Source organism: Bactrocera neohumeralis, chromosome 5, assembly GCF_024586455.1.
Source record: "Bactrocera neohumeralis isolate Rockhampton chromosome 5, APGP_CSIRO_Bneo_wtdbg2-racon-allhic-juicebox.fasta_v2, whole genome shotgun sequence".
Taxonomy (NCBI): domain Eukaryota; kingdom Metazoa; phylum Arthropoda; class Insecta; order Diptera; family Tephritidae; genus Bactrocera; species Bactrocera neohumeralis.
The window spans coordinates 68932966-69072577 of NC_065922.1; the positions used below are offsets into that span (position 1 = coordinate 68932966).

Consider the following 139612-nt stretch of genomic DNA (forward strand, 5'->3'; position numbering starts at 1 on the left):
AAAACCATTTGTTCTTTTTTTTAAGTCATGTTTACTTTGTGCACTTACGCACCTTGTAAAGTCTACGGACAATTCCGCTACGATTCAGGCTTTGGAGCAAAACATCACGGGTGTCTTTTGCTAGTTACCAGTCAAAATGTTCGAACGGATCTTCGAACATTGAACTCAACGGATTGACCACCTGAGACGTAAGCGCAGCCAACATTTGAAAGACATAATCTTCAAAACATAAATGTCAACGAATTCTTTCGAATCAATCGAAGTTTCTGTGTCTTTTCCTTTAAAAAAGTTGGGAAGCTCAAAATGGATCACCCTTTATTTTATCTTGACTACAGTAAGCGATAAGTCGCTTAATCTCTAAATCCTTCGCTGAATGCATTTAGTTGTAGTAGAAGTTTCATCAGAAACCATTTAAAGATTCTTTTAGCTACTAAGCCTTGATAACTGGAGTATAAGCTATTTATTATCTTAAGCATTATATATTAAACTAGTCAGTGTTCTTTTGCAACTCGTTATCAAATTCATACAACCCATATATAGTAACAAAATTTGACAAAGTATAAAAAAATCTTTCAAAATTTATTAAAAGAATCGGCAACACTACCAAACACAACACAACCACGCTACGCTGCCGGCATTTCTACGCTGTCAGCGTCGTTTTGTGTAAACAGAGCGTTCTATTCGCAAAATGCGTACTAATACTCACGCTCTTTGCAGCCTAAAGCTCACGCACACAACGAAACAAAAAAAATACGAAATATTTTGGCGTAGAATATATAAAAGTAGTAAGCTCCAACAGCCGTGAATGGAGCCAGTAATACGAGTATGAGTATTTGCCACCTAGCGAGTGGGAGCTCAAACGCTCTTCACACAAATACGTGTACTCTCCACTGCGCTCAAAGAGCAGAGTGTGATTTTTGCTGATGGCTTCTTTATTTTTCTTTTTTTTTTTTTGGTTGGTAATTTTCGCTGCTTTGTTTTTGCTCTGTGCTGTTGTAGTCAGTTATGTTTGTATGCGTGTATGTGGCAGAGTAGGAAGCATTTGTGGCATTATGATGTAATACATGCTGCGTTGCAATTAAATAGCGGCAAATCCACTTTTTTCTGCTTCATTTCCCCCATTGCTTGTTCGGATATGTATTACAATGAACTCTGTGCGGTTCGGGCGAGTTCAATTGTTAGATTGGCGAAAGCATGGAAAATTCGAAAACAAAATGTGCAATGGGTAATTTCAACACTGGGGTGGTGTTAATGGCAAATTTCAGAAATTATGTTGCTTGAAAGTGAGAAATGTTGTAGGAAAATGTTTAAAGAAAATATGAAATGAAATAAAATTAAATAAAAATGTAGTCAAAGCGACTTTAGAGACGTCTATTGAGCTAAACCTGCATTAAAATATTGGGAGGAGTAATATTCGAGCATAAAATACAAAAATCGCATGATTAGAAGGGGTTTAGCAAGATTTCTACCACAGCGCCATCTATTGGATGTAATTTATGCTAAAAATATGAGCAAATATTGTTTTTTCAAATTAGATTTTACTTGCAAACTTCTGAGCGCACTATATCTGACACAAAAATCCATAAACTCTGGAAGATATGCTACACAAGCTCACATTCATCTATCATTAGTGAGTAAATCCTGGTAACTATTCAACAAGTGAAATTATTGAGGAAGATTGGAAATAACAGAACTTCGAAGAGTGGATAGACTCGAAAGTTTTGTTGTGTATAAAGTGTACAGTATTCAAAGCATAATAACTGGTTTATTCGATGGTATAAAAGCGAACTGCAACAGTGATCAGGTCGGAAGAAAAGGGGGAGGAGATTCACTCGAAGAAGGAAATCGTCAGTTGATGGATCCGTCTTAAATTCCAAGTGCTTTATCGAGAAGTCTAGGGTCGGAGAACAGTTTGGAGAATAAAGATCCTTCAAATTAATCTCCAGCTCACCAATAGGACCTTCGCCGATATCTTACTTCGTCGAGCCAGGGACGAAGCCGACGTTGTCCATATCTAAGAGCCATGACACTTCGATTTTGGCAGACAATCAGTCAGAAAGTGGAAAGTTCTGACATTTGGTCAATTTACCCGAAAGTCCAGAATGTTTAAAGTGATTCCGTATGGATCGAAATCAGCTGATTCGTTCTTCAGTTGTGAAGTTTAACGAAATGCATCCGTCAAAAAGGTCTGATTGCATTACCACAGAAGAAAAGTTATAAAGAGAAGCTTAAAATGTTGAAAGATTGTTCCATTATGCTCAGTGCACGAATCAACGCTGAAAAGCTCGTGTGTTCTAAATTATGTACTTCTTCAATTATAGCGTGTACTTCGACCTTTATCTAATCAATATCAGTCTTGACAACTCTTTCACATAATTAAATCTTAACTTTATCGCTTTTAACTCTTTCACTCAGCCCTCTCTAGCGCACATGCGTACTTTCCACAATGCGAATGAGCACAAGTTTATTGAAAGGGAGAAAATTTTCGCGCCGATCGCAATGTGATCTTAAAACTGCTTTTGATTTTTTCATTGCTTTCTTCTGCACACTTAATAGTTGCCCGTTGTTATTATTGTTACTTTTATATTCTTGTTATCTACCAGTTTCGCCAGAGCACCGCTGTTTGCTTTGTTGTTGCAGTTCATTGCAATTGTAGACTCTAGCGCGGCAGACATTGCAAGATCGGTTAAGCGCGTTGCAGCGCAGTGAATGACTTTTATACATATGTATGTATATCGTTTACGTTTTTTTCGTTTTGCGCACCGATTGTCTATACTAGCCAAATCCGCTAGTCTCACGCCAAGTTCAACTGATCATGATCTTTATTATTGATATAGCTGTTGTTGTTGCTATTAGCTGATTTTCCTGCCTAAAGCAGATGTGGTTTTTCCAGTCTTTTTACTTTCGTTTTCTTTTAGTTGCTACTCAGAATGCTCAGCATAAATTGTAGTGGCTAGCTAGCTGTTAGAGGTTTGGCTGGCCAATCTCTCTCCAAGTGAAATCAAGTATCATAAAATAGTCGACGCATAGTAAAGTACGACAAACTTTGCGATAAGATTATAAAAGCAGCGATAGATAGGTGTATATGTACATTTGTATGGAATTCTAAACAAATTTATTTGTTTTTATTTGCACTTTGAAGTGATCGGTTCTTGAGCATTGTCTGTTTGTATGTAAGCATATTTACGGTTGATAGTTTAACGACAGTTGAATGTCTGATAAGGGGCTCCACCGCATAGAGATACATACAACTCGCATGACTCTTAATTTTCAGTAAAGCACTGCTATAAGCAGCAGGTGAGGTGATCACTTAGACTCTTGTGAGTCTTCAGGTAACTGTATTATGCATTTTTATACTCTATACAATTTGATTTTCATAAGATTAAGTTAAAGAAAGCTCTAGTGTGTTTAGAAGAAATGAAAAACTGTGTAAATGATCTTTTTTGATTGATGAAAATCTAAAAAGCTTCTAAATAAATCGCCTCCCCTCGAGAATAATAACTTAGAAAATATGTCAAAATATTAAATGTAGTTAGATAGCTGAGGCCTCAATGATCTTTAGTCAATTATCTTCCCGATTTCAACATAATTCTGGCACTTCCCTAAAATAGATCGCCTTTCCTCGAGTGTAACTGCTTGGAAAACACAACAAAATATTATATGTATAGAAAAATCTGAAGTCTTAAAGATTTTGGGTCAGTTACCTTGCCTAAATTCTTGATACTGCCAATATTTACTTAAAATGAATCGTCTTTTCTCGTATGTATTAACTTAGAAATCATATGAAGCTATTATATGAACTGATCTAATGCTTTATAGATTTTGTAACAGTTGACTTCCCGATTCCAACATGATTATTGTATTTCCGTAAAATAAATTGTCTTCCCTCGAGTGAAATTGCTTAGAAATTGTCACAAACTGCTATATTTATTAAGAGATCCAAGGCCTCCAAAGTCTTGGAACAGTTAGCTTCCCGATTCCAACATTGTTCTAGTATTTCCGTAAAATAAAGTCTTCCCTCGAGCCAAATTGCTTAGAAATGACATCAACCTTTTAAATGTAGTGCAAAGGATTTAAGTTTGAGTTTTAAAAGGTTTTAGAATATTAGTATAAAGTTGCTACCAATATATTCGTGCCATGTAAGCATTTGCAAAAGACCAATACAAAAAAAATTAACTCGCTAGAAAATGTTTTCTCCTCAATGAGATCTAATAACGCTCCGATGTTACTCAACTCTCCCAAAGAGTTGTCGAAATCTACTATAAACCACTGGCAACACACTGTAAATATTTTTATTCTTGCATAGGAAATTTCATTCCGACGAAATCACAGTACGCACGAGGTGACCTGCCTCAACTGAATGAAATATTAAATTATTTTGTCATTGATTTGGAAAAATGAAAACAAAGATGAAACAAAAGCAATGAACAATAAACACGTCCTAGAAAAAAATTGCATTTGCTGCAACAACAACAATAACAATATGAATGAACGACGTGCAAAAGTGTGAACCGCAAAAATTTTGCAGTAAATTTGCAAAACACAAAGACGCCAACTGGCAAACAGATTATGAGATATACTTGCAAACCCACATACATACATATGTATCCACATATTAAAGGCGGTAGCATGAACATAACTACAAACAAATGGATGTGTCAGATGAGTCTACAAATTGTCATATAAATATTTATAATATTTCGCTGTGCAGTGCAAAGCAATCTTTTGTTATTACTACAAGCAATTTAGCTTGTTGTTGTGATGAGTTTGTATGTATGCATGTATGTTTTTGTTTTTATGACGGCACATTTAAATATATGTTTAAACAAAGAAGTGCGAAATTTTGTATGAATCATTTAATGTTAACCCCTCCGATTGTAACTAGTTGGTAACTAGTTATAATTTTTATTTCTTTTTTATTGTCTCGTTGTGAGCAAAATATATTTTATTTTCGGAAAATAAATTAACCTTTGACTGGACCGATTAGAACTAGTTCTAATATATACCCTTTGTCTAAATTCCGTGAGTATAGCAAATTGAATAAGTAAATACAATAAATATTTCTCGATCTACAGTATTTCAAAATCATTAATGTATGCGATTTCTCTTCAAAAACGGGAGTGATTTTGTTCACAAACTTAACTCAGTCATTTTTGGACCCATAAATAACAAGTTTGTAACTAGTTATAAACCAGTTTAAAGAACCGAACTATACATATTTCGGTTGCATAACTCGACAGATTTTTAAAAATTAATTATTTGGTCCATAAGTCCGATATTTTGGTGCTTTCAAATGTGCGTAGGATGTTTCAAAGTTTGTTTTTAGTCCACAAATAACTAGTTTGAAACTAGTTATCTGGTGTTTAAAGATTTATCGTAGGAAATTTGAAAGTGTAAAATAGTTGAAAACATGGAACTAGTTAGAAGTAAGGTCGTTTCTGCTACTGCTTAGACACACACACACATACATACATACATATTTATACTGAATATATACGCATACACACACATACAAGTCTCTGAAAATTAACATTTTACGTTACTTCCTTGTCTGCAACAGCTACACTATGACAACACCAACAGCTAGAGCATAAAATATTGAACAACAGCAACAACAACAATGCAATAACAACAAAAACTAGCAAAGTCAACTGCTACGCTTGCAGAGCAAAGCCGAATAAAGGAAGCTAAAACAAATCAAAAGCGAAAGGTATGCACTCTCATGCGATGCGATTGTATGATTGTATGACAACAACAAAAAAATAACAAATATGAAAATTTACTAGTGAAAATAATAGGAAAGCACAAATTGCCAACTAAAAACTAAATAGTAGCTGAGTAAAGCCGACCACCGGCTGTCTAGAGACCGTTAAAAAAACAAAAATAAACGAATAAAAAAAATATCAACAACAATTCCGCCGATCGGTGACAACACGCGTCGCCGCAACATGGTTAGCGTGCAGCCGTCAAACGCTCGCCGACTTTTGCCCGCAACAGTAAGCAGTCACTAAGGTTCTGACGTTGCAGCCATCTTAATTAAATGTAAAGGCTGCAAAAACAATAACAGAAATGCAACCAGTACAAGTACAACAAAATGCACGACGTCATGTCGCTCTATAGCAGCAAAGCGCTGTGTTTATACCAAACACATGCAAATATACATATGGATATGTATACATAAAAGCACAAATATACATAATTGCACATACTTATATACATATATGTACATATGTATATATGTATATGTTTTTATATTTATGCAACGCCAACGCTCGCGCCCAACTATTCTCATTTATATTATTTGCTTTCGCGCACCCGTTCGCGCACTCATTGACGCCGTGAGGGAGGTCATGAATGTGGCAACTATGCGGCAATTTAATTGAGAAATGCAATTACATACATACATATGTACATACACACACACAGTCAAACAGTGCATTGAGGACGTACTGCAATTGCTTTTGTTTTGTTATTGTATGTAAATATTGCAAATTGTTGAGCAGAGCGGAACTTGTGGGAGAGACTCATCGATTTCCTTCATTATTTTAAATAACTTGAAATTCTCAACAGATTTATGAAACCCCATTTTGGGCCGAAAATCCCTTAATAGTCGAAAGTGTAGGCTTACAAAACAAAAACAATTTTATTTTACAACTCGAGACACCCTCTTCGTTGCACCAAGAGAGTCGAAATCTCTGGAGAGGCTTTTGAAGTTCTCTACTATAAAAGCACAATGTCTAGTTCTAAATCACATAGGAATTGTTAGAAAACAATAAAGGTAGACCTAACGGGTTTTCTGCCAATAGTAACGCAGTCCAAGCTTGCCAATTTATTGAAAATCTCCTAGTAACTGAGTTTAGGAGGACCACTAGTTCGGCTTGTAGAACTTTTTTCACATTCCTAGAAAGTCGTGTTTTAGAAAAAATTCAAACGTACAATGTCTATGAGAAAATCATACAGAAAGGCTACAAAATTTCTTAAGCTTAAAGGTTATCTATAAAGACTTATACCTCTACGATATTTACTAAAAAATAATAGAGACCATGAAATAGTGGAAAGCCTCTAGTGAAGGTACACCATGAGATTTAAAAGCTTCTCAGATGCATCATTAAAATATGGGCATACATAGGTAATGAGACTACTGGTAACAGTTCGGTGTGATCGTCGTATTTACTTATCTGTAAAGGCTTAGTACTTCTTCATTATTTACTAAAGAAGAATTGGAAAAAATTAAGATTCGTAAAAGCTCTGGTGAAGCTACAGCAGATACAGTTCTTCAGACTGTTCTATAAAATATGTAAATAATCAAGCTAAAGGCAATGGTTCGGTATCGAAAATTATCTAAGTAGCTTTAGTCGAACACCCTACCGACGGCAGTTAGGTTTAAGTAGAATTTATGTATATCTGGTCAAGGACTATTAACAGGACATCATCGTTATTCAAAATTATTTTTTCTTCCACCACAACAATTCCATATACAAAGCACTGGATGTTAGATTATATAACAGTAGGAAACAATAGTGAGATAGTTAAGCCTTCAAACTGAATTTCGTGATTTCTTAGGGAGAGAGAACTTAAAAACTCTTATGTTAAGGATTGGCGCTATAAAAAGTGGTGAAAACATGAATTCTAAGTTTCTGTCAGGTAGTTCTGTCTGACTGCTTCATGAAGTTATTTAAATTTAATATTTTGAATTTAGTTGATAAAATTTTATTTTTAATTAGGAAGAAAAATATTAAATTTTTTTGTGATATTTTTAAAGTAAAACTTCTGATACTCTTAAGATAAATATTTTATATGTATATAATTATTGTATATGTACATATGTATATATATACTTTAATATCACAGTTATATATAAGTACATATGTATGTATGATATATCAAATATGCGTTCTTGCCACTTACCTCGTTTGTTCATCCGCAAACAGCATCTTCAGTAGAATTCATCATTTTTCGTTGAATTAAATTTGCTTTGTGTTTAATTAAGATTTTTACGCGAACAACTCATCGAAATTGATGATTAAACGAAGAAACAACACTGCAACACACACACACTTGCACTTAAATGCAATATTTTTATATTTTATATGGATATATATTTACTTTTTGGTTGAAACACTTTTATCACTTCTTGTTGTTGTAAAAATTATAACGAACAAAACGAACTTCTTTGCTGTTAATATCTTAAAATTTTCGTTATATCGTAAAAATATTTGATAAGCAAAGAACTGTGCTTAATTCGCTCTCAAACACAGACACACCATACATACGCACGCTTGCGACTTTGCACGAAACGCTCATGTTCTTTATGAGCTCATTTTATAATTTGTATACACTTGTTATTGCATTTATACACTTCATGTGTTATTTTTTTATTAATTAGTGACAATTTTTTGCATTTAATTGATTTTTCGTTGATTTTATGCAAATTTCTTTAAGTTTAACTTCGTTTTTTATCGTTTTCAAGATGCAGCTTTCGGGTTTTCTCGGTATATTTGTATTGACACTCTCTTCATTAATTCATTTTTATTTTTTCGTCGTTGTAAATTTAATTTTTGTTTTAACTTTAATTTATACACTTTTTAACACTATTTTTTTTATTTTTTATATAATTTAATATTAATTTCTTATGTATATATATATTTTAGAAACACTTTTAATTATAAATACTTTTTGTTTTAGCGCGAGATTTGAACACAATTGGGTATCGTGGCGTTGCAATTTACAATTTTTCTTAAATTATTTTTTATTTAATTTTCTTATTTATATTTTTTGTATATATTTATGTTTATGTATGTTCTTGCATACATATGTACTATATACTTGTATTTACAATTTACACACTAATAAATCACTTTCAATTGACGCGATATTGGGATCTTTTATTATGTTTTCTTTAATTTTTATTCTGTCACCTAAAAAGAGAGAAAATTATATTATTAATTATTGAAATTGATAAAATATATATAAAAATAATAAAAGTAACATTAGGCATCAAGCAAATTGGGACAATCATTGCACCAGAATGATGTTTTTCAAAACGGTATCCACTCTGAAAGGAAGAGTTTTGAAGATATCTAGTTCCAATTTGGAGAGAACATTTTTAAGGTAATTTTTTTTGAAATCTTCATATTTTTTTCTACCAAAAACTGTCGAAAAAAGAGGTCAAGTGATTTTTCTGAGATTCATACGTAGACGATACCTTAAGTGGTCGGTCTTGGCAGGGATATCAAATGGACAACTTAGAAAGACAGTATATTGTAATTTTTAGCGTTACAGCATGAATGCTTATTGGATAATGTCCAGTAAGAGCTCCTACCATTGCGGCAAGACGAACTTTGTTAAGGGTAAGTAGTTTAGTAGATCTCCGCAAAGCACGCGAGGTCCATAGGTTCAGTGCAAGATGACAACAAAGATCCAACTCGTGTCCTCTCCCAAAAAAGTAATAACGACAGTTTATTGCTAGTATTTCATAATACTTAAATTTTTGGAGTATACTCTTGGTACTTACTTATCGGAGAGTAATCCAATCACGGAAAAAATGTCTCACCAGCTGATAAAGTTGTATAAACACTTATTTATGCTCGTTAATTACACTGATAATCCCCACAATCCTATTGTATTTACACTTGCTGGTGTATACAGTGGTTTATTTGGTTAAATAAACTTTATAATTTTATTGCAAACAAAATTTTCTGAAAATTTTCCGTACTTGAAGGGCGACAATTGCACGTTTTACTTTTTAAAACAATCTACGGTATTTCCTTTCTTTACGCGCAAATTGTGGGTTAATTTTTATTTTATTTCTTGAAAATGTGTATATATTTGCTTTATTTTTTATATATTTTTTGCACTTCCACATTATATCTGTCAGAAGTTTTCTTCACTTTTGCTGCACAGTGCACTTTATTGGTCTTAGTTTTCCCCATTTTGACGGAGATTTTGAAAAATTTTCACAAACGGTTTGAAAAATATTTTCTTTCTTCGGCGCATTTAGTTGCAATTTTTTATGCGTTATTTATTTAATTAATTTTCATTATAAAATCACGTTCACTTATTTTCGTGTACCAAAATTTTACGATTGTTGTTTTTAGCAAAAATTATATAAGCGCAAAATTATATGGAGTCAAATTTCTTGTTTTAAGTATTATTTATTTATTTTTGATATTTTTGTTGTAATGTTTGGAGTAATCTAATGTAACTATTTACCTTATTGCAACTATCTATAAATTTTAAGTACACTTTCTCACTTTTTGTATTCACGTAAGTTGCTTCCGATGACAAGTTTTGTAATTTTTTGTCGCTTTTGAAATTTCTTAAAATTATTTCACTGCTTTTCTGATGTGTGTGAGCTCTTATTTCACTTATTTATCAATTTTGCTTACTCTTTTGTATCCACAAACTTTTCTAAACTTACAAAATGTGCATTTATGGTTTCGAAAGTCATTTACAGTTCAATTTTTTATATTTTTCACGCCTGTTTTATTGTGCAATTTAAGTTTTTAAATGTACATAAGTAAGTATTCATGCATGGATTGGACTTTCTCAGTGACATGTAGCAGTGCATTTAGTTCCGTAAATTGCCACTTTACAGCCTTTCTTAGCCTCCAGCTGCAGTTTACATTATTTATTTTCAAATTTCGCTTAATATGATGTGTGTAACTTAATAACTTCAAAAATTTTGCATTTATTTTAATTTTTAATATTGATAAATTCCCGTATTTTGAACAAGTCACCTTTTTATGCTATACAAATTTTTCTGTGGTTCAAATAGCACATTAATACCGTTATGTAAGTTTATTTGCGCAACATTTAATTTTATATTATAACTAAAAACTAGCCGCGCTGCAGAAGTTTGTTAAAAAACCTTTTTCATGACTTAGTTATTTTCAAAATTAAAGTTTTGCATTATTTTTCAACGTTTTGCTTCGGCTTTTATATATTTGCATTTTCTGCTGATTTTTTAGTTAATTTATGTAAGTATATGCACTTTTTTGCTTTTCATACAACTTCTACAACACACATGTCAGGTTCTGCCACCTTTTTAAGCAAATTGAGTTTTTTACCGAATTTATCATTATTTGTATTTAAATTTTGTTTTAGTTGCTTATTTTACTTTGAAACCACAATTTGTTTGTTAAAATGCAAATTGCGACGTGTTATAACATGCACGCATTCTTCCGTTACACCTTAGCTGCACACACTGTTTGTTGCTCCGTTGCCCGTTACTGCACTTGAACTTTACTAACAAATTTGTTTGCGCTTATTTCTTTGAGCTTATTTGTTACAAATTTTCAGACTTTCCAAGCATTTTTATAAACTCACAAGTATTGAAATTTCTGTTTTACAAAATTTTCGTTCTGCATTTTTTCACATTTCGGCAAAATTTCTTGCTTACAATATTTCACATTACGGCTTACAATTTTTCGTTTGATATTTTTCACTTTATAATAAAATTTCTTTTATTTTTTTCGCAAATATTCACATGCACTCACTTTTACATTCCATTTACAATTGTAAGCTCACTTTTTGCTTAATTATTCACTATTTTAACGCATTTAAATTAGCAATGGAAAATTCCACAACTTACACGCGTGCATTTGCAGCAGAAATGACGCTACAAAGTAACCACGAAATGTGTCAGCTGACCGCCGCTGGTACCGTTTTGTCCAAAACGTTCCTAGCTTGTTAATGCACTAAGCAAACATATTTACACACACAGGCATACACTAGCGATGTTGACTTTATGCCGTTAATCCACTTCGGCAATAACGATGCGTACACCTTGTGCACTGAGCTAATCCACCATTGCCGGCGCACTTCGACACCTTCGCGAAAATCATTGCAACAATACGCCACGAAAATTACAACACTTTTGTAAATTTATCAACTATTTTCAATTTCCTTGCACTTTTCTTTACAATTATATTTAATAATATTTAATGATTTTTAGCGTTCACGCCACAACCAGCACTGAAGAAAGAAATATTTCCGCGTTCACGTACAAAATCTGTGCACTGCGCGCACTTAGTGGTGTCGGCGGTAACGTCGTCGTCGCAAATAACAACAGTAATAATAATAATATAATATAACGAAGAGACGACGGCAACGGCAACGGTTTTTGACGACAGCGTGCAAGCAGAAAGCGACAACAACGACCAACACACTCGTACGTTTAGCGGCGGCAAAGGCAATACACAAACTCTCTGTTCGAGCGCTGTTAAGAGCGGGCAGCAGTGTGTCCGTGCAATGTGAGCAACAGCAAACGACAGCAATTGTGATCGCAGTAGCATAAGCTCGTGACGTCGTCAGCAGATTTGTTGCTCGTTCTGGCAATTGGACTTTGTTGCGCGCTCTTTCGGTAGAAGTACAGTGCGTAAGAGCAGTAGTGTGAGCGCGCCAGTAAAATAAGGGAAGAGTAGCATGTGAGTGCGTGTGCTGAGACTAATCGAAGAGAGGGTACTTTTATGTGCCTGTTGTGTGCGCGTTTTGAGTATTACGTATGATAGCGGAAAGCGGACAAAAAACAAAAACAATAAGAGAAAAGTTCATTCACCGTTTGGGGGCAGTGGATGAAGGGCCCACATAGTTGCATGCATACACACAAATTTATATGCATGTTTGTATGTACATACAATATAAGTAAGAGTACATATGTAAGCGCGTGAAACATTGTTGCTGCTGTGGTTTGCTATTGTTGTTGTAGTATATGCAATACTGCCGGTTGCTTTATTTTAGCTGCTTTCATACAATTTGCTGCGTTTATATCAATGTACTACGTATGTATGTATGTATTGTAGTTGTAAAGCAGCTGCTCTTGCTGGCGCAGCGTAATTTGATATTAAAATAATTTATTTAAATGTGTGTGCATGTGTATGTATGTATGTAAGTAAAAATATAAAAATATGCATATGAAATTAAATTAAAATGTATGTATACACGTTCATACATGCAGGTATACATACATACATACATATTTACATTTATATTACTATTTTGCAAATTCACGAAATTTAATGAAGTTAAGGTGCTATATTTTCAAAACCCCGTACATACAAACATATGTATACATATATGTACATATGTATGTATGTATATGTATGTACATACATACATACATATATGTATGTATATACATATTTTTACAAACAAAAGCACCTAAGCACATACACAGGTTGATTATGACATTAAGCTCAGCTCGCAGAGTGTCTTAAAAATAACGCTCAACATTAAGAAATATGGCTTGATGGCGAGCTGGATCTACTTTTTCAAGGTTAACAGTTAGTGGAGGCTCAGAAAAGCCGTTTGAGATGTACATATACATACATATGTACATACATATGTACATATGTGTATGTGTATTGTATATTTTTTATAAATAAAAATGAACATATGGTACTAACAAAGTAGATTCTAAGCGTTCGTAAGCGTGCCCGCAGAGTGAACGTTAAAGCCGAGCGCATGTTCACATTTACGCAACACGCTTATTTATGATCGGCTCGGTCTTGAGCATATACTCTGCGGGCAACCTAAGATTTCATGAATGTATTGGAAAGTCAAAGAAATCAGCTAAGTTCGAGCTTCACGGACGATCAGCTGGCGAAAGCTAGACCAGCTTTTCAACCACATCTATCTCTTCTTCCATCCATATTTATGCCACAGATGAGTTTGTAAGACGCCCGCCTCTTTTCATTTGTGATCCACATCTTTGGTGGATCGGAATTTCCGAAATAGATTTTTTTTGTATTCAAGAGACTTGATCTTTTCAAGTTGGTCTGCTTTTGTAGCGGTCCACAAGAGAGTTAGATGGCTGAAATGGCAGCTCTTGACTGGATAAAGTCCAGATCATTTCTGATACCCATCTTTTGGCGCTATCGTGGGATTTTTTCATCTGTCGTCTCTATTGGTAATATTCCGGATACAAAAGATCTAACGTCATGTGACGAATTTCTTTAAGAACAACTGTCTTCGAGGCAGCACATGCGAGCCATTTGGGCATCACGAACGATAACAAATTAGAAATTGGGTACGAGAGAGATGCTGGAACACTTCTTCCGCTTATGTGCGATCTTATCTACAATTAGGCTTAGATATCTTGGAGCTGCGTAGTTCAAGGAACTGGATGAAGTATCAAAAGGAGATATCAAGTATCTATAAAACTTCGCAAAAAGTGTTAAAGTTCTGTACTACGTAAACTTCTGCTCGTATTAATACGCCTTCAACAGGCGTTTCAAAGCACCAGTTGGTCTATATACGGCGTGACAGCCAGCCTGTGTAACCTAACCATCTTGAAGCTGTAACAACTGAGTAATATAAGTAGCTCTAATCAAATGTGGTTCTGATCGCATTCCACTCAAATGGGAGTAGCGAAGATCCAGCTCCTGAACGTATCGGCAGCATATTTAAATCAGCCAAACAAGTAATGAGTTATTTTAAATCCACTAAGCTTAAGAAGAGCTCAGATATAAACACAGGAATGTTTCTGTGGCGAAAAAAGAATACTCTTGTAAAGGTTTGGCTTCCCCGATTCCTAAGTAAACATCTGAGGAGAAGAAAATTAGAGACGAATTGGACATTCGATTGTGTAATTGATCTCGGTTTGAGGAAAAAATTGTGCAGATTTCAGTTGTGGAACTTATTATGAGAAATTATGTGATTCGATTGATTCCAAGAGTTGAGTGTAGATAGTCGAGACAAACTGGAATTCATGCGCCGTTATAACTTATTTAGGACTTAGCAACTATGTACATGAATACATGTCAAATGAGATGTAATTTGTTTATTTACTACATCGGATGGTCAGGTTATATGACTGATCTCATGAGAGTATCCGTTTGGCTTGTTTATGATCAGTATTTTATGATAGCAGAAAAGTAACGAAAGGAACTCTAGAACAGAGAAAGTCAGGCCCAAGGGCGGATATATAGGAAACGGGCTACTGTTCGAAATGTTCGGAGAAAGAAATCTACAAAAATATGCTGCTGAACACCGAGCCGCTTTGAGAACATCTGGCCAAGGAAGAATATGCATATATGTATGTATGTATACTGCCAGCGCAGCTGGATGTCTAAAGTTGTGAGAACTGAGGTTTTCGCGATTTTTCTAACTCGTCTTCTACCAAGCAGCTTCCGCAACTCGCATTTGGTAAGATTTTTAATCTTTCCGCGTGTACACCAAGAGGATCATGGCCAGCTTGAACATTTGACTATTAGGGAAAGTCTAACCTTGCGTAAGGCGCAAGGCTCGTTGGTCGCATTAAACTGCTTTAAGCTCGAGAGCTGCAGAAACCAGTTCTGACCAAACATGATTACCGAAATCTGAACTTCTAGGTGTCATAGCAGGCACATGTATCAACATACAGAAATAAGTATGTAGAAATTGTAGTCCTCGAAATAAAACTTAATTATCGGTTGTCAATTGAAAGCCGAGCCGAAGTTCTCGCCAAACAAATGTCCATGCATGCAACTGATTAATCATACATTTCATTGTTGCTACGTGCGTATGGTGGAAGCGCAAAACAAAAGAAAATGAAAAAAAAAAAAAAAAACACAAAAAATAATTTATTTAATTTCATATTGCAAATGTGTCATATCATGAGCTCACACTTTATTAGCATATTTTGCTTTGCACGCATATTTCGTTTACTTCACGCTTCATACGCTATAACAGATACTATGTGTATGTAAATATGTATATCAATATATGTACATACATACATATACAATGTATACAAACACACACACCACTGGCCGCTTACAACTTTTTCCCTTTCTCTACTTTTTCTTTTTTTTGTTGCTCCCCACTGTGTTTGCTGTTGTTGTTGGCTTTAATAATTTCTTTCTACGGGGTGAATGACCTTGCTTAGTACGCGTTTTTTCCCCAACACACACACACACACACGCGCAACGCAACTATTCTTATAGTTTTACTCTTTGAACCAAACAATTTCTCTCGCAATGGCACTCTACTACATCTCCAGCGAGCACACGCTACTAGCGCACTACGCGACTCTTTGCTCAGTCGCTCTTTGCTTGCTTTGCTTTTATCGGCCAGTATTGCTGGCTGTCATTGCTGGTCTCCGCTTGCTGTTGCTGCTTCCTCTTCCGCAAAGTTACTGTGTACTGCTCGCAGAGACTCTCCTCGTCACCCAGCCGTCTCTCCGCTGACTTTGCGGCCTAACTAACTGCTTATCAAGTAATAAAATTAATAAAGCGTGTTACAGGCTTACAGACTTGCCTTTTCGTCTCATTAACTTTCTTTATTGTTGTTGTTCGTTGCTTTCTTTTCACTCTCTTATCGCCGTAGTGTCTTCAAGCAATCTTCCGAAACAAAATTTATTACTGATTTAAAACTGCTTGCCACTTTTAAGGCACCTCTCTGCAGTTTCTGGCGTGTGTCTTTAATTAAATTTGTTGTCTTACATATTCACCGTTTTCTTCCATTAATGCTTAGCATTAGCGTTTTGGAAATGTTTGTCCACAACTATCTAATCAAAACTTATTCGTATTGTTTAACTATACCCATATTTACACTATTTCGTGCTTTGAACTTGAACTTGAAATTCGTTTCGTCACTTTTTTCTTTGCTTGTTGGTTTTCCTCTGCACCTTTGTTGTTGCTTTTGTGTGGCGTTGAGCGCATTTTTTTAATGATGAACTTGAATTTCTTTGCCTTTTTGCCTCTTTTTTGGCTTTTTGGCCTTTGGTTTTTGGTTTTTTTCGGTGGTGGTTGGTTGGTTGGCAGTTCATTGCCCTCTCCTCATTTATGCTTTGCTCTACTTTCATATGATTAAATAAAGTAATTTCGGAAAGCATATGCAGAGAAAGAGGCTTGAAGAGCTGGAGTGTATGCGAGGCGCATGAAAATTGTAATTATTTTATGAAATTCAGTTATATAAGCATAGTCCTATAGCTATTTTGGAAAATCAGCGGCCTAAGGAGAGGTGCCCAAATACTCAAAACACGTTGTAATGAAGTGTGTAAGCTTCATTCTGGGAGACTATATGTATATGAAAATGCTGGTTCTTAGAAAAAGGATAGAAAAAGGAGAATAAGAAAGAAATGGTAAGGCAGAGTTCAGGCTACTACCGGGGTCACAGCCCGCGGATAGTGGACAGCCTATGCTAAGTAGGTTGTTTACGAATAGTAAGACTTAGCTCACGACTAAGAGCTGCAGGAGAGAAGGACTTGGCTCAAAACGCCTCATTCGCCCAATGAACCTCCGACGAAGAGGCGAACAGAAGCGGCCTTTAAATAAGCGTTCACAACCCCAACCGGGGTTGCATCGAGGAAGAACCTGAGCACAAAGCGACGAGGGAACAGAGAGCGATCAATACCAAACATACATTGACGTCGACGAAAACTCTGGGCGAGGCCAATAAGATTCCGATTATGGTGTACTGGAAACCCGGAACGGATTAGTTTGACAAAGGTCTGGTGAGGGCAGTATTCTATCACCTCAGTAGGTAAGTGTGACATCTTACCGAAATGGCTGGAAGGCTAATACTGTTTACACCTCCGTCTCATTGAAACCCTAATACGTTCAATGCACGTTGTTTTAATTTTTAATGGATGAGTTTTAATCTCATTGAAACCCTAATACGTTCAATGCACGTTGCCTTAATGTTTTAGCCGTACAGGTTCAGTTGAGACGAGCTCCTGAATCGTGCCCGTATCTGGCTCTGAACATAAGCTCCCATAAGAATCATCCATCAACCTTGCTGTGTCGCTTGCTTAGATAACCACGGGGCTCATAAAAGGCAACTGTTACAACGTGCGGAGATAGCAGCTTGAAGTGGAGATCCACTAGAACAAAAATTAATACACCGCAACAACAACAAAAACCCTAACAGAAAGAACAACAGAAAGAGCAACAAAATAAAAATAGTCAAGACGAGGAATACGGGACCATCTTCCGTAGTAGTGGTAGAATACATAGATCCCGACAAAACTGGAGAAAAGATAGCCGCAAAGGAAACTCCGGTCACACAAGCACCAGCCACAAAACAAAGAGAAGGAAGGAGCACCCCAGTGTCCACCACAGAAGGGCCTCAAAACTCACCGAAACAAATGAACATTACTCAAATGAGATGGGAAGAAAAGAAATACCTAAAAAATCCAAAGATATCGTGCAAATTATGAAAACGGCTATGGCAAAATAGAAGAACGTCAGCACGGTTGTTAAGAAAGAAACAGCACAGCTAGATGAACTCTTCGACGTAATTTACGTTTTGACTATGGAAGCTGATCTTGCCATGGTGGAACTGCATCGACAGTCCATATAGACTTTAAAAGCTACATGATAAAGAATAAGTTTTTTGACTATGGCAGCCGACCTTACGATGTATCTAATTTAAGATTTAAGTTCAAAATTAGAGAACGGGCTTAGTAAACCAATTGTGTTCGAAAGTTCCCATAGACTTTAAAAGCACAAGCTTATTCAACGTTTTCAGTTAGATGGAGGACTTATAAAAGATATGATTCGTAGTAGAAATTTTCATTTAAATAATTTTGAAAATTCTTAAAATATTTCAAAGAGTTGTTTTAAATTTCTTGAATGTGACAAAAAAGTACCCCGAAATTGTAATTTAAATTTTAATAAAAAATATTTTGCGTTTTATTTAGAATTTCCGGGTAAATTTTTGAGAGAATGTATATACATAGATATAACATATACATGGAATTTTTATTTTTAACTTTCATTATCTGTATCATAACGGTTGTTGAATATGACACTTACACACTTCAATAATCATATACATACTATACATATAAGAATATACATATATACAACCATACATATGTATGCACAATCATAGCTGTATGATGAAGTAAATCCAAAGTCCATTCAACTTCGCTGTGGCAAGCAAAAAATTTAACGCTTAACATAGTCAAATTTCATTTATCTAGTTTAAAATTTCGCAACATATTTTTGCAATCGGTTGGTGTGAAAACTGTCACTTTGCTGAAATTCCGCATTCGGCATGATTTTTTTTCTAGCAACTCAGAAACTGTGGGTGAATAAACCTTTCGTTCTGTCTACACAGCAACAGCAAATTGTGGCAATGTGGCTTATTGCCATGAATATAAAAACTGACAATTATGTGTTATGTGTACATACATATTTACATATGTATATATATACTCTTATATGAAGCCCTATATACATATGTATATATGTATGTATACGAGTATATATAGATATCATAATAACATATTTACTTTTCAGAAAATCGAATTGGCATCAAGCTAGCAAGAAATTAAAAAAATAGTGGACAGTTTTCTACCAGTAGTAGTAAGCGATATTTAATTTAAGAAGGGTATACATAGACTTTGGTCCGAACCGCATGTCAGAAATGTCATTGCAAGGTATAGACCGGAGCAAATCCGTCTAAAGTTGCCTCCATTTGTCGCTTCTCAGTGAAAAAGATATTTGGTCCGAACCGCAAAGTATATTGCTTTCTCAATAAAAAAAGATTTTTAATATATTATACCATGATTAAATGGTACTAGCTTGAGTTTAGTCACTTATATTACTCGGAATTTAGCTACAAAAGAGTTAGCTTGAGTTCAGAAGCAGATATCAATCACATCAGCAGTTATCAATCATCGATAAACGTCAGAGCAGTCGCTGGTCGAAAACTCACTTATCTCATTTCTATATACGCCTTCTGACCCAACAAAACTACCGATTGAGTTCAGTATTTTTCTACAAATAGCCAATATGTTACATGTCATTTTCCAGCAGATCATCCATTAAAACCTGCTTATCTCTTTTAAGAATAGCCCGAAGTCCTATCACTGTATTTTGTTTCAAAAGTATAGTACATGACCTTGAAAATTTAACAATCAGACATAACGCGATGTTCTCCATAAAGAAATTTTGAAATTTTTCCAGATTGAATCTAACCTCAAATTTCATATGCCGAACCTACTAATATGATAAAATTTATATAAAACCACTGTGAAGAATATGTATATAGTAAAAAATGAATGTATTTAAGAGATTCCTTAAAAACCGACTGTAGAACCAAACGCTCTAAGTCAAAAAAATAGATCGTAAGACTCTAAAGATTAGTGAGACCATATAGGAAAAAGATGAGAGTGTACACGAAGACCATGGAGAGTTAGACAATATTTTTATATCATCTTCAAAAAGGTAAATCCCAAAGAAATGGATAAATAATATATTATGCTCTCTCAGCTTTACGCTTATTTATAATTTATGATCGTAGAAAGATTAAAAAAATGTTTAATAGCAACTGTTTTTATCAGATGAATGCAGAGATTCTGAATTAAAGCTTTATTTGAGATTTCTAGAGAGTGTGGGATATATAACATTATGTCTACCGATAATATTGAAAAAAAGTTATAATTTGAAGGTTGATAGTCTCTAACCGCCTTTGCGTTCGCTGTACTATTCAAATAACGAAACCAACAATGTAATCGTCAATCAGATATCGTGAGCAATATTAAGTTGGAACAACTCTTGAGGAAGTTTAAGTTATTATTTTACAAAAAGCAAATGGTCTACTCAAGGGTACCACCGAAGAACACTGACTAGAGCTCTTATGTACAATTTTACCCGCAATGTCTTCAAAGTACACACAAAACAAGTACATATGTATGTATGTATTACATGAAAAAGCTCAGTTTTGACGCCTTGAATTATTTCGCCCTTAAGACAGTCAGTGTCCAATTGAATGACAAAGTTTATCACCATTTTTGAGAAGGCCAGCTCCATTCTCTATTTAGATTATTAGAACAGTTTCCTATTTCGGTAAAAATATTTTTTTGCAGTTCCAGTGCCCAGAGGTTATGTACATGGCATCCGGAATCTTGGAAATATCACTTTGGGAGTCAAAGGTGACGCTAATTATGGTCGCATAGACTTATACATATGCAGTTTTCTGGGATACCAAGAGCCAATCTCTCTAAAACAAATCTTTATCTCTGAAACTGAGTCAGTATATTCATTAACTTCTTGGAGGAATTTAATTTAAAGCTTTAAAAAGAGCAAAAATATCATTTGAAGGTATTTCTAAGCATTACACCTTATAGAACCAGCCACATCGGATGCAAATATCGACATTTTCGACCACGACATTACTGTATGCATATAGTAATATACACATATGTATATACATACATACATATACATAGTACATATACATACATACATATATATTTCCATATTAAACTTTAATTTTTATGATATAGTCTTTAAAGTTATATAATTGTCGAGCTGAAATTCAATATTGTCGATCATTTTGAACACAAAAATATTGTCTGCAGTTATAAATGATATCGGTCTAAAATAAAGCGTACCTCGCTTATAAATCTTCTTAAATTGTTACACTAGCATATGTAAGTATGTAAAATAGATACTGCAGAACTGAAGCTTACCTTATGCAGTCATATTGTTTTTAGGATCCAGTGCTTCTTGCGGACAAAAATTTACCAAAACACTTTGAAAGCTGTGCTGAACTCTACATTTGTAGGTTATCTGATAACATTTGGGTTCACAGCTTGCTTTCTCGCCATCCAAAGGCCTTGAGCTGTCAGCTTTCGGTGCACCGGTGCCGCAAACACTGGGTGAAGAAATTCTTTAGTAGTATAAATAATCATTTGAAAAGAGGCAATTTTGTTAAAATTTCAAAGTACAATAACAACACTACTATCAGTAAGTTAAAAATTAATTAAAACCTTTGTGCGGAAATATTTCATGAAAAAATTTCTTAAGCAACCAATTTCGTCCAAATACTTCAATAATTTCTAATTAGCGCCAAAGAACTGTCACAAATACGCTCTCTCAATAGTTTTCTCTTAACACAACGCTCTTGTTACATTACTTTAGTTTTAAATTTTACTTCACTTTAATACTCTTACATGCTGCCATACTCTTCTCTTCTCACACAACCAACCGCTAAACAAATTTACATCGCCACTGACAGTTTTATATACAAACATATATACGCGCATATATATTTACACCCATACACATGTTTTGATTTCTTTGCTTTGTTGGTGTGTGCGCACATTTCAAGTTCATTGACTCTTGTGTTGTTATGAAAAAATTGTAAACATTGCAATTTGAGTGAGATACTGAGATACTGTGAGCGTAAAACACATTGTGAGAGCTACCACTACTACTACTCCACTGATGATGAGCGTAACAGCACCTCAACGGCGAATATCGCGTGTGCGCGTGGGTTGTAGGGTTAAGTTTGAAAAAGGTAGTAAAAAATAGAAAAAATAATAAATTAGTACTTAATTTTTATTGTTATTACATGAAATTATTTTATTTATTCCTTAACTATTTTTTATTTTTAACTTTTTTTTAATTATAAAAATTTATTTTTAGGTTTTATTTACATATTTTTTTTACTTTTATTTTCATTTTTCGAATTTATTTGTTTGATATAATTCAATTTAATTTTAAATTATTTTTTTTTAATTATTATTTTTTTAATTTTTAATTTTTTTTTTTTAATTTTTAATTTTTTCTTTGAAATTTTTTTTTTCATTTTTAAATAGACAAAAAATTACTTATATTACTCATATTTACTTCCAATTATTTTATTTATTGTTTATTTGTTTTTTTTAATTCCTGAATTTTAAATTTTTTGTGGTCTATGATTCAAAAAATCATATTTTATATTATTAATAGATATTTATTATTTATTTATTATTATTTTTTTATGCAGGTAGCGATATATTCTAATTAAATCTAATTAACAGATTTTAATTTAACAAAATTGTATTTGTATTTCAAAATATTATTATTTAAAAAATTGCTTAAAAAATTTGTAATAAGAGAAGAAAAAAAAATTGCTTGAGAGGTTAGTAATAAAAGAAGAAGAAGTAAATATTTTTTAAAGTTTAAAAATTATAAAAATATTTTAAATAAAAACTTATTAAAAAAGTTTAAATAAAAATATTTTTATTATTTTTGAACGTTAAAAAAAATGTATTAAAAAATAAATAAGAATAATATTATTATTTTTAAACCTTTAAAAGAATTATTTACTTTTTCTTCTTTTATTACAAACCTCCGAGGTTTTTTTTTGTTTTGTTTTTTTTCCAAACGATAAATTTACATATATTTAAAAATTTTTATTGTAATAATTTCTTGTTTTCCTTTTATTAAAAACCTCCGAGGCAATTTTTTTTTGTTTCGTTTTTTTTTCAAAAAAATAAATTTTTAATTAAAAATATTTTTATTATTTTTAAATGTTTAAAATGTTTTAAAAAAAAATATTTTTCTTTTTTTTAATATTTACTTTTTCTAATTTTATTATAAACCAAATAAATATTTATTTAAAAAAAAATTTAAATAAAAATATTTTTATTACTTTTAAATCTTTAAAAAAAATATTTTACTGTTTAAAAAAATATTTATGTTTACTTCTTTTATTACAAACTTGTTTAGCAATTTTTTTGTATGAATTTTGAGCATGTGACAGTATTTTATTTTTTTTCATAAAATATTATTATTTTTTGAATTAAATTTTGTTCAAAATTATAAGCTCGTGAAAATCATTTCCGCAAATTTATTCAAATACCACATTTTTAAATTTTTCTAAAATTTTAAATTTAAAAACCGCTGCGTAGTCTTTTTATACAAGTAACGGCATATTTTAAATCAATTGCTGCTACATTTATAACAACCCTGCTCTTGTTACGCTCTATTTTCCAGCTCTTCTCTCTACGCTCACTAACAAAACAATTTTAGCAACTCCACTACAAAAACTTTATTTTGGGTGAAAAGTTTTCCCGCGCAAATTTCGGACACAACCAAATAAAGTCATCTTCCTCTCAGCCACCCCTCAAATCTCCTTTATTCTTACTGCTATACCACCAATTAAAACATTCTACAAAGAAAGCACCAGCATGCTATGAGGGAAGCTGACACCAACTGCTTTTGACATCTACACACACATACACACATACATATACCATATGTATGTATAGACACTTATATAAGCTAGCAGCAACTTCGCCGGGTGCACAACTCCGCTATATTCGCCTGTTATGAATGCTATGCAAATCAATGTATACATGCACACATACATTGACACATACACCCTTATGCAATTTTCGTACCCGCTCCGCTGCTTGCGACATAAACCATCATCGGCGAAAGACTCCATCGTTGGGCTGTTTGCTCTGTTTGCCTGCTACAAATGTGGTATTGAAATCGATTTTAAATCGCATAACGAAATCGATTCCGTCCGTGAAAGCCGTCCGCTTGTGGGTGCATGTTTCGAATACGAAAGACAGGAGAGATAGATAGCATAGTGTTTGTATGAGAGTATGTGTGAGTGTTACTGCTACTTTACAACACCAATTTTCGATTTTTCGAATACCGTCTATCTGTTTACTTTTCGGGTTTCAAAGCAAGGGTTTATTTCCAAGGCAACATATACATACAAACATATTTACATATGTACATACATATATGTATGTATGTATATGTACACACCTACATAGCAATGTGCAATTTTTATTTCAATTCTTTTTTTTTAATTTAATCACAGAAATAGGTTTAAAAATAAAAATATTTCGGGATCCATAAAATGATGTAAGCGTGTATTCATTTGCACACTAGTCCAATTTTCAGAGCTCAGGGCACGTTGTTCACTGTACACGATACGTTCTAATAAGCCAAAAGCTTTTATACGTGAGATAAAAACATTCCGGAAAAACGTCGGGATCCCGAAAGTATTATGACTAAATCCCGAAATAATTTCAATAAGCAAAACTTTGGTTACAAAAAACATGAGAAAAAAATTATCGAAAAACTTCGGGATCCCGAAAGTCTTTAACTAAATCCCGAAATAGCAAATAAATAAATAATAAATAAACAAAACTTTTCTTACAAAATATATTTGACGCGTAAAAGTTACGGAAATTTTCGGTATCCCGAAAGTATTATGACCTAGTCCCGAAATAGTATTAATAAGCAAAGTTCTTGTTACAATGTTTGACAGAAAAAAATATTACGAAAATTCGGGATCCCGAAAGCGTTATAACTAAATCCTGAAGTTGTTTTAATAAGCAACGTTCTTGTTATAAAATATATAAAATAATCAAACAAAAATGCTTATCACAAAATCCATGTGACACAAAAAAACTACGAAAATTTTCGGGATCCCGAAATTTTTACAACCGAATACCGAAATTTTTTATTTAAAAAATGTTTCGATATAGTTCTATCCCGAAAGTATTATGACTAAATCCCGAAATAGTTTCAATAAGCAAAACTTTGGTTACAAAAAACATGAGAAAAAAATTATCGAAAAACTTCGGGATCCCGAAAGTTTTTAACAAGTCCCGAAATAGTTTTAATAAGCAAAACTTTTGTTACAAAATATATTTCATACAAAAAAGTTATAAAAATTTTCGGGATCCCGAAAGTATGATGACTTAGTCCCGAAATAGTTTTAATAAACAAAGTTCTTGTTATAAAATATATAAAATAATCAACCAAAAATTTGTATCACAAAATCCATGTGACACATGTAAAACAACGAAAATTTTCGGGATCCCGAAATTTTTAAACCGAATACCGAAATATTTTATTTTAAAAATGTTTCGATATAGTTCTATCCAAAAAGAATATTTCTATTTTCAAACGTACTTTTGTTTCTAGATTTACTATGCGCCACATGTCGCTTGTATGAAAGTACAGTAATACCCTACTTTAATTTGTATTGTTGGTAATTTAGGCATATAATTAATATATTTTAAATTTTTTTGTATTTTCATTTTTTAATAATCGATTAAATGCAAAAATAAAAAAAATCCCGAAATTTTTCGGGATCCCGAAATGTTTTATGGAAATCCCGAAAATGCAAATGAACACATTGCTAAGAGAATGTATGCCTAAGTAAAATTTATACATCTTTAACTACTTCATGCTTTCAGTTATCATCGATAATTTTCGCCACTTGAGCAGTATACATACATATGTACATACATATATATATATATATTATGTACATATGTATGTATAACTGTATCTGTGCGCTGAAATCACCTTTATTTAAAATGTATGAAACGTTCAAATAAACACTTGTCGTAGATTATCTTCGAAATAGCAGGCGAACAGCTTTAATAGATCTGTCTAAACAAACAAACAAACATACATATGTATGTGCAACTATGAGCTTGATAGTCTACATTTATTTTTCGTATTTGTTAATTAGGCGCGCAGAATCGCTTCATCGTTCATTGTAGTATGCGTTGTTAATACATTATAGCTTGGGCTATAAGCTCACAATAATATAATAAAGACAACTCTTAATAAACAAATATGCTATAAGTATGTATGTATGTATGTACATAGTATGTATTTAGACAATATGAAATCACGAATTTGTTTAGCTAACTTCACGTTCGCGTTTAATGGCGCGTGTGTATGTGTGTGTATAAAGCTTTGTTGTTTTGTATTAGCTTTTATTATCTACGATGTGCTATAAAATAATTCAAACGCACACGTACCTACATATATACTACATACATATCTACATAAATACATATATAAGGTGTATGTATACGAAAGTGCAAACCTACCTTCAATATTGTTGTTGCTTTGCTGGAATCTTTTTCTGGAGAGTTTGTCATTAAAATACATTAACGAAGCTTTCGAATAAACTTTTTAGGAAAGAAACTCGGCTTATGAAGTGTACATATGTATACCAATACTCCAAAGAGCTATCTTAAGTGTATTGACCTACAAAAATATTTAGAGAACAGATACTTAATAGTCAAATCCCTGAAGTTCAACTCTAGTAGCAGATCGCTTACCATCAGAAGCTTTTTCACCCTAGGTTTCTAACACTTTAGTCTACGATGTTGCTATTTATGTATCGGCGTAATACTCCTCACTGTCCACCGGAAGTTTTATCATACGGCCACTAGTTTTCGAAAGCTTAAAGCTCCGAAGCACATACAGACAGAAGTATATCTGGTAATATTGATCAGTTTCCTTGGAAAAATAGAACTTTTCGAAAGCTTAAAGCTCCAAAGCACATACAGACAGAAGTATATCTGGTAATATTGATCAGTTTCCTTGGAAAAATATAACTTTATGGTTTTACAACAAACATATCACCTTGTATATCATATCCTCTGTATGACATAATCCATCCGAAGACTGTATTATGGATGCTATAAGTCACACAAGCTCATATTCCACAATTCCCATGACGATATTATATTCTTTCCAGTTTGCTTGACGAACTTTTATTTTTCGTCCTTAAAATACCCCGATAACTTTGGTTGCAAGATACCTATCAGTTCAGTATTCGTTTCTTAGACAGCTTCAGAGGCTCAAAACCATCTATTATAAGTCAGATTACCGGTCAGTGCCTTACCTCAAACTATTTAAACGTTATGACTGCAATGATTTGCGGGATCTATGAAAACAAACCCATAATGGATTCTTGCTTCTTCGAACCGCGGTCACAATCATTTACGTTCCTCGGAAAGTAAAATATTCTGCAAATCCAACTGGAATCTCTGATGTTGCATGACACTGAGTTTAACGGAATGCTCAACGGATACTTGCAATTTAGCTTATTGAAGTTCTTTGTGATATTTAGACTGCGAAGAAGAGTTCACTGAAAGGTAGACAAAATCCAGAGGACTAAATTCTGCTTTAAATTTATAGATTCTGCTTTAAGGTAGTCTTTATTAGGCCCAGCGGACTGGTCGGCGATCCATTTGGAATCAGCGTCAGTAGTTGCATCTATTAAGAGTGCTCGTCTTTGTCCTCCTGCACAAAAGAGGAACGGCATCCAGGCTGTATACTGAATACCGAGTTCTTAATTGAATATGCGTACCTGTAGAATTCAGAAAAGGATGGTAAGATCAAACATTTACCTGCATTCGTTTTCCTCGTGACCATAGGATGACTTAAACTTATTTATCAGCGATACCGTTGATTCTCGCACTGCCCGTCCCCTCGTTTTTCAGAAAACTCTTAGATCAACGAGATCGGAAGTTGAAACATAGCCAGTTGAACAGCTTTGACACTTTCTACCAATGGCGACTCGTTCATCAAATGTAAGCTACTGTGATCCGAGCATCCCAGTTACCTCCTACAAGTAGTTCAGCTCTGGCTTAAGCCAAGTTCTCATATTTTTGCGGCTCGCTCATTAAAATGTGAGCTACTGAGATATCTGATGGGATAGAGTTGGCAACTTCAGAAGACTGAGCTCTGATCTAAGTCCAGTGTCCATTGCTGTACGGCTTGACAGGCTCATTGAAATTGGGATCATTACATCCGATGGGACAAACTAACCACCTCAGGAGACTCAGCACTGACATAAGTCCATTTTTCATTGTAAAGTTAAAAAAAAAAAAAAAACTAGAAGCGCGCTTTCTAAAAGATACACATAAATTCGAGGAGTTCGATACTCGCAGTCAAAGCTTGAAACTCTGTTGATTTGGAGACGTCGATGACACTGCAGAAAACCTGAGAAGATTCCTAGACCAAAGTGTCGCTCTGTGTTAAATATACAGTCATTCAAGAGTTGAGTATTTATGGGATACAATTTTCCAAATTGGAAAATAACAACACATTTTTTTACTTTTTAAAATATTTAATAAATACTCATGCATGCGCATGTATTTATTTATATAATATATGTATGTATACGTATTTGTAAGTATGTCTTCGCCTTTTGACTTGACTTGACTTGAGTAAGAAAAGCGAGACAACACCGCTACTGTCTAAGCAGAGAGCTTACCATGTGTTATCGATTTAATATCGATTTATGTATGTATGTATGCTTTGATTATAAACAGCGCGCTTGCATTTACATGGGCGTTTATGTGTGCGTGTGCTGGACATAGAAATGTAAGAAGCGTGAAACTTTCTTTTTTTATGTTAAAAAGAAAAAATAGAAAAAAACTACTTTTTATAATTCTAAGCCTACATATGTTTACAGTTACACTGAAATATAGTGTTATGTGAATGGTAAATAACTATTTTATGGTCAAATGTAAACTGTGTAATTAATTTTACAAGAAAAAACCAAAAGTAAAAAAGTAAAATTAATTACAAGAAAAAAATAGAAATTAAAATTTTGTAATAAAAAAATAATTTAAAACAATGTAAGTAAATAATAAAAGAATGCAATGAAAAATTTATAAATATTAAAGAAAAAATATTTAAAAAAAATAAAAAAATTTTAATTTAATTAATTAAAGTAAAAAAAATGAAATAAAAAATAAATAAGTAGAAAATAAATAAATTAAAACATTAAACAATTTTAATTAAAGGAAAAAATTAAATTAATAGAAAATATGTTGAAAATAAATGAAATAAAAACTGAGAATATTAAAAATAAACAAAAATAACAATAAAATATAGTACTTAAATTTAAAGAAGAATGGAAAGTTATCACAAAATTAAAAAAAAAAAAATAAAATAAAAAAAAATTAAAAAAAAAAAATAAAATAATTAAAAAATTAAAAAAAAAATAAAAAATTTTAAAAAAAAAAGTAAGTTTAAAAAATTAAAAAAGTGACAAAAAAAAATTGAAAAATTAAAAAAAATTAATAAAAAGTAAATCATTTTAAAAAAAAAGAATTAAAAAAAAAAATAAATTAAAAACAAAAATAAAAAAATTTTAAACAAAAAAAAGTAAGTGAAAAAAACATTTAGAAAACAAAAAAAGTGACAAGTAAAAATTGAGAAAATTAAAAAAAAAATAATACAAAATTAAATCATTTTATGAGGGCAACTTGAAGTAAGAATTAAAAAAAAAAATAAATTAAAAACAAAAATAAAAAATTTTTGAAAAACTAAAAACAAAAATAAAAAAATTTTAAACAAAAAAAAAAAAAATTGAGAAATTTAAAAAAAATTAAAACAAAATTAAATAATTTTATGATGGCAAACTGGAAGTAAGATTAAAAATAAATAAAATGTAAACAATAAAAAAAAAATAAAAAAAAATCAATTAATAAAGTAAAAAAAATTTAAATGATAAAAATATTTAATACAAAAAAAAAAAAATAACAAGAAAAAACAATACTTAAATTTGGAGAAATTGTTTTGTAGCGGATTTGAAAGTTGAAGTAATAATTTGAAAAAAAAAATTTTAAAAATCGAAAAATAAAAATTATAAAAAAATATCAATAAAATAAAAAAAAATATTAAATTTAATTAAAAAATAATTCAATACCTAATATTGTAAATGTGAAGATGAAATTTTGTTAAGAAACTAAAAACAATGTATAAAAAATATTTAAGTTGAATGAAAAATTTTAAATATATTAACTAAAAATAAATTAACTATAAAATTAAAATAAAAAAGTGAAGAAATTTAAAATTTCAAAAAATAAAAAATAAACGAAAATCATCAAACTGAAATAATTGAGTGAAATTTGGCTTAGAAGTTCGAAAAAGCAAAAGTGGAAGCAGTTTTTAAAAAATATTGAAATACGTGACAATAACATAGTAGTCAAATTATATTTCTGAAATTGTAGAAGAAATAGATTATAGAAAAAAATGGGAGACGGATTTAAAGAAAGTTAAAAAATTCGTATAAAAAGTAAAATTTTTATAAAAAATTTGGAAAAGCTAAAAAAATGTTGTTAAACATAAGAAATCTGAAAAGAAAGGTTAATAATAAAAAAGTAAAAGTAAAAAATATTAATAAAAAATAATGTTAAAAATAAAAAATATGAAATTTTGAGCTGAGAAAATCTGAAAGGTTAATAATAAAAAAGTAAAAGTAAAAAATAGTAATAGTAAAAAATAAAAGAAAAATAATGAAAAAATAAAAAATATGAAAATTTTGTGCTGAAAATTATAAATCTGAAATGAAAGTGTTAACAAAAATTAATCGCCAAACACCAAGCTGAAAAATGAAGTTTCACTAAGAATTTTGAAAAGAAAAATAAAGTTTTAGTAGAAAATCATAAACCACAGAAAAGTGCTAAAGAAATTAAAAAAAAGGAAAATTTTCACTGAGAATAAAATCTTAAAAATCTGCAATGATAAGTTTTTGAAAAAAAAATATTTGAAAAAGAAAAGTAAAGCGTGAGCTAAGAATTAGAAAAGGAAAAAATATTAAAAAACCAAAAAAGAAACACAGAAAGAGAGTTAATAAAGTGAACATTTTAAAATGAAAAATTTAAATCAGAAATTATAAAATTTTGTGACATGAAAATATTTGAAAACCAAAATTTGATTACATACATACATATGTATGTATAATAAACATAAAATTAAATAAAAATAAATAATGGGTTTACAAATTTTTGGTATAAATTTGAAAAAAAAAATACTTTTTTGTTCGACAAATGTTAAAATCTTTAGTTTTATGGCTTTATGACAAAAATATTTTGCAAAGTTTTTTGTTTAAATAATAAAAAAATATTGAATTAAAATTTTTAGTTTTTGAATATAAATAAAACATAAAAAATTGTTAAATTTTTAAAATTTTGGAAACAATTTTTAAAATTTAAGAAAGAAAATTTTACATTTTTAGAAAAATTTTGAAATAATGTTTAAAAAAATTTTAAACAATTTTTAAAATTCTTGAAAAAATCTACACAATTTTAGAAATAATTTTTAAAACTATTTTTAAAAAATTTTGAAACAATTTTAAAAGTTTTTGGACAAATGTTTAAAATGTTGCTTGAAAAAACATTAAATTTTTTAAATTTTTTTAAATTTTTGGAACTTTTGAATAATTTTGAAAAAAAAACTTTAAAAATAATTTTTAAATTTTTCAAAAACTTTTGAATAATTTTGAAAAAAAACGTTAAGCAATTTTGAAATCTTTTTTGAAATAATTTTTAAAACTATTTTCAAAAAATTTTGAAGCAATTTGAAGTTTTTGGAAAAATTTTTAAAATGTTGCTTGAAAAAACATTAAAATTTTTAATTTTTTTAACATTTTTTGAACAGTCTTTAAAAAGAATTTTTTAAATTTTTGGAACAATTTTTGAATAATTTTGAAAAAAAACTTTAAACATTTTTGAAATCTTTTTTAAACAATCTTTAAAAAGAATTTTTTAAATTTTTGGAACAACTTTTGAATAATTTTGAAAAAAAACTTTAAACATTTTTGAAATCTCTTTTGAAATTTTTGAAAAAATCTCAAATTTTTAAAATGTTGCTTGAAAAATAAAATAATAAAATACTTAAAGTTTGTAATTTTTACAACCACCACGCAATTATTTACATACATATTTACCTGTACACGCACATATTACATACAAATACTTTCAGAGTTTTAATGTTTTTCTGTTATAAAATTTGAAAATATTTTTCTGTAAAATCTCTTTTTCTTTGTTTTTATATTGCAATTGAAAACATGAAAATATGTATTTTAAAATTTCTTACATATTTTTTTAACATTTTAGTAATGATAAAATTTAGTAGTGAAGTTTATATTTTTTTGTAAATTTTTTAAATTTGTAATTTAAACTTTTGTTGAAAATTTTCATAACTAAAACCAAATTTTTTTTTTTAATTATTTGAAATATAAATATCTTTCAAATATAAAGCTAATAAAAATTTCGAACTGAAAAAATTTATAAATTTTTGGTAAAATTTTTAAAACAAAAAACTACATTTTTTTGAAATTTTTTTTTAAATAATTAATTTTTTTTATAATTTGGAAAAAAAAATTATTATTGGAAATTTTATTAACATATAAAATTTAACTAAAACATTAAAAAAAGTTTGTTGGAAACTTTTGCAAATTAATAAAATTGTTTTTTAAATTTTGAGTTTAAAAAAGTTTAATTTTAAATGTTATTACGGTTTGACTTTTATTGCAATTTAATATTTTGCGCGCTACTAATCTCACTACCTTTTTTACAGTTATGTCTTCGCACTTACTTTTCAAGCACCACTCACATTACTCTCTTTTACAAAGTTTTGTCAAATTTGTTTTTTGCAATCTTCATCGCACTGCAACAAATATGATTGTTTATACACAATTTTCATTTTTTTTCATATAATTTTTTATTTATTTTTATTTTTCAAAAATTTCATTAAAATATGAATACTTAAAAAGTTGCACTTAAATACTAAAAGATTAAATAAATGTAAACGCTTAATATTTTAAAAATTACATTAAAACAAATGTGTGTTTGTGTGTGTTTTGCTCTCTTTTCTTTGATTATACAAATTTTCAATTCATATATTTATATAAATATTTGAAACAAAGCAGCGAAGTTTAATAGAAAAAAATATATGCAAACGTGTATACGCACAGTGGCGCAAAAGTGAAAAATCAAAATACAAAAATTTTAAATTTATTTTTAAAAGCTTCAATACCGGCGACGCCCGAAAGTATGCTACAGCGAAATTTGGTTTAAAATTTTCAGAATTTTTTTTATGTAAATGAATTGTTGTGGGAAAACAATTTTAAAGCAAAAAAAAAAATACTAGAAAAAATGAAAAGAAATATTAAAAAATATTTTTTGAAAATTATTAAAAAATATTTTTTGAAAATTATTAAAAAAAAATTTTGAAAATTATTAAAAATTTTTTTTGAAAATTATTAAAAAAAAAATTTGAAAATTATTTTAAATTTTTTTTGAAAATTATTAAAAAATATTTTTGGAAAATTATTAAAAAATATTTTTTTAATTTCTTTTCTTTTTTCAATTTTTTAACTTAAAGAATTTTTTAAAAACAAAAATGTTATAAAAAAACCAAAAATGTAATAATAGTGAATCAAACCACAGTCCAAAACGGCAGTTGTTAAATTTTACAAAAGTTTAGTTTCGCAACAAATCGAAAATATAGTTATTTATATACATATGTATGTATATAAAAAAACCTTGTTAGCCATAAAATAACTTAAAACAAGCAACGCGTCTAAAAGCTAAATTTTTGGAAACGTATATCTTTTACACTGAGCGCGCAAAATGAAAGCTTATCGCCTTGTTTCTTTGTTTATTATTTCTTACTCTCGACTTCCAAGTTCATACCGCGCTACCGACTTTACGCTGCGGCGCGCACTACACACTAACGCGTAAATAATTTAATAAATTTAATTTAAGAATTAAAATTAATACATAACTTTAAACGCTAAGCACTGCTGCGGTGTACGCTGCGCCAAACGCCAGCTCACTGCGCCTGCTGTTGTGCGCTTGCGCCTGCTAAACTCGTTTGCTGTTGTTGCTGCTGCTGCTGCTGCTGTTGCTGCGTTTCATAGCGATGCCGCAGCGCGGTGAGCGCGCTCAACAGACGACTGTTGGCCGCATCTAGCGCGGCGATTTGCTGACCCTGCTCCTCGATAACGCGCTGCTTGTGCGACAGCGCCAGCGACATTTTCAGCTGTTCACGTCGCAGCTCCTCCTCCATGGTGATAAGCCTGGAAAGCGTAGTGGAAAACGAACTATTAATGCATTTTTGCACATATACACTCAGTTATGTTGCGCGCGCGTACTCACCTATCGATAATACTGCGCATAGTCGACTCTGATTGCATGCTTAGATTGCTGACACCGCTGCCGCCGCTGCCACCATTGACGCTATTGTGGCGATTGAGCGCGAACAACTCATCGCTGGAGTCGCGCAGCTCGGCTTCGTCGCGATCGAGCGTGTGCCGCAGCGTGTCGAGTGTTTCCTGCAGCAACTGTATTTCGCCATTTTGGTCAAAGCTGCCGCTGTTTGCGCTGCCAGCGCTACCGCCTGTACTGCTGTTGCCGGCCGCCATGTGGTGTTGCTGATGATTGCCGGAGTTTGTGTGTGCGCGCGGCTGACGACGGCGCTTGCCTTCATGTGGCGCGCAGTGGCCTACAAAAATACAAAAACAAGTAAATATATAAAATTACGGCGCATGCTGTATTTACGCACCTTCTGTGTCTGTGGAGCTATCTGACAATGTGCGCGCCGAGTCCAAGCTCAAACGCCGCTGATAACGTCCGCTTATATTCGCGTTGTTGTGTGCTAAGCCGTTGCTCGGTTTGCCAAAAGCGCTATTGCTGAAGAGGCCACTCGCAGCATTCGAAGCCGCCACAGCCGCTGGCATATAGCTGCCGCTGCTGCTGCCATTCAATGGACCGTAATTATCTTCGCGTTTAAATTGCGGATTGGTGCGTGGCATGCGTGCGCCACTTGTGTTGGATTGCATTGAAATGGGTCCCAAACCCATATTAGCGCCCGACGAAGATGAACTGCTGCCACCGCTGAGCGAGCGCTGTGCCTCTAAATGTCCGTGTGAAGGCGATTTCATAAGCTTGTTCATGTTGCTGCCGCCACCAAAGCCATGGTAGTTGTCAGTGGAGAGGCGCTCCTCCGAGGATGAGGGTGTTAGTGCGCCGCCGTTGTTCAATAGCGCTGCGCGTGCTGCCACCAGGCCGCCACCATGTGGTTTCGGACGTTGCGCGGCGTTAGAGCCAAAGAGTTGTTGATGCGCTGATTGTTGCTGGCCATTGCTGCCGGCGTGAAAACCGCTGCTGTAGTTGACGCGCTGATGATGATGATGGTGGTGGTGATGATGCGCTGGCGCAGCGCCGCTCGTCGATTGTTGCTGCTGTAGCTGGTATGTGGGATTCTTGAAGGCGAGCGGTGTATTGCCACCGACGCTTTTTTGTTGTTGTAACTGCTGTTGTTGCTGTTGTTCGATGGGGCTAGACGACTGCGACGGCGGATTCGTGGCGATGCTCTGATAGCCCGACGAGCAGTGGCTGCTTTTAGCCGACAGCTGCTCACGCGCGCTCTTGCCGTGCTGACCTGCGGCTTGTGTCGCCGAAGTCACCACCTCACCGACCACTGCGTGCTCCTCGGCGTACTTGAAGAGATCATCCAGATCTTCCAGATTCATGGGCATATTCGGGTGCGGATTGGAGTCGCGCGTCGCATGCAGGTGTGCGCCTGCTGCGGGCGGCGGTCTTTGGTATGCGGGCAGCTTGTGTGCCAGCGGTGTGGAAGCGCTGCTGTGATCAGGTATGCCCAAGTTCAATTTGCTTGGTGTGCGCTCATTCAATACCAAGCTCACATTCGAGTTGTGCAGCTTCTGGCGCTGTTGCTGCTGCTGCTGTTGCTGCAACAATGCGGCATTGCCCTTCAGCAGCGGCGTGGGAGACTTGCGCACAAAAGCGCTATTTGAATCCAAACCGGATATTTGTATAAACTCACCGTTGGCCAGCTCATCGTAATTATTGTTGTTGCCGCGCGGTAGTGTGGTGGCGCGCAACATGCCAGCGGCGGTGCCGTCGCTGTCATTGCCATTATGACTGCTCAAATTGCTGCTGCTAGCCAGCGACGAGCTCATGTTGCCATTGCTGTTCCCCATGAGGCCGTAGTAGTGCGCGTTACCGCCGGCGCCGACATGCAGACGCTCAATGGTATTGCTGGCGCTTACGGCAGGCGCAGGCGGACAGTGATGCTGTACATTGGTGAGTAGATTGTGACTGCTGCCGCCACCGCCGTTAATAGATGACGAAGCCAGCGAGCTTTGTGACTGCGCATGCTGCAGTTGTGTGCTCATGTAGCCGCCGGCAATGGAGCTTTGTGAATTGGAGTGGCGCTTGTCAAGCGCGCTATTGCTGCCCATTGCGTGTTGTGACTGTAGTTGATGCGCGTGCGCGTGTTGTTGCTGCTGCTGTTGTTGCTGTAACAGCGCATTGACTGTTGGATCGTTGTAGCGGAAGATGTTCTTCTCTAACGAGCTGGGCGTTAAGACGCCGCGCATGATGCCGCGCTCCGCGGACATTGGCTTTGTGACGACCGCATGCTGCGGCTGCGCCAACTGCGCTTGATGCTGTATCGGCTGATGTTGTTGTTGCTGTTGCTGCTGCACCTGCATAGCCATATCCTCAGGATTGCGGTTCTCCTGATTCTCAGTAGGCACATGCGTGCTGGGACACATGTGCGGCATGTGTTGCATGAAATTGTTGCTCTCTTTGGCTTTGGTGATCTCATCTAAGATGTGTTGTAGTGGATCAAGTTCGTGCTGACGCGCTTCCGGCAGCTTGCTAATACTTTCGCTAAGTAGTATATGCAAAATGGAAAGCTGTTTGCCCTGATCGATGTAGCCAGCCCAGTCGAGTATGGACTCGGGTGCGGCATGTTCGGGACGCGTGGAGATCTGTTGTAAGAACTCTTTCATGCGTGGCGCCTCCTGCTCGAGAAAGTCATTGAGAAACTCCATAAAGCTCTCCTTGCCCTGGAAGCGTGTGAAGTTCGCCAGCGTTTGTAGTGTCTTGGCGACAAGCGTTAGATTACGTGTGGCGCGCGCGGAGGGCAGCTCTGTGAAAATAAGAGAATGAGGGTTATTAAATGGAAAACATATGTACTCGTACGCGCAGAAGTTACTCACCATTGGTTATATTGAACAGACTAGGTGAGAGTATAGCCGGGCACAGGAAGCGCAAAAAGATGGATGCCGATATCAGATTGTCCGCCATATCTTGACGGCCCAGCTGTTGCAAGCGCTCTCTGAAAGTCGCGAAGCATGAGCGCAACTGTTGTGGAAAATGTTTGTGTGACTCGTAGATGCACTGCCAGGCGCTGCGCACGGCGGCGCGTAGTGAGGCCTGTTGTCGCTGCAGCGAGCCGCTCGCCTTTGTCGGATCCACTTCGCAGTCGCGATCGGATTGTATGATCTCATTGATTGGTGCTGAGAGCGTGTCCTGCAAATACTGTTCGCCAGTTAATTTCAGAAAAGCTTCCATACTCTTGGTCGCCAACGAATTGCCGCGGAATGTGAGACGCTGATCGCCAACGCGCAGCAAATCCAACGCTACCACATCGGTTAGAAAAGCGCCGGCTAAACCTTGCGCGTGCATTAGCAAGACGAGCGCTTGCCCAATATCCTCTTTGGCTTTCACGCCGATCACCGGCTCGAGCGTTTCACAAACGCGCTTATAATTATTCTTCAAATACTCGAGAAAGTCGGCATACACATTGATCGGCAGTATGTCGGTGCTTTGGAAGCGACACTTGATACGCAATGTCGGCGTCACCTCTTTGCCGTTGCGGTTCAAGCTGTCGTTAGATTTCTCACTTAATATCGGATACCAATCCTCGGAGAATATGCGCGATGTCACTTCGTGTATCGGTATCTTTACCGAACCAACGAACATGTGCTTGTCGCGCTTCTTCTTCTTCTCCACCTCGCGGAATACATTCACTGTGATCACATTGATGTCGGGTACATCGGGAAAATCGAAATATTCACCCCAAAATAACAAGTCTGTTTGCAGCTTCACGCTGGTGCGTCCATACAACGCTTTGTCGAGGTGTAGTTCGCAGAAATATTTCTTCTTTGGTTGCAAATTTTTCGCTTCATAGATCCACATCTTAAGCGAGTTGTCTGTGTGGCGTGTGTGCTCGGCGTTCGGCGATATGGATTTGCGCAGCGAGTATATCCACAGATCGCGCTCTTGACGCGAACCGCAGGCGTAGTAGCGCTCACCACGCGGACCGCCACGCACTTGAAAGCAGTGCCGACGGCCGAGCACCGATTGATGCACAGGCGCGACGCCAACGGCACCGGTGCAGGAGAGATCTGTAGGATAAAGGATGATTTAGTTGATATAATAGCGAAAATGGTCGGAATGTGTCGAAACTTACCGATCGACGACATGACTGCATGACTAGAGAGCAAGCTCTCATGTGAACGCGAGCCGCGCAAGCCGCCTGAGCCTCTTTTGGTGCGTTCCAATTTGGTAACTGACTTTGTACGTTTGAGTGGATTTGATCTGCATGTAGAGAAGGAAGAATAAGATAGGTAAGGTCAGAAAATACAAAAAAATATAAGCAAATCCTAAATTTTACGAAACTAGGTTTATGAAAATTTGCGCAAATTTGTTTGTGCTGTTATAAATTTAAAACTATGAAGTAAAAAAAAAAAATCATGGAACTTGTAATTATTATTGTTATTTTTTAATTTATTTTTATGAGCTTGCGCAAATCAGTTTGTAATAATGGAGTAGAAATAAAATTTTGGAATATTGGTTCATCATTATTTTGTTATGTTTGTTTTTATGAGCTTGCGCAAACCAGTTTGCTAAAGTCAAATTTCTTTTACAAGATCACAAAGCAAACTCTAATCAAGCTGAAAAGTCAAAAGTCATCAATTTTGAATTAGTTTGTGCAAACAAGTTTGCGCAATATATTTTTTTAACAAGTTATTTTTTGCCAAAGTGTGCTTTTATTGTTTATAGGTGAAAAATTCGAAAGTTAGCAATTTTTGTTTCGTTTGTGCAAACAATTTTGCGCAAACTTTTTTTATAAAGCCACAAAACCAATTCTTCTTTTCTAATTTTACATGCTACTAACTCAAATGACACATTTTTTGATTGGTTTGTGCAAACTATTTGCTTCGTCTATGAAACTTAATAAACCAGCCAAATCAAAGGCAAAGTCGAATACATATATGTATGTATGTACATGACGCCAAGGTAATGCTTTTTATGTGGTAGCATCAGAAGAATGTGCAGTATTATATGCTAATAAAACCGAGTGCAGCCAGCAATGGGGAGACCCACTGACAAGAACTCAGCAAATTGCAGCATGTGATTATGGAAAACCACGCGGACCTTGCGACTAGACACGAGGCAATAATTTTCCAACATAAGAATGCTTGGCTTCACCCTGCAAGACCGTTTACAAGCCATTAGGAAGACAGTTTTGATTCACGGAGTTATAGCCCAGACCGTGCCTCCTCTGACTACGTTGACACCGCCCTCATTGAAATACAGTTCACTTCAGAACAGGCTTTCAAAAATTAATCAAGCATTCTTGGCCGACAAGCCGGCTATGTGCTTTTGGCATGGAACAAAGAAATCCAATATCTAGATCTGTCGCTACTTAGGAAGATGCCAAACTTTTAAGTACCTTTATTTCTCATGAAACTATAGTTAATCAAAAGCATTTGGTATAACCTTCCATCAATCCATTAAGCCGCGTATCATGGCCTCCAAATAAAATACCAAAGTCTAATCAATGACTTCGTGCGTCAAGTCGCTCCGCAGCTTGTTGGCAAGCCGCCAAACTACAAATTGAGCACCTAAGCAAAACTGCTACGGAAATGCGGTAATCGGCGTTACTCAACCAGGCAGGCAGTCGAGCAATAAAGCAAAAATTGCTGCAAAGTAATCACCGAACTGTCAATCAAATGTCAAACACAAGTCAACACACCCATATGACATGTGACATGACAACTGACAATTGTAAGCCAGTAGCTAACTGTAAACGTAACAATGAGCGGTGAAAGAGAAAGGCAATAGCGCGACAAACACACGAGAGAGCGCAATAAAACTTAGATAGCACAAAAGCAAAAGTTTGATTGAAAAACTTGGCAATTGCAATAATAGCAGATGTGCAGTTTCGGCGGCAAGGGCGTCAATGCGGCAGAGTTTAGAGTTAAGTTAGTTCAGTGACCACACCGGCAGAGTTGCATGCAAATTGGCAATGTTTTGCAAGGCAATTTTTGTTTCCCTTTTTCTTCTATTGTAATTGCCGCATTGTAAATTCAATGCTGACGCATCGTCATGGCAACGGTGCGCTTTGTTGACGCTGCAAGCGGCATGCAATGGCCGCTACTATTTATGTTTATTGTGTGTCAGTGGTTTGTTTGGACATTTTTATGGCGCCCAAGTGCAAAATTTCGCAAAACGCTTGCACAAGCGCGCGCACATATTGCTATATACTATGTATGTATGTGTTTATTGCATGCGGCAAATTTACAATGTCGCATTGCGCTCATAAAAAACAAGTTGCACATAAAAGTTGCAAGCATTGCAAACTATTTGCGATAAAGAAAAGTAGAGCAATAAAAGTCAACTAGTGTGATATGAGCAATGAAAGTGGCAAAAGTCACCTAAAATGCAAAATAACATAACATCACTTTTCATAAGTTTGCAGACGAGGGAAAAACGATATAATAGAAACGTATTGAAACAAAATTTGAGTTTTGGTTATAAACTGGTTATATATTGGTTATCATTTTGGTTATAAAATGGTTATGTATTAGTTACCATTTTGGTTATAAACTGGTTATATATTGGTTATCATTTTGGTTATAAAATGGTTATATATTAGTTATCATTTTGGTTATAAAATGGTTATATATTGGTTATTAAAAATCTGAAAACGATTTAATTTTTTTTTGATGATACGCTGTTTTGCATTTTGGGTGACGATATATAATATATGTATATTTTATATGCTGTGCACACAGTGCGCACGGAAGTAAGAATGCTTGCTAGTGACATTTTAACAGGCAATTGGCCGCTAGCGTTGCCAATGCGGCACAATGCTACGGATACACTTATTGTTATTATTTTTTTTAATTTTTGTTATGTATTTATGCTATTGTTGTTGTATTGCTAACATGCAATTTAAAGGCGTGTTTGCATTATAAATATAAACGCGCTCAGGCACTTGACGACAGGTGCGGCAATGTGGCATGTCCAATGCATGAGCATTCAATTTTTATTGTTGTTTTGCAACGGAAAAAGTTAAAGTTTTCACATATCAGCTGTCAAAATGTTGACTTGGTGGTTAAATGAAGCGAATTATTTGAGCGATATGCAAATATGAGTGAGCAAAGTGACACTTATATGCATATTAGTGACATTAATAAGCACATAACGGTAAATTTATGCATGCTTGAAACGCAAATATTGGGTATGTACTGCTATGAGCAAAAAATAGAAAAAATAAAAAACTCTTAATTTATTCCTCAAAATCTATGACGTCCACCTCAAAGTAATCCCTCTTGGACCCAATACACTCCGAGCAAAATCAGGCGAATACGATGGTTGCGACACGATATTGGTTGAAAAACGATTTGGATTTTTAAGGTGACGGTGCATTATCGTGGAGCAAGCACCAAAAGTTTTCGGACCATGACACTCAAATAATATTCCTTGTTGACAGTTTGGCCGGGCGATTATAAAACTCATTGCCAGTAAAAATACGTTTCATGACATACTCGTAATCGGAAAGCATTGTTTCACAGAAGTTAACGAGACGCTGTTTTTCGTAAAAATTAGTGATTTTGGAACTTGTAGCGCTTTTACTTTTCTTAGTTACAAATAATGATCTTTCAAAAGGGTTTTCACTGATCCTGCCGATATTCCAACGATGCCAGTAAGATCTCTGACTGTTAATCGGCGATTCTCAAGCACCAATCCCTTTATTTTATTGACGCATTTTATGACTCAGCTATTGGCGATGCTTTAAGTAGCAGCCTCTAATTTTGATCTTACGGAAGCCATTGAAGAGTCGCTACCAGCCATATTTATGACTGAGACATCCAATATATCACATAATACTTGTAGCTCACGTGCCGACCTTGATATTTGAAACTTCGTCTTTCAGACCAAATGTGATCACTGAACCTGCACTAATATTTCGAAAAACTTTCACTAATATGATTTTTGATCGATGACCCAGAAAGCTTATACATTATATTATACTTAAGGAGATATGAACTGCTAGTAAGACAAGTCTGTAACTAACTATAACTCGCATAAAAATCTGTCTGCAGTAAACTCAATCATCAGTTTCCGATATTTCATTACTTTCTTAACAAGTTACTGCTTTCTTTCGTGTACTTACCGTTTTGAAAAGAAATTCGTAAATCTTGAGGTTGTATTATTCTCTTGTTGCTGTTGCTTCTGACCCAATATGGGTGTCGCTGGTGCGGAGCCACGCCTGCAAGCCTTCTCATATGAAGTGTCTGCAAGTAAATTTGGAGAGGAAAATAGATTGGAATTAGTACATTTTAAAAAGAATTAATTAATTAATAAATGCTTAATTCTAAACAAATTCGAGAGTTAAGCTTTTACGTATATTTTTCAGAAGAGTCTTTCTTTTGAGTATTTTTTTGATTTTTCAAAACTAAGTATATGTTTTTTGGCTTTAATTGTATATATCTTGGCTAAGTTTTAATTTAAAGCGCCTAATTGTAGGCAATGTTTTTATATTTTAATTTAGGTATGCGTCTTCGCTAAGTTTAAGTTGGAGCGCCCAATGATAGGCAATGTTTTCTTCGTTTGATTTGAATAGATATTAAATTTTATTATAATTAATTTATATAAATTATTATATCAAAAAACTTGTATATTTTCTGATATTTTTTGGTTGTAACTTTGATATTAAATTTTTTTTTTGATTTTTTAATAAAAAATATCTTTTTTTATTAAATTTTAATAAAAATATTTTAATAAAAAATTTAATAAAAAAAAATTTAAAAAGAAATGCTATTTTAGCCGAGGTTATAATTTTTGGTTGTATAATATATTATTTAATAAAAATTTAATTATTTATTAGGATTTTATTATAATTAATTTAATTAAATTATTATTCCAACAAACTTGTATTTTTTCACAAAAAGTATATTTTTATAATAATGTTTTTTGAAATTATTTTATTTTATTAACAATTTTTAGTTTTATTTTTTTTTGCAGTTTTTTACAAACATTTTTTATTTTAATTTAATATTTTAAAACTTTAAGTATCTTTAGAGTAATTTATTTATTTTTTTATAATTAATTTATTTCAATTATTAATCCTTCAAACTTGCATTGTTTTTTCACTATTTGCAGGTATTTGTCATTATGCATGAATAAACATGTAATAAATTGCATAGCAGTTCATTGTGGAAAATTTATATCACGACATCATTTCGTAAATGAAAACAGAAATTTTGCTTGTTTTTGAAATAAAACAGAAATATATAAATTAAAAATAAAAATATTTAAAATAAATAATACAAATATTACATATAAGTAAATAAATAATTAAATTATTTCAAAAATTTATAAAATAATTAAAATTAAAAAAATATTTTTGTAAGGTATATAAAAAAAATTGAAATTCCCTTTTCAGTAACAGATAAGCATTTTCATACAAAACAATAAAATTTCTTTTATTATTTAATATTAAGGTAAGACTAAGCATGAATGTAGATAACAACGGCATTCGACGATTTTTTAATGATTTCTTCGAAATGTGATACAATATCTTCATACAAACTAACATATGTACATATGTATATACATATATACATTAGTACATACATATATCTACGAGTATATTGATTTTTGCCAAAAAACTTTATGCACCAAATTTCAATGTTTGGAATGCAAAAATGAGTCACCCTACATCGTAGCGAGTCACCTCGTACTAGCAACAAATAAAATTCCAGTTAAAGAGAAAAAAGTCGCATGCAATTTTTCTTGCTTCTCGACTTGGTATTAGCATTTAAGTGCATTTTATAAATTTTAAACAACGTGAAAACAAAACAAATTAAATATGTAAATATAAATATAAATTCCAGTGAAGAGTAAACATATTTTGCATGCAGACACAGCGGCAGATACCGAGGAATTTATTGCAATAGCAATGGACAATGGCTATATCAGCAGCATCCAAAGCTCAACAGGCAGCAGGCACCTCACGCCAAAGCAGACACGAAGGCAAAAAGGCATAAACAGTTTATAAATATTTTAGTATGTATGTACATATATAGTATATGTAAATATATGTAAAGACGAAATGAAGGAATTTGTAGAGATATGTAAATATATATGCAGACATACATATGTATGTGTGTATGCAACTATTGCAACGGCCAAGCCACTTGGAGTGCACGCAACTTATTGCAATGTGCGTTTATAAATGTGTAGGGATATATGTATGTATGTATGTATTTATAATGACGCTATATATATGTATATATAATGACGCATTTAAGGACCACAAAGAATGCTGGCATGCCAAAACGAGCTATTAAAAATCGCAAGCAAATAAGGCATGCAAGCTGCAGGCGATTTAACAACAACAAAATATAACTGCTATAATATAACAAGAACAACAACCATAATGTGCGTAAGCAGAAGGAAAAAACAAAAAAAAAAACAAAAACTTGTGATTCATTAAGAAATGGTGTTTGGAAAAGCCAAACCACTTATTGAACGTGGTAAGGAATCAGCTAAGGAACGTAGGTCAAGCGAGATTTTGAAATAATTTATGTCGAAGTTGAAGGTGAGAAAGGAGAAAGAACAAATGGAAGCATAGCAAACTTAAACTGAATTTTTTTAATATAATTATAATTCTTTATAGATAAAGCATATTTTTAATCTGTAAAAAAAATTTTATCTTAAACAAATTTTAAAATATTTTTTGGAAAATTAGGAAGTAAATAATAAATATTTGAAAGACATCCTTTTGATGTCATTATTCTAAAATTTTAAAAATATTTGGTGTATGAAAAAAAATAAATAAATATTTATATAGTATTAATATATAAGAAAAATAATGATTAAAAAAATAGTTAAAAAAAATTATAATATATAATAAAAATATTTAATAAATATTATTATGTTTTTTCATCTATAAAAAATTAAAATATTTTTTGGAAAATCAAAAAATTTAATAAATATAAATATTTGAAAGACGACTTTTTTTAATTTCATTATTCTAAAATTTTAAAAATATTTGGTGTATGAAAAAAATAAATTAGTTAATAAAAAAATTATGTTAATATATAAAAAAAAATATTTAATAAATATTATTATGTTTTTAATCTATAAAAAATTAAAATATTTTTTGGAAAATCAAAAAATTTAATAAATATACATAAATATTTGAAAAACGACTTTTTTCAATTTCATTATTATAAAATTGTAAAAATATTTGGTGTATAAAAAAAATAAAAAAAATATATATATATATATTATATATAATATTAATATATAAGAAAAATAATGATTAAAAAAATAGTTAATAAAAAAATTATATTAATATATAAAAAAATATTTAATAAATATTATTATGTTTTTTAATCTATAAAAAATTAAAATATTTTTGGAAAATCAAAAAATTTAATAAATATTTGAAAAAGGACTTTTTTAATTTCATTATTATAAAATTTTAAAAAATTTGGCACATGAAAAAAAGTATATAAAAATAATATCTAACAAATATTTTTATTTCTTTTCTGATTTTATTTTTTTAATGTTTTTACGATTTTTTGAATGTCCAAATTTTATAAAAAAAAAACTATATACATATATGTATATATTAAAAAAAAAAAATTATTAAAAAATAAAATTTGTCATTATATTAAAAATTTGGTATTTTGCGATATTTTGTTAAATTTTAGAATATTTTTACCAAAACATTTTTTTTAATGTTTTTACGATTTTTTGAATGTCCAAATTTTATAAATTAAAAATTAAAAAAAAATTATAAAAAAAAATTATAAAAAAAAATTATAAAAATAAAAAATTATAAAAAAAATTATTAAAAAATAAAATTTGTCATTATACGAGTATAAAAAATTTGGTATTTTGCGATATTTTATTAAATTTTAGAATATTTCTACCAAAACAGTTTTTTTTGTGTATGAAAGAATTTGAAATTTTTTCTAATTTACCCCTCAAAAAATCTGATTTTTTTATGTTTTCCCTTATCAGCAGTTTTCGAGCATTGACTTTACGAAAATTATATTCAAGCACAAGAGTTAAGTACCTAAAAGCATAAAAAACATGTAGATGAAACAAAAAATTGCACATCTACAACACCAACAACTCAACAAGCATATCAAAAACAACAATCAACCACTTGGCCTGCTCCAGAAATGTGCTGGCGCATTCGCCGCTTGGCCACTTCACAGCGCAACTGTTGTTGTTGTTGCTGAGCTGGGTTAGTGCAATTTTATTAAAGTGAAAATATGCAAAAACATACATACATACTATATGTATATTTATATGTTAGCTCGTTGTGGCGCACCACCAGTTGACCGCCTTCGAAGAAAATGTATCAAAACAAAAACAAAAACTCAAGCTGCCGAGCTCTTTGCCACTACAGACTTTAAGTATACGCTTGCGAATGCGTTTTGCACTACTTTCTGTTGTATTTATTGCATTTTCTTGCTGCCGTGTTTTCGCAACATATTTCTTAAGTGTGCTCTTCTACCTTTTTCTTCTTCTTACTTCAACTTTTTGAAACTTTTTATATTTTTTAATGGTTTTTACTTTTTAATGTGAGTTTTGTGGTCTTGTTAAGCATGTTGGATGCTCGCTTAGTGAGTCACTTTAGTGAGATCCTTTCTTTGATTGGTGACTTTGTGTAGAAAAGTCTCCAATCGGCTTATTGATTATAAAACTGTGGAGAGTTTATACCAAATGTGCTCCCAACTATTGATTTATAGCGAATTTTCAAAAAAGCCTCAATGGAATGAAATTTTTCAAATAATTTACTGCTCACTGCAGAGATGGTCGAGTGTTCATAGTCTCCGCCAAGTCTACATAGTTATGTTTTAGACAAATAAACCAAGGTAAGTGCCTACAACCAGTTGGCACGAATCATTTAGGCTACTATGAAAGCTATGTATGTACATATGTATGTATATATCAAAGGTTTCAGATTCCGAAGTGTTGCCAGACTAATGAAAAAACTGCTTCTTATATATAAAACAAACAATGGTAAGTATATATCTAGTTAGCATGTATCCTTGGGTTAATATGAAAGGTCTATTAAAATTTGTATGCACAAAAGTGTTGCCAGACTAATGAAAAACTGCTTTGTACAAATAAAAAAAAAACATGCTAAGTGTCACTCCAGTTTGTATGCGTTGTTTATGTCAATATGAAAGGTCTGCCAAAATTTTTAAACTTCCGAGTGTTGCCAGACTAATAAAAAAAAATATATATAAATATATATAAAAAAAGCATAAATGTCTAACCAATTTGCTCGAGTCGTTTGAGTGCATACAAATTTTTAGATTTGCAAGCGTTGCCAGACCAATAAAAAATTTACTTGCATAAAAAATAAGATGGAAAAATTAAAAATAGACGATGTTTGAGTAAATATGAAAGGTATTCGAAAACTTTTGGATTCTCAAGTGTTGCCAGACTTATGAAAAAAAGTACTTGGTATAAATAAAATCATAATAATATCATATTAAATGTCTAACCAGTTTGCATATTTCGATTGGGTCATTTTCGAAAGTTTAAAAAAGCTTAGACTTTCAAGTGTTGCCAGACCAATAAAAAATTTACTTGTATAAAAAATAAGTTGGAAAAATTAAAAAATACGCTGGCTTGCTTTTCGTTGCGCTCTACACAAAATCTGCTGCACGCAAATGTGGCAAGTTGCACCTTACGCCAGCACCTGCTATGCTATTTATCAATAAACTTATGCTGTGTTGTTGCAATAGGCACAATCAGCCACAAAATGTTTTAATTACAAGCTTTTTTCAGCTTCACAACACATTTTGTTGTTGCAATTATTTTCATTGGCACGTCTTTGTAAGCTGTGCATGTTTTTGTATGCGCCTCTCTATTGCATTTCTACGCGCTCATTGCTCTACATTGTTGCAATAGCATAATGAATGCCTTTATATGTGTTTCTATGTATGCGTCTGTGTGTTGCAACATTCACTATTTTCATTCTCTATTATCTTTGCATTATTCATCGCTGATTTGTGATTGTGCAAAGCGCACGCGTGCTGCGTCGTCTGCGTTTTGCGAGCCAATCGATGCTCTGTCTACGCGCGTGCGCCTGGCTTTTGAGCTTTTAATGAGACTGCTGTTTACTTCATAGCGCTTATGTTGCACTATGCAGCGTGGAGTGCAAAAAAATGATTTTTTTTTACTTTACGCCGCTATGCGCTTTTTAATTTAAATTTGATGTTGCGATAAGCGTTTTATACATTTTTTCTGCTTGCACTGATTTATGCCATACTTTATTTAATAAGGGGTCTTGAGCTCACTGCTCACATTCGCTGCGAAAGCAATGCAGTTGATTGATCTGAATCCTGTTTTTTTTATGTCTGAACTAGTTTCGAAGGTAACAGCCAAATAACTAGTTCAAAACTGGTAAGAAATTAAGCGAAGACTAAAGCACCTAAGAATCTTGAGAAATCGATTAAAAAAATTCAAAAAATGTCGACGAAGAAGCTGGAAGATACCGCTTTTCAAGTTACTGACGGCATTACCCCGAAACAAGGAATTTTTTTACGAACTTCTTCACTGTTGTAAACTATAAACTAGTTTCGAAGGTAACAGCCAAATAACTATTTCAGAAAGTAAGAAAAAAAGTTTAGTGAGGGTTTAAGAGAGGAAATTCGACCACCCGAAATTGCCGGTAACATATGCGAAGTCTAAAGCACCCAACAAACTTCGTAGGAATCTTGGGAAATCGAAAAAAATAAGCGGTTCATTCAAAATAACTTCGACGAAGAAACCGTCAAGTTACTGACCGCAAATCGGTTTCTATTGCGAACAACTAGGCAACTAAAGCCAATAAGTAATGGAATTAAAACTATAATGACAAGAAACTGATACTATTTAAACGCTTCCGGAACTATTACCCCCAAACAAGGAATTTTCTTTACGAAAAGCAACCTCGGCATCATTCAGTGCGAACTTTCTCACAGTTATCAACTCTTGAGCACAAAAGTTCCAGAATAAAAAGAAATATTTTAGGAATTCCAATGGTTTGACATATGTAATTAATGACCAATAAGCATCATACAACCAAAACTTCATCTAACATCCCGATTGTTAGATGCTCTTAAGAGCTTAAATGCCAAAAATACTGAAAACCCCATTAGAAAAGAAAAAAACCATGGTAAAAATTACCATTAAAAATCTGAATACGCGATACATGCGAATATCAGTTTGTCTTGGTTTGGGGTTTCCTCAACAATTTTATCGGAACAAACCCCACGAGGGTTGAAGAAAATAAGTCAGCGTAGGAAGTAGCTACGAAATATTCATGGAAATACTGTTAGTCTTACGCCGGAATCGCCTGAGTATCGTTAAAATGCCGAAAAGTCTTGGCAATGTTCGAACCAGTAATCTTATTATAAGGCGAATCTAATAGGCGAGTGTCTGAAGTGTATAAATGAAAAATGACGGATCCCGTAGGCACAACAAAATTCGTAGAAAATTGATGAGGAAAATGGTTCACACACATTAAAACGAAACCTATTTCTACTTCACAACATGATGTTATGAAAAAATCAGGTGAATCTCATCTACCGAAACTGCATAGCTTTGAGCGGCTCAGAGATTTTTTAGTCCTACTTCTCTACGAATTTGGCTAATGAGTTCGTTTCTATAGGTGAGATCTCAGCTTCAGAGTTAGAAAAATATCAGTAGCATCATCGGTACTTTAAAGTATTATATTTCGAGAGTGAGGGAGAGAGAGTACAGTTATGTTTTTATATCGTCTGAGTTTGAGCCAGAGCATATCGTATGAACTCAGTATCAATTCAATATGTCGAACTGTGTTTGTATCTCACAATTTATATAAGGTTAGATTACGACTCTTATGCCTGGAAACATATATAGGAATCTCGAAAGAATGCGGAAATATATGTAGATAAAGCTAGTAGATCAAAAATTTTAAAGGGATTGATCATGCTAATCTTTCTTTACCACGAAAAAAGAGTTTTCAACGGACTCGGTATTACTGCCGTGAGCTTAACTGGTAATTGAATGAACCAATAGGCATTTTAATGGTCGAGGTAGGTTTAGGAGTTGGTTCAAATTATTCGACCAAGGAAATTCGCCGAAATTTATAAATAAATACGATACTTTTTGTGGTCGAGTCAAAACTTATTTTCGAAATGAAAACCTGGTTTGAGCATATAACAGATATTTTCGCTATAAACATAAACAATTCACAAAAATATGCAACAAAACTGGTAGTTTCGACAGCATCGGCAATAAATTTTAAATTGCACTGGCAGCGCTGACTTTTGATCTTTTTCTACACAGCTTAGCCAATCGTGCAATTTCAGTGACCTGACAGCAGCACTTAAAGCAAACCGGCAGGTGGCTTAGTTGTCTAAATGCAGCAGGAAAGGCAATTACAATGTCTAAGCAACAATAACAATTATGCTATTGTACAACAAACATTTTTATGTTACAAGAACAACAAAGAGTAGCGGTGCAAATACGAAAGGCAGCTGACTGCCAGGAGAGAGGAGGCAGGTAGAGACTTAGTTGAGCAGTGAGGGTAAGCAGCAGGAACGGCATAGTAAAGAGGCCATTGGCATACGGATTGAATAATAGGTAATACATTAATTAAAAGGATGTTTAAATTACAAATATCTATTACTATGGCATGTACATACATATATACGTATATAAACAATTACAAATGCTGCGAATTGCTTGAGTGAAATGCCAGTTTATGAAAAATCATTGCGGTCATTGCTGCACTGTCGTGCAACACCGTTAACTGACAATAATAGTAAATTGATTCAACATTTCTTACATACTGCAATACATAAATACAAACATACTACATACATACATATGTACGTATGGTTTTCCTTAGCAACACTGTATGCGCTTTTAACAAACCATTTTAGCTATGTTGAACTGTTATAAAATTACTTGAAACTTATTGTGATTACTACTTAATAGTTGTTGTTGCAATACTAGGCATATTTTTGTGTTATTTATTTTACCGTTATTTAGTATTAATTATATGTATTACGCACTATTCGGTATTATTATTTTCACAACTCAAGCAAAGCCAGAAACCATGTTAATATAGTTTTTTACAACTGGTTACAAACTGGTGTAAATGCAACTAGTAACAATAAGCACTACATCGAAACTAGTCGTTTATCAACTAGTTGCAGTTACTTTCGAAAATATTTTTTGACCAAACATTTCTGCAGTTTTTACAATTAGTTTGGAACTAGCCTAAATATAACTAGTTAATATTTTAATCATACAGACACTAGTTAGCAAGTAGTTGCTATAATTTTCGCGAATATATCTTGAATAGACATATCTTCAGCTTTAACAACTAAATATGTAATTTACTAGCCTTAACATAACTAGTTAAGATTTCAATCATCTAAGCGCTAATTAGGAAGTAGTCGCTCATAAGTTACTTGAAGCTCTTTTTGAAATAAAAAATGAAAAAAAAAATGAAATTTACGCATATCGAATAAATTTCTTAGTTTTGGCAACTGGTTACAAACTAACCTCAAAAAAACTAGTCAAATTTGCATGACTTTAGTACTAGTTCGAAAAAAACATTTCTGAAGCAGGTGCATTTTTATGTATAATAGGCGCTAATATTTATTTTGAGTTGGATAACTATGATATTGACATTTTCTAACTGGTTTCCAATAGTATCGCAGCAGGGCTAAGTTACAAGCGTAAGACCTTATTGCTTTACAATATAACTATATAAATTTCTAATTTTTTTTTAAACTAAGCGCATAATTATAGATATTTTACAACTGGTCACAAAGTTAGCTCAAAACAACTAGTCTGTTTCACCTAACATACCAACTAGTTTAGAACTAGTTACCAAAAATTTTGCTGTTTATAAGAAAAAATAATAATAAATATAAAAAAATCAATTACAAATAAAAGCAGCAGTTGCAGTTAACTACAACAAAAAATAGTTGCTTTAAGTGCCACAACTGCTGCAACTGCCTTAGTTGCCGCTAATTGCCTTTATTTTGACAGATTGCATTCAACGCCGCTCACAAGCGCTCACATCTGCCGCAGCAACCAAACAGTCACTAAAGCCAACTCAAAACAGGCAGCCAACATATCAAATCCACTGATCGTGCGGAGTTGTTCAATGAAACCGGCTTGCTGCATGTGCAATAATTTACTCTTTTTTATTGTTGTAATGCACTTCTTGTTGTTATTGTTCGTGTCGACGATTTTTCAATAGTTTGTGAAAATGGCAATTAAGTAAGTGCACAAATTTTTAACTGTCAGGTGTTTGCCGACTATTTTTTAGTTGCCGCGGCTGCTGCAGCCGCTCTCGAAGTTGATGTTGCACAGTTCGCTCCTAACGTTTGGGTGAATATGCACACAAAAGATTGTCTTTGATATCAGTTGCAGTTGTTAAAGCGAAGTTTGTAGTTTATTGCTGTTTTTGTTGTATAGTAAAACGTTTAGAAACACTTTATGTGTTAAGACTAGTAATAACATGGACCAAATATAGCACTGGTAGTTATTGATTAAATGTTTTATTACAGCTATGGCCTCTTTACTTTACGTGTATTGCGGAAGACAGCAGGAAATGTTAATGGGGAGAAAGGTTTGAAACTATGTGTATGAAAAAATTAATTTCTGTCAATTAAAATGATTCGTGGACTAACATTTAAATCTTTTAATTCAATCGATAAATAAAAAATCGATAAATAAAAATCGATATATATGTATTCATCGATAATTTATTCTATGTAGTAATATTAGTATTAAAAGCGATAGGTTTTCAATCCGATAACTTTTTAGATGACAAACTAATCGATATATTATCGATTAAAGTATTGTTAACATTTGATCTGATGAAATTTATCAATTTAAGTTAAAATATGCAACATTTTCATGCTATAGAACAAAAAATAAATTAAGGCAAATTCGACATATTGTTATCGATAATGAAAAACAATAGAAAATATGCAAAATCTTAGTAACTTAATTCAATATCTAAATATTAAATAACAAAATTCATTGAAACAATATTGAAAAAGATTAATATATAAAGTTCACAGTAAACACCATTTATCGATTAAAATTATCGACCAAAATCATATCGATATATATGTATTCATCAATAATTTATTCCATGAAGTAATATTAGTATTAAAAACGATAGGTTTCCAATCGAAAAATTCTTTACAAAACAAACTAATCGATATGTTCTCGATTAAAGTATTGATCACATATGATCTGATGAAATTTATCTATTTGAGTTAAAATATCAATTATTTTCAAGTAAAAAAAAATTTTAAATCAAATTCGGCATAATGTTATCGATAATGAAAAATAATCGAGATTATGCAAAACTTTAGTAACTTAACTCAATATCTATCTAAAATATCAAAAATATTATGAAAAATATTAAATAACAAAATTCATTGAAACAATATTGAAAAAGATTAATATATAAAGTTCACAGTAAACACCATTTATCGATTAAAATTATCGACCAAAATCATCGATAAATTTTATCGATAAAAATACAAAAACAACAGTAGTTCAAAATTAAAAGTATCGACCAAAATCAACGATAAATTTAATCGATAGAAATTATCGAAACATTAACAGTTCAAAGCAGTAAGAATTTAGAAACTCAAGTGTCCGAAAAACAAAAAAAATGTACTAAAAATTTTCAAACGTCTTTTAACAATTCTAGATTATAAAAAAAATACTTTGACGCAAAAACAATTATTTTATTTGAAAAATATCGGATAATATAGATTTGCTGGTTTGATAAAAAATTAAATTCGTATGAAATTATAAAAAATATTAAATTTTTTAAATTATCGTGATGAAAACAGATTTTTGTGAACATTTAAATAACTTTTAAAGTTGAGGCCACTGAATCCCCCGACTCGTTGTTGGATAGTATATCTTTTCATGACGAAATGGCCTTACTGAAGAGAAATGTCAAAAGAGCGGGAAAAAATATGGCATCGGTCTATTTTTGTTGTGCACTATTGCAAAACCCTATACATCAGCCTTTCTTAACAATTATAACCTCAAACTGTAAATAATCCAGTGATCATTTAATATGTCAACATAAAAACTTTTAAACACTTTTTCTTCTTCATGGCTCACCTGGATTAAAGTCGATGCTATAACTACTCGGCTCGTTATCCCAGAAGTCATAGAAAATACGACGTGTCACCGCATAAATGTGACTCTGCGACAAGTTCAAGCCGAAATTTTGCGAAATATCCAAAATGCGCGTATAAAATTCCATGCCGAAGTAGAGCAAGTGGGTCAATAAAGTTCACAAAAACAACACACAACTACAGCGGAAATAAAACTGAGTGACAAGCGGAAAAAACAGGCGAAATGAAGTGCGCGTTTAAGGCGACAAGTGTTGATTGAAAAACTAAAAAAAAAAACAGCTGCGTTCGGGTTTAATGGCTATTGCAGATGCGGCAAAATTACGTGATTTATTTTTTGATTTTTTTGGCAGCGCATTATAACAGCATTATGCTTTAAATTTTGTTTTTTTTTTCTTTTAATTCTTTATTTTATTTTGCTACATTCACTTTTTCGCATACTACTGGAGTTTTTGCGCGCCGCGTAAATGCGAAATCAAGGTAATGTCGGCAATCAGTTTGACAATCGGGTGTGAAAATTAAGACGAGTCTATTATTTCATTATATTTTTCTTGAATTGTATTTTTTAATTTTTTTTGCTTGGTTGCGATTTCTGCATGGCACGCTGTTGGAAATGTGATACAGTGGCGGGCCTATAGTAAGTGCAAGTACGAGTTATTGTGAGTTGCGGACAAAGCATTCGTTATTTGATGCTTAAGGTGAAGTGCGAGCGGCGTAAATGAATGAAAAATTACATGGCAATATTATAGAAAAAAAAAGTTAAACAAAATGCCGGAAAAGGTAAACGAAATAAATGGCTGACATTGAGGAAAAGTTTTCGCATGAAATAAAATGGTTGCTTTAAATAAAATTTTGATTATTATCAACTTTATACTCCAGCACGATCACTTTGAACACGATCACTTGTTAATTTTTACTACATTTTTAATAAAATATCTTTTTATAAATAAAAATCGAAAAGCAGAAGTTTAGTATAATAAAATGTTTACTCAAAATGATCTTTTTAAACACGATCACTTGTTAATTTTTCATTTAAAGTTTAATAAAATCGCACTTTTTAAATTATTGCAAGCATTTTTGTTTACAAATAAGTATTTTGAAACCACTGTTGTGCTTGCAAAAATGCTAAAGAAACTAAATTTAAATTTTTGAATATCACTAATGGCACGATCATGAAGTTTTCAACTAAATGCGATTATTTATTTGTATGTTTTAACATAAAATAAATCATTTAGTATATATTTAATACTGTATTAATAAAAAAAATGTAAAAATATATGCACATGTCAAGGAAGATAAGCATAACAGGCACATTTCAACCACGATCACTTCAAATTTTATCTTACAACTACTTTTTTAATATAAATATTTGTCACTATTCATTATTCCAACAAAAAATAATAATTTACTTTGTTACTTTAGTACAGTTCATTTGAGATTTTTTCGCCCAAAACATTTACACATCACTTCAGCACACACACGAAAACGATCAGTGCACTAGTACAAGGCACAACGGCGACTGCGGGGACATATGCAATGCGGGAGATCCTTACAGAAATGTTATTTGAGCAGATAATTGCTTCAAAGATTAAAAGCAGACAATTAGGGAATGTTCAAAGGTGAAATGGTAACTACTTGTGATAATTCAGAAAGATCAGGAGAGCGTGAAAGAGTGGAAAGGCATAGCAGAGGAGAGAAAAAGTAATTTTTAGCCGATAAGAAGGAAAGATTTTAAGCAAAAACCTGTAAAAAACTTCAAGAGTCTGTCGGCATTGCCATAATTACATTTTTTATAAAAAATAATTCATTTATTTTGCTTAAAATACCAAAAAAAAAGCGTTGCCACTGTGCACATAATTTATTTTTTAAATTACCAAATATATTTTATGTATGTTATCATGAAAGGCAAAAATATTAAAAATATTTAAAAAAAAATAAATAAAGTATAAATCAGTGTTGCCAGCGTAAGAAAAGTATTTTATCACAATAATAAATTTTTTTGGGAAATCAGATAAACTACTTAAAATAAAAGTGATTCAGTGATTTTTAATTAAAAAAATATAATAAAATTTTAATATGTAATCATGAAAGCTAGTATCATTAAAAAAAAAGTATTTCAAAATCAGTGTTGCCACACAAAAAATATTTTTTTACAAAAAAAAGTCTTTTATTGGGTTATAATAATTCTTAAAATTATTTGTAACCTAAGGCAGTAAGTCAGAATTTTAGCATCGTTGCCATATCAAAAAAATATTTTTTACAAAAATAAGATTTTTTGTTGGGTTATAATAATTTTTTAAAGGCAGTAAGTCAAAATTTTTAGCAGTGTTGCCATATCAAAAAAATATATTTTTTACTAAATTAAGATTTTTTGTTGGGTTGTAATAATTTTTTAAAGGCAATAAGTCAAAAATTTTAGCAGTGTTGCCATATAAAAAAATTCACAAAATTGAAAAACTTTCTATTTTAAAAAATTTTTTTTTGAGTTGTAATAACCACTAACATTTTTGTTAGTTTTAAGAGGTAAGTCAAAATGTGTACCAGTGTTGCCACACAAAAGTAAAATAATTAATTATTAAAAAAATATTTTTATGCAAAATCGAAGTTTTTTTAAAGATCGGATAATAAGCTTTATACAGTTCTGAAACTAACTTTTATTTTTTTAAATGACAACTCTAGCTCCAATTAACTTCCAAGCGATATTTAGGACAATCACTCTCTCATTTTATTTTTCTTCGCATAGAACTAAATATAAAATTCGAAAATTTTCAAAAATTAGTATTTCAACTATTTCTCACATGCAGCTGCATACGACACGCTCATTTATGACAGAACTCTCGTCGAGAGCGCGCCGCTAAGTATCGCTCCGAGAGTACAGGTTTAAAAATAAACTGACACTTTCTACCTAAATAGCGGATAGGGACTATAAACTACAATTTAAGATATTTCTACACACGTGTGGTGTTTGTATGTTTGAGAGAGTGCATAACGAAAATATCACCTGCTCAATGGAGTAGCAAAGGAAATGCCAACAAGCAAGTGTTGAACATGCCGTACAACAATGGCTGGCTCACTGGTACGCTGCTTACAAGCAAGAGATAAACCAGAAGAATGCGCCGCTATGCCTAATGCTACCACAACTATGTTGATAATGTCGTACAAAAGGAAGAAGAACACGAACAACAAAACTAAAAACAACATAGACATGTAAAACAGCATGAATGCTGACATTTTCCGATAGCACAAGGTTTTGAGCGCGCCAAAAAGGAAAACTACTAAAAACAACAAATACAAAAGAACAGACAATAAGACAAGTGAAGCAGCGTGCAGCAAGCAGGCAGGTAGTATATTAGATAAAAGGCATTTGTAGAGCCGTTAAGCGACCAACAGCACGTTCTCCAAGCAAGTATGAGCGATTTGAAGCATAGAAGTGAGCGCTGGGAATTGCTGACGCTGCGTGGCGTTGTTCCAAAATGCACGCTGAAGTGCATAGCACACAAAGAACCGTTTCTAGCGTTCGAAAATATCAACAACAACAGCAATAATAGCAATGAAATGCTATGAATATATTTTTAGCTTTAAAAAAATTTGCTAGAAATTCTGTTATCTGTAGAAATTTTCACACCACAGTGTTAAACACGTACATGAAATACGCGAGACATTAGACGTGCCTTAGAGTTGGCTCTGTCGCCGTGTAATTAGCAGCATTTATATAACCACTAACAAATAGGGAAAGTAATCAGCAAGTCTACTATCATTAAACTAAAGTAAATATTTATCACTTTTCTTTGCAGAGATGATAAAAAAAATTTCTTCAACAAATTTTATTCTGATAAACAAGTACGGTTGTTGGAAACTTGCCAAACCTAACCTCAATTTTCAGGACAAATGTAATTCAAGCTTACTTTAAAGGTGTTATCATGATTTTAAACTAAATGAAATTCTATATCGCAATTCAGGCTTTATTTTTAACGTAATTTTTATGGAATTCAAAAAAAAAAAAAAAAAAAAAAAAAAATTTACCCGAAATTGAGATTGTAACTTTATATTTTGGGTAAATATCAAATAAAATATAATAGTGTGATGTTCTATATACATAAAAATGACTTTATTTATTGAAAACTATCAAAATCATAACCTCACTTTTTTGTAAAAAATGTATTTTAAGCTTAACTTGGAAGTTTTAACGCACGTAGAATCACAAAAAGTGTAATTCTAGAGCAGCAAATATAATAGTGTACCTAGTTACACTGTTATTTATATCAAAAAACAAGCCGAACCTCACTTTTTCAAAATATAGAAATAAATTTAACCTAAAATAAAGTTACATAATGTATTTTTTAATTAAATATTAAATGAGATGCAATTGTGACCCAATAAAAACAAAACTAAACTGTTTCAATTTCTTACTTTGAAAACTAATGAAACCATAACCTCACTTATTTCTAAAAATGTATATTAAGCGTGTCTTAAATGGTTTAACTTGCCTATAATCACACAAATGTTATTCTTAAGCATAATAATACCTATTTCTACTATTATTGATATAAAAAAAATTATAACCTCACTTTTTCAAACAAAAACTAATAATAAATTTAACCAAAATTGACTAAATATATAAATAAATGCCAAATAAATACTCAATAACTGCATAAATAATCCGTTTTAATAAGCCTAGGTTGAAAATTATGAACACATAACCTCAAATTTGTTTGTAAAAATTATTGTTTTAAACTGCTTTTGTTAATAACTAAACAAATATAAACTCACTTTTTTGTTTCAAAACAAATTTAAACCTATTCTGCTTTTCAGCGCAAGATTTATATTTTTCGCAATAAAAAAACATAAATATTTTATTTTAGGCATATTTGTGAAACAAACAAACAAAATTTACTTAAAAAAAAATTTAATGTAAAATTCTTAATTTAAAAAAATCTTAATTTTCTTAATTTTTTTACTAAATGCAATAATTAAAATCGTTGTCCTAATAAGGCATAAAATATTTTTTTTAACTATTTTTGTATAAAACTAACAACTAACTAACTTAACCTCACTTTTTCACAAATTTATAAATTTAGCCCCTATTTGCGGCTATTTACTGAAAACAACAACTTAAACCATTTTTGACTGTCATTAACTTCAGAATATAAATATTTTAATACAGTGTTATTCAAACTATTTTTATTATTTTTTTTAAATTAATTTTAATCAGCCACTATGTTCTATGTACTTATTAAGGGCCAGTATGCCACTTTTGCTGGTGACCAGTTCTGATCAGAGCAGATTTCGAGCAAAAATCAACAGTTTTGAAGCTGTCGTATTAAAAAAAAATTATGAAGATAGTGACACTCAAACTTCCGTTAATACATTTTCTAATAAGATTTGTAAGCCAATAAGAAAAGAGAATAGTAAACCAATAAGAATTATTCTAGTTCGATGATCATAAGCGATTTTTTGAAATAGCCTACTTTAAAAATAATATTGAGGAAAGTTTTTAGAAAATTATTATTATATAAAGAAATAAGAAATGAACCAGAAATATAATTCAATATTAAAAAACCTATTTAGCTTTGTTTAACTTAAGAAAAAAGCAAATAAGTTTTTGAAGATCACTGCGAACGATCTCTTTTACAAACGCAAATATTTTCGATTTTTATTAGCCGCACATCAGCTTTGTTTCCGCACACTTTCTTTAAAAAATCTTGCAAAAATAGACAGCCAAAAACACCGACGTCACAGACAGTTGATCTTTAAACGATCTTTCAGTGATCTCCAGCTAATCTCTGCTCTTCACACTGACTCATCGTGGACTTTTGTCTTGCTCAGCTCATTATCAACCGCAACAGTCTTATCGCTTCTGTCAAAATCGGCGCTATTTGCATTTTTAGTCAACTAATTTCATTTGCTCTAATTACTTTTTGTTTATTTTCGTTCCTCATATTTACTTATACAAATTTGTCTGAAGCAACAAAAAGCCACTGATAGATAATAAGATTAAATATAATTATCTTAAGTAGATAAATGAGGTTATCTTTGTTTAGCTTGCTTTTGCTGTAGCGAAGATAGTAAAAAGACCTTGAACGTGTGGAAGGTTGAAAATATTTTTCTCACAATATTTTTGGGTGTTAAGAGCGCCTAATTGTTCATTTGAATGGATGTGTGCGGAAACAAATTAGTTTTTATTTATATTTATTATTGTTGTTAATTGTTGAGGTTTGGCCTCTCTTTAGCCTTATGAACTACGGTTCAACAGGCGCTTAATGTTTGTGTGTTTTTTAGATAAGTTTTGGTTTTGTTTTTGTAACAAATCGCTTGAGTAGACATTTTTAATTGATATTTTAGTGAATCTCTCATGTCTTTTTAGTAATTTTGGCAAATAATATATAATACCTTTAATATTAAGGCGAAGAGCGAAGCTCAGTGAGATCGGTTGAAGATCAACACGCATCAGTTACTGTTAAATGCTTTTGAATTGAACATAAATCGGTATTCGCAATGTTAAGAGATCAAAAAGGTGTTTTTAAGCTATTATTTCTTTGTAAACGATCTGCAACAATATTTTACTAATGCAAATAATCAACTAACGCAGTAATTTTCTATAGTAAATTACTTTCTTTTACTCACAAATCTTGCTGTTTCTTACATTCCAATCACTTTTTATTTGTTACTCACCTGTAAAGAGAAGAAAAAATGCTTCTTAGTTAAGAGTAAAAAAAATCTTAGCCTATATTAATTAGAATTATATTTAAATAACAAGGAAGAAATTTATTTCATTGAAATTTCAAGAATAAAGAAGAAATCTTAAAACATATGCCACTTGGAGCTACTAATCGGAAACAAGCTCATTTCCAACAGTCTGCAATCAATCCTACTATTTTATAGAACAAAGCGAGATATGTAGATGAAAAATCTCGAAGTATTTAAAAGAACTTTATATATAAGATATTATCAGCAAGGTACTTGATGCGGAAAATGATGGAGAGGACGTTGTTACTCAATTACTCACAACTCACTAACGTTGTATTTTTTTGAGGTCCTATGTTCCACCTAGGAACTACAGGAAAATATATACTAACGTTGTTCTACTCACTATGCGGTATTCTCTCAATAGATCATAATCTCTATGACTTTTTCATGCAGTTCGAGTTTTTCCACGTTGGAGTTATGGAACTTTTAACTGATATATTTTAAAAATGATTTATGAATACACTTAAAATAGAATAGAAGTTAAGCAGATGTAAGAAAATATGTGGATGATGTCGTCAGAAGTCGAATGGATCTTCTTAGTTGAAACCCATTGAGATGGGGTGTATGTATGAGCTCTAGAACAGAACGACTTTAGGGTACTTTAAGCCTAATAACTAATAATATACAAATGTTGGCTGTTGGAACAACTGTTGGAGCTAGCTTACCAAAAGCGTCAAGAGTTTATTGTGAGGTAGTTCGACGGTAGTTCAAATATCTCGTTTTTCGGAGTTTTCAAAAGAACTTGAACTCATAACAAACTTATTATAGTCTGCAGAGTTCAACGATTTACAGCTAAAGTATCTCTCATCGCTCTCCAAAGAGCTGTTCAGGTGAGAGACAGATAAAATTTTCCGTTCCCCCGACAGCCGGGTCTACGTAACCAGAACGGACAGGGATTTGTTTCCTGCCAAGCACTGTCAACTCGGCAGAATACTGCCGCTTAAACAACAACAGTTACAATTTTAAATTTGTAAGTAACTAAATCTGCATGAGAAAAAGGGAGGATACGACAACTGGAAGGTTTTCCTTAACTTGGAAGCTCTGATCGTAGTCTCGGCCGAAGGTTTTCGCAAGCCCTCTGCAATTCTAGAATATATAGCATAACGGTACTCGTATTTCAAAATAGCATAAAGCTAGTGAAATACAGAGAGAGAAGTTATACAGGTATAATACAAATCTTACTGTCTTAAATAAAAATTAAGCAGTGCTTTCAAAATGAGAATTTTGCAATGAAAACTCATTTTCATTAATCTTGCTTCACCAAAATAAACTAACGGCACCAACATCATTTATATTTTGTTGTCAATACTTTCGCTATCCAAATTGGAATCCATAGAAATTTATGAAAAAGGAAAATTCATTTGGAAAAACTAGGCCGCAAGCCATCTGGCGTTGAATAGCCAAACACAAACAATATGGTTGAGTGTAAATAAATGACAGGTAAATGAGACTGCTTAGAATTTGTAAAGTAAGCGATTTTCTATAGATTTACAAAGTGGAAAAATGTTGAAGTAGAGGAGATGCGGAATTGAAGGACGAAAGAATGAACGAAGGTTTAACGACTAAACGAAGGAAGGAAGGTACAGTGGAGCTAGGAGGCAAAGCTAGTGGTACAGGTGGAAGAGAAGAAGTGATGAAGGCGTAAGAAAAATATAGAGGAGACATTACAGACTTACAAAAAATATATGGAAATAACTTTGCAGGGGTGCTCAAATGTAAAAAGTCTAAAAAGAGAATTTTAAATATTTGCGGTTGTTCTCAAATGTATACAGTTTTACCAGAGTATTTGAAATACAGAAAAAATATATTTTTTAATAGAAATCATCAAATTTTTTTTATGATATGGCGCAAAAGCTCAGCTCCTAAAACATCGAGGACACGCTGCAAATGAAGTGGAATGAAAAGAAAAATGTTAGTGCTATGAAAAGCAATAAAAAAAGTAAATGTAAAAGAAGCAATGAAAGGAAAAATAAATAAAGTAGTTAAACATTAGAGAGAGGTGCTCAATTCTAAAAAAAAAATAATGTCAAATAAAAGGAAGAGAGATAAAATGTGAACGAAGCAATAAAATTGAAAGAAATACTAAAAAAAAATTATGTAAGAAGCCACCTTTCAATAAAAAAATAACGTATGTATGTATGTATATTTTCAAGCAAGCCTCACGCTGCACTTTAGCCGCTTTGCTTGGGTCAATAGAAAGAATTCCATAGAAAGTACTTAGCAAGCAGTGCGCATAGTTACACAAATGACTTGTTTACCAGGCGCACAATGACACAAAATATACAAGGCACACAGAAACATATAAAAATATAAGTAAACATACATATGTATGTATATATTATATATACAGAGGTAACATTCACGAAGCTATCTGCCACTTCGATAAAAGTACACTTGATACACACATATACTCTCTTTGTATGCAGGCGTATATATGTATGTGTGTTATGTATTTATGTGTCAATCAAAAGCATTCAGTCGCTTCTGAGGTCCACTGAATAGCCGCAAACTGCCAGATAATGGTCGTGGCAAGCTATTGGACTAGGCAAACAAAATAGCAGATTATCAACGTTTATTGAAAATGCTGTCACAATAATATAGTATTTCAAAGGAATATATATATGTATGTATATACATATGTATGTATGTATATACAAATAATCATAAATATTTATATAAAAACACAGCTTGGCATATTTATGAAGGTAAAAACAAACATACTATGTAATGGAAGAACAGCGCAAACTCGCATTTTATTAACTGTCATACATACATAATACATATGTATATACATACATATGTACATATATATTTAACTATCATCACATACTTTTCTCAAGCATCCCCACCATCATACCCCACCAAGCCTCCGGCCTAACTCGCATGTCCGGTTGTCAGTGAGTTGACAGATCTGTCATTTACTGACAACAAATGTTGGCAGGTATTCATGCAAACTTGTTTTTCACATTTTTTATAGAAATTTATAGCGTTTTTTGTAATTTTTCACATCATTTCGGTTTACACTACATTTTTCTTTGTCCAGTAGATTTTATGTTTTTGTGAGACTTTTTGTGTGGTTACTCGTTTTCTTTTGTATTCTAATGCTGATGACTACTAATGATGAGTTATGAATTTACAGACGTGCCTATGTAGGTACATATGTTTGTGTACACAGCATGTTTCTATGAGTTCGCTTGTTCTAATTTCCAATTATTGTACGAAATGACATTTATGGAAATACATAAAAAATGTTTTTACTAGTAATAGGCACGTGGGTAGAATTTTAGACACGAAGTTGTTAATAAAATGTGCCTAAAATATATTGTGTTATACAATTTATGGGCGTAAGTCAGTTGAAGGGTGTAAAAGAATGAACAAAAGGGGAAATTATTAAACGTTACTAAAGAGAAGAAATATTTTTATGAAGAATATTAATAATTAAATTTTTTTTACAACAATAAGCATGTATAAAAAAAAATAATGAAAAAATTAAAATATAAAAAAGTTAAAAAAAATAAAAGAATCACTAGAACATACATATGTATATGTATGTATATTTGCAAAAAAAAAATAAATAAATAAATAAAAATATAAAAAATAAAACATTAAATAAAATAATCAAAAACAATGAATTAAAAAAATTATCAAAATAAAAAAGGAAATGTAATTACAAAAAAATACTAGCAAAATATGTAACTAAAGAATAATTTTATTACAAAACAGAATAAAATATAATAAAAAAATTTTTGAAAAATATTTTTTTTACTATGTGTTTTGTATATTTATTTATTACATATTTTTTAATAATTTTTTTGTTATATTTTATTTAAAAATTATTATTTTTTTTTATAAAAATACTTTTTTATTTATCATTTTTTTTATAAAAGTATTTCTTTACACAATATTTCTAAACATTTTTTACGTTGAAAATATTTTTATTATTTAATAAACAAAATTAAATATAAAATTTGTGGAAAAAAATATTTTTAAATAAAATATGATAAACCAATTAAATTAAAAAGACAAAATTATGTAATAAAGAAAGAAATAATATATTTAAAAACTAAAAAAAGTAACATACAATAAAAAATGTTTGGAAAAAATATTAAAAATATTTTATAAAAAAATATTAAAAATTATAAAAAAATATTTGTTTGAAAAAAAAATTTAAAAAAATATATCGGAAAAAAATAATAAAAAAGCATTTTCTATTGTTATTGTTTGAAGCAAATAAGAAGATAAACACTTAATTAAAATTGAAAAAAAAAAATATTAAAAATATTTTATAAAAAAATGTTTATAAAAATAAGATTTGTATAAAAAAAAGGTTTAACAAAAATATTTCAAAAAAAAAAAATATTTTTTACGAAAAAAAATAATAAAAAGCATTTTCTATTATTATTGTTTGTAGCAAATAAGAAGATAAACACTTAATTAAAACATGAAAAAATTAAGCTAAATACTATAAAAAAATATATGCATTTTAATAAAAATTATATTAGAAAGAAATATTTTATTAAATATGTACTTAACGATAGTAAAATTTTAATAAAAATTTTTTTGTCTTTTTAAGTACAAATTATTATAATTATTACATACTACATATACAGTGAAAGCTCTATAGAAGGGATATCTCCATTTTACCGTGCACATTGGCTGGTCTGAACATTTTTTGATGTTTATTAAGGACAATCTATAAAGACAATCTCTATTAGTCGTATCAGCATAAAGGCTGATCCTGCCAGTGTCCGCTTATGGGAGATTTTACTGTATTACTCATTTGCTTGTAATTAAAAAAAAAAAAATTGGGTGAAAAATACATGATTAAATATTGAATTATATATAAATTATGAATGAAAAAACTCCTATTAGAATTAAATAAAAAAAAATTTAATTAAAAAAATTAATTGATTAAGAAAATTATTTTTTTTTATATATTTTAACTTTTCCATATTTTTTATTTTTTTTTTTTTTAATATTGTGTATTATGTTTTTTAATTACATAACATACTATTTTGATTTCAAAAATCTTGAAATAAAACAGTAAATACTTTATTCCTTTGGTAGTTCAAAAACCGAAACCTTTTGTGAATAAAATATTTTTTTTTTTTTATCAAAAAAAAACAAAGAACAATTAAATTAAATTAAATAAATAATTAATATAAGTATGTATATTTTAAAATTGTTAAATAATAATAATTTATTTGGACATATTAAAAAAAAAAAAAAAAAATACTAAAAAATAAATAATTTTTTAATATTATAATAAATTATTTAAAATAAAAATAATTTATTTGGACATATTAAAAAAAAAAATAAAAAAATTACTAAAACTAAATGAATAAGAACTTCATTAAATTTTTATATTTTCATAATAAAAAAGGTTTTATACTGAAAAAATTTCCTCGAAATGTTTTCAATTTTATATCCAAGGAATAAAAATAATAAATAAAAAATTTAATCAAAAAAGTGAACAAAAAAACAATATTTAAATTTTTTTCATTTAAAGAGAATTCACAGAAATTCCACCTCCATTAGCTTACTTCCTACTAAAAAGCCCTAAATAAAAATATTTAATACAATAAAGTTGTAGATTATGCTATCTACAAACATGTTTGTACGGCTCAACTGATTTGAAATATGAATTTATCGAAATTTAATAACCGCTCAGGGTCACATAAGCTCATTCAAGTTCATTTTCCATAAAAATCGCTTTAAAATTCATTCAAAATTATATTAAATATACAAAACTAATAGAACACATTTAGTGTAAGATTAAACAATTTATATATGACCATATGAATGTAAACAGACCAACAGTCAAGGTACACCTACAATGCGCGAAACGTAGGCGCAGCAGCCTTCTGAGCGGCTTACAAAGCACAGCGGAAACCCGGCGTTGAAATATTACAATATTTTTTAAGCGCTAACACAACACAATAGAGAACTTAATGTTGAAATTCCATTTACAAAATAATTGGCACTTCAACAGTAGATGGAAGGAAGCGATAGCTTAAAAATATATACGGTAGCGCTAATTTATGAAAAACTTCCAGCGTTAATAAGTTTAACTAATATTTGAATATAAATGACGGCGTAATGATAAGTGGGTGCAACAACAAGCGATAAGTAACAACAAAAATTAAAAAAAAAAAAAATTGTAAAGAAATAAAAAGAAGTAGGCGAGCGCAAATTAATGCTATCAAGCGCACGCGAGATGTGAAGCGCAAAACAAATAAACAGAGCGGAGAAAAAAAATCCAAGCAACATACAGACGGCAACTAAAGCTTAAACAGCAGCTTGGAATATGACGCGTTTCAAAATATAAGCATATGCCTGATTTTAGTATTCTTTTCGCACAGCGCCGCCATTTCTTTCGAAGTCAACTACTGACTGCTGGTGATCGCTGGCACCCACGCGTGCTGTTTTATTGATGTCTCTGTTTATCGGCTTATTTTTTTAATAATAATTATGCTTTATTCACTTGTGTAGTACACGCACAGCCGCTGCGGTTCAATAGACCGCTGACGACAACAAGTCTGAGCCATGTTTTTTGCTGAGCGCTGGCAATAAATTACGAAGAAGACATCTTGAAATTCTTGAACTATACAAACAAGAACGTTAATACCATTATATAATGGCGTTAGCTACAATTTTGGACAGCTTAAGAACGCCCACGTATACTAAGCGATTTCTAAGGCAGATTCTTCACACGCTATTTCGTTGGGCTTTCGCTTCATTACTACTATTCTGCTTTCCAATTATGTACGTCTTCACATGTCTTTTGAGCATTTTTCGTTTGATTATGGCACCAAATAAGTTTAAGGTTTCCTGTTGAATTGCTTTCTTAGATTTCATAACCAGTTTTTGTTGCTTTAATACGTTGTTATATCATCTAAAGTACTAAAGTGTTGTCTTTATGACCATATTAGTCGTATTATCTATGAATGAGTGTTAGTCACTACATTTCTAAAGTGAGATCGAAGTTTAGTGACCTCACAGCAGAAAAATATTGATGTCAAAAAGCTTTCAAACTTCAAAAAGCTGTCTCGTATTAGTGAGTAATGGAGATGGTAGTGAATATATGTATGCTGTGCGGAGTTAAAAATAGTGCTTAAATTTAATCAGATTCTCAAATAATTTGCATTTTTTCCACTTGTTCTTAAAAGTAAGATTGCTTAGTTGGAACTAAGCTTTCTGTACTTATTGAATTGAACTAAAGAATATAAAATCTCGGGAAAAACTAAAATTTCAAATCAAGTATGTGTTTAAGGAAGCCAGAATACCCACTAGCAATGAGGACCGTTTTGTTTCCGATTAAGTCATCATAACAACTATTAATACTGTTCATCCTGGTATCACAGGCTCTCACAACTCAGCAAGTGATACTTTGGACCGATGAGAACTGTATCGAAATCTAAATTTTCTCAAGACAATCAAAAACAAAAAGCTTCACAAACTTATTCAAAAACTCAGAAATTTGGCTAATTTGGTCAATCTGGTAGGCCAATAAGCCACGCATAGGCCAGTTTTGGCCCTTTGAGAAAGCAGAAGGAGTTCAGTTGCTAGGTCCAAAAGGAGTAGTCATCCTTTAAGACGCTTGCGCTTGACGCGAATTTTAGCAGACTCTGCGGCCTCACTATCGATACCTCCTCCAGTGTATCATACCGTGGGGACACCAGATCCTTATAGCTTAGTCTTGCCAATGCGAAACAAGGGGTGCTCCACTGTTTCCCTGATGTCCTGCTCTAGTCTTTTCGATCTGTTGATTAGTATAACTAATAGCTATTTCTTTTAAGAGAACTTAACTTTTGGGCCAAATATATGTGTATGAAAAGCAAACATTTCTCTTGACAATCAAAAAGAATGCTTTATAGGTTCTTTAAATGCACAGATATTTTTACAATTTTGTTAATCTAACTAATAGATGACTCTCCTAAGAGAACTTAAAATCAGAAGCGAACTTTAGAGTGTCTAATGTGAGGCGGAAGGCGTTTTCCCACCATCCAATATCTTCATTAACCACGCCGGTCTGTTTATTGAGTAGGCAGACTTCAGCTTAATCTAAAAATGTTCAATATTTTATGAGTTCCTGAATCTAGATGTATCCAGGTTTTGTTCAACTCGGCTTTGAGCGTCCACTCTGCGGGCACCCTTAGAGTGGCTAAAATGAACCTAAAGCAGTTTTTTTCCAGAACTGAAAGGCTACATCGGTCAGCAACCTCCAGCTATTCTACTCTGCTGGTTCCATATTTTTGAGTTCCGAGGTCTAGAATTTCGACCTAAGTATTCCGGTTTCCGCGCTATAAAACTACAAAAATTCACTTATGTAAAACAAATTAAGAAGATTTGAGCAGCCGTTTTATATACAATAATACTAGAGATTACCAGAAAATACGGAGTCGATCGATGGATACGTATAACATGCATCGTTGATCATCGAACTTAAGAAATATTGAGTCACTTTTAACAGTATTCAACTTGACAGCAGCTTCAGTGGTGATCTCTCAGTATTGATGAATGATGGTTGTTAAGCTTATAAATACTGCAAACTGAAAGCTCCTTCCTATGTCTATCTCACAAACAAAGTCTGGTTACGTGGTACCCATCAAAATGATTCAGCTGTCATTCTGCAAAAACTCATTGAGAAGATCTCTATGTCATTTCGCTGACATTCTACAGAATTTGCGTATTAAGTCATTACAAATTTGCTGCGCAATGTTTATGTGAGTAAGAAGCAAAACTGGAAATATAAATTTGGTCCCACTCAGTATACAAAAACCGTAATCTATACAAAGAGAAAGGGGGTGACATTAAAAAATTGCAATTTACTCAATTGTGTAATTTGTGGACCATGTGGTTTGTAGAGGATTGAAGTGGACGTAAGCAAGTTTGATTGCGCTGAAGGAAGTGAGTGCGGGTGCTTTAGGGGGAAAAGAAAGAGCACAAGTAACCGCACTTGTTGGACACCGCAACATGACAGATATGCAAATTACTGTATGGAAATGTATATAATTTGGTATAAGTGAGCACACATTTCTTTCTCTAAATGCACCCAGTTGGAATTGGGAGTATAAATATATATTAATAATAATTGATTACTTCACTTCTTCGATTACTGAAGCTTATTTTCTTCTTCTACTCTCAGAATTGCCTTGGAAAAGCAATAAAAATGCCTAAATAACTTACAAATAAACTAATATGTACTTTCATCTATTGATTACCGAAACAACTAGCAGTGCCTACATCTCCCTATAGGGTGCTTTTAGAACCGCATATGCCTCGTTGGCTGAAATTTAAATGCGAAATTGTATGTTTTCTTCAGTCATTTGCAAATATGAGCACATAAAGCAACACAATTGAGGGTAAGCTTCAGCAACAACTGTCAGTTAAGTTGAATTTCTCAAAGGTCAGAGCTCAACGAGTATGCCTCGAATGTGTACGCCTGGTGGTCGGATCAAACTAAAAGGGCAGGATGTGTGATACATGTAGTTAAAAAGACATTAAGTCAAATATGTACATATGTATATGTATGTCGAAAGAAGTGTTATAAAGGAAGAGATAAATTTATGCAAATAACCACTAATAGTTTTTACAGGAACATGTACATACAGTGGACCAATAAAGTTTACATACACCTAATTCTATTAAATTACGACACGTTTATTTGCTATAAAATGAATAAATTTTGTGGTTTTTTTCTATCCATTTCAAAAGACGTATATTTAACATTAAATTTAGCATATCAAAAAAAAATTTTTTTTACACAAATAAAAAAAATTAATGCTAAAGGTTAAAATGGGCATAATTTATATCAAAAAAGTTTACGTACACTAATGGTTGTTTATATAAATCAAAAGAAATTAAAATACTTTTAACGGGTCTTAGCCTACATTTTGTTGCTATTATTGTCCCTAGACATCGGTGTATGCTCCCCACTCAATTTCTAGTATTATTGCCGGATATTTAGACCCACTAAGTCCATGAACCAGTTTTTTGGCCTTATTTTGATGAAATTCGATGTTTTCGAATACGATTTTCTAAAAATCTCCAGATATTTTGAATAGGATTAATGTATGGTGATTGCGGGACCTATGAAGTTATTTTTAATTCCATAACAACCATTCACGTACAAGATAACACGTGTGTTTTGGGTCGTTAACCTGTTATAAATAGAAGTGGCCGCTATTAACAGCCGATTTAAGCACACTTAAAATTTAAATTTTTTTCTTAAAATGTTCAGATACACATGCTTATCCATGTTTTCACTAATAAAGTCCAAATGCCCAACTCTAGATGCAACCATATACCCCCAAACCATAATATTACCCCCACAGTTCTTTACCGTTGGCAATACATTTTTCCTTGCGACTCCTCATTGATCATTCTCCACACTTTTCGTGATCTATTCGAACCAAATGTATTAAATTTTGATTCATTGGTGAACACAATATTTTCCATAGCCAATACGGTTCGTTTAAATATTGATTAGCAAACACCGACCTCTTCTTTATATTAACTTTACTTATGTATGGCTTACTACGTGCGATTCGTCTATGATAACCAGCACTCTTCAACACATTCCTTACTGTTTGAGGATTTATTTTTGTTTTGGTACATTTCAAAAATAGATAAGCATATGTATCTGAACATTTTAAGAAAAAATTTAAATTTTAAGTGTGCTTAAATCGGCTGTTAATAGTGGCCATTTCTATTTACAACAGGATGACGACCCAAAACACCCATCTTATCTTGTACGTGAATGGTTGTTATGGAATTAAAAATAACTTCATAGGTCCCGCAATCACCATACATTAATCCTATTCAAAATATCTGGAACTTTTTTGAAAATCGTATTCGAAAACATCGAATTTCATCAAAATAAGGCCAAAAAGCAGGATCATGGACTTAGTGGGTCAAAATATCCGGAAATAATACTAACAATGGAGTGGGGAGCATACATCGATGTCTAGGGACAATAATAGCAACAAAATGTAGGCCAAAAACGGATAAAACTATTGTAATTACTTTTGATTTATAAAAATAATAATTAGTGTACGGAAACTTTTTGGATATAAATTATGCCCGTTTTAACCTTTAGCTTTAATTTTTTTTTATTTGTGTAAAATTTTTTTTTTTTTTTTTTGATATGCTAAATTTAATGTTAAATATACATCTTTTGAAATGAAAAGAAAAAGACCACAAAATTTATTCATTTTATAACAAATAAAAGTGTCGTAATTTAATAGAACTAGGTGTATGTAAACTTTATTGGTACACTGTATGTTCTCCAGTGCTCCCAACCACATTGTGTAATACCATATAGTGTTGAAAGGTGAGATTTAAAGCTTCATTTAACCAAAAATAACATTAAATTCGGGAAAGTTGAAAAAAAGTTACAGCTGTTCAAAAATTAGTGAAAATAATGAAGTAATTCGCTAAATTTTGAAATTTTTGTATAAAAAAGGGAAGAATGCCAAGCAAGCAACCAATTAAATTTCTGAAGTATACGGAGACAATGCTTTAGCAGTTCGAGTAGCACAACATTGGTTCGCTCGCTTGGTCGACCTATCGTTGAAAAAGTCGATGGAATTATGGAAAACATTGACCAGGACCGTCACATAAGCAGCCATGATATCGCTAAGGAACATAACATTCGTCATCAAACGAGTTTGAACCATTTAAAAAAGGCCAGCTACAAAAAGAAACTCGATATTTGGGTACCACATGAATTAGCTGTGAAATATTTTATGGACCGAGTTAACATCTGCGATTCTTTGCTGAAATGAAATGAAATCGAACCATTCTGAAGCGAATGGTAACAAGCGAAAAAGATCATGGTCCAGGCGTGGTGAAGCTCAACAAATGGTCGCAAAGTCAGGATTGACGCCTCGAAAGGTTATGCTGAGTGTTTGGTGGGATTGGAAAGGAGTTCGAAGAAGGGTTCGGATAGTTTCGTAGGATATATCTAAACCTTTTGCTATTAATTTTACTTGTCCTTGCCGCAGTGTTAAAGCAGGATTCCGCGAAAACAGATTCACTATTCTTTTTTCATCTTTTTTGTTCACTTTTCCTATCGAACCACGTTCTGGTAAATCATCGACATTTTTAGCCACTTTATATCGCTGTATCCACTTCTGTAAAAATGCCTTTTTTTGGTTTCAGATAACTAGGAGGGTTGAAATGACGGGTATGGTCACGTGGAAATTTTTAGAGACCCCCCACTTCGTCAGCTCATAATTTTTGAAATTTTCTACCCTATATTGGCTCGCAAAGGAATTAGAGCGAAATCTTTCATTAACTGTCGGTAAAGGCGACCACGGTAGTTCTACAGGAAATCGAGATAAAGCATTCTCAACCCTTAAAAATTTAGTCACGCCTCTTCCTTTCCTTTTCCGGAACTCAGATCGGCCGTAAATCATTTTTCCGTAAATGTTTGGTCTCTTTCCTTTCCTTTGGATAAACTACTTTGATTTTCTTTTTATAATTTTTATAGGCTTCTGTACCAAACTAAAACTATCTACCCAGATCTCTACTTTAAATACTAAAATAAGAGCCACGAAATTTTAGAGACACCAAAAAGTGGCTGCCAGCCAACATTGGAGGCTTTTTTGTGTCACCAGACACCGTCGGAATAAAAAGTGAGTGCTTCTGCCTGCAATGGCAATGACCATAACCATAACAATAAAGACGAAGCTACATTATTGGACACTTTACAAAAATGTGTTGTCTAGGAGTATCTTATGTAACAAAGCATATAGGAAACTGGCATGGCGAAGTAGTAGAAGGAAGAGACGATGAATAAAATGATGCAAAGATTGATTAGTCAGCGGTAGCGATATGCGTCAGCTAGCAAGGTGCTTCCCAAACGTTGAGAGACGAAGCGTATAAAGGCCATACTCACGAAGCGCTGGAATGAAGGCTTGCAGCATAGAACAAAAACGCAATAAAACCGGCATTGTTATTGGATACGTGTTGTTGTTTTGTGAAGAAAAGCAATATAAAGAAAGAAATGAAAAGTAGTTGGGGGAAAAAGTAATAAAAAGACAAAAGCGCAGACGGAGAACAGCGCAACGCATGACATCACAAACGAAGCTGCAGTTAAGCGACAACTGCTGACAACACTGCGGACATGCGGCAGCTGATAAAATGCAACATGCTGGTAAGGGCGCAAATGCAGCTTGCAAAAAAGCGTCTGCCGACATTATATGCCATGAAACAACCTAATTGTAAAGGTTAAGTTCAGACGCGACACAAAAGACTGACGTGCTCTCAACTTCTCAAGTTCATAAGCATGCATTTGGTAGCGTTTGAAGCGACACTAAGCTGACAGCTTCAATGTGTCGAAGTTTCGAGACAGTACGAGGTCAATTTACGTGCAAACCACAAACGTCTTGTATTTTAGATAGACAAGGAAGGCTACCGCGTAGTCGCTGTAAAAGCACGCGCGTGCCTAACCCTTAAGTTGCAGCGTTTACAGTTGGCACTGTCGTTAGACCACTATACGAGCAGCGCTATCGACATGAAACCACATGCTGCATATAAAATTAACTGCTATTACGTTGCAAGCTGCACATAACATCAAAATTATGTATGTATAGCTGCATAACCCCAAATTAAGCACACATGAGTAGCTGTTATATATGAATATACATACATATTCACACACCCACCAACGTCAAAGCTGTTGCTGCAGCGCGCTGATGAGTCATCAGCCAGGAGACATCACTTTTGTCCGTCTACTTTTCAAGCATACTGTGTGCGGCTGCATTCTTCTTATTTTCTTTTTTTGTGGCTGCAGCATTTTTGTCAAAAAAATTTGTATTTGAGAATGAAATGGAATTTATTTAGCATGTTCGAGCGTTGCATCTGCATATACATACATATGTATGTATGTGCGTCTATGTGTTTGTAGTTTAAAAATATCGCTTTTGACTCGCCTAGGCGTTAATTAAGAAAGTGTGAATGAAGAAAGCAGAAAATCAACTTCTAGTGGAAAATGAAGAAAAGTTGATTTGTGGCGCTTGTAAAAGAGTTGGAGTAAAGATGCTTTGTAAAGCAGCGGTACAAAAATATAAAAATATCATACGGTAGCAAAAATATGATTTTTATTAGTTAATCATATTTTTCAAAAAAAAAAAAAAATATTTAGAAAACATAGTACATATGTATATATAAAATATTTATAAAATAAAAATATAATAAAAAGCAAAAATTGTGAAAAATACTACAAGCAAAAACAAAAAACAATTTTAACAACTAATTTAATACACAATTTCAAAATTTATAGAAATATACAATATTATTTTAAGGGGGTATTCTTGTCTAGGATTTTGAAAAAATCGATTTTTCTTCATATCTTGAAAGTTTAGACTTTAAAAAATATGACCTTGGAAAAATTTTTCAAAAACGATTTATTTTCGTAAATACAATATTCAAAAACGTGGCGTCCGTGTTCAAAATTGTCTCCTAAACTTTAAAAATTTTTCTCAAAACTATTTTTCGGAATATAAAACGATTTCTCAAAATATTCTAAAACGTGAAAAAAAATAAATAAATGATTGGAACTAAATAAAAATTTTTATTTTTATTATTTTTAAAAAATTCGAAATAGTCAGAAAAGTGATCCAAAAAACTTTCCCACTTTTCCGTAATTCCGGCCATTGCGACATTATTCTAGATTAATAAGCTTTTTTTTGGTTTCAGATAACTAGGAGGGTTGAAATGACGGGTATGGTCACGTGGAAATTTTTAGCGAACCCCCACTTCGTCAGCTCATAATTTTTGAAATTTTTTACTTTTTTTAGTTTTTAATTTTTTTCTGTACTCTTCTAAAATTAACAAATAACCAATAAAAAAATGGATAGTAAAAATATTAATTGCCTTTTTTACGACACTTTAAAAATTACTTGAAATTCATGCTTCTAGACCAGAATACCCCCTTAATACTTTTTAAAAAGTTAAATTTTAAGTAAAAAACCGAAAAATAGTTTTTGTAAAAAAAAAAAAATTAAAAAATTTTTTAAAAAAAAATAAAAATAAATAAAAATTTAAAATTAAAGAAATTAAATAAAAATTAAAAAATAAAGAAATTAAATAAGAATTAAAAACAAAATAATTGAAAATTTATAAATATTAAAATTTTTGTAGTACTACTGTTGGCAAAAACTGGTAAGACTTTTTAATTTATACATATTTCGCGCGAAAACCCATTCGTCGAAAGATGTTTTTTCTAGAAAGTGAAAGCAAGCGATGCCAAAATCACTCAATTTTTTCGAAAAAAATCGTCGCGTTAACGTCTGTAAAAAGCAATGCTTTCTGACTACCAGATTGTCATGCGACTTATTATTACTGGCGATGAGTCGTCTTGGATCTATGCTTTCGACCCGTAAATAGGTGACCAATCGGCAAAACAACGTGGCAAAGGTGAGCCGAAGCCGAAAAAAACACGTCAAAGCAGATGAAAAATCAAGGTTTTGTTGACAGTTTTCTTCGATTATCGAGTTGCAGTGTACTCCGAACCGTCCAAACTGTCAACAAGGAATACTATTTGAGTGTTACACGTAGTTTGCGCGAAGCTATTCGTAAAAAGAAGCCGGAATTATGTGCCGACAAACCTTGGTTTTTGCACCATCGCATACTGCATTGATTCTTCGTGAGTTTTGCGTCAAATTTTCAAAAAATGTCGTATCGCGAGCACCGTGTTCGCCTGATTTAGCTCCGTGTGACTTCTGGCTATTCAGCAAACTCCAACGACCGCTCAAGCGAAACCGTTTTGAGTCAATTGAAAGCATTAAACGTGAATCACAACGCGCATGGAAGGCTATTCCAGAAATTGACTTTAACAACTGTTTTGAGGATTGGAAAAAACGTTGACACAAGTGAATTGGGACCAAGGGAGATATTTTTGAAGAGGATAACATAGATTTTGAAGAATAAATCAAGAGTTTTAAAATTATGAACAAAGTATTACACATTTTTGCTCATAGTAGTATATACATATATTTTCTCTCTCGCCTCTTTCCACATTTTCATTATACATTTTCACACGAACATACATATTATTCTTTTACTCCATTTCACCCGACCAGGTATGCCTGCTTGTCGCCCAACAAAAAGAAAATTTATTATGCTTTTAGCGCGCTTGAGAATTCATAAGAAGCACTTAACCTAAACGGAAAATGACAAAATGCCATAATATATTTGAAGTGACAGTTGTCAATTAGGCGCAATGAATGTGTCAATTGAGGTGAAACGAGTGACGAATTCCTGAAAGAAATGCAAAGTAGCAGTAGAAAGTAAATATGAAACAGAAAAGTGGTAAAAATAAGTGTCGCAAAGCGACTTCGGTAATGTGAAGTATGCATTGGCGCCAAATAAATATGTTTGGCGGACATTAAAGACATACATATTTTGATAAACAGATTTGACAGAGATCAGCAGAGGTTAGAGCGAGCAAGAGGAAACACTAGGTTGAGGAAAGGTTAGGGTATCTGAGTTGTGATATTTTTAAATAGCTAAATATTTGGAGTAGATATAAAATATGTATAATAAAACATATTTAAATAATTGGTTTACAAGTTTAAAGAATTTTGTAATTTTTTTAGTTAAGAATTCTGTTATAAATAATAATATATACAAATATGTATATAAAATTTTTAATATTTTCTGCTAATTTTATATTTGAAAAACATTTTTATTTTACTTTGTTAGAAAAAAATTTAAATTTGTTTAATTTATAAGATTTTTTTTTTTTTAATTTTTATTTCAATTTATTAGAAAAAAATTGAAATTTTTAGAAAAAAATTTATAAAAAAAAATGAATTTAAATTAAAAAAAAAATTGGAAAAAATTAAATTCCAAAATTTTTAGAAAAAAAATTTAATTTTTTTAATTTATAAAACTTTTTAATTTTACTTTGTTAGAAAAAAAACTTAAATTTGCAGAACATAAAAAAAAATTAAATTTGTAGAAAAAAAATTATAAGAAAAAAATTTCAATGTATAGAAAAAAATTTTGGAAAAAATTTAGATTTTTTAATATCCAACATGTATTTTACTAAAACTTTCTTATTTTTTTTTTATATTGTAATTTTTAATTTTTTATTATTTTTGTTATTATTTTTTCTAGTTTTAAATTTTTTAATATTTTCTTCTAATTTTATATTTTAAAAACATTTTTATTTTACTTTGTTAAAAAAAAAAACCTTATATTTTTAGAAAAAAAATTTTAGTTTGTTTAATTTATAAGATTTTTTTACTTTAATTTTTATTTTACTTTGTTAAAAAAAAAATAAGAAAAAAAATAAGAAAAAAAAATTTGGAAAAAATTTCATTTTTTTAATTTATAAAACTTTAAAATTTTATTTTATTAGAAAAAAAAACTTAAATTTATAGAACAAAAAAAATTAAATTTTTAGAAAAAAATTTAAAAGAAAAAAGTATAAGAAAAAAATTTCAATGTTTAGAAAAAAATTGTGGAAAAAATTTAAATTTTTTTATTTACAAAATGTTTTTTTAATATACTCCAATGTATTTTACTATAACTTTTTTGTTTTTTTATTATAATTTTTTATTATTTTTTCTAGTTTTTTGTGTTATTATTTTTATTTTTGGTTGTGCATATAAATTATTTTACGTCATTGCATGGCTACGCATGAATCATTTTCGCAAAATTCCACATTCAATGCAAGTCCATAATGCTCTTCCAATCATTTGTCTTTATTATGCAAATATCTTTAATATTTCACGCTTTGTAACTCCCACGGCTTGGCTTGGCTTGGCTTACAAATTATTTATATTTAATTGCTTTGCTAAGAAAGCAATTATGCAATTTTTTCCACATAATTGGCAACGCTTTGTTGTGAAAAATTTTATATGCGCCTTTTTCAAATATGGACATGGTGTAAAAGAAAACAAAATAATTACAAAATTTTGTTCGATTTTGTTCAATGGGAATAGAAAAATGATAAAATATGAACATTAAAGGCAGACATATTTGGAATATAATAAAATGGAAGATTCGGAGAAGTCATAAGAGAAAAATTGGCACTGTGAGCGTTTTTTAAACACTTGGGGTAGTTTTCAAACCATTGTAAATAATTATATTAAAAATTACAAAAAAAAGTGTGATGGTTTAATTATAAATTATATAAAAATAATTATTTTTTCATTAATTAATTAATTTTCAAAATAAAATTTTTCAAATTTGAAAATTATTTTTCTTAAATTTAAAAATTAATTGTAAATTAAAACTAAAAAAATTTTAAATTACAATTAAAAAAATTTATAAAAGAAAATTTACGTTTAATTTAAGTTGTTTTTATGAAAAAATTATCTGAATGATTTTCATATTTGAAAAAAAAATTTAACATATTACAAAATGAATATCTACATAAAATAAAAAAATAAATGTTTTTTTATTTATAATAATTTTTTTTTTATTTTGTAAAAAAAATTTGCGAAAAGCCAAGCATATTTCAAAAAAAAAATTTTTTTTTTTAATTTTGTTAATTTAATTTTTTTCCCGTTTATTCAGTTTATGTTAATTCGTTATTATTTCAAAATTTGCTGCTTATCGCTCACAATGCATTGTACACATTTGAATTTTTAAGTTATTTTTGCGCCGCAACATTTTGTTATCAGCAGACACTCCTCCCAAACAAAAGTGCTTGTTGTTGCTATTGAGCTATTGCATGCTCAACTCATATCAAGTCGAGTTACAAGTATTTTCTTTTTTCCAAACGATTTCCATGGCAAAATGCGATGTTCATGCACTTAAGACCGCAGATTCAACCAACACATAGTACATACTTATACATTATATTCACAAATGTACATATGTATATAAATACATATAAATTTGTATATCAAAGCATAGTAAAATGAAGCAACAACAACGCTCGTCTGTGGTTGCAAAAGAAAACACAACAAATTAGGTTAGTAATTTTATCTGCTTAGCTGCCGCAATTTCTTGCTTCCTGATGGCTTCTCGCTTCGGCCGCAGCACCACCACCAAGTCGGTTTGGTTGAAACTAAAGCGAGTAAAGTGCCGTTACGAAGTAATGTTGAAATTGAAAGACGATATGGGTGTGTGTGTGGGGCAAGCAATGGAGGAGTTGGTTACTTTTTCATTCCTTTTTTCGTAAAATTACTTTTCACTAATTTTTTAATAGCTTTCTTATGAAATTTGCATGCAGAAAATTATGTGAAAATGTTGCTTTTACGTAAAATGTGAAAATAATTATAAATTATGGGGTGTAAAAGTCTAAAAATGTTTAAGTTGATTAATTGTCTCAACTTTCAATATACACATCTTTAATTTTTTAAATAATTTAATAGTTTTTATTTCACTCACAGCTTCAAAAGAAAATTAATAAAAATAAATAAAACAAAGAAAAAAAAAAAATTAAAAAAAAAAAATTAAAAATTTTTTAAAAAAATAAATTTTAATTTTTTAAATTTTATTAAAATTAAAATTAAAAAAAAAATAAAATTAAAAAAAAAATTTAAAAAAATAAAACTAAAAAATTTAAATTAAAAAAAATAAATTTTATTTTTTTGTAAATGTTAATTTTTTAATTTAATTTTTTTATGTAATTTTAATTTTTTTATTATATTTTATTTTTTTCTTTCTTTCGAATAAGATCCGTTTTTTAGAGGGCCAATGAACAACTTTGACCCGTTACTTAACGGTAAGGTTCTCTGGATTTTTACTGTTTTTGAGGAAATTTCTTCCTTTTAATTTCTTCGCTTTAATGTTATCAAAAAGTATGTTCAGAACGAACATATGAACGTAGTAGAATGAACGTGTTTTATTTAGCGTAGAATATTAAAAAAAAACGGGATCCCGAAACTTATTTCAAAATCCCGAATTTTCGGGACTCACTACTTTGATTTTTCTTAAAAAATTTATTTTTTATTTAGATATGATTTCTATGAAATTTAATTTGACGTTGAGAATAAATATATTTATTAATTATAACCGTTCGGTCTTCACACTTGAGAAATTACGTTGTTGTTCCGCTTGAAATTCGCCTGCATCTCGTCAAATGACAATCATGCCGCTCTAATAAATTTCATAACATGAAGTATTTATTAGCGAAATTTAAAACAAGAAAAAAAATTAATGAAAATGATGCCACACCTCACAGCAGCGCTGCGCAGAGTTGCTATTAACCGCACGAAAATGCAGCTATGCCTCAACGCCAACCACTGCAGCATAGCGGTTTTGCGCTTTTGACACATTTGTCACATTTACAGCTTCTTAGCTTTCTTATTGCTTTGTTTCCAATGTTGCGTGCGTGTTGTTGTCATGCTTCGTGGCGTTGCAGACATTTAAATTGCATGAAATTGTTGTCAACAAGCCGCAGGGTTGCATTCAAGCGTAAGTGATACGCTGCGTGCGGCACTTTCTAACTGGAATTTTGTTGCTGCTTACCGGAAAAAAACATTTTATGGAAATAAGCGTAGTTTGACATATTTATTAGAGAGAGAAACAAAAAAAAGAGTTTATTTCTTTGTTAATTACTACTTTTTCGAGACTCTCACGCCAGTCGCTTGTTCCGGTGACAATCGTGTGCAACATGCAATGTCAATTTGTAGACTCTTAAAAAAATCGTGATTTTTTTCTTATAATTAGAAAAGCATAAGCAATGAAATTACAATTACAAGGTCAGCACAACAACTGCTAAACTGGTACTGTTAGAAATCGCTGCTATTGGCTGACTAAAAAACTGTTATTTGTCTGCTTACACATTAAGGACCAATTTTCTGGACTCCGATTTGCTTTATTACTACATATCTTTTCCTTAACCTTTAGTTTTGTCCCAAAGCATATTTTAGATTTCATTTCTTCTGTAGATCAATGGAGTTTGCTATGCGTTTCGAGGCTTTCTTCAGTCCGATGAACAAATTTCTTGGCTCAAAGAGATAGAGAAAGGCAGAGCAGTGCACAAAACAACAACTCCACGAAAGTACTCGCCTTACACAGGGTAAAACACCTCAGGTAAAATGACCTTCTTGTTCTTCGATGATTTCCAAAGCTCACTCCGATCCTAAAACGATGACTCAGGAACAATCTTTCGAGGCACGAAAAGTCTGCTTAAGCTCCAAAGAAACGAGGTGGCACTAAATGAATCACGAAATGGACTGATAAGTGTATTGAAAACCCAAGATTTCATGCTCACACCAAAATTTGTAGTATCTTTTCTTCTGTCTGGCAGTTCTGTCTCAACTCCCCGACATAAAAATACTCTTACGTCCCACATTTGGAAATACAAGGATAGTTAAAAGATGTTTTTCTTCACGCATCCAGCAAGAGAAATAGTCTAAAAATCAACCTCGTGTTAGGAGTAGTTTCGAAAGTACACACTTTGAAGTTGGGTCTTCATTTAATTTATCAAATACAACTGAGGGACCTCAACAGGTTTGATCATACAGCTGAACTTACGATGAACGCCTTATTTTCGAACTGTTTGACACAGTTTGGTAAATTTGAACAGATAGATTATAATACCAATCTTTAAACATTTTAATATCAACACATTGCCGAGTTGAAAAGAGATTTATAACACTATCTTAGTCCCTGATATATACTCATATATACATATGTATGTAAATAGTAACGAAAGTGATTGATGTCCACAAATATTGAATCATCCTCCACTCATTCAAATGATGAAACAAGAGTGATCTTTCGTCAGAAAACACCCCTTAAAAGAAGACCATCGAAGAAGCATCAACATAATCGCTATTGAAATTGCTATTGTTGTAAACGTTTACAACAACCAAATGTGTTTGAAATTACGCCCCCACAGCCAGGTCAAATACCACGAAATAAATTACAAAACAATTTACAAAAACAAAAAAGAGTATTTCATATGGGCAAACGTGGCAATGACGACCAGCTGCGTGTGGCTTATGGAGCGTATAAATTTTTGGGAGTGTAATATAAAACCTTAGACAATTGAAAACGGCTGGGATTTAATTACAAGTGTCTGCTTTTGAAGGCGTTACCAGCGACATGAATGGAATAGCAAACATATGGTAATAGCTGAGAGTTGTTATGAAAGGTACCCTGTAGGAAGGAAAAATTCAAGGAGTGAAGAAAATATTTAGGGTTTATTTTGAGGCGGTGATTTAAGATAATAAAATTCTAAGAGAACTAAGAAAAGTGTAGGAACGATTAAAAAGTAAGTAAATAGAGAGATCTAATTCTGAGGTTAGGTGCTTGATCGGTTCAAATTAAGCGCACTAAACAATTGTCTTTTTAGCAAGTAGTTTCTTTATATAAGTACCTTCTTAGGAAATTATTGTCAAAAAAAGGATAACAATTAATGAGACAACAAGAAACTTTACTTTATTTTTTTTCAGCTTTTTCCGATAGCTAGAATGAACTCAAAATCAAGTTTTCAGACTTTATCAGCCTCGCTTCATCGGACTTTTATGAAAAACTGGTGTAAAATACCGTTAAAATGTAATAATAATACTGGTTGGGGCATCCAGGGACTTTTTTCAAACAAAAGATATCTGGTTGAGCTCTAAGGCAAACTTTTCCTACTTAATCAAACAGGCTTCATATGATTTTTAAATAGAGTGGTGAGATACTGATAAGAAATCTAAGTTTACTTTCGAATATGTATTTCAGAAAGCCATTGTTAGGCTCTTTCCAGAAAACTAAGTTGGTGTTTTATTCGTACCCTCCTCGCAACTTTTGCATAGCCTTTCCTGCAAGGCACACATGAAAGTTTATGCTACAGTAGAGGCCCGCTAATCCGTACATGGCCTAATCCGGATTCCACTGTAATCCGAACAGAGTTAAAAAACTCAAAATTTCTATTATGTCTCTATCCTCCCACACAGTGCACCGCACAGCAGCCCTCAGAGTTGCATCAGCCTACCGAACAGTGTCCGGCGAGGCTTTTTTTAAACAAAATGATATCTGGTGTGAGCTAAAGCAAACATCCGATACTTAATCAAACAAAGGAAACTTCATATGATTTTTATGGGAATAGAGTGGACGAGATAAAAGATCTTGACTCATGATAAGAAATCTAAGTTTATTTTTACAATATGTATTTCAGAAAGCCATTGTTAGTACTCCAGAAATGGGAAAAGTTGAAGAGCCGTCATGCCTATATAACGACGCTTCGACTTTGCAACAGCCTTTCCTGCAAGGCACACATGAAAGTTTAGAACGCTACAGTAGAGGACCTGGTACATGGCCTAATAAACGCGGATTCCACTGTTATCCGGACAAGTTAAAAAACTTCAAAAATCGCTGCACTATTGCTATGTAAATCTCTCAATGAGAAAAATGGAACGCCATTCACTAATTCGCGGTTTATGCTTTATTGGTTTAAGTTTTTTTTTTGTTTTTTGGAACATGTGTATTATTTGTTATAATAAAAAAAACAGAAATTTATAAATATTTTTTCATAATACATAGTTCTGATATGTCTTTGGTAATCCGGATTTCCTTATATTCCGGATAGGGGCCGGTTTTAATTGATCCGGATTAGCGGGCCTCTACTGTACGAAGCTACAACTTACCCTAGTATTTTGGTAAGCAATTGTTGGCGTATTCTTGTCACTAGTTGCTCGTCCCCTTATAAATTTTGTTTGAGATTAAAATTGTGGCAATCAATTGCTAAATTTATTGTCTGCTGCATTTAGAAGGGTGTTTGCACGGCGACCTCATAAAACAAGCTGTCTAGTATTGACAATAGACAAGCCGGCAATATTTTGGTTGCATTCGATTTTTCCAATTGCTGTCAAGTAGACAATATGTGGTTTGTAACTGTCTCAAATGGACGATTTCGAAGACTTCATGCTTTAATTGAATTAACAAAGGAGCTGAACAAGTCAAACCCACAATAAAAATGGGTGAATCTTTCAATTTGTTAGTGAGTTGTTTTTGCAAGCATAGCCCACATTCACTCGCTTTCGCTCTCTTACGCGTTTTACCTTTTAATTGTTACAGGTACTCGTATATACCCTTAAAATAGTGGAGGGTTCGCATATGCTGCAGCGTCATTTTTAAGCCATTTCGGTTCCAATAACTAACAGGGTTGTTTTCCTGTGAAATTTTTTCGGCGCTTATTGTTTCTCTTTGGTTTGCGAAAATATTGAATTTCTCAGCCGCACATTAATCACTTTAATTGCCATGCATTTGCGCATGCCGTTAATTTATTGCGTCACAGTTTTGTTGTAAAACATTTAGTTCGTGGGTTTTGCAGCGGCTTGACGCTAATTTAAATGCCATGCGTTTGCTGGACGCGGAGTTGTAATCTGATATAGCGGTTGAATAAAATAAATATTGCATTTTTAATATAACATTTCCGCTATTTAAGAGCAGCACAAAACAGCTGATTTATTATGTTTGCACAGATTTATTACTTTTATGCATTGATTCATAATTTCAATTAAAATTTGCATTTTAAAAGCGCACATGAAACTGTCAAATCCGCGCAGCTGTTCTGTATGTTATTAAATGTCATTTTACTAATATTTTTCGAATTTCATTTACTATGTAATTGTGGCAGACCTCGAAATGATTCAAACTGCCATTCAATCTTTATCGTTCAGAAAGTTTCTTATATAATTGTACTCAAGCGCTCCAAAATGTGCCGAGCCAACGGCGTTTTTGTTGTTATTAATTTGTGATCTTGACTTTGACACACTTTTCACGTTCGCATGCTGTCGATATTGACAAGCACTTATGACGTGTCTAATTGCTGATCGCACGTTAATTGTAACAGCTGTTTTCTATATACATACATATGTACATATCTACTATTTCCTCGCCCTCACACAAAGTATTTGATTTTTTCTTAGTAATATTTTTTACTGTTGGTGTTTTTCATTTACTGCGCTCTGTCGCTTGCAATAAGAGAAAATATTATTGTTATTCTTTCGAAATAAGATTTCTGCTTAATCATCAGCTCTGCCAAGCTCAATTATAGATTGATTATACAACGCTTTCCTCCCACAAATTTCCGTTGTTATTTCTATGATTTATGTAATTCGATCCCTGCTTATGCAATCTTGGGCAGCAAAGCACCGAAAATAAATATAAAGAAAATTCCAAATTTCCTGTGTTCAAAACAGTAAACTTATCGAATTTTAAAATGTTACTTTTAGATGGCAGCATTTAAATGAAGTCCCGAAATTTCGGGATTCGAAATAATACTTATACCAAAATATTTCTATCTGAAGTCTTTACGTATTGTAGATATGTATATTTTTTGAATTTCGATTTATTTAGTGAGTCCCGAAATTTCGGGATTCGAAACAATACTTATACCAAAATATTTTTATCTGAAGTTTTTACATGTTGTAGACATGTATATTTTTTGATTTTCGATTTATTTAGTGAGCATGGAAATTTCGGGATTTAAAATAGTATAAAAAATATCAAAATTTGAGTATTTAAGATATTCATTGCAGTCCTGAAATTTCGGGAAGAAGATATGTACATATATCGTAATTGTTGATATGAATATTTTTTCAAAGAGATAATGCTAAGAACCCCAAAATTTCAAGGTTCAAACTGGTAAATCAATGAAATCAAAATATTTATAGTATGTATGTACATATAAATACGTACATACATATGTATGTAAGTATGTATGTACAAATATATTGTATATATTTTTTCAATACCGACTTTTTAGTCAATCCCGCAATTTCGGGATTCAAAATTAAGGGAATTCAAAATAGTTATTTTACAAGATATTTAGTAATTGCAGTTATGCATACTTTTTTAATCCCGATGTATGTATGTATTTAGTAAGTCCCGAAATTTCGGGATTAAAAATGATTTCATATTTAATATATATTTGGAGATATTTCGCAATTTCAGATTTGAAATTTTTAATTCCGAAGATTTATTTAAAAACCCGACATTTCGGGATTAACAAAGTTTAATTCCATTGCATTTTTGAATTATGTGTATTCGTTGTATATTTCGGCTAATAAAAAAATAAACAAAATTTATCTGAAATTAGTGTTAACGAAACAATTCATTATTGTTAGTATAGTGATTAAGTGAAGTCGTTTATATTCAGAAAAAATGTAATGTCCAAACTTCACAATATGAGAGTTTTGAGTTTTCAATGATCGAAACTCAAAAAAAAATTATTTTTCAAAAAGAGATTCGTGCAATCAAATCACCACTTAAAGAGATCAAATCAAGCCTTAACATAGATCGCCTGCAGTTGAATAGACTCAATTTAATGGAGAACATCGAAAGCTAATGATTTATTTACGACTGAAAGTAGACACCACTTTTGCTTGCAGAAGACATAACTTTATACAAAGCTTAAGTCTGTTAAGAGGCAAAAAAAACATAACTTTATATAAAGTTCCAGTCCGTTGATAGGCAAATCAACATAATGCTGCCTGAATATTTATAAAATCAAGTTGTGGAAACATGCTATTATGTATCGGAAAGTACTCAGCAGTTCGTTGCAAAGCTTTGATTATCGATAAGTTATATACAATTTAGTTTAATGAGCAGTACTTACAAATATGGACGCATTTCAAAGCTTTAGTGACTAATTTTGGCGAACTTACCTGAAATGAGAGGAAAAAGGGAATTAATTAGTTTATGTAAAACAAAACTTAGCATTAAAAAATGTATGTAGATCTAAAACATAAACATTGAAAAAATATAAACTTCAAGTCATTTCGAAATAGAAAATGTCCAACTATAACAAAACTTTTTTTTTTAAAGTTCACACGTCTTGAAAACTTCTTTGAATCACTCGGCAATTTATAGTAATTCATACTCAGACTCAATTTAATTATGCAAATAACAGAAAACGCTTAATCATAAGTCATTCCAGTGAACAGAACTGAGTTAATTGGCTTTCAAAGCAAAAGAAACATAAAGCTAGTAATACAGTGAAGAAGAACGAAGCAAAATCAAGGGGCCTGGCAGTCAAGAGTTAAGGTTTATACTTTCTCGAGCTAGAACCTCAACATTTTTAGTTTGACAGAGCACAAATTTAGCTGATTTAATGTTGGAAACCTTGTGGAAACTGAAAAAGTTTAATAATACTAGATATTGCAAACCTGTATTTAAATTTGGAAATATAAGACTTATCTAAGATTATCGTGAGAATTCCAAAAATACTTCAGCAATCCGGATTGTGTTAATTTTATATTAAGTTTTTTATTTAATTTGTTTCTTACATACTCACTATGTTCACAGCCTTATTTCATCTAATGTATTTTTAAATGAAAAGAACAAGCAAAGAGTTTTTCTTCACATGCAATGACAGGCATACTAATGATCACCAAATGTTTTCGGCGCCTTCATGTTTAAGATAGTCAGAAGAACTTACAAGAAATCTGTGAAGCTATACAACACTGTGGCGCTTGTAGAGTTGCACTCGTGCAGCGATTTTTTATCAAATGTAACGAGTACACGCTACGCTAAATTTATTTTCTCATGCTTTCTTTGCAGCTTTTTGGTTACAAAAAAGCAATTATTTAAAAAATAACACGCCAGTCGCCAAATACGCGCAGCAAGAATACTAGCAGCACGTACAGCAGGCGCTAAGCCGAAAAACAAACGTTAACACGTTGTTGCCGCTGTTGTTGGCTGTTGTAAACCAATTTTAGAGCGTGTACACAACCCAATAATTACAACAAATTTGCTGTAAACAGCGATGAGCTCGCGATTGCAGCACGAGGTGAAAGAAAATAAATTAAATAAAAAGAAAAATGTTAAAAAAGGAAAAAAAAATGTAAAAAGTAGGCACAAAAACACGAAAACACAACATAAAATCAAGACAGCCGAAATTCTCGCTGTTTGGTGCGCGTTTTATTGACACAGTTTGCCCACAAGGCGGCTAAGAAACGTTACTTCTCGACAGCTAGCACAGCAACCAAGCTTTCTTCATGCAAAACACGCGAAGTAGTTGACGAAGCTTTGACATTTGAATAATTTTTTTCGTAGTGTAAATGACCAGCATACCAAAGATGGCGCGACAGAGTGAAGCTGAGTGTGAGTGACCAAATAAGCTGCGCTGCCTTGTCAGCCTTACACGTATACGAAGTTGACCATATATATTTTTAATTACTAACAGTTTATGACAGTTGGCTAAAACGGTTTTATACAAAGAAAGGTAGATAAAACAGCTGACTTAGTTAGCAAACTTTCTATGGACCTACATACATATGTATGTACAAATGTGAGCTGGGGAATTTTCGTGAGTTCGTGGTTCGTGGCTCTACTTCGAGCTTATGTCATGCATAATGACGTTATTTGTATATTATTGTGCCAATTAGGCTTAAAAGGTAATGGGATTGTCACATAATAGAAATATATGTACGTATTTCGAAGTTTAGTAGAACTTTACTGGGTAGGAAGAGTAATGGTGGACGAAAAATTACTTTTAAGGTAGCAGTAAAGTTAGAATATAGAAAAAATCGGTTGATAACCTTAAAAATTTCCGATTGGCAGGTCTGCAAACTTCAATTCCATAATATGAAAGGCTTTTTCGTCCTCTATTATATGTTTTTAGAAGCTAAAGTTTAGAAAAACCGGTCCGAAGGTATGGAAAAAGTACGCGGAATATAAAATGAGGAACTCGGAAAGGTTTCTTCGTTATAGCAATAGCTTTTAGGCAGACAAATCTTACAATTATGTTATAAAAACTTTTTCTTTAAAACCCAACAATAGTTTAGAGTAAATAGTTAACTTTTCGACCTGCGTATTTGTCCACAGATAGAACAAAAGAATTAACAGAATTCGACAAAGGCTTTAAGTTTTGTGACCCTACGAGTAAAACCGTAGCCAAAATTACATCACATTTGTTCGAAACGTGCTCAGCACATGCTTTAACAAATTCACAAAACACCTAACCAAAAATCTCAGAACACTTTGAAAGGTATTCAATGGTTTGAAACCATTTAATAGCAGTAAACTTATCAGTTAAGCATTCCAGAGAGGCTGATCTCAGCAAGAACAATGACTAACCCACAGTTAAAATGAAGTGAAAGACGTTTCGTAGACTTCTCACACCTTAGGATTCTTCACTTAGATTAATGGACAGTTAAAATGTAGTGAAAGACGTTTCGTAGACTTCTTACACCTTAGGATTCTTCACAGCCTACTTAGATCACTAGAAACTTTAACATGTTATAGGATCTGACTTTACACTAATTAATATGGTTCAGTAAACTTTCAATTAAAAGCTTTAATTTTTGCTTATATTTTTGCCACATTCATTTGTACCGGCTATAAATATGTCAACTCAATCTCTGCATGAAATTCGCAAATTAACTAACGCTCGTAAAAAAAGCGAAAATTTTCGCGTAATAAATATGCGCGACGAACCAAAAATCTATTAAAATGCAAATTAGGCAAAACAAACAAAAAATTAATTTAAAGCATGAAATCACCAAACCAGCCAATGGAGAAAACATTCGAATGGGAGTTGATTAATTTAACGCTATGTGAATCCGATAAACGCTTAGAAAGTGACAATGAAATTAAAGAAGAAAGTGGAATTGAAATTGGTGGACGTTACAAGAAACCCTGAGAAAATAAGCAAAGCAAATTTTAGATTTTTTAGTATACAATAAGTATGTATGTAAGTGTGCACATGCATTCACACAAATGAATATATAAATAGATCAAAAACCATACTTCTGTCATATATTCACCACTGTGCCGACCCCAGAAATAATGAAGCCATAAAAAATAATTAAATCAAAATTAAGAAAAAAAATCTAATATTTTAATGCTGATAATAATGTTATTGCCATAAATATTTAGAAGCAATTCAAAATGCTTTGCATCGCCGGAGCTGGATTCACTTAAAATACACAATCAAATGAACAAAGTACGATTATGTACATGTGTATGTGTGAATGTATGTACATTTGTATATTTTTTAGTGCATGCAACACAATTTGTTTCCAGCGGCAGCGCAACGAACTCAAGATTACCGAGCATAATCGTTTTCAAATACACAAGAAACCATAAATTCCAGTAAAAATATATTTGTTTCGAAAGCCACCGACACTTGACACATAAATTTTCCGGCGGCGAACAGTTGTTACTCACGCTTTCAGAATGAAAGAACATAAATATGCGCACAAAAATGCATACAAATGATTATATATATAAATACGTATATATATTTACATGCAGATACATATGTACATATGTAAGTGCAGCGGGAAGAACAAAAAATTTTGGAGAATGAAACAAAGAAAAAATCAGAAAATAAAAAAATTGAGGACTAAAGCGGTGTTGGGCGAGTCTTTGGGATCAGAGTATGTGTGTGTTGACATATGCCGATATGTGTAGGTCTGTATGTTTGTAAACATTTCTCTTTAAGTGAGAGAATTATTTGGAGTCATCAAAAAAAAGTAATACATAAATCAGAGCAAAGACTTTAATGAACAAGCAAAGCTCCCAAAATTACACTGAACAATGCAGTAAAAAATAAAAAAAATTAAAAAAAATTAAGTAAAAAAATTTAAAAAAAAATTAGAAAAAAAAATTAAGTAACAAAATTTAAAAAAAAAATTAGAAAAAAATGAAGTAACAAAATTAAAAAAAAAATTAGAAAAAAAAATTAAGTGAAAAATTAAAAAAAAAAAAAACAATTAATAAAAAATTATTATTAATTAAAAAAATCCAACAAAAAAAAATTCATTAAAAATTAAAAGAATATAAAAAAAGAATAAAAACAATGAATAAAATATAATTGAAATTAAAGAAAATTTTAAAACAAACAAATGAAAAGAAATACCTAACAATAAATCAAATAAACATACATACATAGTATACATACATATGTATGTTTGTATGTATTAAGAAAAAAATAAAAACTAATAAAAAGATAAATTAGATATCGTATGTAATTAAAAAAAAATGGAAAATGAAAAAAATGGGAATTAAAAAAAAACTCAAAACTAAAAACTAAAGAAAGCATTTTTCACAAATTTTCCAAATGAAAAATTAAAAAAATTAATAACAAAAAAAATTTGAAAAATTTGAAAATTAAAAAAAAAAAAAAAAAAAAAAAAAAAAAAAAAATAAAAAAAAAAAAAAAAAAAAAAAAAAAAAAAAAAAAAAAAAAAAAAAAACAAATTAAAAAAAAAATTAAAAAAAATTAAAAAAATTTTTGAAAAATTTTAAAATGAAAAAAAATCAAAACTAAAGAAAGCATTTTTTACAAATTTAAAAAAATGAAAAATTAAAAAAAAAAAATTTAAAAAATATGAAAATTTAAAAAAAAAAAAAAAAAATAATAATAAAAGAACATTACATATTAAAAACAGTCCAGAAATTTTACAAATGACCCTCAAAGAATTAAAATAAAATAATTAGAATAAAAAAATGTTGATTTAAAAAAGTAAATACAAATTTAATAATTACGATTAAAAATAATTAAATAACATAGATTTATTAAAAAAAAAAGTTATAATACACTAAAAATTAAAAAAGTTTTAATTAAACCATTTAATTAAAATGTTAAATTAAAAAAAATTTAAAAAAATATTATAAACAAAAAAGTTAACAAAATTAAAAATTAAAAAAATATACAAAGTTTTAACTAAAATAAATGTATTAAAAAATTTAAAAAACTAAATAAAAACTAAAAAATTACGATTAAAATTTACTAAAAAACATATGTACATACATATGTATGTATTTAAAAAAAAAAAACAAAATAGAAATTAATAGCAAATTAAAAGATTAAATTAATGGAAAAAAAATTAATTAAAAAATAAAAAATAAAATTAAAAAATAAAACAAAGTTTTAACTAAAATAAATGTATTAAAAAATTTAAAAAACTAAATAAAAACTAAAAAATTACGATTAAAATTTATTTAAAAAAAACATACATACGTATGTATATACATAAAAAAAAAAAAACAAAAATAGAAATTAATAGCAAATTAAAAACGATTAAATTAACAAATTCTTTAGTTAAAAAAATGTAATTAAAATGTTAAACTAAAAATATACATTAAAAAATACAAAAAAATATACATTAAAAACTACAAAAAAAATTAAAAGAAAATATAAAAAAAAATATAAATAAAAAAGGTTTTCAAAAACATAGATTTTTTTATAAATTTAGCTGATAAAAAAATGTATGTATAATGAAGGCCGAAAAATAGAAATACTTAAATAAGCCACACCCCACAGACAGTTATGTTGATAACGTCAGGAAATGCTTTTTATGCAATAAAATATGTTCGAACATTAAATTTTATTTACGCTGCTTACTGTCGAACCTAATGCGATAATCATTGATAAAGTAGTCATATAATAATTTTTTTATGATTTAACAAGAAATGAAGTGATTAAGAAAGCCGCAGAAAAGTACAAAATTAATAATCAATGCAAGTTATCAGTACCAGGCTGGTCTCGTGGGCTTGACTTTCGAGCGTTTGAGGAAGTATTAAAAGTGGGATAAAATAAATAAAAAACAAGAAAAAAATATTTGTTTTTAGTAAATATAAATAAAAATTATTTTTGGAAGAGCAAACAAGACAGCAAAAAAAAAAAAGAAAACAAAAAAAACATAATAATAATAAAAAAATTTTAATTAAAACAACTGTAACAACATGTAAAATTTCGACAAATGAAAAAGCTTTTTATAAGAGGACTTGATTCCGATCGTTCAGTTTGTATGGCAGCTATGTATGTACTATATGCTATAGTGGTCCAATATTGGCGGTTCCGTCGAATGAGCAGCTTCTTATGGAGAAAAAGACGTGGACACAATTTCAGATCGAAATTTCAAAAACTGAGAAACTGGTTTTCTTATATACATGCCCACGGACATGCCTAAATCGACTTAGCTCATCACGCTGATCTTTTATATAACAACATATAGCGTCTCCGATGTTTCCTGCTGAGTGTTTCAAACTTCGTGGCGAACTTAAGAGTAAACAAATTAACGGAACAAAATTTGTATTTGAAACCCGATCGATATTTCAATAAATACTTGTAATGGAGAAAACAGCTCTTGGTTGGAGGAATTCCGGTATCGCATATTCGACTGTTGTGGAAATTGTGATTTTGACTCATCTACAGAAAAAGAACAGAATTTTTGTTCGAAGCCACATCGAACAGCTCTTGATCGGATAAAATTCGGGTCTATCCCGGTATCGCAGATTAGACTGTGTTGAGAATTGTGACTCTATCTCATCTACAAATTAACGGAACACAATTTTTTTCGAAGCATAATCGATATTTCCGGTTCGATTCCGATATCGTAGAAACGACTGTTGTTGGAATTGTGATCCTATCTCGTCTACCACGAGAGTTTATTGCAAAAGAGCTACAAAAGTCATTTTATATCACAACTGCTTATATGTAATGAGTCAACTTTGTGGGATCTACACCTTATATTAGGTAAACTACATTCCTAAACTATTCAAAGTGCATTTTTCTGGGAGCTCATCTCTTTTCTCACTTCGCTCATGAGTAAGCACTGTAGTAGTTAATAACTTAAGTTTCCTTAAAGGTGCAGTCTAGTTGGTTTCCTTAGTCCCATCCGCTTAGCATGTATTCTAAGAACAGACTCTCAATATGTCATCGTCGGTTTGGTAGCGCAGACGTCAGATTTCCGCCTACCTACGCTGTTAATGCGTTGCTTAAACTCATTTATTATTCCACTTACGGCTTAGAATAGCAATAACAATTGCTGCGCGCAATAACATAATTTCCACGCACTACTTGTCCTCAGGTAGCAGTGTATTTCCTTTCAATCGCGCAACATTAGTAATTACCATGCATTACTGCTTTCTACAATTGGAAAAGGAAAACCAATTTCCCGCTTAAGCCGAATGCAAATAAGCCGAAGGCATTTAGCTACTTGAGGATTAGGCGGGACTGTCTAACAAACCAATAAGAGGGAGCAGCAACAACAACAGACGTAAGAAGATTTCCCAAAAAGCCATAAAAATCCCGCACAAATTGCCCAAAACGAGCCGCGAACGAGACTCATGAGCCAGCAGTATTGGCAATTGGTACTGAAAAATGACGCGTGTAGCTGCATGTGACGTGTGTGGTCCTACTACCGCATGCACAGACGGACAGTTCAACGAATAGTCAAATAAAAACAACATGGCCGGTACGGTCTTGCGGTCCGAATGAAAATTAGAGACTACACTTGGAATGGCGTACTAATGAAACAATCAAGCAGCTAGCACCGCAGGCCATGGCATGCAATACATGCAAGAATTCATAAAAGAAGTAATAGAAAGCATGATAGATAGTCAGATGAGCCGAAAGACTATTAGAAAAGAAAATTATTGAATGGAATTGAATAAATGAGTTCGTTGGTGTGCTGCGACATGCGAGACGAAGTAAAAGAGATAAATAAGGTATTTCGAGAAAAACAATAACAATAAAAAATAGCAAACAATTTGTTGTTGGCAATCAAATAATGTGGCGAACCGGCAAACATGCTTCGGTTCGGGGTTAGCCGCCAGTCTGCGGAATTGGATAGCAGATAAGCGGAATTGTTGAATCAATTGTGGAAATTAGACAGTTTTCGTTGTAAAGTTGTTGTTCTTGCGTTGGGAAATATTGAAAAATTTAAAAAAGATAGGTTAAAAAACATAAATCGAAAGTTCTGTAGCCGATTCTTATTAAAATTAGGAACTTACAACAGCAAGTCGGCGTTAAAAACTCCAAATGCAGAAGTTTTAAAGATAAGCACATATAGCTTCAAGCTTGATTTAGTGAAAAACTTAACCTGAACTGAATAAGGAATCGAAAAAATGGTACTTCCTAGAAAAAAATTACAATTCAACTTCGTAAGTAAAGAAATCTGCAGTGAAGATGCGTCCGTTTTCAACATTTTTAATGAAATCAACATCTATATCGAGCGTGGCTCATCATGAATGATCGCCAAGAACGAAGTTACCTCTAATAAAACGAGAATTTGTTTCTAAGTATACATCCGTCAGAGTCTTTACTTCTTACGGAGGTCCCCAGGAGAGATTCCTTTTGAATTCTAACAAGTCCAGTTTTGTACTTTCTGGATTAACTGAAGAACTTCTTAATACTTAAAGTTGTTTCGACCAAAATAGGAGATTTACAAGTCAAAACACTTCTGAATACACATCGAAATATCCTTCTTGATTGCTCCGGATCTTAGTCGAACTACAGCTGTCATCATCCATTTCCACGACAGTTGGGTCGAAGTAACCGGAACGGATCCGGATTTTTATCCGCTCAAGGACTGTCAACTCAGCATCATTCCCCAAACCTATTTCAGGAATTATTTCTGCCGCTACTTAAAATAAAACAGCTGCCATCATTTGTGAACCTAAACTGTTTACGGTTGCTTTGGCGCTTTCAAGCTCGCTTGAGGAAGGTAAACCACCGGGAGATCTAGTAGATTCTAAGTGAATTTACAGAGGAACTCTGTTCCATTTTTATAATTTCCACTAAGAATATTTTTAAAATACTTGGACCGGCTCAAAAGCTGCTACCTCATCTAATCGGATAACTCACATCAATCAGTAAAACTAACAGTGGTTGACACCATACATCCATTTTTACCATAACACGATTATTATTAAGACTTAATATATTCGTGTCGCACATAACCTCTATTTCTACAATGTCTCAACAACTTATGCACACACACTTCACGCCCTTCCGCAAATTATATGCGCATTAAACCCATTTCTACAGGAAACGAACAATAATGGTAAGCGATGACTTTGCAAAATTTCCCCCTCATAAAACCTATTGCTGCCGACTGCGTGCAGCCACTTAAGAATTTGCCAAAAATTGTCATAAATTCGTTGTCGCAAATGTCGGAAATTGCTGAAAAATTATTTGCATGTCGCAAAATTACACATACCCTTGAAAAGTAGTTTTTGATAATTTTTTTTTGTCACTGACACACACTCATACATATGTATGGTACGCTTGGCGTAAGTGTTGCAGCCTTTGTGTTTCGAGCATTAAGTTATTAGTGCATTCGTCTTAAGCAGAGGTGGTGTGCATGTGCCCCAGGTTCGCGCAGTTCGAGTGTGCGTGCTGAAGAGTTGGTTCTTTCTTCTTGCACTGCATGTACATAGATATGTATGTATGTGTGCATATATTTGCACAATTGTTTGTTTGTCACTGTTTGCTTTGACACCAGATGGTTGCTCGCCGGTTGGTTATTACACTCGAAACTGTTTTTGAATACGGCTTTTGTCATGTATTGTTATCATGTGACCACTTAAATGCCTTTGTGTGTGTATATACTTTTTTGTATTTTTTGTCGATTTTAAGAACCACTCTTTAAGCTGATAATTTAAAGTGGTCTTGTAGGGAAACGTATAATTTTAATTTTTTTTTATTAAAAGGCAGGGTGGGTTTTTTATGATTTAATTTTAATTAAGGACAGAGCAACTGTTTGTTTAATTTAAATACTAAAAAAAAGCTCGTTTATTTGCACAAGTGCCGTCTCAAATAGTGCAGAAAAGCAATTTTAATTTTTGTGCTTGTTTTGCAGTCCACAAAATTATAAGAATATGCTTACCATAGAGAAGGAAGCGCTCGAAGCCACCAAGCACACAAACAACAACAAATTTACGTTCAATTATAATTATTTTGCGCAAAAATAATTGCTTCCAACATGTGTGTGCGAGTAGTAATAAACACTTTTTCCCGTATATAAAAGACTATAATTGAGATTCACTGTTTTTATTAAAACGTATGTATGTATTTGTTGCTGGCGAAATATTAGTTACTCTGTTTAATAAGCACAACACACGAAAATATCTGAATTAAAGCACAAATTCATATTTAATATATAGTAAGCACGAATTGTTTACGTTTTGCTTAAGTGAGTTGCAGTTATCGAAATTCGATAACCGTCAACTGTGTTAATCAGCGGTTGTTTATGTAAACAATTGCCGGCTGATAAGGATGTGTGCACACGTTGCTTTACGTGGAGAGAAAATGTTAGTTAACTTAATTTTATTATAATTGTAGATAATTTTTAGTGGGAAACATTAGAAGTGATGCAAAAAAAAGGAAAAAATGGTAAAAGACGCAAAAAGCATTAAAATACGCTTGCTAATTAGCAATTTAATATTGTATGAAGAGAAAAATTAAATATGTTTTATTTTTTGTTTTGAAAATAATGTTTTTAAAAACTAAAGAGTAGAGAATTGTAGATTTAAAAGCAATTCTACATAAATTAAGTACATTTGAGGCATCAAATATCGCTAGAAGAGCGTTATTTTCAAATTTCACATTTCAACTTTGTGTTCGAAAAAAATATTTACAAATTTATTTAACAATGTTTGTTTAAAAAAAATCCTTCTCAATTACTATAAATTAATTTTTCGTTTTCGAAATATGCGCGCAACGAATTCTTTCACTATAGCTAATTTCTCATTTAATACAACTGATTATAGCAATTTAACATGAACGGAGCAACAAGCAATAAACATGCATTTCCGCATTAACCGCAAGCAGAATGTTGCTGTCGTGCTGCAAGAGTACAAAACTTTAATGATGCGTGCAACGTTTGGAAATAAACAGACAGTTGTGATGGCAGGCAGAGGCGCATGGAAAGTATACACAAATGTATGTCATACTTAGATTAAACTTAAATTGACGAAACATACATACATATATACATACATACATACATATATGTACATACATATATTACATGTACAGAAAATGTTCGGTGAAATTTCGAAATGCAGCAAACGGATGATGGCGCGCGTAAATGTAATGCAATAAGCGTTGAAAAATAGAAAAACAAAATACCAGTTAAAAGTAACGGCCAAAAGCAGCAGAAAATTAATTTTGCTTGACGTACTAAATGCTGATGAGAGATGTTTGTAGCGACGGTTAAAATTGAATATAGAAAATAGCAACAATTTTTAATTACATATAAAACTGCAAGCAATCAAAGCCACGTTAAGCAATGAGATAAAAATTTAGCTGTGAAGGAAAGCATAACTCATTTATCACTAATTTCCCCCAAAAGGAATTTCAATGCAATATTTAATTATAATAATTTATTGCTGCTTTCAATTTAGCTACGCCTCATTGTTTTGTGCAAGCAAAAATTCATCCTTGCGCTGACTCATTAACAAAAAATGCAAAGGCAAATGAGACAAATGCCCAAGTCACAGCAGCCAATGACCCGTCGGAACAGCAGGTAAGGCAAATGAAATAAAGTGTTGGGCAATGTTGTATAGTCTAAGCAACAGGTAACTAAAGCTTATTGTTTTCGATAGAAATATTGTTAAGAAGCTGACTGATTGAATAATTTTTCTTCTTAGTTACTTTTTTGTTTTTTTCTTCATTTTCAGCGCGCACATGCACATATCAACAGCTGACTCAAAAGGATATGTCACACGCTTGAATGGGCAGTAATCAGCAATTGTTGGAACATGTGCGGCAACAAGTTGCAGTTTATTGTGCGCAACAGCTGTGTGGCACGCTGACTAATGCGCGGATCGCGCCAGAAATAAATGTAATAAAAAGAAAAAACTATAGAAATACATAGCAGCACATAAAAACGATATTTATTTGGCGGCGCAAAGCAACAAAGTGATGCGAGCGCTGATAAAGTAGGCTGTAGCAAACAAAGAGTTGAGGCATTTTGTTTTCGGCGGTATTATTAATGTAAAAACTGCATGTATGCTTACAAAATGCATTCTTTGCATGCAGCCAACACTGTTCTATGAAGGCTGCTGCGCTTGTGGTGGCCATTACAAATTATTCAAGCATAATCAGTTGGCTATGTGTAGGCGGAGAAGTGGAAAATTAAAAATAAATAAAACATAAAAACACTTTCCACATGCCGCAGGCAACTAACAATCAGCACTACTTCCTTTACTCCGCATGCTCAAAGGCCGTAAGCGATGATTTATCTCAGGTGTACGATTTAACTCTCATCCGAGGCTGGTTGTACGATTTAACTACAGCTCAAAGAATTCTAACGCTGTTCCGGCTGTATGAATGCGGCTTTTGTTTGCTTCAAAATGCCATATCCGATTATGGATTTTTGGTTGCTTGTGGATTAAAGCGTTTTTGTGGTGAAAGAAGGTATGGCAATGGTAAAAGCGGATGCCTGAAACGCAAAGCGGCAGCGAGAATGCTAAAAAAATTATGCCGAAACCGGATGCAGCGCTGTGGGAAATACCATGAATTGTTGAGCAAACAAAATAATTGTTGGTGGCAAATAAAAACCAAATTAAGAAATGCAAAAAATTAATAAATAAAAAAATTATAAATAACACAAAAAATACAATAATTAAGAAATTTTGACAGCAGTGAACGTTTTCCATTCTTACACAAATTATATGCAAGATTAAAAATACAAAAAATTTAATTAGAAAAATTAAGAAGGAACTCTAATTTGCAAACAAAAATTTAAAACCAATTAAAAATCAATTTTGAATTGCAGTTTTAATTGATTTATTTGCGTGCTGTCTGCGTATGCGCACAATTCCATGAAATGAGCCATGATTTCCACTTAAAAATATTCGGACTGACCCATACATACATAGTATGCATGTTTGGTAAAGGTATACCTGCTACCTTATAGTTGGGGTCACACACAATAGTAACTGTGGGGCAAATGTATGCCTTTCGCGTCGTCTGTGTATGTCAAATGGCGCAGCAAAAGTAGAAGACAAAAGAAGTTAGTGAATAACCGTTTTAGCTCTTAGTATCCAAAAAAAGTAAATAAACCAAACGCAACTTTAAGCTGAGTCATAGCAAAAGTATGGCGCTGGAAGTGTATAAGCCGCGGCTTAAGCGCGCATGTACCGACAACTGAGGCCGAAAACAAGATTTTAAGTGGCGCACTGTTAAGGTTCATGCGCCGATAGGTGTTCGAAAGCAAGGTAAATAATAATAATTGTAATTAAAGATATTCGATTTGGGAGAAGTTTTGTGTTCAAAAAATTGTTAAACTTAATTTCATAATTTATATTTAATTTTTATATAACAAAGGGGCGATGTTTTTAATAAACTTGTAGAAATATACAGCTATTTTTTTATATAATATATTATGTTTATACATATATTATATTATATTTTTTATTTATATGTATATTTTTTTTATTAAAAAAAGTAATATTTTTTTTATTAAAATTACTTTTTTTTATCTTAAAAAATTATTTTTACTATTTTCATTGCAAAAAAAAGTATTGAAAGAATTAAAAGTATTTTTAAATAATTAAATTTAATAAAAAAAATTTAATCGCAACTTTTTTTAATTTAAGTTTTTTTAACTTTTCATTTTCTTTCTGTGATTTTTATTAATTTTTTTAAATTAAATTTATTTTAATTAATGGCTTTTAAATTTTAAACATTTTTTTTTATTATATTAATTACAAAATTTTTTTTCAATAATAATGATAATTAAAAAAAAACTTTTTATTTTTATTTAAAATTTATTTAAAATTTTTTTATCAGAATTTTTTATTTTTATATTATTTTATATTATATTTTTTATTTATATGTATCTTTTTTATTAAAAAAGTAATATTGTAATCTTTTTTTATTAAAATTACTTTTTTTATCTTAAAAAATTATTTTTACTACTTTCATTGCAAAAAAAATATTGAAAAAATTAAAAGTATTTTTAAATAATTAAATTTAATAAAAAAAAATTAAAAGCAACTTTTTTTAATTTAAGATTTTTTAACTTTTCATTTAATTTTTCTTGTGATTTTTATTAATTTTTTTAAATTAAATTTATTATAATTAATGTTTTTTCATTTTTAAAAAATTTTTTTTTATTATATAATTACAAATTTTTTTTAACAATAATGATAATTAAAAAAAAACTTTTTTATTTTTATTGAAAATTTATTTAAATTTTTTATCACAATTTTTTTATTTTTATATTATTTTATATTATATTTTTTATTTATAAGTATCTTTTTTTATTAAAAAAGTAATATTGTATTTTTTTTTATTAAAATTACTTTTTTTATCTTAAAAAATTATTTTTACTATTTTAATTGCAAAACAAATATTGAAAAAATTAAAATTTCTTTTAAATACTTAAATTTAATAAAAAAAATTTAATGGCAACTTTTTTTAATTTAAGTTTTTTTAACTTTTCATTTAATTTTCTTTGTGATTTTTATTCATTTTTTTAAATTAAATTTATTATAATTAATGTTTTTTAATTTTTAAACATTTTTTTATTATATTAATTACAAAATTTTTTTTAATAATAATGATAATTTAAATTATTTTTACTATTTTAATTGCAAAACAAATATTGAAAAAATTAAAATTTCTTTTAAATACTTAAATTTAATAAAAAAAATTTAATGGCAACTTTTTTTAATTTCAGTTTTTTTAACTTTTCATTTAATTTTCTGTGTGATTTTTATTAATTTTTTTAAATTAAATTTATTATAATTAATGTTTTTTAATTTTTAAACATTTTTTTATTATATTAATTACAAAATTTTTTTAATAATAATGATAATTAAAAAAAAACTGTTTATTTTTATTTAAAATTTATTTAAATTTTTTTATCACAATTTTTTAATTTTTTTTTTTAAGTTTTTTTAATTCTAATTTTTCTAACTATGTATTTATTTAATTTTTGATTATTTGATTTTCCGTCGTTTATTTTTACTCATTTATTTATTATTTAATAATATTTTTTTATTTAAAATTATTGTTCAATATTTTTTAACGTTTTTATTTTTAATATTAATTTTTTATTTTATTTTGTTATATTATATTTATATTTTTTATTTTTTATTTTTTATATTTTATATTTCATTTTTTTTATTTTTATTTTTTTATATTCTACATTAATTTTTAGAGTATTCTATATTTTTTTAACCATTTTTTATTTAGTTTTTAATTATTTGATTTTCCGTCGTTTATTTTTTCTTATTTATTTATTACTTAATAATATTTTTTTTTTATTTCAAAATATTGTTCAATATTTTTTAACGTTTTTATTTTTAATTTTAATTTTTTATTTTATTTTATTATATTATATTTATATTTTTTATTTTTTATATTTATTGTTTCATTTTTATTTTTTTACTTTTTTTTATATTCTACATTCATTTTTAGAGTTTTCTATAATGTTTTATTCAATATTAGACATTTCAAACAATTCTCTTTTTTTTTATTTATATTTTCATCAAAGCCGCTAAGCATGTGCAGTCTTTTGTTTAGTTATTACTTAAGCACACATTAAAGCAAGCAAATTAGCATTGTTATTGTTGCAAACAGGTTTTATTTAACATCACACACGATTCCTAAGCAAATATTTTTATACTTTTTAGATTGTATCTGGTCAGACATGTTTTGTTTTCATTCACACAGTTATTTACATATGTATGTATACTTCTACAATATATGTATGTGCATTCTTTTGACAGTCTCCAGTTAATCACCGTTAGTATTAGCAAACGAGTTGTTTGATGAATCATTATTATGTGTGTGCAGTGTGATGTTTTTTGATTATTTAATATTTTTTATATGTAAAGAAATATTTACGGATACTGTAGGAAGAATTAAGAAGTGAATAAACTAAAATATTTTATATTAATATTTTGATATTAATATATTTTTATATCACTAAAATAAAAAAATTTATATTTTTTTAAATTACCCGATAAGTAACGGTGAAATACAAATGCTTGTACAGAACCTACACAATAATGTAGAGCAATGTTAAGTAAGCACCTACAGGCATTACGAATATTTTTTATCGATAACAAATACAACAATATAATAATCTATAAAAAAATAAATAAAATGCACATTTAAATGCCGCAACACGTTACAAATACAATTACAACTTATTATTCTACAATTTTCACATATTAAGTATTACGTGCTCTTCTCCACTGTAGTAATGCAATTAATCAAAGTTTCTAATTAGTAAGGCTTTCGTAGTTTTTTCAGGTTTCTGACGTAATACCTTCTCAACGAATAACTTCTTTTAAAAAAAAACAGCAATGCTTAATAAATAAAATTATTCGTTAATTGCGTTCTAATATTACAGCAAAGTCTGTTTTATAATGCGCCTAACTGAAAGCTAGTGAAGAGTTGTATTATTCATAGTTATAATGCAGTCAAAATCCCGAATTTCGGGATCCCGAAAATCTACTTGCTATTTTTTGAAAAAGTTTATAATGAACATATTAAAATACACAAATGCAATACAAAAAAATCGGGATCCCGAAAAATTTATTCATTAGTCCAAAACTTCAAATTAGGTACTAAAACTACAGCCTCTTTTATAATGCACGTTAAAGAAAGCTAGTGAAGAGTTGTATTATACATATTTATAATGTATAAACTGCAGTCAAAATCCCGAATTTCGGGAACCCGAAAATCTATTTGCTATTTTTTGAAAAAGTTTATAATAAACATATTTATATATACAAATGTAATACAAAAAAAACGGGATCTCGAAAAATTAATTCATCAGTCCCGAAATTTGAAATTAAGTTTTAATACTAGAGAAAAAGCTGTTTTATAATGCACATTAAAGAAAGCTAGTGAAGAGTTTCCCTATACAGAATTATATGTATTAACATGTGATGTAGTCAAATCCCGAATTTCTCAACTTTCGGCATCCCGAAACTCCAATTGTTATTTTTTAACAAATATTTTGTATAAATACAATTAATTCTCCAAAGTGTCTGAAAAATTTTCGGGATCCCGAAAAATTTATTTGTCTGACCCGAAATTTCAAATTAAGTTATAAAGCAAAAAAATGCGAAATATGTTGAAAACAACAGTAGCAACAGTTAACAGGCGCTAATAAAAATTTTTCATTAATGTTTTTATAACAACAATTCCATTATTAAACCTTTCGTACACATCAGACAGTCAATTTGAGGGCTGCCTACGACAATGACGTGAACTTAATTGGATTTCGTTATATTCTATTATTGTTATTTTAACACCTTTTCCAAAGTTGAAAGGCAGCACCATTGAAAGGCAATTGAAAAACATAAGAGCAACTAAAAACTGTCTGCATATGTGCAAGCGAAAAGCGGCTTAAAAGTTAAACAAAACTATTTTTTCACTTTGAGTTAAGATTTTCGTAATCGAAATGAACCGTATAAAGCGGCGCAGGTGGCAATAGCCATGTGAAGTAATCGCATTATGACACTGCATTTATCATTATTTTCCTGACATACATACGCAACAACAATAACATACTATATAATATAATACTAACTATATAGTTATGGTTAATTAAGTGAAAGAGTTGAGCAAATTCACGGAAGTGTGGCAATACAAAAGATTTGAATGGCAAAATACTAAATGCGACCCTGATATATCTGAAGTTAGTTGAAATAATGGCATAAGTACAACTATATACATTTATAAATGAGAAAAATTAAAAAGTGTTTGTCAAAAAATAAAGTTTTAAGGCTTTTGGCATTTCGGGATTGGTAGTTTATTTTCGGGACCAGTGGTTTTGAGTTTAGAAAATATTTATATGCATAAATTTCTAGCTTAATTTGCCTGTAGAAAATCTTGATATATGATTTTTTTCGGAACCGAAAGACTTCTTTTTATTTCGGAATTGAAAGATTTTAGGTTAGAAAAATGTTGATTTCATATTAACTCTGAAAATTTATTTTTACAACTGTCTTAAACTGTAACATTAGGAGTTTTTTTAATTTAAGTTCCAGTATTGCATTTCGGGACTGTCAAATTTGAGGTTAGAAATGATGTTGATGCTTAAAAAACACAAAATACTTTGAAAACTTTCCATATAAATCTGATAAATTTTCATTTCCGAACCGAACTAATGGATTATTATTTAGTTTAAGATTTATATTTTGGCGGTTAGTAAGCATTTAATACATTTTGAGTTTATAATAAAGGCAAAAGACTACCTCAAATTCTTCGTCATTGGATTCCTTGAAAAAATTTTAAAGCTTAAAAACCACTCAAATATAAAACCATGTAATCAGCACATTTTCGCATTTAGATTACGAATATTACGCAGGCAAATAAGTTCTAAAAGACGCAGCAACAAGCAACTTATCTTATCATTGAAAAGTAAACAATAGAAAGCATTGATATCGATAAAGCAAAAAGGCTTACAGACATAAAAATTGCAGAATAATATTTTTCCAGCAGCAAAAGTTTATTAAGCAAAAGTGGCGCCGATTTTTAGGATTGTTTATTTGAATATTCCACATTTTCTCAAATTTCGCCTGATCTTCCGAGAGCCATATTAGTACTCGTACACGGTGCCTCCTATAAAAAAATTCTCATTCCCAAACAGAAGGCAATAGACGCCTTTATGAAACAAACCCTGCTTTGTCCGTTATCACATTTCTGCAGTTCGGCGCTTACGTTGCGCCTTAGGCCGCGTAATTACGTTTAATTTGTTTTGGCTAATCAATCATTTTACTGTTTTTGTGTCACTGTCAGACCATCCGCCGTAACATAGATAAGCGTACATGTGCGATGGCTCCTAACGAGCCGACAGCGCCTGTTATACATGTCGGCTACGGTTGCACTGGCGTCGCGTTTGTCATTTGGTTTAATATTTCTACTTATTTGTGCTTTTCTTTTATTTTTTCTGTTCTTTATTGGCGTGGTTTTCGGTTTTTATTTTTCATATTTCTATCGATACAGCTTTTCGTGTTGTTGTTTCGCCCGTCGGCGGGTACTTTTTGGGTGTTGATATGATTTGTTGTAGTACTATTTATGGCGTCGCTTGATAAGCGTTTATAAGTTGATAGATAACTGTTTTGGGCTTGTAAGTATTACCTTGAAAACTAAAACAAGACAAAATTTTCGAAACCACACATCGAATGATATAAACAATAGATCGCTGAACCATCAAGACTTGCTTCATTTCGGAGAGTCTTCACAGATAGCTCCTTGCTGAAGATCACCACGTTTAACACAAATTTTTCATAATGTCATATATAGGGTCTCTATTAAGGTTCCCTGAAATTCCGCACAGTTTTGGAAAGCTAGTTTGGGACACGAAGAGTAAATACAATTGTAAGAGCATAACCTAAACCTTGATAACTATTTATGAGAAGGCGTTGGCTGTTAAAAAGCCATTGTAGGTAGACTAAGAGTTCAGGAATAGGTCAGTTAGAGTATGAATGATATTAAGAGAACCCACAGTATATAAACATGTGTTAGGTTAACCGCAGAGTGAACGCTTAAAGTCGAGCCGGGAGATTTACCCATTAACGGTAATATCTCAAGAGCTTTTAACTTTACTGAAGAGCTTTGGTTCTGCTCCTTTCATGATCAAAAACGTGCAATAACTTCGCTACTTTTTTCACTCCTTTCACTTAAACTCACCTGAATGATGTCCTGCATCATCGTCTTGCGTTGTGCCGGGCACTCTCAGGAGCTGCTGACTACTACAGCTGGTGTCGAGCTCACGCAACGAGCTATCCTGTTGTTGCTGATGATGATGCGATTCATCAGCTGCCGAGCAGTTCAATGGTACATCCAATATTTTAAACCGTTCGCGTATTAAGGCCGTACAACGTTCCGAACGAAAGTACGATTCGAGCTCGTCCAGCGCTAACGGACACACATCATAATTCAAATAGAAGTCCTTACCCCAACTGCCCGAGCAGTCCACTATCCAATTACCGGCCATATTAGCTGACGACGACGATGACGACTGTTGTATATTCTGTTGATGTTGACTGGCGATCGATTTGAGTAGCGAATTATTACGCGACAATTTCGTTGAATGAGCGCGACGTATAAAACTCAACGATTTCTTTGGCGGTGACGTCACCGTTTGCGTTTGTATAACACTCGCGTTTGGTGGTGAGGTAATCGATGTATCCGAACTGAAACTTTTCGTTGCCTTCGATTTGCTATGTTCCAGGCTCGTTGATGCAGAGCTCGTATTGCTAGTGGGCAACTTTGACGTGGACTTGAGCAAAAATAAATGTTTGGGTGGAAATGTTTGTGTAATCAGCGATGTAGACGCACTGTGCGCTAGCTTGTTGGCATCTTTGATCTTGACAGCGCCGCTAACGTTGTTGTTTGTTGTAGCACTAGCGCCTATATGACTGGCAACACTACCACCAAATAAATTATGATGTACCTTAGTTAACGGACCGATTAGGCGTGCAGTACGCGAGGTGTTCGTACCGACCGCGCCACCACCCGTCGTTTTTGTAGTTTTCGTTTGACACGTACCACTCGTACTGCACTCGTCAAACAATGCCTCCGACTGTTGTAATACAACTGAGGGGGATAAATTTTGTGGGAGCGTTTTGGACTTGGCGCGCAATAACAGCGGTGTGGCGTTTGCATTGGGTTTGACAGCAGCTGCGGCTACGCTCAATAGGTTGTGCTGTTCCACACTCGGTACCGATAAGATATTCGTTCGCGAACGTGATTTCATCATTTTGATCGGCGTCGATGTGTTCGTTTGTATGCGGCTTATCTCTGAATCATCGTCGTCGTCGTCGTTGTCGCCATCGTTACGATTGTCATCGGTATCCATATCCGAATGCGGTAACGATTCGTCGTCAACAACATCAATATCAGAATCGTGCGCATCTATGTTACGCCAGTTGTCCGCACGCCTACCAAGTTTTGTTGTGCGCGCACTATTACTGTTATTATTAATATTTTTATTAACGCTGCTCGTCGCCGGTTTGCCGGGCGTTGGCTGTATTCTCGAACTGCGCGCCTGTTTGTTGGGGGTCGCCAGCACGATATCGTCCTCATTGAACTCGACTAAATTGCTTTGTGTTTTCGTTGGCGTCGACTTGTTGCTTGCGTGCGTCGGCTGTGCGATTTGTAATTGCTCGTCGTCCAAACTTATGCCATTTAACACGATACCATATCGTTTGGTCTTGGCATTCACGCTTGCTTTTTGCATTGCCTTGCTGCTCGGCAACGATGCGGTTGTAGCATTGCTATTTAGAGAGCTTTTACTGCTCGTGCTGTGTCGTTTTTCGGACTTTTGCGTTAAACGACTCAGCTTTAATTTCTCTTTGCCGGTGTTTTTGGTGACCTCAGACGCGGTTATCGATTCCGGCGCATCACTGTCCTCTTCCAAATCTGTATCGACGGTGGTACCGCTGATTGTCCAATTGAAGCCACAGGGTGGTGACATTTTCTTCGCACTGTTGCGCTTCACTACCCCACTACCGGCGCTACTGCAGTTGCTACCACTGGCACCGAAACCCAAAGTACTGTTGGTGCGTTCGAAGAGCAGTGCCGCCACCTTCGATGTCGCGCTTGCGTTCTTCAACGAGGTCGACTTCTTCAAATTATTGTTATTACTATTCTTTTCAGCTTTGCTTCTGCTGCCACTGCCGCTAGCGCTACCGCTACAACTCGATACGCTCTTACGTTCCGGCGCTGTGCTCGTGCTTGTATTGGAGGCGCTCGACTGTCCGCCTAGACTGCTGGTATCTGCATGCACTAAACTGTTACTACTCGCCGGCAAGTCGTTTGACTGCCTTGAGGTCGGCTCGTTGTGATCGTCGTCGTCCTCAATGACAAGCGGTACGTAGAATGTCGAGCGACGCCGTTGTTGCTTCTCCTCAGCGTTAGCGCTTTGACTTTGGTTATTTGTTGTTACTGCTGTGGCAGTTGGGGGTGTGGCGTGCGCCTTGCTGACGCTCGCTGGCGTACTATGCAATGTATTTGTATTGTTATTGTTGTTGTTGAATTTTTGTGGTGTTGTTTCAATGGCTTGCAACATTTTTGTGGCACTTTTTGGTTATTGTTCGTGTGCAGTGTTGTGGGTTAAGTGCGTTTATGGCTATGACAGAGCGCAGTCATGCTTGATTATGTGCGTAAATATGCGCTTTGGCGTTGGAAAAGGTGCGTTTATGGGGTAAAAGACTGTTGAGTGGCAGCTGGTTTAGCGACTTCAATTAATTATTATATTTTTTAAATAATTATAACAACAGTACAAATGGCAAATGATCACAAATATTGTTGTTTTTGGTTTAAAAATATTCAAATTGAATAAGAAATACACTGTGCTGGTTATTTTACTTTGTACTAATTTATTTTTGTTTAATATTTTTTTTTATCTTCAAAAATATATTAAAAACACTGCAACTTTTTGGATTTCAAGCACAAACATGTGTTTTTAAATATCTAAAAATTTGAAATTCCAAAAATTTATATATTTTTTTGGAATATAATGTGTAATTTTTTTGTTTTCTCTGCGGGATTAATTCCAATTTTTTGTTTTTCTTTCTTATCTGGAAAAATATGTAAATTAGGGATTTGCAAAAACTATTTTTTTATTTAATTTTTAGATTTTTATAACAAAGTTGCCTAAATTATCAAAAAAGAATAGTAAATTATTATTTAATTTACTTTCTTATTAAAATTTTTTCTTGTAAATTTGTTTTATTAAAAAAAAAATGCCTTCAAGTAAAGTAATAAGAATGATGGTACGAAAACTTTATTCCCTTTTATTAATTTTACACTTATTTTTCATTCCTAAAATGTTAAGCACTTCAAATCATTATCTTATTTTTTTTAATTTATTTTTTTTTTGTTCTTGTAATTTTATTTTATTTTATTTTTCAATTATTAAAGTAAAATAATAAGAAAGAAGTCAAGAAATCTTCATTTCTTTTTATTAATTTTACACTGATTCTTTTTTCTTAAAATGTGAAGCACTTCAAAGTATTATTTTTAATTTTTTTATTGTCATTTATTTTATTTTTTTTTTAATTTTTTTCCGTAATTTTATTTTAGTTTTTACAAAATACTATCAATTATTTAAATGAAATAATAAGAAAGAAGTTAAGAAATCTTCACTCTTCAAATTATTATTATTTTTATCTTTTACTATTATTTTTTACAGTTATTGTGTTATTTTATTTTTATTTTCCAAAGAATAACGTGAATTATTGAAATAATAATAAAATATAATAAGAAATGCGTACTTTTTATTTTATACTCAAATTAAATACAATAGTAACCAAAATTTCCAAATTACGCTTATTGTTTAATTAATACACACTTTAGAAATTTTTATTGTTTATTAGTTATTATTATGTTTTTTATTACAAAAAGATTTTAGAATAACCTAAATAAATATTTATTTTTTTATGAAAACTATAAAGTACAAATTTTTTAATGTAAACTTTTGTTTCTAATTTAAAATTTTATGTTTTTTAAAATTTTTTAAAATTATTTTTTTTTTATTTTATGAAAATTGTATATGTATGTACTTATATGAAAATTACTTTACGTTTATATATATTTTTAAGTTTTTTTTAAGAATATTTGAATATTTGAAAATTTGGGCAATTTTGTTTTTTATTTTTATTATTATTATTTTTTTAATTTTATGAAAACAATATTCTTGTACAAAAATTGTACGTTCTTTGTATTTTTTAAGGTTTTTTTAAATTATTTGTTTTGTTGATTTTTACTTTTTCTTTTTTAATTTCGTTTTTTTTTTTTGTGCGCTTTGTTTTTACACTTTTCACTTCCTTTCTGTTTTCTCAGCGGTTAAAACTCCCGAAATTCTTAATTTTAACACATATGACAGTATCACATATCCTCAAATTCCTTAATTTCCACACCAATTCTCTGCAATTGGCTTCATATTTGTTCTTACGCCTGCAACTGGCTTCCACAGCGCCCTCTTTGTTTGTACTTCTACTATTTTTGCTGTTTTTAAACACTTCTTCGTTGCACTTTTGCAATCTAAACTTACATTTTACTGCATTTCCTGGTAGTTTATGTGCTTATTTTCGCTTTGGCTAATTTATCGCACATCAATTTCAATATTTTATTCTTAATGTTTTATCTTTGGTTTTCCACTATACACTTTATACGCTTTTGTTTTTGTTGTTAGCGAGAAATTCCAAACACGTTTTACGTTTACTCCACACTTTTTGAATTTTATTTCTTTTTTTCTTATCACATTTTCATAAGCTGCACACAGCAAGCGAATGGATTGAAAAGGGCACAAAGCAGAAAACAGAGTATACAGCTAACTTGCTCAGCTTTCCTGCGCACTAAACTGCACTTTAAAGCGGTAAACGCTATTTTCTCCTTTGATATTTCTTTTATTTAAACAATTATTACAATCAATTAACTGTTTTATAATTTTTATCGTAAATTTAAATATTATTACACAATTTTATATTCAAAGAATTATGCGCGTTTATATTTAATTTCTATTTGAACCGTCTCCTATTACACTCACATTTGATCTTAACACCGTCTCACACTCAACTGACTATTCGATATCCAGAATTCCATGCAGTGAGTGCACGAGCTGCGAACTGAGCAGTCGAGAAAATAGTGAAGCAGCAGCCATCGGAAGTTGTGCAGTTTTTGAGTTGACTGCGTAGACAACTGCACTCGGGAGAGTTTGTCGCTCATTAGCTCGATCGTTGGCACAAACTCTTCTGAGTAAATTTGTTTCCAATAGCGCTTCCAGTCTGCGTTGCCCAATTGGTTGGAGTCGTAATGTTATATTGACGAGGTATATCAAGGTTTCAATGAACTTAACTCTAATTTTTATTATGAAATAAATGTTTTAAAAATATAGATTGTAAATAGGAGTGACAAATCTGCGATAGCAAATCAATTTAGAGTGATTCATATAACAAATTTACAGAGAAAATTAATAAAAAATAACGGTAATAGAAAGAACCGTTCGGCTAAGAAAGTCAACTTGTTTTAAGTTGATAGATGAAAAATATTATTTTTATAACCGGAGCTTCATTTAGCGGTAGAACTATGACTCTGAATAAATGCCTATAAGATGTAAAAACGAAGTAAAAACTCTCAGGTAAAGCAATCTTCAGCCGTAATTATAAGAATTGTTAGATAAGCCCACATTATTTCTCTTGCAAAAATATCGACAAAAATATTATAGAATCGGTACAAGCATTTTCTGTGAGCACATTCTTCGAGAATAGTCTTCAAATTGTTGAAACATATGTATATAAAGTCAGCTTCAGATGAGCACTATTCGGGAAGGTTTTAAATAATTGTTTAAGAAACGTTTTTTTTACGAAAATCAAATTTAAATGGTGTTTCTGCGATTTCTAAAAGGTTTCAGTACGAACCACAAAACACCATATGACACTTGGGATGGTAAGATGGTTGGCTTAGAGGTGAAACGATACATTTGCCTACATATGAAGTAGGTTCTCCGATTCGTAGACCGCAGGAGTAGTTTTTATAAACAATTATATAGAAATGTATTTTTCCTATAGAGATCGTTTACGATTTCTCTGGCTTTCTGACATAAGCACACAAAACAAACTTTGTTCTAAAACAATTTGCGGGCAGGGAGTTAAAATCTTTTTTGTTTTGTCTATGAGTTGATTGCAATCTTGAGTATTATTGAATATCTAACAGATTTTAAAAGTTAATGAGAGCTGAAATTTCGATATGACCGATGTTTGATGCGATTTTTCGCCTTCATTGATTCTAAACCGGTGAGCAACAAGACTACATCATTTTGGATCTCAATTCTTCTTATTAGAAGAGATGACGGAAATCAGCTGATTGGCAGATATTAATGTTAAACTGAACCTGTATGTATATAGAGTAAAAAATATATATCTACATAGTGTATATTTTTTTTTGGATTAGTTGTCGTGAGTCAATATTATGTGAGTCGATTTAGTGTTGGAATTTATTTTAAAAATATCAAGAAGAAGAAATAATACTCTGTTGACAATGTATCATTATTTTCATACAAAATCAATTCCTATAACCGGGCACGGGCACTATTTTGATAATATTTCTTTCAAATTATCTCTGATAAATGGACAAGATTTCATAAAACTTGTCAAGAAAATTATGTAAAAGTTATAGTTTTCACTTTTTTAAATTCTTATTAATTTCTGTTGTTTTGTGACACTTTTTTTTAAGAATAATACGTAAAATGATCACAGCAAACAAATTGTCTTGCGCTGGTGCCGTCTTGTGCGAGGTGATTCAACGGAAATTAATGGGATAATTGTCATTCATTCACTACTGGCTGACATTGGATCGCATTTATTAGTTCAATATAAATATAGTTCTGGGTTGCAGCTACAGAATCTAAGAATATAATTTAAATACATGTTTTTGTCACATACGCATATGTGAACAGCTCCCTTAGGTGGACAAAAACACTGCGCCGGTCCGTTTATGAGGAATTTCACTATATTTCTTATTTGTAATAAGTGGCAACACCTTAGCAAAATACACTTTACAGCTAGTAGCTAAAAATTCATCGTTCTACTGCAAGCATGGTAGCGCTCATTTTGAAGAAATGAAAAATTTCTTGAAAAACAACTATAAAAAACAAATTACTACGTTTGTATTTCGAAAAATCCGGTTTTGCGGCATAAACACACAGCAAAAGGTAGATACGTGTAAACCGCAGCAACACAGCACAACTTCCAATGGCTTTGTTATTATTTTTCCGAGTCACAAAAGTCGTGCTCAATTGAGCGCGCTCAATATCACTCGCTGCGCTCTTCACTACGAGAACGGCACTTTTGAGTTATTGCCTTCTTAATGAGTAAATATTGGCTATTGGATATGTTTATAGGTGTGTTGGTTTGTATGCCTGTATTTCGAGTGTTTTTTTTTCTTGTTTCCATGGTTTTGTTATGGTCTCTAATTTATTCTTGTTCACTGTTATGCATTTTTCTTATATTACATGAATTTTATTTATTTTTTTGTTGCTTTAATTCTGTATCTTTTACTACGCTGGAGTTGAGTTTGCTGTTGGTTGTGAAAATATTTTTGTAGTTGTTTTGTAAGTATTTTCTGTATGTATCCCATACATTTCGTATGAAGAAATGTTATTTTGAAATTATGTATGTATTGTGTATTGTAAAGTGGTGCTGTAAGCGCAAAATGTGCGATCAAGTAGCTTCACATGATTGATCATTACCGCTTATGATAGCAATTTTTAAATTTTTGTGCGATTTGAAAAATATTTTTTATGATAAATTGTTGGCAGGTAGTAATTATATAATTACTGTTGTTATAGAAGAAATAAATACAACAATACATATTACACATATGTATGTAAATACGTACATATATACTAGGTATGTATATAAAAACAATAATAAAAAAATTTAAAATAAATAAATTAATACAATTTTTTTCGTTTTCTTGCAAACATCGCAAATGTTAAGGTTTAAAGAATTTTATTTTCTGCTCGTGGGTTTTTTCCTTATAAATTTATTGAAAAAAATTTATATTTTTTAAGTACCAAATTTCAAAATATTATTAAATTTTTTATTAAGTGTACTTTGTCCATAATATCTTCTTAATAAAACTGTATTTTAAAACTTTAACAACAAAAATTCTATTAAATGTACCCTCCGCGCGGGTTTCGACTGGCATTGCTTCTTGTAATATCAAGCTGTTTCTGGGCTGGCTGAGTCATGACATTAAAGTCAGGCGACATCCAGCGAATGCTGGTGTATTTTCCCATTCATCACCTTATGGCGGAATACTTTATAAGCAACTTCAGCAGAAGGTGGATAAAGTAATGCAACAGCAGTTATTAATGAGGTCCAGACCCCTGAGAAGCTGAGTCCAAACGATGATGGAAGACAACGTAATCTCCGACACCGTGATTAGTCAAGCTGTGTCGCCAGCGACCACACCTCCACTACAACGGTAGTATGTTGTGGTGCTTGTAGAACTACTCCCAAGTCAGCTATGCATAAAGACTCGGACAAGAAAGCGCAGCGAGCTTAAACGAGGAAAAAAAGAAAGAGCTTCTAGGCTCTCTTAAGTAGGTGACTGATGGTTTCAGTTCTGACAATAATAGAGGGCCGCAGAAGAAGCCAAAGCTCGACTCGATATAAGGTGACGATCGGGATATGTAGCCAACTCGAGCGCTCAAGTCAAACCTTAAGGAAGGGGAGGCCATGCTCGTGAAGTGGACCTGTACATTGCTGAAAAGAGGCAGCCTTCGACAGAAAGCGAACCGATCGCACCCTCGAAAAAGCGTAGGTGCACAAACGTCCGATAAGCTGAACGTTAAGCACACGGACGACAAACCAACAACGTACAAAGCAGCGGCGCTAAGCACTGAGATTGGGTAATGAGCGTAGTAACCCGCTGTGACAGATGTCGCAGGAGCGGTGGAAAAAAGTAGGTATTGAGCTATTAAAACCCATATTCTCGAGGACGCAAACGCACCCACGTCGTCATTTAATGAAGCAAGATGGTTTAGCAAAGTCAAAATTTGGTCAGAACGCTTCGAAACCTGCGCAGCAGTATTTCATCGGTGTCCAAAGCGAAGGTAACCATACCTCGCGTGGTGGACCTGGTACATGCTCTGCGGCTGCTACAACGACAGAAACCGGACGTGACAACTAGATACTGGAGGGTGTTAAGTGTAGCGAAACGTTTAACGAAGATGGAAGCCAAAGCTACATCCTGCAGATCAATAAGCAATAAGACGACAGAGGATATTCGAGAAGATGGTGTGGGTCGTTGAAAACGTGTTCCACGTCTCAAGAAGCGCCACCCCACGGACGAAAACAAAAACACTTTAGAGACGGGTGAAGTAGAAAAGGATATTGGCATAGAAAAGATCATGGCTACTTCACTTGTCCTACAGGATTTGGAGGTGGAGAAAGAACCCAAGAAACCAAGAGCTGAGGGTACTCCAAGTGAACCTCTGCAAAAGTAAGATCGCGTGGCTTTAGTGCAGGAACCATAGATTAAATAGGGTAACGATGTGACTTATAAAACAAGAAGAAATAAAACGAATATAGGCTTTTGAGGTCAGCAATTTGTACTGTACTCAACATTTTATTCTTTTTTTATAAGTATATATATTAGGGTGGGCCAAAAACACCAGTTTTTTGCTTGGTTACGAAAAAATTGTAAGAGGACATACACAATTTCCTACAAAAACTATGAACAGCAGTTGGTAGGAAGATATGAATTTTTGTTATCTGACAATAAGGAAATTCCCGTTACAATTAAGAGCTCATACTCGGACGGATTTTCGTAGAGATGTCTAAAGCTTTATTTTTCAGTGTACCAAGCTAAAAATATTATTTTTTTTGACCCACCCTAATATACATACATATATGTTATATCATGTGTTTTAATAAAACCGAAAATAAAAATAAAATTATTTCACGATAATTTGCAAGTAGATTTGGCAGTTTTTTGATATTTCCTGCTGTGTGGCATATGTATGATGTATGTGAGTGTGTAAGTATATAGAATATAGAAAATGGTTGTGGTATATTATATGCAAATGATATCGCTTATATAAAGACACATAATTATCTACATTAATTTTAGTTTTCTACACCGCAAAAATAACTCAACTGCGACCAAATTACATCTTTGGAAAAAAGTATTGTTGCCTTATCAAAAAAAAAAAAAAAAACTATAATAATAATGAATAAAAAAAAACAATTCAGCTGCCCTTTCTATATATACCTATGTGCATACATAAAAAATAGTATATAAGTAATCGCGCTATGCAAATGAGCGGAATTTAAAACCAACCCTCCCTACTTGTCTTTGTTAGGGCAAGAGAAAATTATTAAATTTTCAAAAATTAAAAATAAAAAAATAGAATGACCGAAAGGGGAAACCAATAAACTACTAAAGCAATAATATGCGCTTCCTCTACTTCTGTAGGCCGTGCTAACAACACTCACTACAACTGCATCCTGATGCGCCGCTTGATCCTGTTGACGCATGCAGCGTGTCGCACTGGGTGGCGATCGCGCGCTGAGATAACATATCCGAACATAATAGGGATAGTTGATATGCAGTGATGCATGGGCTTATGTAACGTGTATACAGGCGAGTTATGTAATGAGACTAAGTAAAGCGGATTATTTTTGTTAGTTTCTATGAATGGCTGCATAGCTCAATGATTCGCGCACTCCTTGCGCACAATAGGCTTAGTAGAGCTGGAAGTGATGTGATTCCTTCATTTCAATGCAGAAGGGCTTACTAGAGCTCAATAAAACCATTGAGATCGCTGCGATCTTCGCACAGAACTCGCGCTTGACAGTCACTCCCACTTTAATCTTTGTTAACATTCGAAAGTGAAAAGCAGATGTTATGTAAAAAACTCCTCTCTTATTTTGAACTGAGTTCGCTGAACAAGTACGCCATATTGAATCTTTTACCCACAAGACGGGTTTTATATACAAAAAATAAGGTGTAACATTAGAGGAAAACTTTTGAAAATTGCGTATGCTGGCAGTATATGTAATCTAGAAGTTTGAGAAGATGTCGTTATTTTTCAAAAACTTTCGGGATCCCGAAAATGCGAAAGAAATTTTTCCGGATCCCGAATATGTTACTAATTTTGGATTCACCGCGACAAGTAATGTGAAAACAACGTTCTTCTTTAAAAATTTTCGGGATCCCGAAATCGTGAAAAAAAAATCGGGATCCCGTTTCTTATAATATTTTTAATTCATCACAAAACTAAAACTTCTTATTACTATGATCTTCAAGAAAGAGTTAGTAAAGGTTCCCCAACAAAGACCAAACTATTGTACATATGTACATAAATCCCACCGCAGGCAAGAAAGACTGTTTTGGAACTGTCATTTAAGCTAAATACTGAAAATTGTCAAACTCTGGGTTTTTTCAGAAGGTTTATGTAATTGAGAAGTATATTAATAAGTAATATAGACATATCATCTGCTCATTACAATGGTTATTAACGCATTAAGAAAATCCCAGTGGAAGTTCCTAGGATCTCAAATGAGGACCAAATTAAATTCTACTATAGGAAAATAAAGCCAGATTTGAATATATCGAACTCTGCTTAGTTTCAAAAGAATGCCTTCATAATACAGAAATCGTGTGGTATATGTACCTTCTATATAGTAACGAAAAATTTCGCGATCCCGAAAAGTTGACATTACAGTTGCGCGATCCCGGTAGTGAAAACATTTTGAATGCACTGTAACACCAAATATTATTTATATCCTTCCTTGATTTAAAAAAATTTCGGGACCCCGAATTGAATTTTTCGGGATCCCGAAAATTTCGAATATCATAATACATTTTAAATTAAATTTTTTCTCAAAATGTAAAATCCCGAAAACAAGAAATGAATTTTTCGGGATCCCGAAATTTTCGAATATCATAATATATTTTAATACACTACAGCAATAAATCTGTTTATAGTCAACATGAATTGAAAAAAAAATTTCGGTACCATATTACATAATTCAGTACGGTTTGTTTTATGAATTTAATCCGGTATAGTGCATAAAGGCTTAGATTGCCTTTGGCTAAACCCATTTTACTTATGCGTTATGCAACTATACACGTCTACAACAGTTTTTTGCACTGTTAGTCCAAGGGCTAACTGGTAAATATAATCACCTTTATAATTCCCTCGGCCACTGATACCTATTAACTGCCAACTGCAATTGCAGTGCCAAGCTGCGACCGCATTTAATGCCAATTTCAACCCTAAAAGTAAGCAGCCAACACACACATACATTCATATGTACTTACATATATAGTAACAAGTATGCAGTGCAATCAAAAGGGAAAAATTTGCAAAAAAAATTGCAAAAATATAAAAGGAGGCAAAAAATGAGCGCAAAGCTGTATTTTAAAAATAAATAAAGGCGCAGCATTGACAGGGAAAATATGTTGCATTCAACGAGGTGCGTACTTACTATAGTACACACAACCATACACGCGCGCTACGTGCTAAAAATACGCCAGGCCCGCATTGGGTATGCGGCCGTGCAGCGCATTACAGCAACAATAGCGAAAAAGTGTCAATGCAGCAAAAGCAATGACAAAAAATTGAAAAACAAAAACAATAGCAGAAAAATGTGTGCCAAACATGCCACATGCAACGCGGCGCAGTTTTTTGCGAATTCAATTTCGGTGCCTACAAATACGCAGGAATGCGTCGTCCCTTGTTGGCATGGTGGAGGATAAGCTTATGCTGCACACAAGTCGGCAGGGTGGGTGAGTAGGTGTGGCGGTAATGCTTTAACAATATTATACTTTTAATGTTATTATGTTTGCATTTTACGTTTTTTAGGTAACAAAGCACGTCTGCGTGCGTCAACGAGAGAGTGTAAAAGTGAAATTGACAAAAGGAAACAATTTGTTGCCCTCTTCAGAAGCCAGTTTGCGTTTGAAAGGATGTAATTATTGCTAATAATGGAGGGTAAAGGAAACAAAACAAAAAAAAAAAACAAAAAATAATCGAACATATAAACCCACATTTACACAGCTGTCATTGTAGTGTTCGGATTGACAGGAGATACTTAAAAACAACCCTAATGTTTAACGCGAAACTAAAAATATTTTTTATGAAACATATGTATGCTTTTTATTTCTTTCTACAAATTTAATTTCAAATTGACTTTTTATAATTTTAAAAAATATTGGCAGTTGGCAACTCTATACAAAACATTTTTGTCAATTTTAAAATCTGGTAACTAATCATTAATTGCTCAACTAGAATTCTTTAAAAACACACAAAGCGCAAAATCTTGCACAACTATTGTTTGTTGGCAACCCTATACACAAATTAATATCGATATTGAAATCAATCCATATAATATGAAATTAATCCAACATTTTTCAACAAGAATTCTCTATTTTTTCGCACAGTTAAGTAAACATATACATACATACATACATATGTATGTACATATAGTTATGACAGTTGGCAACCCTATTGCAAAATGTATGGCAGTATTTAAACTGTGTAACTCATCAGTAATCTTCAATTGGCATTCTCTTTCAATTTGTCACAAGTTACGCAACTTTTTATATTTTTGAAAGTTGGCAACTCTGTTCAAAAATTAATATCAATTTTAAAATCTAGTTACTAAACATTCATTTCTCAACTAGAACTCTAACAATATTTTCCAAGAAAAAATATTGCATATTTTTTCACATGGCAACCCTATGCAGAAAGTAATGTCAGTCTGGAAATTTTGTATTTTAGTATTAAACTTTTTATTTAAATTTTTATTTTATATTACGAAAAACATTTTTTATTCGATTTCTATTAATTATAAAGTATAGTAGGTAACCCTATTTCAAAATATGAGTATAAATGAAATATACAATTTTATGTTTTTTTCATTTATATTCATTAACATTCCTACGAAGTGGTGAATATTTAGTCAATTGTTACTTTAGATGGCAACCCTATGGATAGTATGTTCTTATATAAAAATAAAATGCGAGATGGATTGGTTGTATGGCAACCCTATATCTATATCTATATCTATATCTATATCTATATCTATATCTATATCTATATCTATATCTATATCTATATCTATATCTATATCTATATCTATATCTATATCTATATCTATATCTATATCTATATCTATATCTATATCTATATCTATATATCTATATCTATATCTATATCTATATCTATATCTATATCTATATCTATATCTATATCTATATCTATATCTATATCTACATCTATCTATGTATATCCTTATCTCTGTAGCTATGTGAAATATCAGCCGCCATCCTATCATACAACATTGGTCCGGTTCATACTTCAGGAATTAAACTATGTAAGGGTCTGAAAACAGCGGCTACGTTGACTAGTTCATGTTGTCCGAATGGCTGAAAAAACTCCAGCTTTGAGTGTATTCGAATCAGTACTGGGAGAAGCAGAGGAAGAGAAAGATCTCCACTCCGTTGGAAAAACTAGGAGGAGAAGGATCTGGCTACACTTAGAATCTTCAATTGGCGGCACCAAACAGCGAAAAGGAAGAACGACTGGCGCGCTCTTGTACACTCGGCTATAATCGTGTCTACGCCAATAAAGAAGAAGAAGGTACTACATACATACATATATTACCTGAAACCTGACTTACTGCGCAACACTTATTCTTCTAGGTAAAAATTTATTTACGTCGCAACCGATCGTGCGTGTAATGAAATTTTAAAGAAACAGCTGCCAACAGGGCGTACCAAACATACCGACAGACAAATGTAAATAATACATACATACATACATATAATGATAGTGGAGCAGAATTGAAATACTAAAAAAATACACTAAATGAAACGCCAAGGTTCTACTCTTTATCCAGCAGTCAAAACACCACGATCAACAGCACCAACGCAGGCGAACGCAAAGTTTTCAACATTCTTGGTTTTTGTTACTTGCCTTTCCTTTATTCGATACAAGAATTCCTGTTTTTGTTTCTTTACTTACACCCTTCCTTAGCTTGTTTGCATCGAGACTTTTATTGGCGATCGCATTACAACGCTGCGCGTAGCAGACAGGATCACTTGATCGCTGACGATCAGCTAAGCCAAGAGACAACACGAATGCCTTTCAATAGCACTCTACTGTTACTTTGCCTGCTTTTCTTTGAAGTGCTCGCGTTGTAGAGTTCTTAGCGCTCGCTCCATATGTTTTGTTTGTTTTACAAGGATCCCCTGCTGCGTCCTTATTGCTGGTACCACGTATTATTTCCTACTGTTTGTCGCTTGCATAGATAATTTTCAATTTTTCCGCTCTTTTTTTTAAATATGCCTTTGTTGTGAATTTATGACGCATTACAAATTATTGAAGCAGCAGAAAGCGGAATGGAAAATATACGCTTCAAAACAGGATCTAATTAAAGGGATTTGTATATGAATTAAGCCGTAGAAAAATAAGGATTTCATGGGTCGCTGAAATGTTTGCATGACAGCAGGCTGAACAGAGATTGACTATTAGATTTTTAATAGTTCCGGATTGTAATCTAAAACTAAGCCGCCAGTGATATCGGGGAGGTGATTGATCATGCTTGGTTCTTCCAAACTCAGCATAGTACTTAAAACATGTCGGATCTGCTTAGCTAGTCCATATATTTTAATAGATCTGCAGATTTTCATGACAACTGTATTGAACTCGAGATCACGAGATCTCTAAAATAATTCCTAGCTACAAAGTACAAGCCTGTGCTTGAGTGTCTCTAAACTCTGTTACGTTTCATGATCAAACTAAGCTTATATACCTCCAGACAGTTACATACAACTTAGACTCACTATCGTTGTAGCAATGATCATCCGTGAGTTTTAATTAGTGTTCAATGCGGATCTGAAGCCGGAACTCCCACGAATTCGAATTTGGAAAGAAATTAACTCAAGTTTTCATATACTGTGCCAAAATGGAGGAGAAATCTGGACAGAAGTATGACCTTTGCCGCCTTTTTGGACATTCGGACTGATATTTTAAAGTAAAGTATTAGCTTTAGCTAAGTAACCTCAGCGAGCACAAAGCTAACCGCTTGCTCCTGCAATAATGTCTAGAGAACATTATGGATGTTTTATTAAAGGTTGGATCGGATTGCGAGCGTATTGTTGGTTAATGATATCAGGGGGTCTTATTAAGCCATTTTGGATTTCTATAGAGTTTTTCTCGTCCAATGTACGCAAATTTGAAGCAAAAGACGCCATATTTTTCTCTCTTCTCTTCAGTAAGGTTTGCCTTTTCATCATGTAAAGACATACGTTGCAACAACGATTCGAAATTATTAAAACTTACCAACAAAATTCGGAGTCGGTGGCCTCAACTGCTAGAGCTATAAGCAAATATGAAACTATAGTGCTGGAATTCCTTAACTGTACCGGTTTTCAATATGTCTGGTTTCTGTCAAGAGTTGGAACTGATTGGGCGGAAGGTGCAATCACTCTTAGTTCTAAGATGTGTAGTCGTAAGCAATCGGTTCTTTTGAACGGACTATTTATTTTTAAGAAGCTGAAGGTCTGAAGATCAAGCTGTATTGTTTTACAGGAAATATTTGAAGCATGAATTAGTTTTGCGCGGTTTGAATTAAACTTATGAGGTCAACAACTTTAGCTGGAAATTTTTTTGCTTCTTTTTCGAAGGAAACTTCGAAAACTTTGCGGAATTACAGAAATATGAAGTTTTAATAAGTTTTATTGGAGCTATCGATATTTTGCTTTATTAAAATATAATATATTATATATACATACATATGTATATATATATATATTTTTTATTTAATATTTTTTTAATATTTACATATATGTACATGTATGTATGTATATTTAATAATATGCTCAAAATCTTTCGACTTTTTACACGCTTGCCGCGCTCATCTGACCCATTTCTGAACTTAAAAAATATTACAAAATTGTTTGCGCCACAAAACGCAGTTCTCGTGTGACCAACAACAACCCAACGACCCCATGGCGATGCACAACAAATCACCGCGCATGCGTATAGAGTTCAAGGCGAGTTGGTACGAGCATGTACATACATACATAGATACATACATACATATGTACATCTAGTTAAAGTTCACGATCTGCGACTGTGTTATTTATCTGTAAAATATTTTTTTGGTTTGCATGTTTGTTTTTTCTCCTTGGCTCTGCGACATTTTTGAGATTTTTTCCATGCCGTTTCCATTTTTCGTGTTTTATCTTCTTTTAAACATTGTAAATTGTTTACATTTTTACACCTTTATCACAAAATAACGCTGAAATAAGAAAAGCACAACAACAAGCAAGATAATGACCAAGCTACTCTATATTTGAGAAGTGTACTTTGGTCAGTCGGTGCAGTCGCGGCAATCAGATAAGCGGAGAGAGGAAGTAAGTAGGCAAGCGTGAAAGTAAAAGGTGCAGGAAAATCCGTGAAAAATGTCATGAAATATGAGTAGCAGATTTTCAGAAATTTTTTTTTAAGATTATTATTCTTTTTTTACATGGTTACTATCTCACTGCTGTGTTAAGGGTGTTTGTTTTTGATTTTGTTAAATAAATAAGCCAGTTGTAATTCTTGTTTGACTACTTGTTACGGAATTTTTTTTATTTATTTCCTTCACGTCACGTTTGTAAGCATTTTGCTTCCAAATTTTATGCTCTGTTTGTATTCTTTATTTTTTTTTTGTTTTTTTGTTTTGTGTTTTGCAGCAGGAAGTTCGGCAACTAATCGCTTTATTTATATCCTTTTAAAAATCCTGTATTTGTATGTATGAATGTATGCATGTATGCATGTATGTGTATGACATTAAAAACCGTTACATATTTGATTGTTGTAAAGTATATGAGTTCATTGCCCGATTTCTGTAATAAATAATACATAAAACTGCTCATCGAGCTGGAGCCCCACTACTGCGCCTCGAACCGCAGATCGGATAATCGAGATACACAATTACATACATGTAAAGAGATCTCACAAAAACCTCGAGTTTTACTGATCTGGTTGGTGCTTCTATATTCTACACCTAATTGCTGCAGCAATGTCTGAGAATTTGCACTAGGCGAGCTCGACTTATGGGCAGACTCATTATTGTAATGAACCTATACATTGCAATAATGAGTCTGCCCATAAATACCTCATAGTTCTTAAATAAGTTGCGAGTCAAACCGAATCGGTTAAAAACTATACTCTTGCGATATTTCAACGTTATCAGACGGATCTTCAGAAATTATTTTCATTAAGAGCTCGCCTTAATCGTGACTCGATTAGGACTTCCAACTTCAGCAACCTCAAACGCTTTTATACAGCACTGGACTTTATTGGAAGCTCTTTAGAGAGAATACATTGGGCCGTTAGAGCTAAAGAGAGCATGACAGAGATCTTAAATATGCCTGGAGCTCTATCAATCTGGCTCTTATTTTCCTCCAACGACTTCCAAATGATGAAGCTTGGTGGAATATCATGGTCAATGCGGTAAGAAACTAACTCAGAAGGTACTGAGAAGTACACAGATTCTGTGGATGCGTAGCTTGGCTCTCCATCTGTAATCGTTCGCCGGTTTGCAATTTTTTTTCCTCTTATGTAATCTTAGATCGAATGAGAAGCTGTAAAAGTTTGTAATGTCTATATTTTAGTTTCTAATTACGTCCGTCTCTCGACGAAGAAATACCAAATTCTTCAAGTCACTTATGAACCCCTCCCAGCTATATGGTGCAGAGGGATGGAAGATGACAACATCTTATGAGTCGGATACTTGCCGCGGAAAACAGAGGAAGACCTCCACTCTGTTGGAAAGAACAGGTGGAGAAGGACCTCGTTACACTTGGAATCTCCTATTGGCGCCAAAAAGTGAAAAGAAAGAACGACTGGTGCGCTGTTGTAAACTCAGCTAAAACCATGTAAGCGTAACGTAAGCGGTGTTTACGCCAGTACAGAAGAGGATGAGAAAGAAGAAGTATGTCATCTCTAAAAAAAAACTGTTTCCAGCAAATGCTTACGAGAGGAAAAGCTGAGTGTTCCGTTAAAAAGAACCTACTTATTATTGAAATAGATTTATAACCTCATAAAATATATTGTGCACTGAGGCGTGAAGGAGCGGAATTTGAAAAGAATCCAATAAAAGGATGAATTTCAATATAAAATTTACATAACCATATAATTTTCTAATTATTTATAGAGTAGCAACCCGCAAAGAAAAAAATACATACAAAAAATTCCACAATTTTATTTCCCTTTAAAGCCACAAATATCTGAAGGGCAGCTGATCTATTTCCATATGAAGAAATTGGTGCGCAATAAATTTGATGAACAGCAATTTGGCGGCGAAAAGAATAAAAGAAACGAAATGAAAAAAATCACAAAGGATAAATGGTGTTGAGTGGATGAATTGATATATTTACATATCCCGTTGCAGGGCAGTAGTACAGGTAAGTAGACGCTGGCTGAGAAGGTAAGTCTTGTAAAATACCGAAAAGTTCCCACAATTACGTTGAGTGCGGAAGAATTGCTGGCAGCGGTGTAATGAAAAGGGTAAAGCGGATGCGCAAAGCGACTTTAAAGGTAGGGGAAGCATTACAGCCATATGTCAAGGTGCATACATATGTATGTGTACAGGATATAAACTGGTGTACGCAAGGAAGCTGTGATTTGCTTAACAAACAGGATAGTTAAGAGGAAATTTTTTATTAAGATGAAGGAAAGTGGTAGACCTCTCTGTATGTATGTAAGAAGCTGCACAACTGACATAAAGAAGATGGTATATAATAAAAGAATTGTAAGCTCTATAAAGAGTGACTTGATTGACTAACTTGAAGTAAGATTCAGGTCAGTATCTTTTGGAACTGATAAGTACGTCATTAATTCTGCCATCAAGCGCGTTAAAGAAGGTACTAAAGACGTTCTAATCTGAGTCATACGAAAAATAAACTGCTGCGAAATGAGCATCTCTTTAAAGCTGAGCTGTAGACCTGCTTTATTGCACCAGATGGACAGCACTAATAAATGTTTTGAAGGTTAAAAATGTCAACTGTCTCATTATCTTTCTAAAATTTAGTCAAATACTAAATGCCAACTCTGTGAGGCACTCTTTCTGGAAATTCTTTTCGAAGAAATTTCTTAAGATGGTACTTTTCTATATCCTCTCTTAAAAGCTGTGACCTATTCGTGACTCTCTATAAGTTCAACGAACTTTGGTGAAATTGTTTCATATAGACATAATGTATAATGCAACATAGATAAATTTTAAGGAAAATGTCGAGTCAAGGAGAAAATTGTGAAATATCTCACCGATGACGTTAGAAAGCATGTAAAAAGCTCTTACTTCTAGGCAAAAGAGGATTTCAGCCGGTTGAGAAAACTCCAACTTAAGGTACAATGGGCAGCTGGGGTGGAAAAGAATCAGGTTATTCATCAAGGCCCAAGTTCCAACGCCAGAACACAGAAAGACATCTGAAAACCGTCATGTTTCCAATCGGATGAAATTGACGAAAGGGTACCCTCGCCAGCAAGCTCATCAGCTTTATAGTTTCCGGTGATTTTGTGTTGTGAGCAGGCACCCATACAAGTCTAATATGGTTGATGTTTAAAGCCATTGCTAATGAGATCATGCACTCCTTGACTACTTTAGACTTTGGCAGCCACCTCCGTTTGAAAGATCGGGATTCTTTGGGACTTTTTTTGTAATTTGTTTTAGTATTTTTGTAATTTTGTATTTTTTTCGGGATTTGCTTCAATTTAACATCTTTGAAAGAAATTTGACCTTCTCTTTCAGCTTTAGAAACATTTTTTTTAGCAATTTTGTAAATCATTATCTCGGGATTTTCGGCATTCAAGGAATTTTTTCGGTGTTGTTCGGAAAATCTGTAGTAAGTTATTTGTTTTTTTTTATATTTTTGTAAGTTATGATGAATCCCGAAAATTCCAAGATACAAAAATACGGGATTAATCGAAAAATTTTTCCGGGTTTCTTCGGAATTTTCATCAACCAAAATTATTGGAAAACATGCTGTCATAATTCTCATACTCTTTTCCGCTTTAGATCAAACGAAGTAACGACATTACACGAATTCTTAAATCGTGCACTTTGCGACATAATTCTTCATAAAATTAAAATTTTATCTAATTTTCAACGCACGATTTTTGGTGATTTCTTTTATAAAGAACTTCATAGAGTTCACAGATAACTACAATAAGTAACGAAAATAAACCAGGAAATGCAGACAATGCCCAAAACACACTCGCATATGCAGTTAGCACGTGACTAAAACACAATAGTTTACAACAACAACAACAACAATTGACCATTAGCCAACTTCCGAAAATGATATAGCAAATAGTGAGTGCCAACTCGTTGCTTTTTTGGAGGCGACAATAAACAACACCTCTTGAGTAGAAAAAAAAACAACAACAACATCAAGAGAGCAAACTGGCATGTAATCAGAAATAGGGGCAATGCCACAACAACAACAGCAACAAAACTATTTACAACAACAATTTGCCAAACTAATATGCTAGTCACGAACTTCCGGTTTCGGCGACATAATTCAACTTCAACTATGCAACCATGCATTCGCTTTCGGCCAGCTGGGTCCACGGCAGACCGAAACTTGGCAGACATACAGTACATGCGTCAGCGTGGTATATTGCTTGTTGCATGTTTTGTTTGTTCATATATATGATGTGACACGTCGGTTAAAGAGGCAATCAGCCAAACGCTTGACTGCTTTGTCGCGTTGAAGCCCAGGAGCGCTATGGTGACTTGTTTGCTTCGCTCGCTGGTCAATTGCTTGGTCGGTTGGTCGACTGGTGGTGGTAGTTTTCATGTTGTTATTTGTTACTGCCGGCTGGTTGATTGCGTTGTTGTTGCTGTTTTCGCTTTTTATAGTTGGATAAATTCCAACAATGCAGCTGCATTAATAATTCATTGTATATGAAATATATGTTTGTATGTATAGTAAAATAGTAATTAAAAAATTAAAAACAAAAAAATATTGTAGAAATCTAAGTATTTAATTCCGAAAAATTTTCGATCGCAAAAAACTATTACTTATAAGATACTTTACATTAAAACTTCTATTTTTTTCTAAAATCCCGAAATAATCCCGAATTTAAATTTTAAATACTGAAAATTCTGTGCGCCTCGTCCATTTCGGTTAAATATTTTCTAATTTATTTAAAGAATATTTTTAACAAATCCCGAAATAATCCCGAAATTAAATTATCAGTCCCGAAAATTCCGTTCTCCTCAACCGTTTTTGTTAAAAATTTCCTAATTTATACAAAAAATATTTTTTAACAAATCCCGAAGTAATCCCGATTTAAAATAAGCAATCTCGAAAATTTCATCCGTCTCTAAATGTGGATTACTTTTAAAGTTTTACAGATTATTTTTAAATATTTTTTCAAGATGGACGAAATTTCGCGGTTGATAATATTAATACTGGATTATTTCGGGATTTAAAAAAAATTAATAACATTAAAATATACATATATATAGAGATTTTATTAGATTCAGTTAAAACGAGAGAGAACTAAAGTTGTGTGATCTTTCACGCCTTTCCATGGAACAATTAGCTAAGTAACTTCTCTACTGTGTAGTTTAATTTTGGTTACAGTCTTTCGATAATCATTTTGCAATTCCTTTACATATTTTATGCTATTCAGCTCAATTGGCAAACACTCTTCCACGTAGATATACAGTTATACACATCTCCAAAGTAGATATACATATGTACATGTGTATGTATGTAGGTAGGTACATACATATGTATGTATGTGCAAGCGTAACGAATTTCTTCTTTCCAACTAATTGCCGCATTGTTTGATTGACACATATTCTATATGGAAAGGTTTTTAGTGGAAAGCGGCGTTTGCTAATTGTTAGCCACTTCAAAGAAAAAATAGAAACAGCAAATGGTGCAACGAGAGAGGATCAGAAGAAGGTTAAATCTTTTTCAAATGTGCCTCTCAACCATATGCAAGTAGGAAGGCCTGTTGGAAGTCTCGAGTAGTGATAGTTAGAACCATTTGTAGAGTTGAGACTTCACAAAGCAAATGTAAACAGTCTACGATATTTCAGAGAGAGTTCTAAGCGTGTTTTATACATATTTTTCACTCTTGAGAGAACTGCGCTCAGTTCATTTTAAGAACTTGAATTACTTGAAAAGTTACATAATCAATTTCTTATTTCATTATACAAGTATTACAACAATACGCAAATTTATAGACCATCGCCACAGTAATATAATAATTTCGTTTACATGACGAAAGCAATTAATTACTTCTCAACTTGTTCATGAAATAAAGAAAACACTAAAAACAAAGCCTTTAACATTAAAGAGTGATCATATATGTTTGTAGCATAAAAGTATCAGCTTTTATCGTTAATGTTTCGGGACTTCAAATGATTAAATTTCGGGATCCCGAAAATTTTCGGGACTACACCAAAAAAGTTTACAAAAATGTATTTAAATAACAAGCGAATTTATGATATTAAATTATTAAATTTCGGGATCCCGAATATTTTCAGGACTACATCGAAAAATATTATTTCTGACAGAGTACTTATTATTAAGTAGAACGTTTTCAAGTATTTAAGAAAGTTCTAGCATTAAATAATTTCATACAAATTCAAAAATTATTTATTTCTTTTTACCGAAAATTTTAAATTTCAGTTTTTCGCACAGCGGATCGTAATATTAAATTAATTATGCAACTCATAATGATGTGAGCAAGAATAAAAAATTCCGAATTTTCGAGATCCCAAAATAGATTGCTATAAAATAATAAATAATTTAAATTTTTTCCCTAAAATTAACGCTTGGAATGCCATTCTCTTCAAAGTCCTGAAATTCATACATTTCTCATTTACATACATACATATGTATGTATGTATGTAGGTATGTATTTTCTTATATATACATATGTATGTATGTATTTACATATGTATGTGCATTAGTTTATATTTTGACAACCGCATGACACTTCGTGGCAAACAAATGTCTGTCACTTCTGGCGCCAATCTCTTGTGGTGACCACAAATTGCTTGCATGCCTGCGTGTCGATTTCAGCTACCCGCCGAATGCCTTATGCCGCCATTAGCAGAGCAAAAACAATAACAACGCTGAGAAAGTACTTGAGAAAATTGCGGATAATCCAGAGAAAAGTCAACTGGTTGTGATGGGCACGCACATCTGCAATTAATATGTTGCTTTGGCGGCTGCTGTCGATAATATGGCAGGCTGTCGGTAGCACAATAAACACACACGTACATACACACACGCACAGACCGAGAAAAAGGACACTTTGGCAACATATGCGAGTGATTTTGTCCGCTGTTGAAGGTAAATTACCAAAGAAATTTGAAAGTAGCCGGAGAGGCTGATGTTGGGGTAGCTCAAATTGGAAAGCAAATTTTTTTAGAAATCATTTTTATGCAGAGTTGCCATATATAGACTACGTAAACTAAGGCTCTGGAGGTTATCCTTGACATCCTGCCAATAAATATACAAGTAAAGTATGAGGCAACACTTACGACCAGCCGGCGTCATCTCGAGTATGATGTCAATGGACCAATGATTCTGTGATCGACAGTTCCAACAACGAAATCTCTATATTCACTGACGGATGTTATAGAAACAGGAGCGGGCTTTTTCTCTAGCAATCCTTACGTTGGAGGTAGCTTCAAACTTAATGACTACAATTCAGTCTTTCAAGCCGAAATTGTGGGCATAACAGAAGGTGCCAAGTTAGCTTCTTTTCTAACCAGCAAGTCTATAAACCTTCTAGTGGATAGTCAAGCGGTAATTAAGGCCATCCATAGCGCCACTTCAAAGACTCATTGCCTTAGTTTATGCAAGTAGGATATAATAGAATATAAATGGACTCTCAGTAGATAACTCTGTTGACATTACCTTGGTACCCGGTCTTATAGGAATAGAAGTAAATTAAAAGGCAAACGAGCTGGCCCGCTCGGCGGCAGCTAAGCACATAAATCCTTCAAGGCTTGTTTAAAGCAATGGACCTCAGGTCTTGGAACACAAGCAACATAGGGTACACCATAAAGTTACTTTGGGTAATGTTGATAATGGACATACAAAAAAGAACCTACTTTGAGATAAAAGGAAGCTTAGTAACATTGTAGTGAGCATCAGCGAGCACCTATTCTTGAGATCTCATCTTTACAAATTTGGAAAAGTAGATTCGGTAGAATGCAGAGCATGCACGGAGCATGATGAAACGCTGGAACATTACTTTTACGTATGCAAAGCCTTCAGCCGGATGAGTGGGGACATATTCCACGGCGCTCAATGCGCTAACTTAAGCCACTTTGGGCGGCTGAAGTGGAAAAGAAACGGGTATTTTTCCAAACCCAAGGAGTTGCTGGATAAAACTTAATTCGGTTCTTAAACATAATGGGCCTAATAATGGACCGTTTTCGGTCTTTTTTCAACCACCCAACTCCCTCCGTTTTTAAGTATCGTTAATGAAGTTTGCACACGGCCTTTCTTCCACAAGGAGCCGGTCATTTGTTCGCACCGCCGTTATCGGACTTTTTTATTTTTTTAATTTTTGTATTGCATTTTTGTTTTTTGTTTTAAAATAAACATTTTTAATTAAAAACAAAATAATAATTATAGAATTTAAAAAAATATATAATTAAAAATTAAAAAAAAGTAGAAAAAAATTATTTTAATTAAAAAATTGTAAATTTAATTTTTTTTCTATTTTGTTTATTACAAAACCTTTTTTTTTAATTTTTAATTATAAATTTTTTTAAGTTTTATTATTATTATTTTGTTTTTAATTTAAATTTTTTATTTTTATTTATTTTTTATTAAATTTTTTTATTTTAAATTTTTTAATTTGTAAAATAAAATTTGTATCATAAATTCATAAAAAAATTTTATTACTAATACTTTTATCGTTAGATATCTTTTTTAGTAATATTTTTTCCTTAATAAATAATTTTATTTGAATTAACAATGTGATCTCAATGCGTATTACATCGATTCATACATTCCCATTAACAAATACACATACATACAAACATACATTCGCACTCGTTTGCGCAATGCAACTCGATATTAAGGAGAACCAGGACATTTGCGACCCAGACAATTAAAAATGCATTCGTTGACAATCGTAAATCATCCAGCAAACAAATAGAAAAACAAGAAAATGCGCATAAAGAGGGTGAAATAAGTAACAAGACAGTAAGGAACAAAGAGCCGAGTGCAGCGGAACAAGAATGTCATGCAAAAAAGTGCGCACACACACACACATACCGAATATACTTGAGTATTACTGCCGCGCCATTGCAGCAGCTTTTGTGCAAAGAAATGCAATTGTTATTGTTGTTAATCAGTTGGCATTTTGCATTATCAAAGGAGCTGAAATCCTTGGGATGGCATCTAGAGGTTGCAGAAGTAACAAAACAAATGAAAAGGTGGCAATAAAACACTTCTGCGCCCTCTTGACAGACGGGTGACATTGCGTACACACATACAAACATAGTTTTCTACCTATGACTATAAACACTTATGTATATATGTGTGTATGTATGTTTGTAGGCATGTGAGATTTCTGTTAGCTCCTTTGCGCTTGAATTCATAACTTCATTGAATTATATTATTGATTTATAATTTAAGTGACAGCTTTATGAGGCGTCATAAGCGCATACAATCATATGCACATTTAGTTATTGTTATTTTTGTTATTGTATTTTTGTTAGTTGCTTCTTAAATTTCGTTGGTTGCACAAATGTCCTCGTAAATCAACAAATTAGCTGAGACTAAGAAGCATCCAAAGTTTATAGACCGACTGTTAGATATGTATGTACATAGTACATATGTACATATGTACATATATAGGTGCATTACGATACATACACAACACATTTAAGATGTGTGAAAAAATAATAGAATTTTCTTCAAATTGTAAAAAAAGTTTATTTAAATGTTCAAAAGTTTTTTTTTTTTTTTTTAAATTTTTCCAACAAAAAAATTAAAATTATTAATTTATACATTTATTTTTTTTAATTTTCAGTAATTTAAAAATAATTTTTACAAATGCACACACACACTCAAACATGTGATAACACACGAAAAAATTCATTGCCTACTTTTAGTGAAAATAAAGAAATTATATACACACAAATGTCGATGTACATTCATACATACTTATGTATATACATATGAATGTATATATCCATACAAATGTGTATACCTGTGTACCTATGAAGAAATGGACTACACAAATGGTCTGGTCATAATATTCGTTGCATACCCACAGGCTGTGCTACGCAGCAATTATTTTACTAATCGATCACAAGTAAACGTAGCATGCTTTTAGGCGCCAATAAGTAATTATTTGAAAATGTGTTTTAAGGCATGTCTGAACGAATATTTCGTGAATACAGTCTCATTGATGTATTATTTGTTTATGTTATAAGTAATTTAGCATTATGTTATTGGTAATTTTACAAGTTAAAGTGGGGTTAGACGGCGCAAATTGCTTTGCCATAGTTTTTAAAATTTAAATAATTTTTTTTTTATAGGTTAATAGTATTTATATCAAAGAATTTTATTTCACATGCTGTAATTATATACATATGTATGTATGTATGTGTATATTTTTTTCATTATCATTAACATTTGAAAAAAAAATATTTACATATATTTTTTGTTTATTTATATACATTTATTCACATTTTTTTGACAAATTTTATATTTAATATTTTTAATTAATTTTATTTTTATTTTTGAAAAAAAAAATTTAATGAAATTATTTAAGTATTCAAATTTATATTTTTTATTAATTAATTAATTTAATTTGACTTTAATTGGTATTTTTGAGTAACTTTAAGATCATTTGAATAAAAAAAGTACTTATATTTTTCGTTTATTTATATATTTGTTTGAAATAATTTTTTTTCAATCCAAATTTCATGTAACTATTATTAGATTATTGTTTTTTATATTTAAATTTTGTATATTTCTATTTGAAATTTTCATGTTCGTTATTTATTTTTAATTAATATATATATTTTTTATTTTTTTTAATTTTTTTTTAATATTTTCACATTTTATTGTCAAAATTTTATATTTTAAATTTTGCAATTAATTAATTAAATTTTTTTTATGATGAAAATTTTAATTTATGAAATTCTTTACACTAAGTTTTTCAATTTTATATTTTTTATTAATTAATTAATTTAATATTATTTTCTTTAGATCACTATTTTTTTTCTTTTAAATTTTGTATGTTTCTATTTAAAATCTGTATGTTCTTTATTTATTTTTAATTTTTTTTTTTTTGAATATTTTCACATTTTATTGTCAAAATTTTATATTTTAAATTTTTGCAATTAAATAATTAAATTTTTTTTATGATGAAAATTTTAATTTATTAAATTCTTTACACTAAGTTTTTCAATATTGTATTTTTTATTAATTAATTAATTTAATATTATTCTTTTAGATCATCATTTTTTTTTTTTTTAAATTTTGTATGTTTTTCTGTATGTTCTTTTATTTATTTTTAATTAAATTTTTTAATCTTTTTTTTAATTTTTTTTAATTTTTTTTTTTTTTTTTTTTTTTTAATTTTTTTTAAATTTTTTTATTGATTTTTTCCCATTTTATTGACGTAATTTTATATTTTTTAACATTTATTTTATAAAATATTTAAGTTTTTCAAATTTATATTTTTTATTAATTAATTAATTTAATTTGACTTTAATTGGTATTTTTGAGTAACTTTAAGATTATAATTATTTTTTAATTTTTCACTTTTTTAGTTTATGTGATTTTTCCATTAAAAAAAATATATTAAATGAATTAGGTGAAACCTGAATATTAGATTATTTTCGATTTTACTTCATTAAATTTTTAGTAAAAATATTTTTATAAAAAATCAAAAATAAATATTTTTATTAAAAATTGCAAAAAATATTTGTATGAAAAAAATGAAATAATTTATTCATCATATTTATATGTAATGTTTTATAAAAAATGTTTTTACTAATGTAATTTTTTATAAAAGTATTTATTTAAGATTTTTGTATACAAATATTTTTAACTATAAATTTAATAAAATATTTTTTAATTATTAAACAAAAATAACTGTTGCAATTATATTAAAAATTTAAATACATTTTTTTTAACAAAATAAAAAATATTTTTTATAAAAAAAATTAACAATTAACTGTTTCAATTCTATGCAATTTTTTATGAATTTTATTTTCTATTTCTCCGCGATTATTTAAATTTACTCATTTTATTTTCATTTATTAAGTGCAGGCACCTTTTTAAAAATCCTAAATAATACTTATTTACTCGAAATTGTTTTATTATTATTTTATTGATTAATAATATTTTTAAAATTAGTTACACTTTAATCTCTTAATTTCTGTTCATTGAAATCAATTTTTTTATTTACGATTTTCTTGTTCTAATTGAGTTAGAAAAAATAGTTCAATAGTTTCCCACGTTTAAAATTGTAGTTTATAAGGAAATTTCGAAGCTCATACAAAAAAATAGATCTTTAAATTCTTATATAAAATTTTGAAATGGCTGAAAATTATATAAAAATTACTTTAATTAAATTTGAAACAAAAATTAGAAAAGTAGTTTTACATATTTTTTTACGAATTAAAAAAAAAAATTTAGAAACAATTTGATAAGAAAAAAAATTAGAAAAAATATTTTAACTTCTAGCTGCTTCTCAAAAGTAAAACCCCAAGGTTGTATTTATTCCTTTCAGGTGCAGCATATGCTCTTATTGGAAACACCTCTTGGAAACAATTTCACATATCAACGCATAAGTCCTTATTAAAAGTCTCACTTACGATATATGTATGTATATGTATGTATGTATATCCATACTAGGTATGTATGTACATAAGGATATAGTCTACAAAGTGTAGGTATATTGTCTACATAAATGACCGGAAGGCAGAAATAATTTGCGGCAATTTGAAGGTGATTGAAGCGGAGTGTTGGTTTATGAAGTATCTGAGAACATTCACAATACAACAACAATTAATATTTTTTGTTGTTTTGGCTGAAGTGCGAAAGCAACAACACAGACTTCCTTAAAAAAAATAGAATTATGCAAAGTTGCGAAAATTAAGCTGGAAAAATAATAGCAACGATAAAAAATAATAACAACAATATAAAAAATTACCAACAACAAAGAAACAAAAAAAATAAAACAACAAAAAACGGCAGTTTACGATTTCATTGTCATAAAAATTCACATGAAGTGGCGATAAAGGTTTACAAGCATGAATATATGTATGTATGTAAGTATGTATGCATATATAGAATGTACATACATATACATATTCCTCCACAGAAGCTCAGAGAGGTCATTCAGATATACGAAGTTTAGCATACAAATGTACATATACATATTAGGGTGGTTAAAAAAAAAATTTTTTTTTTTTGGTTTGGTACTCTGAAAAATAGGTTCCTATACACCTCTAAGAAAGCCTCTCCAAAAACCTACTAGTTTCATCATTCATAATGATTTTTTTCCATTGAGTTATAAAATTCATAAGAAATAAAAAAAATGCCCCAAAAATAATCAAAGTTCAACCGTTAATATCTTTTAAACGGTTGGGTTTACGAAAAAATCGTAGGAGACCTTTTTTGTTGAGCATTCAATTTCCTACAAAACCTGAGGAACAAGATATTTTTTCAAGTAGTTGGAAGCGAGATATAAATTTTTCTATCTGATAATAAGAAAAAATAGAAAACTGTAAGAAGAAGGACCTTTTCGTTACAATTAAGAACCCATGCTTGGAGAGACTTTCTTAGAGGTGTCTAGGAACCTATTTTTCAGAGTACCAAACGAAAAAAAAAATATTGTTTTTGATCCACCCTAATATATACATATCCCTCTACAGAAGCTCAGAGAGGTCATTCAGATATACGAAGATTAGCATACATACATACATACAGTCATATTTCAGTGATAATAATATCCGAAGCGTCGAAATGCATAATATGACAGTAATTTTGGTCCAGAGACGTAGCCTCAATAACTCAGTGTCCTTCAACACTTTTACAGAAATCTCTTTTGTTCTGAGACCGATTGGCTCTAAGACAAACTACTGGTGGAAAAGCTGACACGCTTACATACTTTTACTAAAACTCTAGTAACTTTTGCTAGAAAACCCGGCAGATTATTTAGAGATGGATCGTCATTTAATGTATCAACTTTCGATTTGCTTTTGCCAAGAGGAATAACGAGAATTGAAACTACTTCATGGTCCGATTCTTTAAGATCTTGCAAATTTTTTGAACGTTTAGCTTTACTATTATAAGTAATTTTTAGCTTATTTACAAATTTTAGCTCTATCTCATTAAAGAGACCCCGCTTAGCGTCGAGGAAGTAGACCGAACAGCAAAAAGTCGCACGCGTTTCAAGTTTCAACAACAAGAACATATGGCGCACTATCGCACTAAATTTTATGTCAAAACATATGAGCTTCCTAAAACTCATTTGGAAACGAGTGTTGTCATACGAGCACCCTAAAATAATGTAATGTCAGCCATTATGTTACAAAAGCGCAAATTTGACATATAACTGTAAAAAAAAGTGATGTTTAGAATGTGGCATGAGACTGTGAGCACATAGCTAATTACTATATGGCATACGTATTGTGATTGAAAAAGAAGAAAGGGTGAAAGAGTGAAAGAAAAAGAGAAATAGAGAGAGAGAGAGAAGTTAGTAATAACTATTACACCCGCGGAGAGTTCCCCTCCTACAAAAGTTAAAAGTTAAGCATTATTTCGATCACAAGTGACACTCCGCGAAGAAAAGGACTTTGAGTTACAAGCACAAAATTATTTTCATACGTAGTTTCCCCCAAAATCCTACTCTGGATCCGCGCATGTATGTATGTACTTATACATAACTACCAGACAAGCCAATTAGATAATGGTAGCGCACTCAAGCGGATTAAGGTCTGGAGATTGGCTGGGTCACTTCAGAAAATTCACCCTTCGCACACTTTACTAGGCTGCTAGAGATTTTTGCTTCCGCACTTGGTATATTATTATCAGTTTATGTAGCATCATTACTGTCTCAAGTAAGTT

The 139612-nt window shown here is 31.8% G+C and overlaps 1 protein-coding gene across 2 annotated transcripts; it reads right to left on the reverse strand.

Moving 5' to 3' along the window:
* Window positions 1-33235: 33235 nt before the first annotated feature.
* Window positions 33236-110387, reverse strand: LOC126760449 (ras GTPase-activating protein raskol). 2 transcript variants are annotated; one of them, XM_050476084.1, is made up of 7 exons: window positions 107645-110387; window positions 42564-42684; window positions 38568-38695; window positions 37312-38502; window positions 34845-37241; window positions 34439-34784; window positions 33236-34383 (listed from the first exon to the last, which is right to left on the reverse strand). In XM_050476084.1, exons 1-7 carry the CDS (start codon window positions 110025-110027, stop codon window positions 34113-34115), a joined length of 6837 nt encoding a protein of 2278 aa, XP_050332041.1. In that variant the 5' UTR covers window positions 110028-110387; the 3' UTR covers window positions 33236-34112. The 2 variants fall into 2 exon arrangements, with proteins under 2 accessions (XP_050332041.1, XP_050332043.1); XM_050476086.1 differs by having other exon boundaries at window positions 33236-34359; window positions 107645-110385.
* Window positions 110388-139612: the final 29225 nt, after the last annotated feature.

Coding starts and splice junctions, on each gene's coding strand:
- LOC126760449 (XM_050476084.1), bottom strand. CDS start 110,027: ATGTTGCAAGCCATTGAAACAACACCACAAAAATTCAACAACAACAAT. Junction 42,685..107,644: donor TGATGCAGGACATCATTCAG/GTGAGTTTAAGT, acceptor ATTTACTTGCAG/ACACTTCATATGAGAAGGCT. Junction 34,384..34,438: donor ATGCGCAGTATTATCGATAG/GTGAGTACGCGC, acceptor ATGCATTAATAG/TTCGTTTTCCACTACGCTTT.